This window comes from Hemiscyllium ocellatum, chromosome 13, assembly GCF_020745735.1.
Source record: "Hemiscyllium ocellatum isolate sHemOce1 chromosome 13, sHemOce1.pat.X.cur, whole genome shotgun sequence".
Taxonomy (NCBI): Eukaryota; Metazoa; Chordata; class Chondrichthyes; order Orectolobiformes; family Hemiscylliidae; genus Hemiscyllium; species Hemiscyllium ocellatum.
This window is the reverse complement of record NC_083413.1, coordinates 31,758,045-31,887,393: the sequence shown is the minus strand read 5'-3', so window position 1 is coordinate 31,887,393 and position 129,349 is coordinate 31,758,045. Positions and strand designations below refer to the sequence as shown.

At 40.5% G+C, this 129,349-nt stretch overlaps 1 protein-coding gene across 1 annotated transcript; it reads left to right on the top strand.

Annotated features, from left to right (window-relative positions):
- Window positions 1–69,189: 69,189 nt before the first annotated feature.
- LOC132821729 (fibrillin-1-like) lies at window positions 69,190–125,140 on the top strand (the record flags this gene model as incomplete). Its single annotated transcript, XM_060834437.1, has 17 exons — window positions 69,190–69,322; window positions 70,866–70,991; window positions 72,535–72,660; window positions 74,204–74,329; window positions 87,391–87,516; window positions 88,737–88,862; window positions 90,081–90,206; window positions 91,423–91,548; window positions 92,900–93,025; window positions 94,247–94,372; window positions 95,733–95,858; window positions 98,440–98,565; window positions 100,931–101,056; window positions 110,730–110,855; window positions 114,503–114,628; window positions 122,210–122,326; window positions 123,656–125,140. Coding segments are annotated over 17 exons (2,037 nt in total), but the record flags the coding sequence as incomplete, so codon positions are not given.
- Between the last annotated feature and the right edge of the window lie 4,209 nt (window positions 125,141–129,349).

Below are 129,349 nucleotides of genomic sequence, written 5' to 3'. Positions count from 1 at the left end.
TGGTCCAAACTTAGTCTTTTGAGCTCCAACTGAATGAAATAAGAAGTAGGCTCAACCTTAAACCCTGTCGTTGTGCCGTTGAGTTCGTCAAATTCAAAGTCAGTTGTGTACAAGGTGACAGAATCCATCAGTAGGTGATAGTTTCAAATATGATCAAGCTGAACCCAAAAAGCTAGGCATTTTGTGCCGATCGACCCACCATTAACCAATCATATTTTTGATCCGAATTTGTAGTCGGAGCCTTGTAGGTGTGAGGGGAGAATGCAGAAAGTGAAAGGTTATTCCACTAATACAGTCGCATGACCATCACATGGTTAGATTAGATTAGATTACTTCCAGTGTGGAAACAGGCCGTTTGGCCGAACACGCCGACACCGAGCTGCCGAAGCGCAACTCACCCAGACCCACCCCGCTACATTTGCCACTTCAGCTCACACTGCGGGCAACTTAGCATGGCCAATTCATCTATCCTGCACATTTTTGGATTGTGGGAGGAAACCGGAGCACCGGTCATGTGAGAAATTTGAGAGAAAATGTAATGGAGATCTGCAGGTGTTCATGTCATATCATGGCTACTTTCTCGAACATTCTGAGTCCAGCTTGCAGAACCATAGTTCATATTTCATTTAGACAGATTATGAAAGTATTGTTGTCAGTTCACACAAGATATTTACATGACAGAATCCTGAGACACTGATGAGATCATGTGATGTAAATTTCTAAGGCACTGTCGAATGTCAAACATAGTGAGTAATCAAAAATTGGACTTTTTTCTGTAGATATAGATGAATGCGCAACCAACACATCGAATTGTGAGCAAGTCTGCAATAATACAATTGGAAGCTTCACATGCAGTTGCTTTCCTGGGTACAGCATCAACGCAACAAACACTTCACATTGTGATGGTAGGACATTGTTATCCAAATATTACATGCATATCAATCCGTTAATGATTTTAGATTAGCATTTTGCGGAATGTACATCCAATCGTTTCGATTGTGAGCTGTTAGCTTATGACTTACAAGACTATCAGCGTCTTGTTCGAATGCTGTAAACTTCGGCGCTTTTTAGACGGGTTGACGGCAGTATGGCGGCACCAAGTGCAGTGAAATAACGTATTCTTAAACATTCTAAGGACTTCTCCATTAATGCTCATTAATGTGCTTTGTTCTTTATTGGCATGCTGTTAATGCTCATCACATATTACTTAACTTGGTGAGGAATGTTCCATCATGACGACAGAATAACTAAGATTATGTGTAATTTCCAGAAGTTGCTTTCTGACATATTTCACAATTCACAGAATGTATTTGAAATCTATTGTTGTCAGTTTAGAGTGGATATTAACAAAAGAGATTGCACGGGCTGTGCAGTCAGCATGAGTAGTAGATTGGCAAGACTGGTCTCAGAGCAAGGGAGCAAAGGCAGAAAGCATTGGAAAGGTGTCCTTAGACATCGATGAATGTTCAAAAATCACAAAAATTTGCAATGAAACGTTCAACAACACAAATGGGTGCTTCATTACCCTCGTTGTCAAAATGAATTCCACACCCGCAGCACAGATTTCCATTTGTGATGCTAGAAATATTTAATTGCATGTTTACTCATCCATTGAGGATTATGGAATTTCAAGCAATGCAGGACATACCAACGCTCTGTCAATGAAGATTGGTCCAAACTTAGCCTTTTGAGCTCCAACTGAATGAAATAAGAAGTAGGCTCAACCTTAAACCCTGTCGTTGTGCCGTTGAGTTCGTCAAATTCAAAGTCAGTTGTGTACAAGGTGACAGAATCCATCAGTAGGTGATAGTTTCAAATATGATCAAGCTGAACCCAAAAAGCTAGGCATTTTGTGCCGATCGACCCACCATTAACCAATCATATTTTTGATCCGAATTTGTAGTCGGAGTGAGGGGAGAATGCAGAAAGTGAAAGGTTATTCCACTAATACAGTCGCATGACCATCACATGGTTAGATTAGATTAGATTACTTCCAGTGTGGAAACAGGCCGTTTGGCCGAACACGCCGACACCGAGCTGCCGAAGCGCAACTCACCCAGACCCACCCCGCTACATTTGCCACTTCAGCTCACACTGCGGGCAACTTAGCATGGCCAATTCATCTATCCTGCACATTTTTGGATTGTGGGAGGAAACGGGAGCACTGGTCATGTGATTTCTTTGAGAGAAAATGAAATGGAGATCTGCAGATGTTCATGTCATATCATGGCTACTTTCTCGAACATTCTGAGTCCAGCTTGCAGAACCATAGTTCATATTTCATTTAGACAGATTATGAAAGTATTGTTGTCAGTTCACACAAGATATTTACATGACAGAATCCTGAGACACTGATGAGATCATGTGATGTAAATTTCTAAGGCACTGTCGAATGTCAAACATAGTGAGTAATCAAAAATTGGACTTTTTTCTGTAGATATAGATGAATGCGCAACCAACACATCGAATTGTGAACAAGTCTGCAATAATACAATTGGAAGCTTCACATGCAGTTGCTTTCCTGGGTACAGCATCAACGCAACAAACACTTCACATTGTGATGGTAGGACATTGTTATCCAAATATTACATACATATCAATCCGTTAATGATTTTAGATTAGCATTTTGCGGAATGTACATCAAATTATTTCGATTGTAAGCTGTTAGCTTATGACTTACAAGACTATCAGCATCTTGTTCGAATGCTGTAAACTTCGGCGCTTTTTAGACGGGTTGACGGCAGTATGGTGGCACCAAGTGCAGTGAAATAACGTATTCTTAAACATTCTAAGGACTTCTCCATTAATGCTCATAAATGTGCTTTGTTCTTTATTGGCATGCTGTTAATGCTCATCACATATTACTTAACTTGGTGAGGAATGTTCCTTCATGACGACAGAATAACTAAGATTATGTGTAATTTCCAGAAGTTTCTTTCTCACATATTTCACAATTCACAGAATGTCTTTGAAATCTATTGTTGTCAGTGTAGAGTGGATATTAACAAAAGAGATTGCACTGGCTGAGCAGTCAGCATGAGTAGTAGATTGGCAAGACTGGTCTCAGAGCAAGGGAGCAAAGGGAGAAAGCATTGGAAAGGTGTCCTTAGACATCGATGAATGTTCAAAAATCACATAAATTTGCAATGAAACGTTCAACAACACAAATGGGTGCTTCATTACCCACGTTGTCAAAATGAATTCCACACCCGCAGCACAGATTTCCATTTGTGATGCTAGAAATATTTAATTGCATGTTGACTCATCCATTGAGGATTATGGAATTTCAAGCAATGCAGGACATACCAACGCTCTGTCAATGAAGATTGGTCCAAACTTAGTCTTTTGAGCTCCAACTGAATGAAATAAGAAGTAGGCTCAACCTTAAACCCTGTCGTTGTGCCGTTGAGTTCGTCAAATTCAAAGTCAGTTGTGTACAAGGTGACAGAATCCATCAGTAGGTGATAGTTTCAAATATTATCAAGCTGAACCCAAAAAGCTAGGCATTTTGTGCCAATCGACCCACCATCAACCAATCATATTTTTGATCCGAATTTGTAGTCGGAGCCTTGTAGGTGTGAGGGGAGAATGCAGAAAGTGAAAGGTTATTCCACTAATACAGTCGCATGACCATCACGTGGTTAGATTAGATTAGATTACTTCCAGTGTGGAAACAGGCCGTTTGGCCGAACACGCCGACACCGCGCTGCCGAAGCGCAACTCACCCAGACCCACCCCGCTACATTTGCCACTTCAGCTCACACTGCGGGCAACTTAGCATGGCCAATTCATCTATCCTGCACATTTTTGGATTGTGGGAGGAAACGGGAGCAACGGTCATGTGAGAAATTTGAGAGAAAATGTAATGGAGATCTGCAGGTGTTCATGTCATATCATGGCTACTTTCTCGAACATTCTGAGTCCAGCTTGCAGAACCATAGTTCATATTTCATTTAGACAGATTATGAAAGTATTGTTGTCAGTTCACACAAGATATTTACATGACAGAATCCTGAGACACTGATGAGATCATGTGATGTAAATTTCTAAGGCACTGTCGAATGTCAAACATAGTGAGTAATCAAAAATTGGACTTTTTTCTGTAGATATAGATGAATGCGCAACCAACACATCGAATTGTGAGCAAGTCTGCAATAATACAATTGGAAGCTTCACATGCAGTTGCTTTCCTGGGTACAGCATCAACGCAACAAACACTTCACATTGTGATGGTAGGACATTGTTATCCAAATATTACATACATATCAATCCGTTAATGATTTTAGATTAGCATTTTGCGGAATGTACATCCAATCGTTTCGATTGTGAGCTGTTAGCTTATGACTTCCAAGACTATCAGCGTCTTGTTCGAATGCTGTAAACTTCGGCGCTTTTTAGACGGGTTGACGGCAGTATGGTGGCACCAAGTGCAGTGAAATAATGTATTCTTAAACATTCTAAGGACTTCTCCATTAATGCTCATAAATGTGCTTTGTTCTTTATTGGCGTGCTGTTAATGCTCATCACATATTACTTAACTTGGTGAGGAATGTTCCATCATGACGACAGAATAACTAAGATTATGTGTAATTTCCAGAAGTTGCTTTCTGACATATTTCACAATTCACAGAATGTATTTGAAATCTATTGTTGTCAGTTTAGAGTGGATATTAACAAAAGAGATTGCACGGGCTGTGCAGTCAGCATGAATAGTAGATTGGCAAGACTGGTCTCAGAGCAAGGGAGCAAAGGGAGAAAGCATTGGAAAGGTGTCCTTAGACATCGATGAATGTTCAATAATCACAAAAATTTGCAATGAAACGTTCAACAACACAAATGGGTGCTTCATTACCCTCGTTGTCAAAATGAATTCCACACCCGCAGCACAGATTTCCATTTGTGATGCTAGAAGTATTTAATTGCATGTTTACTCATCCATTGAGGATTATGGAATTTCAAGCAATGCAGGACATACCAACGCTCTGTCAATGAAGATTGGTCCAAACTTAGCCTTTTGAGCTCCAACTGAATGAAATAAGAAGTAGGCTCAACCTTCAACCCTGTCGTTGTGCCGTTGAGTTCGTCAAATTCAAAGTCAGTTGTGTACAAGGTGACAGAATCCATCAGTAGGTGATAGTTTCAAATATGATCAAGCTGAACCCAAAAAGCTAGGCATTTTGTGCCGATCGACCCACCATTAACCAATCATATTGTTGAGCCGAATTTGTAGTCGGTGCCTTGTAGGTGTGAGGGGAGAATGCAGAAAGTGAAAGGTTATTCCACTAATACAGTCGCATGACCATCACATGGTTAGATTAGATTAGATTACTTCCAGTGTGGAAACAGGCCGTTTGGCCGAACACGCCGACACCGAGCTGCCGAAGCGCAACTCACCCAGACCCACCCCGCTACATTTGCCACTTCAGCTCACACTGCGGGCAACTTAGCATGGCCAATTCATCTATCCTGCACATTTTTGGATTGTGGGAGGAAACCGGAGCACCGGTCATGTGAGAAATTTGAGAGAAAATGTAATGGAGATCTGCAGGTGTTCATGTCATATCATGGCTACTTTCTCGAACATTCTGAGTCCAGCTTGCAGAACCATAGTTCATATTTCATTTCGACAGATTATGAAAGTATTGTTGTCAGTTCACACAAGATATTTACATGACAGAATCCTGAGACACTGATGAGATCATGTGATGTAAATTTCTAAGGCACTGTCGAATGTCAAACATAGTGAGTAATCAAAAATTGGACTTTTTTCTGTAGATATAGATGAATGCGCAACCAACACATCGAATTGTGAACAAGTCTGCAATAATACAATTGGAAGCTTCACATGCAGTTGCTTTCCTGGGTACAGCATCAACGCAACAAACACTTCACATTGTGATGGTAGGACATTGTTATCCAAATATTACATACATATCAATCCGTTAATGATTTTAGATTAGCATTTTGTGGAATGTACATCCAATCGTTTCGATTGTGAGCTGTTAGCTTATGACTTACAAGACTATCAGCGTCTTGTTCGAATGCTGTAAACTTCGGCGTTTTTTAGACGGGTTGACGGCAGTATGGTGGCACCAAGTGCAGTGAAATAACGTATTCTTAAACATTCTAAGGACTTCTCCATTAATGCTCATAAATGTGCTTTGTTCTTTATTGGCATGCTGTTAATGCTCATCACATATTACTTAACTTGGTGAGGAATGTTCCTTCATGACGACAGAATAACTAAGATTATGTGTAATTTCAAGAAGTTTCTTTCTCACATATTTCACAATTCACAGAATGTCTTTGAATTCTATTGTTGTCAGTGTAGAGTGGATATTAACAAAAGAGATTGCACGGGCTGTGCAGTCAGCATGAGTAGTAGATTGGCAAGACTGGTCTCAGAGCAAGGGAGCAAAGGGAGAAAGCATTGGAAAGGTGTCCTTAGACATCGATGAATGTTCAAAAATCACATAAATTTGCAATGAAACGTTCAACAACACAAATGGGTGCTTCATTACCCACGTTGTCAAAATGAATTCCACACCCGCAGCACAGATTTCCATTTGTGATGCTAGAAATATTTAATTGCATGTTGACTCATCCATTGAGGATTATGGAATTTCAAGCAATGCAGGACATACCAACGCTCTGTCAATGAAGATTGGTCCAAACTTAGTCTTTTGAGCTCCAACTGAATGAAATAAGAAGTAGGCTCAACCTTAAACCCTGTCGTTGTGCCGTTGAGTTCGTCAAATTCAAAGTCAGTTGTGTACAAGGTGACAGAATCCATCAGTAGGTGATAGTTTCAAATATTATCAAGCTGAACCCAAAAAGCTAGGCATTTTGTGCCGATCGACCCACCATCAACCAATCATATTTTTGAGCCGAATTTGTAGTCGGAGCCTTGGAGGTGTGAGGGGAGAATGCAGAAAGTGAAAGGTTATTCCACTAATACAGTCGCATGACCATCACGTGGTTAGATTAGATTAGATTACTTCCAGTGTGGAAACAGGCCGTTTGGCCGAACACGCCGACACCGCGCTGCCGAAGCGCAACTCACCCAGACCCACCCCGCTACATTTGCCACTTCAGCTCACACTGCGGGCAACTTAGCATGGCCAATTCATCTATCCTGCACATTTTTGGATTGTGGGAGGAAACCGGAGCACCGGTCATGTGAGAAATTTGAGAGAAAATGTAATGGAGATCTGCAGGTGTTCATGTCATATCATGGCTACTTTCTCGAACATTCTGAGTCCAGCTTGCAGAACCATAGTTCATATTTCATTTAGACAGATTATGAAAGTATTGTTGTCAGTTCACACAAGATATTTACATGACAGAATCCTGAGACACTGATGAGATCATGTGATGTAAATTTCTAAGGCACTGTCGAATGTCAAACATAGTGAGTAATCAAAAATTGGACTTTTTTCTGTAGATATAGATGAATGCGCAACCAACACATCGAATTGTGAGCAAGTCTGCAATAATACAATTGGAAGCTTCACATGCAGTTGCTTTCCTGGGTACAGCATCAACGCAACAAACACTTCACATTGTGATGGTAGGACATTGTTATCCAAATATTACATACATATCAATCCGTTAATGATTTTAGATTAGCATTTTGCGGAATGTACATCCAATCGTTTCGATTGTGAGCTGTTAGCTTATGACTTACAAGACTATCAGCGTCTTGTTCGAATGCTGTAAACTTCGGCGCTTTTTCGACTGGTTGACGGCTGTATGGTGGCACCAAGTGCAGTGAAATAATGTATTCTTAAACATTCTAAGGACTTCTCCATTAATGCTCATAAATGTGCTTTGTTCTTTATTGGCATGCTGTTAATGCTCATCACATATTACTTAACTTGGTGAGGAATGTTCCATCATGACGACAGAATAACTAAGATTATGTGTAATTTCCAGAAGTTGCTTTCTGACATATTTCACAATTCACAGAATGTATTTGAAATCTATTGTTGTCAGTTTAGAGTGGATATTAACAAAAGAGATTGCACGGGCTGTGCAGTCAGCATGAGTCGTAGATTGGCAAGACTGGTCTCAGAGCAAGGGAGCAAAGGGAGAAAGCATTGGAAAGGTGTCCTTAGACATCGATGAATGTTCAAAAATCACAAAATTTTGCAATGAAACGTTCAACAACACAAATGGGTGCTTCATTACCCACGTTGTCAAAATGAATTCCACACCCGCAGCACAGATTTCCATTTGTGATGCTAGAAATATTTAATTGCATGTTGACTCATCCATTGAGGATTATGGAATTTCAAGCAATGCAGGACATACCAACGCTCTGTCAATGAAGATTGGTCCAAACTTAGCCTTTTGAGCTCCAACTGAATGAAATAAGAAGTAGGCTCAACCTTAAACCCTGTCGTTGTGCCGTTGAGTTCGTCAAATTCAAAGTCAGTTGTGTACAAGGTGACAGAATCCATCAGTAGGTGATAGTTTCAAATATTATCAAGCTGAACCCAAAAAGCTAGGCATTTTGTGCCGATCGACCCACCATCAACCAATCATATTTTTGAGCCGAATTTGTAGTCGGAGCCTTGTAGGTGTGAGGGGAGAATGCAGAAAGTGAAAGGTTATTCCACTAATACAGTCGCATGACCATCACGTGGTTAGATTAGATTAGATTACTTCCAGTGTGGAAACAGGCCGTTTGGCCGAACACGCCGACACCGCGCTGCCGAAGCGCAACTCACCCAGACCCACCCCGCTACATTTGCCACTTCAGCTCACACTGCGGGCAACTTAGCATGGCCAATTCATCTATCCTGCACATTTTTGGATTGTGGGAGGAAACCGGAGCACCGGTCATGTGATATATTTGAGAGAAAATGTAATGGAGATCTGCAGGTGTTCATGTCATATCATGGCTACTTTCTCGAACATTCTGAGTCCAGCTTGCAGAACCATAGTTCATATTTCATTTAGACAGATTATGAAAGTATTGTTGTCAGTTCACACAAGATATTTACATGACAGAATCCTGAGACACTGATGAGATCATGTGATGTAAATTTCTAAGGCACTGTCGAATGTCAAACATAGTGAGTAATCAAAAATTGGACTTTTTTCTGTAGATATAGATGAATGCGCAACCAACACATCGAATTGTGAGCAAGTCTGCAATAATACAATTGGAAGCTTCACATGCAGTTGCTTTCCTGGGTACAGCATCAACGCAACAAACACTTCACATTGTGATGGTAGGACATTGTTATCCAAATATTACATACATATCAATCCGTTAATGATTTAAGATTAGCATTTTGCGGAATGTACATCCAATCGTTTCGATTGTGAGCTGTTAGCTTATGACTTACAAGACTATCAGCGTCTTGTTCGAATGCTGTAAACTTCGGCGCTTTTTAGACGGGTTGACGGCAGTATGGTGGCACCAAGTGCAGTGAAATAACGTATTCTTAAACATTCTAAGGACTTCTCCATTAATGCTCATAAATGTGCTTTGTTCTTTATTGGCATGCTGTTAATGCTCATCACATATTACTTAACTTGGTGAGGAATGTTCCATCATGACGACAGAATAACTAAGATTATGTGTAATTTCCAGAAGTTGCTTTCTGACATATTTCACAATTCACAGAATGTATTTGAAATCTATTGTTGTCAGTTTAGAGTGGATATTAACAAAAGAGATTGCACGGGCTGTGCAGTCAGCATGAGTAGTAGATTGGCAAGACTGGTCTCAGAGCAAGGGAGCAAAGGGAGAAAGCATTGGAAAGGTGTCCTTAGACATCGATGAATGTTCAAAAATCACATAAATTTGCAATGAAACGTTCAACAACACAAATGGGTGCTTCATTACCCTCGTTGTCAAAATGAATTCCACACCCGCAGCACAGATTTCCATTTGTGATGCTAGAAGTATTTAATTGCATGTTTACTCATCCATTGAGGATTATGGAATTTCAAGCAATGCAGGATATACCAACGCTCTGTCAATGAAGATTGGTCCAAACGTAGCCTTTTGAGCTCCAACTGAATGAAATAAGAAGTAGGCTCAACCTTAAACCCTGTCGTTGTGCCGTTGAGTTCGTCAAATTCAAAGTCAGTTGTGTACAAGGTGACAGAATCCATCAGTAGGTGATAGTTTCAAATATGATCAAGCTGAACCCAAAAAGCTAGGCATTTTGTGCCGATCGACCCACCATCAACCAATCATATTGTTGAGCCGAATTTGTAGTCGGAGCCTTGTAGGTGTGAGGGGAGAATGCAGAAAGTGAAAGGTTATTCCACTAATACAGTCGCATGACCATCACATGGTTAGATTAGATTAGATTACTTCCAGTGTGGAAACAGGCCCTTTGGCCGAACACGCCGACACCGAGCTGCCGAAGCGCAACTCACCCAGACCCACCCCGCTACATTTGCCACTTCAGCTCACACTGCGGGCAACTTAGCATGGCCAATTCATCTATCCTGCACATTTTTGGATTGTGGGAGGAAACCGGAGCACCGGTCATGTGAGAAATTTGAGAGAAAATGTAATGGAGATCTGCAGGTGTTCATGTCATATCATGGCTACTTTCTCGAACATTCTGAGTCCAGCTTGCAGAACCATAGTTCATATTTCATTTAGACAGATTATGAAAGTATTGTTGTCAGTTCACACAAGATATTTACATGACAGAATCCTGAGACACTGATGAGATCATGTGATGTAAATTTCTAAGGCACTGTCGAATGTCAAACATAGTGAGTAATCAAAAATTGGACTTTTTTCTGTAGATATAGATGAATGCGCAACCAACACATCGAATTGTGAACAAGTCTGCAATAATACAATTGGAAGCTTCACATGCAGTTGCTTTCCTGGGTACAGCATCAACGCAACAAACACTTCACATTGTGATGGTAGGACATTGTTATCCAAATATTACATACATATCAATCCGTTAATGATTTAAGATTAGCATTTTGCGGAATGTACATCCAATCGTTTCGATTGTGAGCTGTTAGCTTATGACTTCCAAGACTATCAGCGTCTTGTTCGAATGCTGTAAACTTCGGCGCTTTTTAGACGGGTTGACGGCAGTATGGTGGCACCAAGTGCAGTGAAATAACGTATTCTTAAACATTCTAAGGACTTCTCCATTAATGCTAATAAATGTGCTTTGTTCTTTATTGGCATGCTGTTAATGCTCATCACATATTACTTAACTTGGTGAGGAATGTTCCTTCATGACGACAGAATAACTAAGATTATGTGTAATTTCAAGAAGTTTCTTTCTCACATATTTCACAATACATAGAATGTCTTTGAAATCTATTGTTGTCAGTTTAGAGTGGATATTAACAAAAGAGATTGCACTGGCTGTGCAGTCAGCATGAGTAGTAGATTGGCAAGACTGGTCTCAGAGCAAGGGAGCAAAGGGAGAAAGCATTGGAAAGGTGTCCTTAGACATCGATGAATGTTCAAAAATCACATAAATTTGCAATGAAACGTTCAACAACACAAATGGGTGCTTCATTAGCCTCGTTGTCAAAATCAATTCCACACCCGCAGCACAGATTTCCATTTGTGATGCTAGAAATATTTAATTGCATGTTTACTCATCCATTGAAGATTATGGAATTTCAAGCAATGCAGGACATACCAACGCTCTGTCAATGAAGATTGGTCCAAACTTAGTCTTTTGAGCTCCAACTGAATGAAATAAGAAGTAGGCTCAACCTTAAACCCTGTCGTTGTGCCGTTGAGATTTTCAAATTCAAAGTCAGTTGTGTACAAGGTGACAGAATCCATCAGTAGGTGATAGTTTCAAATATTATCAAGCTGAAACCAAAAAGCTGGGCATTTTGTGCCGATCGACCCACCATTAACCAATCATATTTTTGATCCGATTTTGTAGACGGTGACTTGTAGGTGTGAGGGGAGAATGCAGAAAGTGAAAGGTTATGCCACTAATACAGTCGCATGACCATCACATGGTTAGATTAGATTAGATTACTTCCAGTGTGGAAACAGGCCCTTTGGCCGAACACGCCGACACCGAGCTGCCGAAGCGCAACTCACCCAGACCTACCCCGCTACATTTGCCACTTCAGCTCACACTGCGGGCAACTTAGCATGGCCAATTCATCTATCCTGCACATTTTTGGATTGTGGGAGGAAACCGGAGCACAGGTCATGTGAGAAATTTGAGAGAAAATGTAATGGCGATCTGCAGGTGTTCATGTCATATCATGGCTACTTTCTCGAACATTCTGAGTCCAGCTTGCAGAACCATAGTTCATATTTCATTTAGACAGATTATGAAAGTATTGTTGTCAGTTCACACAAGATATTTACATGACACAATCCTGAGACACTGATGAGATCATGTGATGTAAATTTCTAAGGCACTGTCGAATGTCAAACATAGTGAGTAATCAAAAATTGGACTTTTTTCTGTAGATATAGATGAATGCGCAACCAACACATCGAATTGTGAACAAGTCTGCAATAATACAATTGGAAGCTTCACATGCAGTTGCTTTCCTGGGTACAGCATCAACGCAACAAACACTTCACATTGTGATGGTAGGACATTGTTATCCAAATATTACATACATATCAATCCGTTAATGATTTAAGATTAGCATTTTGCGGAATGTACATCCAGTCGTTTCGATTGTGAGCTGTTAGCTTATGACTTACAAGACTATCAGCGTCTTGTTCGAATGCTGTAAACTTGGGCGCTTTTTAGACGGGTTGACGGCAGTATGGTGGCACCAAGTGCAGTGAAATAACGTATTCTTAAACATTCTAAGGACTTCTCCATTAATGCTCATAAATGTGCTTTGTTCTTTATTGGCATGCTGTTAATGCTCATCACATATTACTTAACTTGGTGAGGAATGTTCCTTCATGACGACAGAATAACTAAGATTATGTGTAATTTCCAGAAGTTTCTTTCTCACATATTTCACAATTCACAGAATGTCTTTGAAATCTATTGTTGTCAGTTTAGAGTGGATATTAACAAAAGAGATTGCACGGGCTGTGCAGTCAGCATGAGTAGTAGATTGGCAAGACTGGTCTCAGAGCAAGGGAGCAAAGGCAGAAAGCATTGGAAAGGTGTCCTTAGACATCGATGAATGTTCAAAAATCACAAAAATTTGCAATGAAACGTTCAACAACACAAATGGGTGCTTCATTACCCTCGTTGTCAAAATGAATTCCACACCTGCAGCACAGATTTCCATTTGTAATGCTAGAAATATTTAATTGCATGTTTACTCATCCATTGAGGATTATGGAATTTCAAGCAATGCAGGACATACCAATGCTCTGTCAATGAAGATTGGTCCAAACTTAGCCTTTTGAGCTCCAACTGAATGAAATAAGAAGTAGGCTCAACCTTAAACCCTGTCGTTGTGCCGTTGAGTTCGTCAAATTCAAAGTCAGTTGTGTACAAGGTGACAGAATCCATCAGTAGGTGATAGTTTCAAATATTATCAAGCTGAACCCAAAAAGCTAGGCATTTTGTGCCGATCGACCCACCATCAACCAATCATATTGTTGAGCCGAATTTGTAGTCGGAGCCTTGTAGGTGTGAGGGGAGAATGCAGAAAGTGAAAGGTTATTCCACTAATACAGTCGCATGACCATCACATGGTTAGATTAGATTAGATTACTTCCAGTGAGGAAACAGGCCGTTTGGCCGAACACGCCGACACCGAGCTGCCGAAGCGCAACTCACCCAGACCCACCCCGCTACATTTGCCACTTCAGCTCACACTGCGGGCAACTTAGCATGGCCAATTCATCTATCCTGCACATTTTTGGATTGTGGGAGGAAACCGGAGCACCGGTCATGTGAGAAATTTGAGAGAAAATGTAATGGAGATCTGCAGGTGTTCATGTCATATCATGGCTACTTTCTCGAACATTCTGAGTCCAGCTTGCAGAACCATAGTTAATATTTCATTTCGACAGATTATGAAAGTATTGTTGTCAGTTCACACAAGATATTTACATGACAGAATCCTGAGACACTGATGAGATCATGTGATGTAAATTTCTAAGGCACTGTCGAATGTCAAACATAGTGAGTAATCAAAAATTGGACTTTTTTCTGTAGATATAGATGAATGCGCAACCAACACATCGAATTGTGAACAAGTCTGCAATAATACAATTGGAAGCTTCACATGCAGTTGCTTTCCTGGGTACAGCATCAACGCAACAAACACTTCACATTGTGATGGTAGGACATTGTTATCCAAATATTACATACATATCAAACCGTTAATGATTTTAGATTAGCATTTTGCGGAATGTACATCCAATCGTTTTGATTGTGAGCTGTTAGCTTATGACTTCCAAGACTATCAGCATCTTGTTCGACTGCTGTAAACTTCGGCGCTTTTTAGACGGGTTGACGGCAGTATGGTGGCACCAAGTGCAGTGAAATAACGTATTCTTAAACATTCTAAGGACTTCTCCATTAATGCTCATAAATGTGCTTTGTTCTTTATTGGCGTGCTGTTAATGCTCATCACATATTACTTAACTTGGTGAGGAATGTTCCATCATGACGACAGAATAACTAAGATTATGTGTAATTTCCAGAAGTTTCTTTCTCACATATTTCACAATTCACAGAATGTATTTGAAATCTATTGTTGTCAGTGTAGAGTGGATATTAACAAAAGAGATTGCACGGGCTGTGCAGTCAGCATGAGTAGTAGATTGGCAAGACTGGTCTCAGAGCAAGGGAGCAAAGGGAGAAAGCATTGGAAAGGTGTCCTTAGACATCGATGAATGTTCAAAAATCACAAAAATTTGCAATGAAACGTTCAACAACACAAATGGGTGCTTCATTACCCTCGTTGTCAAAATGAATTCCACACCCGCAGCACAGATTTCCATTTGTAATGCTAGAAATATTTAATTGCATGTTTACTCATCCATTGAGGATTATGGAATTTCAAGCAATGCAGGACATACCAACGCTCTGTCAATGAAGATTGGTCCAAACTTAGCCTTTTGAGCTCCAACTGAATGAAATAAGAAGTAGGCTCAACCTTAAACCCTGTCGTTGTGCCGTTGAGTTCGTCAAATTCAAAGTCAGTTGTGTACAAGGTGACAGAATCCATCAGTAGGTGATAGTTTCAAATATTATCAAGCTGAACCCAAAAAGCTAGGCATTTTGTGCCGATCGACCCACCATTAACCAATCATATTTTTGAGCCGAATTTGTAGTCGGAGCCTTGTAGGTGTGAGGGGAGAATGCAGAAAGTGAAAGGTTATTCCACTAATACAGTCGCATGACCATCACATGGTTAGATTAGATTAGATTACTTCCAGTGTGGAAACAGGACCTTTGGCCGAACACGCCGACACCGAGCTGCCGAAGCGCAACTCACCCAGACCCACCCCGCTACATTTGCCACTTCAGCTCACACTGCGGGCAACTTAGCATGGCCAATTCATCTATCCTGCACATTTTTGGATTGTGGGAGGAAACCGGAGCACCGGTCATGTGAGAAATTTGAGAGAAAATGTAATGGAGATCTGCAGGTGTTCATGTCATATCATGGCTACTTTCTCGAACATTCTGAGTCCAGCTTGCAGAACCATAGTTCATATTTCATTTAGACAGATTATGAAAGTATTGTTGTCAGTTCACACAAGATATTTACATGACAGAATCCTGAGACACTGATGAGATCATGTGATGTAAATTTCTAAGGCACTGTCGAATGTCAAACATAGTGAGTAATCAAAAATTGGACTTTTTTCTGTAGATATAGATGAATGCGCAACCAACACATCGAATTGTGAACAAGTCTGCAATAATACAATTGGAAGCTTCACATGCAGTTGCTTTCCTGGGTACAGCATCAACGCAACAAACACTTCACATTGTGATGGTAGGACATTGTTATCCAAATATTACATACATATCAATCCGTTAATGATTTAAGATTAGCATTTTGTGGAATGTACATCCAATCGTTTCGATTGTGAGCTGTTAGCTTATGACTTACAAGACTATCAGCGTCTTGTTCGAATGCTGTAAACTTCGGCGCTTTTTAGACGGGTTGACGGCAGTATGGTGGCACCAAGTGCAGTGAAATAACGTATTCTTAAACATTCTAAGGACTTCTCCATTAATGCTCATAAATGTGCTTTGTTCTTTATTGGCATGCTGTTAATGCTCATCACATGTTACTTAACTTGGTGAGGAATGTTCCTTCATGACGACACAAGAACTAAGATTATGTGTAATTTCAAGAAGTTTCTTTCTCACATATTTCACAATACATAGAATGTCTTTGAAATCTATTGTTGTCAGTTTAGAGTGGATATTAACAAAAGAGATTGCACTGTCTGAGCAGTCAGCATGAGTAGTAGATTGGCAAGACTGGTCTCAGAGCAAGGGAGCAAAGGGAGAAAGCATTGGAAAGGTGTCCTTAGACATCGATGAATGTTCAAAAATCACATAAATTTGCAATGAAACGTTCAACAACACAAATGGGTGCTTCATTAGCCTCGTTGTCAAAATCAATTCCACACCCGCAGCACAGATTTCCATTTGTGATGCTAGAAATATTTAATTGCATGTTTACTCATCCATTGAAGATTATGGAATTTCAAGCAATGCAGGACATACCAACGCTCTGTCAATGAAGATTGGTCCAAACTTAGTCTTTTGAGCTCCAACTGAATGAAATAAGAAGTAGGCTCAACCTTAAACCCTGTCGTTGTGCCGTTGAGATTTTCAAATTCAAAGTCAGTTGTGTACAAGGTGACAGAATCCATCAGTAGGTGATAGTTTCAAATATTATCAAGCTGAAACCAAAAAGCTGGGCATTTTGTGCCGATCGACCCACCATTAACCAATCATATTTTTGATCCGATTTTGTAGACGGTGACTTGTAGGTGTGAGGGGAGAATGCAGAAAGTGAAAGGTTATGCCACTAATACAGTCGCATGACCATCACATGGTTAGATTAGATTAGATTACTTCCAGTGTGGAAACAGGCCCTTTGGCCGAACACGCCGACACCGAGCTGCCGAAGCGCAACTCACCCAGACCTACCCCGCTACATTTGCCACTTCAGCTCACACTGCGGGCAACTTAGCATGGCCAATTCATCTATCCTGCACATTTTTGGATTGTGGGAGGAAACCGGAGCACAGGTCATGTGAGAAATTTGAGAGAAAATGTAATGGCGATCTGCAGGTGTTCATGTCATATCATGGCTACTTTCTCGAACATTCTGAGTCCAGCTTGCAGAACCATAGTTCATATTTCATTTAGACAGATTATGAAAGTATTGTTGTCAGTTCACACAAGATATTTACATGACAGAATCCTGAGACACTGATGAGATCATGTGATGTAAATTTCTAAGGCACTGTCGAATGTCAAACATAGTGAGTAATCAAAAATTGGACTTTTTTCTGTAGATATAGATGAATGCGCAACCAACACATCGAATTGTGAACAAGTCTGCAATAATACAATTGGAAGCTTCACATGCAGTTGCTTTCCTGGGTACAGCATCAACGCAACAAACACTTCACATTGTGATGGTAGGACATTGTTATCCAAATATTACATACATATCAATCCGTTAATGATTTAAGATTAGCATTTTGCGGAATGTACATCCAGTCGTTTCGATTGTGAGCTGTTAGCTTATGACTTACAAGACTATCAGCGTCTTGTTCGAATGCTGTAAACTTCGGCGCTTTTTAGACGGGTTGACGGCAGTATGGTGGCACCAAGTGCAGTGAAATAGCGTATTCTTAAACATTCTAAGGACTTCTCCATTAATGCTCATAAATGTGCTTTGTTCTTTATTGGCATGCTGTTAATGCTCATCACATATTACTTAACTTGGTGAGGAATGTTCCATCATGACGACAGAATAACTAAGATTATGTGTAATTTCCAGAAGTTTCTTTCTCACATATTTCACAATTCACAGAATGTCTTTGAAATCTATTGTTGTCAGTTTAGAGTGGATATTAACAAAAGAGATTGCACGGGCTGTGCAGTCAGCATGAGTAGTAGATTGGCAAGACTGGTCTCAGAGCAAGGGAGCAAAGGCAGAAAGCATTGGAAAGGTGTCCTTAGACATCGATGAATGTTCAAAAATCACATAAATTTGCAATGAAACGTTCAACAACACAAATGGGTGCTTCATTACCCTCGTTGTCAAAATGAATTCCACACCTGCAGCACAGATTTCCATTTGTAATGCTAGAAATATTTAATTGCATGTTTACTCATCCATTGAGGATTATGGAATTTCAAGCAATGCAGGACATACCAACGCTCTGTCAATGAAGATTGGTCCAAACTTAGTCTTTTGAGCTCCAACTGAATGAAATAAGAAGTAGGCTCAACCTTAAACCCTGTCGTTGTGCCGTTGAGTTCGTCAAATTCAAAGTCAGTTGTGTACAAGGTGACAGAATCCATCAGTAGGTGATAGTTTCAAATATTATCAAGCTGAACCCAAAAAGCTAGGCATTTTGTGCCGATCGACCCACCATTAACCAATCATATTTTTGATCCGATTTTGTAGTCGGAGCCTTGTAGGTGTGAGGGGAGAATGCAGAAAGTGAAAGGTTATGCCACTAATACAGTCGCATGATCATCACATGGTTAGATTAGATTAGATTACTTCCAGTGTGGAAACAGGCCCTTTGGCCGAACACGCCGACACCGAGCTGCCGAAGCGCAACTCACCCAGACCCACCCCGCTACATTTGCCACTTCAGCTCACACTGCGGGCAACTTAGCATGGCCAATTCATCTATCCTGCACATTTTTGGATTGTGGGAGGAAACCGGAGCACCGGTCATGTGAGAAATTTTTAGAGAAAATGTAATGGAGATCTGCAGGTGTTCATGTCATATCATGGCTACTTTCTCGAACATTCTGAGTCCAGCTTGCAGAACCATAGTTCATATTTCATTTAGACAGATTATGAAAGTATTGTTGTCAGTTCACACAAGATATTTACATGACAGAATCCTGAGACACTGATGAGATCATGTGATGTAAATTTCTAAGGCACTGTCGAATGTCAAACATAGTGAGTAATCAAAAATTGGACTTTTTTCTGTAGATATAGATGAATGCGCAACCAACACATCGAATTGTGAACAAGTCTGCAATAATACAATTGGAAGCTTCACATGCAGTTGCTTTCCTGGGTACAGCATCAACGCAACAAACACTTCACATTGTGATGGTAGGACATTGTTATCCAAATATTACATACATATCAATCCGTTAATGATTTAAGATTAGCATTTTGCGGAATGTACATCCAGTCGTTTCGATTGTGAGCTGTTAGCTTATGACTTACAAGACTATCAGCGTCTTGTTCGAATGCTGTAAACTTCGGCGCTTTTTAGACGGGTTGACGGCAGTATGGTGGCACCAAGTGCAGTGAAATAACGTATTCTTAAACATTCTAAGGACTTCTCCATTAATGCTAATAAATGTGCTTTGTTCTTTATTGGCATGCTGTTAATGCTCATCACATGTTACTTAACTTGGTGAGGAATGTTCCATCATGACGACAGAATAACTAAGATTATGTGTAATTTCCAGAAGTTTCTTTCTCACATATTTCACAATTCACAGAATGTCTTTGAAATCTATTGTTGTCAGTTTAGAGTGGATATTAACAAAAGAGATTGCACGGGCTGTGCAGTCAGCATGAGTAGTAGATTGGCAAGACTGGTCTCAGAGCAAGGGAGCAAAGGCAGAAAGCATTGGAAAGGTGTCCTTAGACATCGATGAATGTTCAAAAATCACAAAAATTTGCAATGAAACGTTCAACAACACAAATGGGTGCTTCATTACCCTCGTTGTCAAAATGAATTCCACACCCGCAGCACAGATTTCCATTTGTGATGCTAGAAATATTGAATTGCATGTTTACTCATCCATTGAGGATTATGGAATTTCAAGCAATGCAGGATATACCAACGCTCTGTCAATGAAGATTGGTCCAAACTTAGCCTTTTGAGCTCCAACTGAATGAAATAAGAAGTAGGCTCGACCTTAAACCCTGTCGTTGTGCCGTTGAGTTCGTCAAATTCAAAGTCAGTTGTGTACAAGGTGACAGAATCCATCAGTAGGTGATAGTTTCAAATATGATCAAGCTGAACCCAAAAAGCTAGGCATTTTGTGCCGATCGACCCACCATCAACCAATCATATTGTTGAGCCGAATTTGTAGTCGGAGCCTTGTAGGTGTGAGGGGAGAATGCAGAAAGTGAAAGGTTATTCCACTAATACAGTCGCATGACGATCACATGGTTAGATTAGATTAGATTACTTCCAGTGTGGAAACAGGCCCTTTGGCCCAACACGCCGACACCGAGCTGCCGAAGCGCAACTCACCCAGACCCACCCCGCTACATTTGCCACTTCAGCTCACACTGCGGGCAACTTAGCATGGCCAATTCATCTATCCTGCACATTTTTGGATTGTGGGAGGAGACCGGAGCACCGGTCATGTGAGAAATTTGAGAGAAAATGTAATGGAGATCTGCAGGTGTTCATGTCAAATCATGGCTACTTTCTCGTACATTCTGAGTCCAGCTTGCAGAACCATAGTTCATATTTCATTTAGACAGATTATGAAAGTATTGTTGTCAGTTCACACAAGATATTTACATGACAGAATCCTGAGACACTGATGAGATCATGTGATGTAAATTTCTAAGGCACTGTCGAATGTCAAACATAGTGAGTAATCAAAAATTGGACTTTTTTCTGTAGATATAGATGAATGCGCAACCAACACATCGAATTGTGAACAAGTCTGCAATAATACAATTGGAAGCTTCACATGCAGTTGCTTTCCTGGGTACAGCATCAACGCAACAAACACTTCACATTGTGATGGTCGGACATTGTTATCCAAATATTACATACATATCAATCCGTTAATGATTTAAGATTAGCATTTTGCGGAATGTACATCCAGTCGTTTCGATTGTGAGCTGTTAGCTTATGACTTACAAGACTATCAGCGTCTTGTTCGAATGCTGTAAACTTCGGCGCTTTTTGGACGGGTTGACGGCAGTATGGTGGCACCAAGTGCAGTGAAATAACGTATTCTTAAACATTCTAAGGACTTCTCCATTAATGCTCATAAATGTGCTTTGTTCTTTATTGGCATGCTGTTAATGCTCATCACATGTTACTTAACTTGGTGAGGAATGTTCCTTCATGACGACACAAGAACTCAGATTATGTGTAATTTCAAGAAGTTTCTTTCTCACATATTTCACAATACATAGAATGTCTTTGAAATCTATTGTTGTCAGTTTAGAGTGGATATTAACAAAAGAGATTGCACTGTCTGAGCAGTCAGCATGAGTAGTATATTGGCAAGACTGGTCTCAGAGCAAGGGAGCAAAGGGAGAAAGCATTGGAAAGGTGTCCTTAGACATCGATGAATGTTCAAAAATCACCTAAATTTGCAATGAAACGTTCAACAACACAAATGGGTGCTTCATTAGCCTCGTTGTCAAAATCAATTCCACACCCGCAGCACAGATTTCCATTTGTGATGCTAGAAATATTTAATTGCATGTTTACTCATCCATTGAAGATTATGGAATTTCAAGCAATGCAGGACATACCAATGCTCTGTCAATGAAGATTGGTCCAAACTTAGTCTTTTGAGCTCCAACTGAATGAAATAAGAAGTAGGCTCAACCTTAAACCCTGTCGTTGTGCCGTTGAGATTTTCAAATTCAAAGTCAGTTGTGTACAAGGTGACAGAATCCATCAGTAGGTGATAGTTTCAAATATTATCAAGCTGAAACCAAAAAGCTAGGCATTTTGTGCCGATCGACCCACCATTAACCAATCATATTTTTGATCCGATTTTGTAGACGGAGCCTTGTAGGTGTGAGGGGAGAATGCAGAAAGTGAAAGGTTATGCCACTAATACAGTCGCATGACCATCACATGGTTAGATTAGATTAGATTACTTCCAGTGTGGAAACAGGCCCTTTGGCCGAACACGCCTACACCGACCTGCACCAGCGCAACTCACCCAGACCCACCCCGCTACATTTGCCACTTCAGCTCACACTGCGGGCAACTTAGCATGGCCAATTCATCTATCCTGCACATTTTTGGATTGTGGGAGGAAACCGGAGCACAGGTCATGTGAGAAATTTGAGAGAAAATGTAATGGCGATCTGCAGGTGTTCATGTCACATCATGGCTACTTTCTCGAACATTCTGAGTCCAGCTTGCAGAACCATAGTTCATATTTCATTTAGACAGATTATGAAAGTATTGTTGTCAGTTCACACAAGATATTTACATGACAGAATCCTGAGACACTGATGAGATCATGTGATGTAAATTTCTAAGGCACTGTCGAATGTCAAACATAGTGAGTAATCAAAAATTGGACTTTTTTCTGTAGATATAGATGAATGCGCAACCAACACATCGAATTGTGAACAAGTCTGCAATAATACAATTGGAAGCTTCACATGCAGTTGCTTTCCTGGGTACAGCATCAACGCAACAAACACTTCACATTGTGATGGTAGGACATTGTTATCCAAATATTACATGCATATCAATCCGTTAATGATTTCAGATTAGCATTTTGCGGAATGTACATCAAATAGTTTCGATTGTGAGCTGTTAGCTTATGACTTACAAGACTATCAGCGTCTTGTTCGAATGCTGTAAACTTCGGCGCTTTTTAGACGGGTTGACGGCAGTATGGTGGCACCAAGTGCAGTGAAATAACGTATTCTTAAACATTCTAAGGACTTCTCCATTAATGCTCATAAATGTGCTTTGTTCTTTATTGGCATGCTGTTAATGCTCATCACATATTACTTAACTTGGTGAGGAATGTTCCATCATGACGACAGAATAACTAAGATTATGTGTAATTTCCAGAAGTTGCTTTCTGACATATTTCACAATTCACAGAATGTATTTGAAATCTATTGTTGTCAGTTTAGAGTGGATATTAACAAAAGAGATTGCACGGGCTGTGCAGTCAGCATGAGTAGTAGGTTGACAAGACTGGTCTCAGAGCAAGGGAGCAAAGGGAGAAATCATTGGAAAGGTGTCCTTAGACATCGATGAATGTTCAAAAATCACAAAAATTTGCAATGAAACGTTCAACAACACAAATGGGTGCTTCATTACCCTCGTTGTCAAAATGAATTCCACACCCGCAGCACAGATTTCCATTTGTGATGCTAGAAATATTGAATTGCATGTTTACTCATCCATTGAAGATTATGGAATTTCAAGCAATGCAGGACATACCAATGCTCTGTCAATGAAGATTGGTCCAAACTTAGCCTTTTGAGCTCCAACTGAATGAAATAAGAAGTAGGCTCAACCTTAAACCCTGTCGTTGTGCCGTTGAGTTCGTCAAATTCAAAGTCAGTTGTCTACAAGGTGACAGAATCCATCAGTAGGTGATAGTTTCAAATATTATCAAGCTGAACCCAAAAAGCTAGGCATTTTGTGCCGATCGACCCACCATTAACCAATCATATTTTTGATCCGATTTTGTAGTCGGAGCCTTGTAGGTGTGAGGGGAGAATGCAGAAAGTGAAAGGTTATGCCACTAATACAGTCGCATGACCATCACATGGTTAGATTAGATTAGATTACTTCCAGTGTGGAAACAGGCCCTTTGGCCGAACACGCCGACACCGAGCTGCCGAAGCGCAACTCACCCAGACCCACCCCGCTACATTTGCCACTTCAGCTCACACTGCGGGCAACTTAGCATGGCCAATTCATCTATCCTGCACATTTTTGGATTGTGGGAGGAAACCGGAGCACCGGTCATGTGAGAAATTTTTAGAGAAAATGTAATGGAGATCTGCAGTTGTTCATGTCATATCATGGCTACTTTCTCGAACATTCTGAGTCCAGCTTGCAGAACCATAGTTCATATTTCATTTAGACAGATTATGAAAGTATTGTTGTCAGTTCACACAAGATATTTACATGACAGAATCCTGAGACACTGATGAGATCATGTGATGTAAATTTCTAAGGCACTGTCGAATGTCAAACATAGTGAGTAATCAAAAATTGGACTTTTTTCTGTAGATATAGATGAATGCGCAACCAACACATCGAATTGTGAACAAGTCTGCAATAATACAATTGGAAGCTTCACATGCAGTTGCTTTCCTGGGTACAGCAGCAACGCAACAAACACTTCACATTGTGATGGTAGGACATTGTTATCCAAATATTACATACATATCAATCCGTTAATGATTTAAGATTAGCATTTTGCGGAATGTACATCAAATAGTTTCGATTGTGAGCTGTTAGCTTATGACTTACAAGACTATCAGCGTCTTGTTCGAATGCTGTAAACTTCGGCGCTTTTTAGACGGGTTGACGGCAGTATGGTGGCACCAAGTGCAGTGAAATAACGTATTCTTAAACATTCTAAGGACTTCTCCATTAATGCTAATAAATGTGCTTTGTTCTTTATTGGCATGCTGTTAATGCTCATCACATGTTACTTAACTTGGTGAGGAATGTTCCATCATGACGACACAAGAACTCAGATTATGTGTAATTTCCAGAAGTTTCTTTCTCACATATTTCACAATTCATAGAATGTCTTTGAAATCTATTGTTGTCAGTTTAGAGTGGATATTAACAAAAGAGATTGCACGGGCTGTGCAGTCAGCATGAGTAGTAGATTGGCAAGACTGGTCTCAGAGCAAGGGAGCAAAGGCAGAAAGCATTGGAAAGGTGTCCTTAGACATCGATGAATGTTCAAAAATCACATAAATTTGCAATGAAACGTTCAACAACACAAATGGGTGCTTCATTACCCTCGTTGTCAAAATGAATTCCACACCCGCAGCACAGATTTCCATTTGTGATGCTAGAAATATTGAATTGCATGTTTACTCATCCATTGAGGATTATGGAATTTCAAGCAATGCAGGATATACCAACGCTCTGTCAATGAAGATTGGTCCAAACTTAGCCTTTTGAGCTCCAACTGAATGAAATAAGAAGTAGGCTCGACCTTAAACCCTGTCGTTGTGCCGTTGAGTTCGTCAAATTCAAAGTCAGTTGTGTACAAGGTGACAGAATCCATCAGTAGGTGATAGTTTCAAATATGATCAAGCTGAACCCAAAAAGCTAGGCATTTTGTGCCGATCGACCCACCATCAACCAATCATATTGTTGAGCCGAATTTGTAGTCGGAGCCTTGTAGGTGTGAGGGGAGAATGCAGAAAGTGAAAGGTTATTCCACTAATACAGTCGCATGACGATCACATGGTTAGATTAGATTAGATTACTTCCAGTGTGGAAACAGGCCCTTTGGCCGAACACGCCGACACCGAGCTGCCGAAGCGCAACTCACCCAGACCCACCCCGCTACATTTGCCACTTCAGCTCACACTGCGGGCAACTTAGCATGGCCAATTCATCTATCCTGCACATTTTTGGATTGTGGGAGGAGACCGGAGCACCGGTCATGTGAGAAATTTGAGAGAAAATGTAATGGAGATCTGCAGGTGTTCATGTCAAATCATGGCTACTTTCTCGTACATTCTGAGTCCAGCTTGCAGAACCATAGTTCATATTTCATTTAGACAGATTATGAAAGTATTGTTGTCAGTTCACACAAGATATTTACATGACAGAATCCTGAGACACTGATGAGATCATGTGATGTAAATTTCTAAGGCACTGTCGAATGTCAAACATAGTGAGTAATCAAAAATTGGACTTTTTTCTGTAGATATAGATGAATGCGCAACCAACACATCGAATTGTGAACAAGTCTGCAATAATACAATTGGAAGCTTCACATGCAGTTGCTTTCCTGGGTACAGCATCAACGCAACAAACACTTCACATTGTGATGGTCGGACATTGTTATCCAAATATTACATACATATCAATCCGTTAATGATTTAAGATTAGCATTTTGCGGAATGTACATCCAGTCGTTTCGATTGTGAGCTGTTAGCTTATGACTTACAAGACTATCAGCGTCTTGTTCGAATGCTGTAAACTTCGGCGCTTTTTGGACGGGTTGACGGCAGTATGGTGGCACCAAGTGCAGTGAAATAACGTATTCTTAAACATTCTAAGGACTTCTCCATTAATGCTCATAAATGTGCTTTGTTCTTTATTGGCATGCTGTTAATGCTCATCACATATTACTTAACTTGGTGAGGAATGTTCCTTCATGACGACACAAGAACTCAGATTATGTGTAATTTCAAGAAGTTTCTTTCTCACATATTTCACAATTCATAGAATGTCTTTGAAATCTATTGTTGTCAGTTTAGAGTGGATATTAACAAAAGAGATTGCACTGTCTGAGCAGTCAGCATGAGTAGTAGATTGGCAAGACTGGTCTCAGAGCAAGGGAGCAAAGGGAGAAAGCATTGGAAAGGTGTCCTTAGACATCGATGAATGTTCAAAAATCACCTAAATTTGCAATGAAACGTTCAACAACACAAATGGGTGCTTCATTAGCCTCGTTGTCAAAATCAATTCCACACCCGCAGCACAGATTTCCATTTGTGATGCTAGAAATATTTAATTGCATGTTTACTCATCCATTGAAGATTATGGAATTTCAAGCAATGCAGGACATACCAACGCTCTGTCAATGAAGATTGGTCCAAACTTAGTCTTTTGAGCTCCAACTGAATGAAATAAGAAGTAGGCTCAACCTTAAACCCTGTCGTTGTGCCGTTGAGATTTTCAAATTCAAAGTCAGTTGTGTACAAGGTGACAGAATCCATCAGTAGGTGATAGTTTCAAATATTATCAAGCTGAACCCAAAAAGCTAGGCATTTTGTGCCGATCGACCCACCATTAACCAATCATATTTTTGATCCGATTTTGTAGTCGGAGCCTTGTAGGTGTGAGGGGAGAATGCAGAAAGTGAAAGGTTATGCCACTAATACAGTCGCATGACCATCACATGGTTAGATTAGATTAGATTACTTCCAGTGTGGAAACAGGCCCTTTGGCCGAACACGCCGACACCGAGCTGCCGAAGCGCAACTCACCCAGACCCACCCCGCTACATTTGCCACTTCAGCTCACACTGCGGGCAACTTAGCATGGCCAATTCATCTATCCTGCACATTTTTGGATTGTGGGAGGAAACCGGAGCACCGGTCATGTGAGAAATTTGAGAGAAAATGTAATGGAGATCTGCAGTTGTTCATGTCGTATCATGGCTACTTTCTCGAACATTCTGAGTCCAGCTTGCAGAACCATAGTTCATATTTCATTTAGACAGATTATGAAAGTATTGTTGTCAGTTCACACAAGATATTTACATGACAGAATCCTGAGACACTGATGAGATCATGTGATGTAAATTTCTAAGGCACTGTCGAATGTCAAACATAGTGAGTAATCAAAAATTGGACTTTTTTCTGTAGATATAGATGAATGCGCAACCAACACATCGAATTGTGAACAAGTCTGCAATAATACAATTGGAAGCTTCACATGCAGTTGCTTTCCTGGGTACAGCAGCAACGCAACAAACACTTCACATTGTGATGGTAGGACATTGTTATCCAAATATTACATACATATCAATCCGTTAATGATTTAAGATTAGCATTTTGCGGAATGTACATCAAATAGTTTCGATTGTGAGCTGTTAGCTTATGACTTACAAGACTATCAGCGTCTTGTTCGAATGCTGTAAACTTCGGCGCTTTTTAGACGGGTTGACGGCAGTATGGTGGCACCAAGTGCAGTGAAATAACGTATTCTTAAACATTCTAAGGACTTCTCCATTAATGCTAATAAATGTGCTTTGTTCTTTATTGGCATGCTGTTAATGCTCATCACATATTACTTAACTTGGTGAGGAATGTTCCTTCATGACGACACAAGAACTAAGATTATGTGTAATTTCCAGAAGTTTCTTTCTCACATATTTCACAATTCATAGAATGTCTTTGAAATCTATTGTTGTCAGTTTAGAGTGGATATTAACAAAAGAGATTGCACGGGCTGTGCAGTCAGCATGAGTAGTAGATTGGCAAGACTGGTCTCAGAGCAAGGGAGCAAAGGCAGAAAGCATTGGAAAGGTGTCCTTAGACATCGATGAATGTTCAAAAATCACATAAATTTGCAATGAAACGTTCAACAACACAAATGGGTGCTTCATTACCCTCGTTGTCAAAATGAATTCCACACCCGCAGCACAGATTTCCATTTGTGATGCTAGAAATATTGAATTGCATGTTTACTCATCCATTGAGGATTATGGAATTTCAAGCAATGCAGGATATACCAACGCTCTGTCAATGAAGATTGGTCCAAACTTAGCCTTTTGAGCTCCAACTGAATGAAATAAGAAGTAGGCTCAACCTTAAACCCTGTCGTTGTGCCGTTGAGTTCGTCAAATTCAAAGTCAGTTGTGTACAAGGTGACAGAATCCATCAGTAGGTGATAGTTTCAAATATTATCAAGCTGAACCCAAAAAGCTAGGCATTTTGTGCCGATCGACCCACCATCAACCAATCATATTGTTGAGCCGAATTTGTAGTCGGAGCCTTGTAGGTGTGAGGGGAGAATGCAGAAAGTGAAAGGTTATGCCACTAATACAGTCGCATGACGATCACATGGTTAGATTAGATTAGATTACTTCCAGTGTGGAAACAGGCCCTTTGGCCGAACACGCCGACACCGAGCTGCCGAAGCGCAACTCACCCAGACCCACCCCGCTACATTTGCCACTTCAGCTCACACTGCGGGCAACTTAGCATGGCCAATTCATCTATCCTGCACATTTTTGGATTGTGGGAGGAGACCGGAGCACCGGTCATGTGAGAAATTTGAGAGAAAATGTAATGGAGATCTGCAGGTGTTCATGTCAAATCATGGCTACTTTCTCGTACATTCTGAGTCCAGCTTGCAGAACCATAGTTCATATTTCATTTAGACAGATTATGAAAGTATTGTTGTCAGTTCACACAAGATATTTACATGACAGAATCCTGAGACACTGATGAGATCATGTGATGTAAATTTCTAAGGCACTGTCGAATGTCAAACATAGTGAGTAATCAAAAATTGGACTTTTTTCTGTAGATATAGATGAATGCGCAACCAACACATCGAATTGTGAACAAGTCTGCAATAATACAATTGGAAGCTTCACATGCAGTTGCTTTCCTGGGTACAGCATCAACGCAACAAACACTTCACATTGTGATGGTCGGACATTGTTATCCAAATATTACATACATATCAATCCGTTAATGATTTAAGATTAGCATTTTGCGGAATGTACATCCAGTCGTTTCGATTGTGAGCTGTTAGCTTATGACTTACAAGACTATCAGCGTCTTGTTCGAATGCTGTAAACTTCGGCGCTTTTTGGACGGGTTGACGGCAGTATGGTGGCACCAAGTGCAGTGAAATAACGTATTCTTAAACATTCTAAGGACTTCTCCATTAATGCTCATAAATGTGCTTTGTTCTTTATTGGCATGCTGTTAATGCTCATCACATATTACTTAACTTGGTGAGGAATGTTCCTTCATGACGACACAAGAACTAAGATTATGTGTAATTTCCAGAAGTTTCTTTCTCACATATTTCACAATACATAGAATGTCTTTGAAATCTATTGTTGTCAGTTTAGAGTGGATATTAACAAAAGAGATTGCACTGTCTGAGCAGTCAGCATGAGTAGTATATTGGCAAGACTGGTCTCAGAGCAAGGGAGCAAAGGGAGAAAGCATTGGAAAGGTGTCCTTAGACATCGATGAATGTTCAAAAATCACCTAAATTTGCAATGAAACGTTCAACAACACAAATGGGTGCTTCATTAGCCTCGTTGTCAAAATCAATTCCACACCCGCAGCACAGATTTCCATTTGTGATGCTAGAAATATTTAATTGCATGTTTACTCATCCATTGAAGATTATGGAATTTCAAGCAATGCAGGACATACCAATGCTCTGTCAATGAAGATTGGTCCAAACTTAGTCTTTTGAGCTCCAACTGAATGAAATAAGAAGTAGGCTCAACCTTAAACCCTGTCGTTGTGCCGTTGAGATTTTCAAATTCAAAGTCAGTTGTGTACAAGGTGACAGAATCCATCAGTAGGTGATAGTTTCAAATATTATCAAGCTGAACCCAAAAAGCTAGGCATTTTGTGCCGATCGACCCACCATTAACCAATCATATTTTTGATCCGATTTTGTAGACGGAGCCTTGTAGGTGTGAGGGGAGAATGCAGAAAGTGAAAGGTTATGCCACTAATACAGTCGCATGACCATCACATGGTTAGATTAGATTAGATTACTTCCAGTGTGGAAACAGGCCCTTTGGCCGAACACGCCTACACCGACCTGCACCAGCGCAACTCACCCAGACCCACCCCGCTACATTTGCCACTTCAGCTCACACTGCGGGCAACTTAGCATGGCCAATTCATCTATCCTGCACATTTTTGGATTGTGGGAGGAAACCGGAGCACAGGTCATGTGAGAAATTTGAGAGAAAATGTAATGGCGATCTGCAGGTGTTCATGTCACATCATGGCTACTTTCTCGAACATTCTGAGTCCAGCTTGCAGAACCATAGTTCATATTTCATTTAGACAGATTATGAAAGTATTGTTGTCAGTTCACACAAGATATTTACATGACAGAATCCTGAGACACTGATGAGATCATGTGATGTAAATTTCTAAGGCACTGTCGAATGTCAAACATAGTGAGTAATCAAAAATTGGACTTTTTTCTGTAGATATAGATGAATGCGCAACCAACACATCGAATTGTGAACAAGTCTGCAATAATACAATTGGAAGCTTCACATGCAGTTGCTTTCCTGGGTACAGCATCAACGCAACAAACACTTCACATTGTGATGGTAGGACATTGTTATCCAAATATTACATGCATATCAATCCGTTAATGATTTCAGATTAGCATTTTGCGGAATGTACATCAAATAGTTTCGATTGTGAGCTGTTAGCTTATGACTTACAAGACTATCAGCGTCTTGTTCGAATGCTGTAAACTTCGGCGCTTTTTAGACGGGTTGACGGCAGTATGGTGGCACCAAGTGCAGTGAAATAACGTATTCTTAAACATTCTAAGGACTTCTCCATTAATGCTCATAAATGTGCTTTGTTCTTTATTGGCATGCTGTTAATGCTCATCACATATTACTTAACTTGGTGAGGAATGTTCCTTCATGACGACACAAGAACTAAGATTATGTGTAATTTCCAGAAGTTTCTTTCTCACATATTTCACAATTCATAGAATGTCTTTGAAATCTATTGTTGTCAGTTTAGAGTGGATATTAACAAAAGAGATTGCACGGGCTGTGCAGTCAGCATGAGTAGTAGGTTGACAAGACTGGTCTCAGAGCAAGGGAGCAAAGGGAGAAATCATTGGAAAGGTGTCCTTAGACATCGATGAATGTTCAAAAATCACATAAATTTGCAATGAAACGTTCAACAACACAAATGGGTGCTTCATTACCCTCGTTGTCAAAATGAATTCCACACCCGCAGCACAGATTTCCATTTGTGATGCTAGAAATATTGAATTGCATGTTTACTCATCCATTGAAGATTATGGAATTTCAAGCAATGCAGGACATACCAATGCTCTGTCAATGAAGATTGGTCCAAACTTAGCCTTTTGAGCTCCAACTGAATGAAATAAGAAGTAGGCTCGACCTTAAACCCTGTCGTTGTGCCGTTGAGTTCGTCAAATTCAAAGTCAGTTGTCTACAAGGTGACAGAATCCATCAGTAGGTGATAGTTTCAAATATTATCAAGCTGAACCCAAAAAGCTAGGCATTTTGTGCCGATCGACCCACCATTAACCAATCATATTTTTGATCCGATTTTGTAGTCGGAGCCTTGTAGGTGTGAGGGGAGAATGCAGAAAGTGAAAGGTTATGCCACTAATACAGTCGCATGACCATCACATGGTTAGATTAGATTAGATTACTTCCAGTGTGGAAACAGGCCCTTTGGCCGAACACGCCGACACCGAGCTGCCGAAGCGCAACTCACCCAGACCCACCCCGCTACATTTGCCACTTCAGCTCACACTGCGGGCAACTTAGCATGGCCAATTCATCTATCCTGCACATTTTTGGATTGTGGGAGGAAACCGGAGCACCGGTCATGTGAGAAATTTGAGAGAAAATGTAATGGAGATCTGCAGTTGTTCATGTCGTATCATGGCTACTTTCTCGAACATTCTGAGTCCAGCTTGCAGAACCATAGTTCATATTTCATTTAGACAGATTATGAAAGTATTGTTGTCAGTTCACACAAGATATTTACATGACAGAATCCTGAGACACTGATGAGATCATGTGATGTAAATTTCTAAGGCACTGTCGAATGTCAAACATAGTGAGTAATCAAAAATTGGACTTTTTTCTGTAGATATAGATGAATGCGCAACCAACACATCGAATTGTGAACAAGTCTGCAATAATACAATTGGAAGCTTCACATGCAGTTGCTTTCCTGGGTACAGCATCAACGCAACAAACACTTCACATTGTGATGGTAGGACATTGTTATCCAAATATTACATACATATCAATCCGTTAATGATTTAAGATTAGCATTTTGCGGAATGTACATCAAATAGTTTCGATTGTGAGCTGTTAGCTTATGACTTACAAGACTATCAGCGTCTTGTTCGAATGCTGTAAACTTCGGCGCTTTTTAGACGGGTTGACGGCAGTATGGTGGCACCAAGTGCAGTGAAATAACGTATTCTTAAACATTCTAAGGACTTCTCCATTAATGCTAATAAATGTGCTTTGTTCTTTATTGGCATGCTGTTAATGCTCATCACATGTTACTTAACTTGGTGAGGAATGTTCCTTCATGACGACACAAGAACTCAGATTATGTGTAATTTCCAGAAGTTTCTTTCTCACATATTTCACAATTCATAGAATGTCTTTGAAATCTATTGTTGTCAGTTTAGAGTGGATATTAACAAAAGAGATTGCACGGGCTGTGCAGTCAGCATGAGTAGTAGATTGGCAAGACTGGTCTCAGAGCAAGGGAGCAAAGGGAGAAAGCATTGGAAAGGTGTCCTTAGACATCGATGAATGTTCAAAAATCACATAAATTTGCAATGAAACGTTCAACAACACAAATGGGTGCTTCATTACCCTCGTTGTCAAAATGAATTCCACACCCGCAGCACAGATTTCCATTTGTGATGCTAGAAATATTGAATTGCATGTTTACTCATCCATTGAGGATTATGGAATTTCAAGCAATGCAGGATATACCAACGCTCTGTCAATGAAGATTGGTCCAAACTTAGCCTTTTGAGCTCCAACTGAATGAAATAAGAAGTAGGCTCGACCTTAAACCCTGTCGTTGTGCCGTTGAGTTCGTCAAATTCAAAGTCAGTTGTGTACAAGGTGACAGAATCCATCAGTAGGTGATAGTTTCAAATATTATCAAGCTGAACCCAAAAAGCTAGGCATTTTGTGCCGATCGACCCACCATCAACCAATCATATTGTTGAGCCGAATTTGTAGTCGGAGCCTTGTAGGTGTGAGGGGAGAATGCAGAAAGTGAAAGGTTATTCCACTAATACAGTCGCATGACGATCACATGGTTAGATTAGATTAGATTACTTCCAGTGTGGAAACAGGCCCTTTGGCCGAACACGCCGACACCGAGCTGCCGAAGCGCAACTCACCCAGACCCACCCCGCTACATTTGCCACTTCAGCTCACACTGCGGGCAACTTAGCATGGCCAATTCATCTATCCTGCACATTTTTGGATTGTGGGAGGAGACCGGAGCACCGGTCATGTGAGAAATTTGAGAGAAAATGTAATGGAGATCTGCAGGTGTTCATGTCAAATCATGGCTACTTTCTCGTACATTCTGAGTCCAGCTTGCAGAACCATAGTTCATATTTCATTTAGACAGATTATGAAAGTATTGTTGTCAGTTCACACAAGATATTTACATGACAGAATCCTGAGACACTGATGAGATCATGTGATGTAAATTTCTAAGGCACTGTCGAATGTCAAACATAGTGAGTAATCAAAAATTGGACTTTTTTCTGTAGATATAGATGAATGCGCAACCAACACATCGAATTGTGAACAAGTCTGCAATAATACAATTGGAAGCTTCACATGCAGTTGCTTTCCTGGGTACAGCATCAACGCAACAAACACTTCACATTGTGATGGTAGGACATTGTTATCCAAATATTACATACATATCAATCCGTTAATGATTTAAGATTAGCATTTTGCGGAATGTACATCCAGTCGTTTCGATTGTGAGCTGTTAGCTTATGACTTCCAAGACTATCAGCGTCTTGTTCGAATGCTGTAAACTTCGGCGCTTTTTAGACGGGTTGACGGCAGTATGGTGGCACCAAGTGCAGTGAAATAACGTATTCTTAAACATTCTAAGGACTTCTCCATTAATGCTAATAAATGTGCTTTGTTCTTTATTGGCATGCTGTTAATGCTCATCACATATTACTTAACTTGGTGAGGAATGTTCCTTCATGACGACACAAGAACTAAGATTATGTGTAATTTCCAGAAGTTTCTTTCTCACATATTTCACAATTCATAGAATGTCTTTGAAATCTATTGTTGTCAGTTTAGAGTGGATATTAACAAAAGAGATTGCACTGGCTGAGCAGTCAGCATGAGTAGTAGATTGGCAAGACTGGTCTCAGAGCAAGGGAGCAAAGGGAGAAAGCATTGGAAAGGTGTCCTTAGACATCGATGAATGTTCAAAAATCACATAAATTTGCAATGAAACGTTCAACAACACAAATGGGTGCTTCATTACCCTCATTGTCAAAATGAATTCCACACCCGCAGCACAGATTTCCATTTGTGATGCTAGAAATATTTAATTGCATGTTTACTCATCCATTGAGGATTATGGAATTTCAAGCAGTGCTGGACATACCAACGCTCTGTCAATGAAGCTTGGTCCAAACTTAGTCTTTTGAGCTACAACTGAATGAAATAAGAAGTAGGCTCAACCTTAAACCCTGTCGTTGTGCCGTTGAGTTCGTCAAATTCAAATTCATCTGTGTACAAGGTGACAGAAACCATCAGTAGGTGATAGTTTCAAATGTTATCAAGCTGAACCCAAAAAGCTAGGCATTTTGTGCCGATCGACCCACCATTAACCAATCATACTTTTGAGCCGAATTTGTAGTCGGAGCCTTGTAGGTGTGAGGGGAGAATGTAGAAAGTGAAAGGTTATGCCACTAATACAGTCGCATGACCATCACATGGTTAGATTAGATTAGATTACTTCCAGTGTGGAAACAGGCCCTTTGGCCGAACACGCCTACACCGACCTGCACCAGTGCAACTCACCCAGACCCACCCCGCTACATTTGCCACTTCAGCTCACACTGCAGGCAACTTAGCATGGCCAATTCATCTATCCTGCACATTTTTGGATTGTGGGAGGAAACCGGAGCTCCGGTCATGTGAGAAATTTGAGAGAAAATGTAATGGAGATCTGCAGGTGTTCATGTCATATCATGGCTACTTTCTCGAACATTCTGAGTCCAGCTTGCAGAACCATAGTTCATATTTCATTTAGACAGATTATGAAAGTATTGTTGTCAGTTCACACAAGATATTTACAAGACAGAATCCTGAGACACTGATGAGAACATGTGATGTAAATTTCTTAGGCACTGTCGAATGTCAAACATAGTGAGTAATCAAAAATTGGACTTTTTTCTGTAGATATAGATGAATGCGCAACCAACACATCGAATTGTGAGCAAGTCTGCAATAATACAGTTGGAAGCTTCACATGCAGTTGCTTTCCTGGGTACAGCATCAACGCAACAAACACTTCACATTGTGATGGTAGGACATTGTTATCCAAATATTACATACATATCAATCCGTTAATGATTTAAGATTAGCATTTTGCGGAATGTACATCAAATAGTTTCGATTGTGAGCTGTTAGCTTATGACTTACAAGACTATCAGCGTCTTGTTCGAATGCTGTAAACTTCGGCGCTTTTTAGACGGGTTGACGGCAGTATGGTGGCACCAAGTGCAGTGAAATAACGTATTCTTAAACATTCTAAGGACTTCTCCATAAATGCTAATCAATGTGCTTTGTTCTTTATTGGCATGCTGTTAATGCTCATCACATATTACTTAACTTGATGAGGAATATTCCTTCATGACGACACAAGAACTAAGATTATGTGTAATTTCAAAAGTTTCTTTCTCACATATTTCACAATTCATAGAATGTCTTTGAAATCTATTGTTGTCAGTTTAGAGTGGATATTAACAAAAGAGATTGCACTGGCTGAGCAGTCAGCATGAGTAGTAGATTGGCAAGACTGGTCTCAGAGCAAGGGAGCAAAGGGAGAAAGCATTGGAAAGGTGTCCTTAGACATCGATGAATGTTCAAAAATCACATAAATTTGCAATGAAACGTTCAACAACACAAATGGGTGCTTCATTACCCTCGTTGTCAAAATGAATTCCACACCCGCAGCACAGATTTCCATTTGTGATGCTAGAAATATTTAGTTGCATCTTTACTCATCCATTGAGGATTATGGAATTTCAAGCAGTGCTGTACATACCAACGCTCTGTCAATGAAGATTGGTCCAAACTTAGCCTTTTGAGCTCCAACTGAATGAAATAAGAAGTAGGCTCAACCTTAAACCCTGTCGTTGTGCCGTTGAGTTCGTCAAATTCAAAGTCAGTTGTGTACAAGGTGACAGAATCCATCAGTAGGTGATAGTTTCAAATATTATCAAGCTGAACCCAAAAAGCTAGGCATTTTGTGCCGATCGACCCACCATTAACCAATCATATTTTTGATCCGATTTTGTAGTCGGAGCCTTGTAGGTGTGAGGGGAGAATGCAGAAAGTGAAAGGTTATGCCACTAATACAGTCGCATGACCATCACATGGTTAGATTAGATTAGATTACTTCCAGTGTGGAAACAGGCCCTTTGGCCGAACACGCCGACACCGAGCTGCCGAAGCGCAACTCACCCAGACCCACCCCGCTACATTTGCCACTTCAGCTCACACTGCGGGCAACTTAGCATGGCCAATTCATCTATCCTGCACATTTTTGGATTGTGGGAGGAAACCGGAGCACCGGTCATGTGAGAAATTTTTAGAGAAAATGTAATGGAGATCTGCAGTTGTTCATGTCATATCATGGCTACTTTCTCGAACATTCTGAGTCCAGCTTGCAGAACCATAGTTCATATTTCATTTAGACAGATTATGAAAGTATTGTTGTCAGTTCACACAAGATATTTACATGACAGAATCCTGAGACACTGATGAGATCATGTGATGTAAATTTCTAAGGCACTGTCGAATGTCAAACATAGTGAGTAATCAAAAATTGGACTTTTTTCTGTAGATATAGATGAATGCGCAACCAACACATCGAATTGTGAACAAGTCTGCAATAATACAATTGGAAGCTTCACATGCAGTTGCTTTCCTGGGTACAGCAGCAACGCAACAAACACTTCACATTGTGATGGTAGGACATTGTTATCCAAATATTACATACATATCAATCCGTTAATGATTTCAGATTAGCATTTTGCGGAATGTACATCAAATAGTTTCGATTGTGAGCTGTTAGCTTATGACTTACAAGACTATCAGCGTCTTGTTCGAATGCTGTAAACTTCGGCGCTTTTTAGACGGGTTGACGGCAGTATGGTGGCACCAAGTGCAGTGAAATAACGTATTCTTAAACATTCTAAGGACTTCTCCATTAATGCTCATAAATGTGCTTTGTTCTTTATTGGCATGCTGTTAATGCTCATCACATGTTACTTAACTTGGTGAGGAATGTTCCTTCATGACGACACAAGAACTAAGATTATGTGTAATTTCCAGAAGTTTCTTTCTCACATATTTCACAATACATAGAATGTCTTTGAAATCTATTGTTGTCAGTTTAGAGTGGATATTAACAAAAGAGATTGCACTGGCTGAGCAGTCAGCATGAGTAGTATATTGGCAAGACTGGTCTCAGAGCAAGGGAGCAAAGGGAGAAAGCATTGGAAAGGTGTCCTTAGACATCGATGAATGTTCAAAAATCACATAAATTTGCAATGAAACGTTCAACAACACAAATGGGTGCTTCATTACCCTCGTTGTCAAAATGAATTCCACACCCGCAGCACAGATTTCCATTTGTGATGCTAGAAATATTTAATTGCATGTTTACTCATCCATTGAGGATTATGGAATTTCAAGCAATGCAGGACATACCAATGCTCTGTCAATGAAGATTGGTCCAAACTTAGCCTTTTGAGCTCCAACTGAATGAAATAAGAAGTAGGCTCAACCTTAAACCCTGTCGTTGTGCCGTTGAGTTCGTCAAATTCAAAGTCAGTTGTGTACAAGGTGACAGAATCCATCAGTAGGTGATAGTTTCAAATATTATCAAGCTGAACCCAAAAAGCTAGGCATTTTGTGCCGATCGACCCACCATTAACCAATCATATTTTTGATCCGATTTTGTAGTCGGAGCCTTGTAGGTGTGAGGGGAGAATGCAGAAAGTGAAAGGTTATGCCACTAATACAGTCGCATGACCATCACATGGTTAGATTAGATTAGATTACTTCCAGTGTGGAAACAGGCCCTTTGGCCGAACACGCCGACAACGAGCTGCCGAAGCGCAACTCACCCAGACCCACCCCGCTACATTTGCCACTTCAGCTCACACTGCGGGCAACTTAGCATGTCCAATTCATCTATCCTGCACATTTTTGGATTGTGGGAGGAAACCGGAGCACCGGTCATGTGAGAAATTTTTAGAGAAAATGTAATGGAGATCTGCAGTTGTTCATGTCGTATCATGGCTACTTTCTCGAACATTCTGAGTCCAGCTTGCAGAACCATAGTTCATATTTCATTTAGACAGATTATGAAAGTATTGTTGTCAGTTCACACAAGATATTTACATGACAGAATCCTGAGACACTGATGAGATCATGTGATGTAAATTTCTAAGGCACTGTCGAATGTCAAACGTAGTGAGTAATCAAAAATTGGACTTTTTTCTGTAGATATAGATGAATGCGCAACCAACACATCGAATTGTGAACAAGTCTGCAATAATACAATTGGAAGCTTCACATGCAGTTGCTTTCCTGGGTACAGCATCAACGCAACAAACACTTCACATTGTGATGGTAGGACATTGTTATCCAAATATTACATACATATCAATCCGTTAATGATTTAAGATTAGCATTTTGCGGAATGTACATCAAATAGTTTCGATTGTGAGCTGTTAGCTTATGACTTACAAGACTATCAGCGTCTTGTTCGAATGCTGTAAACTTCGGCGCTTTTTAGACGGGTTGACGGCAGTATGGTGGCACCAAGTGCAGTGAAATAACGTATTCTTAAACATTCTAAGGACTTCTCCATTAATGCTAATAAATGTGCTTTGTTCTTTATTGGCATGCTGTTAATGCTCATCACATGTTACTTAACTTGGTGAGGAATGTTCCTTCATGACGACACAAGAACTCAGATTATGTGTAATTTCCAGAAGTTTCTTTCTCACATATTTCACAATACATAGAATGTCTTTGAAATCTATTGTTGTCAGTTTAGAGTGGATATTAACAAAAGAGATTGCACTGGCTGTGCAGTCAGCATGAGTAGTAGATTGGCAAGACTGGTCTCAGAGCAAGGGAGCAAAGGGAGAAAGCATTGGAAAGGTGTCCTTAGACATCGATGAATGTTCAAAAATCACATAAATTTGCAATGAAACGTTCAACAACACAAATGGGTGCTTCATTACCCTCGTTGTCAAAATGAATTCCACACCCGCAGCACAGATTTCCATTTGTGATGCTAGAAATATTTAATTGCATGTTTACTCATCCATTGAGGATTATGGAATTTCAAGCAATGCAGGACATACCAATGCTCTGTCAATGAAGATTGGTCCAAACTTAGCCTTTTGAGCTCCAACTGAATGAAATAAGAAGTAGGCTCGACCTTAAACCCTGTTGTTGTGCCGTTGAGTTCGTCAAATTCAAAGTCAGTTGTGTACAAGGTGACAGAATCCATCAGTAGGTGATAGTTTCAAATATGATCAAGCTGAACCCAAAAAGCTAGGCATTTTGTGCCGATCGACCCACCATCAACCAATCATATTGTTGAGCCGAATTTGTAGTCGGAGCCTTGTAGGTGTGAGGGGAGAATGCAGAAAGTGAAAGGTTATTCCACTAATACAGTCGCATGACGATCACATGGTTAGATTAGATTAGATTACTTCCAGTGTGGAAACAGGCCCTTTGGCCCAACACGCCGACACCGAGCTGCCGAAGCGCAACTCACCCAGACCCACCCCGCTACATTTGCCACTTCAGCTCACACTGCGGGCAACTTAGCATGGCCAATTCATCTATCCTGCACATTTTTGGATTGTGGGAGGAGACCGGAGCACCGGTCATGTGAGAAATTTGAGAGAAAATGTAATGGAGATCTGCAGGTGTTCATGTCAAATCATGGCTACTTTCTCGTACATTCTGAGTCCAGCTTGCAGAACCATAGTTCATATTTCATTTAGACAGATTATGAAAGTATTGTTGTCAGTTCACACAAGATATTTACATGACAGAATCCTGAGACACTGATGAGATCATGTGATGTAAATTTCTAAGGCACTGTCGAATGTCAAACATAGTGAGTAATCAAAAATTGGACTTTTTTCTGTAGATATAGATGAATGCGCAACCAACACATCGAATTGTGAACAAGTCTGCAATAATACAATTGGAAGCTTCACATGCAGTTGCTTTCCTGGGTACAGCATCAACGCAACAAACACTTCACATTGTGATGGTAGGACATTGTTATCCAAATATTACATACATATCAATCCGTTAATGATTTAAGATTAGCATTTTGCGGAATGTACATCAAATAGTTTCGATTGTGAGCTGTTAGCTTATGACTTACAAGACTATCAGCGTCTTGTTCGAATGCTGTAAACTTCGGCGCTTTTTAGACGGGTTGACGGCAGTATGGTGGCACCAAGTGCAGTGAAATAACGTATTCTTAAACATTCTAAGGACTTCTCCATTAATGCTAATAAATGTGCTTTGTTCTTTATTGGCATGCTGTTAATGCTCATCACATGTTACTTAACTTGGTGAGGAATGTTCCTTCATGACGACACAAGAACTCAGATTATGTGTAATTTCCAGAAGTTTCTTTCTCACATATTTCACAATTCATAGAATGTCTTTGAAATCTATTGTTGTCAGTTTAGAGTGGATATTAACAAAAGAGATTGCACTGGCTGTGCAGTCAGCATGAGTAGTAGATTGGCAAGACTGGTCTCAGAGCAAGGGAGCAAAGGGAGAAAGCATTGGAAAGGTGTCCTTAGACATCGATGAATGTTCAAAAATCACATAAATTTGCAATGAAACGTTCAACAACACAAATGGGTGCTTCATTACCCTCGTTGTCAAAATGAATTCCACACCCGCAGCACAGATTTCCATTTGTGATGCTAGAAATATTTAATTGCATGTTTACTCATCCATTGAGGATTATGGAATTTCAAGCAATGCAGGACATACCAACGCTCTGTCAATGAAGATTGGTCCAAACTTAGCCTTTTGAGCTCCAACTGAATGAAATAAGAAGTAGGCTCGACCTTAAACCCTGTTGTTGTGCCGTTGAGTTCGTCAAATTCAAAGTCAGTTGTGTACAAGGTGACAGAATCCATCAGTAGGTGATAGTTTCAAATATTATCAAGCTGAACCCAAAAAGCTAGGCATTTTGTGCCGATCGACCCACCATCAACCAATCATATTGTTGAGCCGAATTTGTAGTCGGAGCCTTGTAGGTGTGAGGGGAGAATGCAGAAAGTGAAAGGTTATTCCACTAATACAGTCGCATGACGATCACATGGTTAGATTAGATTAGATTACTTCCAGTGTGGAAACAGGCCCTTTGGCCGAACACGCCGACACCGAGCTGCCGAAGCGCAACTCACCCAGACCCACCCCGCTACATTTGCCACTTCAGCTCACACTGCGGGCAACTTAGCATGGCCAATTCATCTATCCTGCACATTTTTGGATTGTGGGAGGAGACCGGAGCACCGGTCATGTGAGAAATTTGAGAGAAAATGTAATGGAGATCTGCAGGTGTTCATGTCAAATCATGGCTACTTTCTCGTACATTCTGAGTCCAGCTTGCAGAACCATAGTTCATATTTCATTTAGACAGATTATGAAAGTATTGTTGTCAGTTCACACAAGATATTTACATGACAGAATCCTGAGACACTGATGAGATCATGTGATGTAAATTTCTAAGGCACTGTCGAATGTCAAACATAGTGAGTAATCAAAAATTGGACTTTTTTCTGTAGATATAGATGAATGCGCAACCAACACATCGAATTGTGAACAAGTCTGCAATAATACAATTGGAAGCTTCACATGCAGTTGCTTTCCTGGGTACAGCATCAACGCAACAAACACTTCACATTGTGATGGTAGGACATTGTTATCCAAATATTACATACATATCAATCCGTTAATGATTTAAGATTAGCATTTTGCGGAATGTACATCAAATAGTTTCGATTGTGAGCTGTTAGCTTATGACTTCCAAGACTATCAGCGTCTTGTTCGAATGCTGTAAACTTCGGCGCTTTTTAGACGGGTTGACGGCAGTATGGTGGCACCAAGTGCAGTGAAATAACGTATTCTTAAACATTCTAAGGACTTCTCCATTAATGCTATTAATGTGCTTTGTTCTTTATTGGCATGCTGTTAATGCTCATCACATATTACTTAACTTGGTGAGGAATGTTCCTTCATGACGACACAAGAACTCAGATTATGTGTAATTTCCAGAAGTTTCTTTCTCACATATTTCACAATTCATAGAATGTCTTTGAAATCTATTGTTGTCAGTTTAGAGTGGATATTAACAAAAGAGATTGCACTGGCTGTGCAGTCAGCATGAGGAGTATATTGGCAAGACTGGTCTCAGAGCAAGGGAGCAAAGGGAGAAAGCATTGGAAAGGTGTCCTTAGACATCGATGAATGTTCAAAAATCACATAAATTTGCAATGAAACGTTCAACAACACAAATGGGTGCTTCATTACCCTCATTGTCAAAATGAATTCCACACCCGCAGCACAGATTTCCATTTGTGATGCTAGAAATACTTAATTGCATGTTTACTCATCCATTGAGGATTATGGAATTTCAAGCAGTGCTGGACATACCAACGCTCTGTCAATGAAGCTTGGTCCAAACTTAGTCTTTTGAGCTACAACTGAATGAAATAAGAAGTAGGCTCAACCTTAAACCCTGTCGTTGTGCCGTTGAGTTCGTCAAATTCAAATTCATCTGTGTACAAGGTGACAGAAACCATCAGTAGGTGATAGTTTCAAATGTTATCAAGCTGAACCCAAAAAGCTAGGCATTTTGTGCCGATCGACCCACCATTAACCAATCATACTTTTGAGCCGAATTTGTAGTCGGAGCCTTGTAGGTGTGAGGGGAGAATGTAGAAAGTGAAAGGTTATGCCACTAATACAGTCGCATGACCATCACATGGTTAGATTAGATTAGATTACTTCCAGTGTGGAAACAGGCCCTTTGGCCGAACACGCCGACACCGAGCTGCCGAAGCGCAACTCACCCAGACCCACCCCGCTACATTTGCCACTTCAGCTCACACTGCGGGCAACTTAGCATGGCCAATTCATCTATCCTGCACATTTTTGGATTGTGGGAGGAAACCGGAGCACCGGTCATGTGAGAAATTTGAGAGAAAATGTAATGGAGATCTGCAGTTGTTCATGTCATATCATGGCTACTTTCTCGAACATTCTGAGTCCAGCTTGCAGAACCATAGTTCATATTTCATTTAGACAGATTATGAAAGTATTGTTGTCAGTTCACACAAGATATTTACATGACAGAATCCTGAGACACTGATGAGATCATGTGATGTAAATTTCTAAGGCACTGTCGAATGTCAAACATAGTGAGTAATCAAAAATTGGACTTTTTTCTGTAGATATAGATGAATGCGCAACCAACACATCGAATTGTGAACAAGTCTGCAATAATACAATTGGAAGCTTCACATGCAGTTGCTTTCCTGGGTACAGCAGCAACGCAACAAACACTTCACATTGTGATGGTAGGACATTGTTATCCAAATATTACATACATATCAATCCGTTAATGATTTCAGATTAGCATTTTGCGGAATGTACATCAAATAGTTTCGATTGTGAGCTGTTAGCTTATGACTTACAAGACTATCAGCGTCTTGTTCGAATGCTGTAAACTTCGGCGCTTTTTAGACGGGTTGACGGCAGTATGGTGGCACCAAGTGCAGTGAAATAACGTATTCTTAAACATTCTAAGGACTTCTCCATTAATGCTAATAAATGTGCTTTGTTCTTTATTGGCATGCTGTTAATGCTCATCACATATTACTTAACTTGGTGAGGAATGTTCCTTCATGACGACACAAGAACTCAGATTATGTGTAATTTCCAGAAGTTTCTTTCTCACATATTTCACAATTCATAGAATGTCTTTGAAATCTATTGTTGTCAGTTTAGAGTGGATATTAACAGAAGAGATTGCACGGGCTGTGCAGTCAGCATGAGTAGTAGATTGGCAAGACTGGTCTCAGAGCAAGGGAGCAAAGGGAGAAAGCATTGGAAAGGTGTCCTTAGACATCGATGAATGTTCAAAAATCACATAAATTTGCAATGAAACGTTCAACAACACAAATGGGTGCTTCATTACCCTCATTGTCAAAATGAATTCCACACCCGCAGCACAGATTTCCATTTGTGATGCTAGAAATACTTAATTGCATGTTTACTCATCCATTGAGGATTATGGAATTTCAAGCAGTGCTGGACATACCAACGCTCTGTCAATGAAGCTTGGTCCAAACTTAGTCTTTTGAGCTACAACTGAATGAAATAAGAAGTAGGCTCAACCTTAAACCCTGTCGTTGTGCCGTTGAGTTCGTCAAATTCAAATTCATCTGTGTACAAGGTGACAGAAACCATCAGTAGGTGATAGTTTCAAATGTTATCAAGCTGAACCCAAAAAGCTAGGCATTTTGTGCCGATCGACCCACCATTAACCAATCATACTTTTGAGCCGAATTTGTAGTCGGAGCCTTGTAGGTGTGAGGGGAGAATGTAGAAAGTGAAAGGTTATGCCACTAATACAGTCGCATGACCATCACATGGTTAGATTAGATTAGATTACTTCCAGTGTGGAAACAGGCCCTTTGGCCGAACACGCCGACACCGAGCTGCCGAAGCGCAACTCACCCAGACCCACCCCGCTACATTTGCCACTTCAGCTCACACTGCGGGCAACTTAGCATGGCCAATTCATCTATCCTGCACATTTTTGGATTGTGGGAGGAAACCGGAGCACCGGTCATGTGAGAAATTTGAGAGAAAATGTAATGGAGATCTGCAGTTGTTCATGTCATATCATGGCTACTTTCTCGAACATTCTGAGTCCAGCTTGCAGAACCATAGTTCATATTTCATTTAGACAGATTATGAAAGTATTGTTGTCAGTTCACACAAGATATTTACATGACAGAATCCTGAGACACTGATGAGATCATGTGATGTAAATTTCTAAGGCACTGTCGAATGTCAAACATAGTGAGTAATCAAAAATTGGACTTTTTTCTGTAGATATAGATGAATGCGCAACCAACACATCGAATTGTGAACAAGTCTGCAATAATACAATTGGAAGCTTCACATGCAGTTGCTTTCCTGGGTACAGCAGCAACGCAACAAACACTTCACATTGTGATGGTAGGACATTGTTATCCAAATATTACATACATATCAATCCGTTAATGATTTCAGATTAGCATTTTGCGGAATGTACATCAAATAGTTTCGATTGTGAGCTGTTAGCTTATGACTTACAAGACTATCAGCGTCTTGTTCGAATGCTGTAAACTTCGGCGCTTTTTAGACGGGTTGACGGCAGTATGGTGGCACCAAGTGCAGTGAAATAACGTATTCTTAAACATTCTAAGGACTTCTCCATTAATGCTAATAAATGTGCTTTGTTCTTTATTGGCATGCTGTTAATGCTCATCACATATTACTTAACTTGGTGAGGAATGTTCCTTCATGACGACACAAGAACTCAGATTATGTGTAATTTCCAGAAGTTTCTTTCTCACATATTTCACAATACATAGAATGTCTTTGAAATCTATTGTTGTCAGTTTAGAGTGGATATTAACAGAAGAGATTGCACTGGCTGTGCAGTCAGCATGAGTAGTAGATTGGCAAGACTGGTCTCAGAGCAAGGGAGCAAAGGGAGAAAGCATTGGAAAGGTGTCCTTAGACATCGATGAATGTTCAAAAATCACATAAATTTGCAATGAAACGTTCAACAACACAAATGGGTGCTTCATTACCCTCGTTGTCAAAATGAATTCCACACCCGCAGCACAGATTTCCATTTGTGATGCTAGAAATATTTAATTGCATGTTTACTCATCCATTGAGGATTATGGAATTTCAAGCAATGCAGGACATACCAACGCTCTGTCAATGAAGATTGGTCCAAACTTAGCCTTTTGAGCTCCAACTGAATGAAATAAGAAGTAGGCTCAACCTTAAACCCTGTCGTTGTGCCGTTGAGTTCGTCAAATTCAAAGTCAGTTGTGTACAAGGTGACAGAATCCATCAGTAGGTGATAGTTTCAAATATTATCAAGCTGAACCCAAAAAGCTAGGCATTTTGTGCCGATCGACCCACCATTAACCAATCATATTTTTGATCCGATTTTGTAGTCGGAGCCTTGTAGGTGTGAGGGGAGAATGCAGAAAGTGAAAGGTTATGCCACTAATACAGTCGCATGACCATCACATGGTTAGATTAGATTAGATTACTTCCAGTGTGGAAACAGGCCCTTTGGCCGAACACGCCGACAACGAGCTGCCGAAGCGCAACTCACCCAGACCCACCCCGCTACATTTGCCACTTCAGCTCACACTGCGGGCAACTTAGCATGTCCAATTCATCTATCCTGCACATTTTTGGATTGTGGGAGGAAACCGGAGCACCGGTCATGTGAGAAATTTTTAGAGAAAATGTAATGGAGATCTGCAGTTGTTCATGTCATATCATGGCTACTTTCTCGAACATTCTGAGTCCAGCTTGCAGAACCATAGTTCATATTTCATTTAGACAGATTATGAAAGTATTGTTGTCAGTTCACACAAGATATTTACATGACAGAATCCTGAGACACTGATGAGATCATGTGATGTAAATTTCTAAGGCACTGTCGAATGTCAAACGTAGTGAGTAATCAAAAATTGGACTTTTTTCTGTAGATATAGATGAATGCGCAACCAACACATCGAATTGTGAACAAGTCTGCAATAATACAATTGGAAGCTTCACATGCAGTTGCTTTCCTGGGTACAGCATCAACGCAACAAACACTTCACATTGTGATGGTAGGACATTGTTATCCAAATATTACATACATATCAATCCGTTAATGATTTAAGATTAGCATTTTGCGGAATGTACATCAAATAGTTTCGATTGTGAGCTGTTAGCTTATGACTTACAAGACTATCAGCGTCTTGTTCGAATGCTGTAAACTTCGGCGCTTTTTAGACGGGTTGACGGCAGTATGGTGGCACCAAGTGCAGTGAAATAACGTATTCTTAAACATTCTAAGGACTTCTCCATTAATGCTAATAAATGTGCTTTGTTCTTTATTGGCATGCTGTTAATGCTCATCACATATTACTTAACTTGGTGAGGAATGTTCCTTCATGACGACACAAGAACTCAGATTATGTGTAATTTCCAGAAGTTTCTTTCTCACATATTTCACAATACATAGAATGTCTTTGAAATCTATTGTTGTCAGTTTAGAGTGGATATTAACAAAAGAGATTGCACTGGCTGTGCAGTCAGCATGAGTAGTAGATTGGCAAGACTGGTCTCAGAGCAAGGGAGCAAAGGGAGAAAGCATTGGAAAGGTGTCCTTAGACATCGATGAATGTTCAAAAATCACATAAATTTGCAATGAAACGTTCAACAACACAAATGGGTGCTTCATTACCCTCGTTGTCAAAATGAATTCCACACCCGCAGCACAGATTTCCATTTGTGATGCTAGAAATATTTAATTGCATGTTTACTCATCCATTGAGGATTATGGAATTTCAAGCAATGCAGGACATACCAATGCTCTGTCAATGAAGATTGGTCCAAACTTAGCCTTTTGAGCTCCAACTGAATGAAATAAGAAGTAGGCTCGACCTTAAACCCTGTTGTTGTGCCGTTGAGTTCGTCAAATTCAAAGTCAGTTGTGTACAAGGTGACAGAATCCATCAGTAGGTGATAGTTTCAAATATGATCAAGCTGAACCCAAAAAGCTAGGCATTTTGTGCCGATCGACCCACCATCAACCAATCATATTGTTGAGCCGAATTTGTAGTCGGAGCCTTGTAGGTGTGAGGGGAGAATGCAGAAAGTGAAAGGTTATTCCACTAATACAGTCGCATGACGATCACATGGTTAGATTAGATTAGATTACTTCCAGTGTGGAAACAGGCCCTTTGGCCCAACACGCCGACACCGAGCTGCCGAAGCGCAACTCACCCAGACCCACCCCGCTACATTTGCCACTTCAGCTCACACTGCGGGCAACTTAGCATGGCCAATTCATCTATCCTGCACATTTTTGGATTGTGGGAGGAGACCGGAGCACCGGTCATGTGAGAAATTTGAGAGAAAATGTAATGGAGATCTGCAGGTGTTCATGTCAAATCATGGCTACTTTCTCGTACATTCTGAGTCCAGCTTGCAGAACCATAGTTCATATTTCATTTAGACAGATTATGAAAGTATTGTTGTCAGTTCACACAAGATATTTACATGACAGAATCCTGAGACACTGATGAGATCATGTGATGTAAATTTCTAAGGCACTGTCGAATGTCAAACATAGTGAGTAATCAAAAATTGGACTTTTTTCTGTAGATATAGATGAATGCGCAACCAACACATCGAATTGTGAACAAGTCTGCAATAATACAATTGGAAGCTTCACATGCAGTTGCTTTCCTGGGTACAGCATCAACGCAACAAACACTTCACATTGTGATGGTAGGACATTGTTATCCAAATATTACATACATATCAATCCGTTAATGATTTAAGATTAGCATTTTGCGGAATGTACATCAAATAGTTTCGATTGTGAGCTGTTAGCTTATGACTTACAAGACTATCAGCGTCTTGTTCGAATGCTGTAAACTTCGGCGCTTTTTAGACGGGTTGACGGCAGTATGGTGGCACCAAGTGCAGTGAAATAACGTATTCTTAAACATTCTAAGGACTTCTCCATTAATGCTATTAATGTGCTTTGTTCTTTATTGGCATGCTGTTAATGCTCATCACATGTTACTTAACTTGGTGAGGAATGTTCCTTCATGACGACACAAGAACTAAGATTATGTGTAATTTCCAGAAGTTTCTTTCTCACATATTTCACAATACATAGAATGTCTTTGAAATCTATTGTTGTCAGTTTAGAGTGGATATTAACAAAAGAGATTGCACTGGCTGTGCAGTCAGCATGAGTAGTAGATTGGCAAGACTGGTCTCAGAGCAAGGGAGCAAAGGGAGAAAGCATTGGAAAGGTGTCCTTAGACATCGATGAATGTTCAAAAATCACATAAATTTGCAATGAAACGTTCAACAACACAAATGGGTGCTTCATTACCCTCATTGTCAAAATGAATTCCACACCCGCAGCACAGATTTCCATTTGTGATGCTAGAAATATTTAATTGCATGTTTACTCATCCATTGAGGATTATGGAATTTCAAGCAGTGCTGGACATACCAACGCTCTGTCAATGAAGATTGGTCCAAACTTAGTCTTTTGAGCTACAACTGAATGAAATAAGAAGTAGGCTCAACCTTAAACCCTGTCGTTGTGCCGTTGAGTTCGTCAAATTCAAATTCATCTGTGTACAAGGTGACAGAAACCATCAGTAGGTGATAGTTTCAAATGTTATCAAGCTGAACCCAAAAAGCTAGGCATTTTGTGCCGATCGACCCACCATTAACCAATCATACTTTTGAGCCGAATTTGTAGTCGGAGCCTTGTAGGTGTGAGGGGAGAATGTAGAAAGTGAAAGGTTATGCCACTAATACAGTCGCATGACCATCACATGGTTAGATTAGATTAGATTACTTCCAGTGTGGAAACAGGCCCTTTGGCCGAACACGCCTACACCGACCTGCACCAGTGCAACTCACCCAGACCCACCCCGCTACATTTGCCACTTCAGCTCACACTGCAGGCAACTTAGCATGGCCAATTCATCTATCCTGCACATTTTTGGATTGTGGGAGGAAACCGGAGCTCCGGTCATGTGAGAAATTTGAGAGAAAATGTAATGGAGATCTGCAGGTGTTCATGTCATATCATGGCTACTTTCTCGAACATTCTGAGTCCAGCTTGCAGAACCATAGTTCATATTTCATTTAGACAGATTATGAAAGTATTGTTGTCAGTTCACACAAGATATTTACAAGACAGAATCCTGAGACACTGATGAGAACATGTGATGTAAATTTCTTAGGCACTGTCGAATGTCAAACATAGTGAGTAATCAAAAATTGGACTTTTTTCTGTAGATATAGATGAATGCGCAACCAACACATCGAATTGTGAGCAAGTCTGCAATAATACAGTTGGAAGCTTCACATGCAGTTGCTTTCCTGGGTACAGCATCAACGCAACAAACACTTCACATTGTGATGGTAGGACATTGTTATCCAAATATTACATACATATCAATCCGTTAATGATTTAAGATTAGCATTTTGCGGAATGTACATCAAATAGTTTCGATTGTGAGCTGTTAGCTTATGACTTACAAGACTATCAGCGTCTTGTTCGAATGCTGTAAACTTCGGCGCTTTTTAGACGGGTTGACGGCAGTATGGTGGCACCAAGTGCAGTGAAATAACGTATTCTTAAACATTCTAAGGACTTCTCCATTAATGCTCATAAATGTGCTTTGTTCTTTATTGGCATGCTGTTAATGCTCATCACATATTACTTAACTTGATGAGGAATATTCCTTCATGACGACACAAGAACTAAGATTATGTGTAATTTCCAGAAGTTTCTTTCTCACATATTTCACAATTCATAGAATGTCTTTGAAATCTATTGTTGTCAGTTTAGAGTGGATATTAACAAAAGAGATTGCACGGGCTGTGCAGTCAGCATGAGTAGTATATTGGCAAGACTGGTCTCAGAGCAAGGGAGCAAAGGGAGAAAGCATTGGAAAGGTGTCCTTAGACATCGATGAATGTTCAAAAATCACATAAATTTGCAATGAAACGTTCAACAACACAAATGGGTGCTTCATTACGCTCGTTGTCAAAATGAATTCCACACCCGCAGCACAGATTTCCATTTGTGATGCTAGAAATATTTAGTTGCATGTTTACTCATCCATTGAGGATTATGGAATTTCAAGCAGTGCTGTACATACCAACGCTCTGTCAATGAAGATTGGTCCAAACTTAGTCTTTTGAGCTACAACTGAATGAAATAAGAAGTAGGCTCAACCTTAAACCCTGTCGTTGTGCCGTTGAGTTCGTCAAATTCAAATTCATCTGTGTACAAGGTGACAGAATCCATCAGTAGGTGATAGTTTCAAATATTATCAAGCTGAACCCAAAAAGCTAGGCATTTTGTGCCGATCGACCCACCATTAACCAATCATATTTTTGATCCGATTTTGTAGACGGAGCCTTGTAGGTGTGAGGGGAGAATGCAGAAAGTGAAAGGTTATGCCACTAATACAGTCGCATGACCATCACATGGTTAGATTAGATTAGATTACTTCCAGTGTGGAAACAGGCCCTTTGGCCGAACACGCCGACACCGAGCTGCCGAAGCGCAACTCACCCAGACCCACCCCGCTACATTTGCCACTTCAGCTCACACTGCGGGCAACTTAGCATGGCCAATTCATCTATCCTGCACATTTTTGGATTGTGGGAGGAAACCGGAGCACCGGTCATGTGAGAAATTTGAGAGAAAATGTAATGGAGATCTGCAGGTGTTCATGTCATATCATTGCTACTTTCTCGAACATTCTGAGTCCAGCTTGCAGAACCATAGTTCATATTTCATTTAGACAGATTATGAAAGTATTGTTGTCAGTTCACACAAGATATTTACATGACAGAATCCTGAGACACTGATGAGATCATGTGATGTAAATTTCTAAGGCACTGTCGAATGTCAAACATAGTGAGTAATCAAAAATTGGACTTTTTTCTGTAGATATAGATGAATGCGCAACCAACACATCGAATTGTGAGCAAGTCTGCAATAATACAATTGGAAGCTTCACATGCAGTTGCTTTCCTGGGTACAGCATCAACGCAACAAACACTTCACATTGTGATGGTAGGACATTGTTATCCAAATATTACATACATATCAATCCGTTAATGATTTAAGATTAGCATTTTGCGGAATGTACATCCAGTCGTTTCGATTGTGAGCTGTTAGCTTATGACTTACAAGACTATCAGCGTCTTGTTCGAATGCTGTAAACTTCGGCGCTTTTTGGACGGGTTGACGGCAGTATGGTGGCACCAAGTGCAGTGAAATAACGTATTCTTAAACATTCTAAGGACTTCTCCATTAATGCTCATAAATGTGCTTTGTTCTTTATTGGCATGCTGTTAATGCTCATCACATATTACTTAGCTTGGTGAGGAATGTTCCTTCATGACGACACAAGAACTCAGATTATGTGTAATTTCAAGAAATTTCTTTCTCACATATTTCACAATTCATAGAATGTCTTTGAAATCTATTGTTGTCAGTTTAGAGTGGATATTAACAAAAGAGATTGCACGGGCTGTGCAGTCAGCATGAGTAGTAGATTGGCAAGACTGGTCTCAGAGCAAGGGAGCAAAGGGAGAAAGCATTGGAAAGGTGTCCTTAGACATCGATGAATGTTCAAAAATCACATAAATTTGCAATGAAACATTCAACAACACAAATGGGTGCTTCATTAGCCTCGTTGTCAAAATCAATTCCACACCCGCAGCACAGATTTCCATTTGTGATGCTTGAAATATTTAATTGCATGTTTACTCATCCATTGAAGATTATGGAATTTCAAGCAATGCAGGACATACCAACGCTCTGTCAATGAAGATTGGTCCAAACTTAGTCTTTTGAGCTCCAACTGAATGAAATAAGAAGTAGGCTCAACCTTAAACCCTGTCGTTGTGCCGTTGAGTTCGTCAAATTCAAAGTCAGTTGTGTACAAGGTGACAGAATCCATCAGTAGGTGATAGTTTCAAATATTATCAAGCTGAACCCAAAAAGCTAGGCATTTTGTGCCGATCGACCCACCATTAACCAATCATATTTTTGAGCCGAATTTGTAGACGGAGCCTTGTAGGTGTGAGGGGAGAATGCAGAAAGTGAAAGGTTATGCCACTAATACAGTCGCATGACCATCACATGGTTAGATTAGATTAGATTACTTCCAGTGTGGAAACAGGACCTTTGGCCGAACAAGCCGACACCGACCTGCCGAAGCGCAACTCACCCAGACCGACCCTGCTACATTTGCCACTTCAGCTCACACTGCGGGCAACTTAGCATGGCCAATTCATCTATCCTGCACATTTTTGGATTGTGGGAGGAAACCGGAGCACCGGTCATGTGAGAAATTTGAGAGAAAATGTAATGGAGATCTGCAGGTGATCATGTCATATCATGGCTACTTTCTCGAACATTCTGAGTCCAGCTTGCAGAACCATAGTTCATATTTCATTTAGACAGATTATGAAAGTATTGTTGTCAGTTCACACAAGATATTTACATGACAGAATCCTGAGACACTGATGAGATCATGTGATGTAAATTTCTAAGGCACTGTCGAATGTCAAACATAGTGAGTAATCAAAAATTGGACTTTTTTCTGTAGATATAGATGAATGCGCAACCAACACATCGAATTGTGAGCAAGTCTGCAATAATACAGTTGGAAGCTTCACATGCAGTTGCTTTCCTGGGTACAGCATCAACGCAACAAACACTTCACATTGTGATGGTAGGACATTGTTATCCAAATATTACATACATATCAATCCGTTAATGATTTCAGATTAGCATTTTGCGGAATGTACATCAAATAGTTTCGATTGTGAGCTGTTAGCTTATGACTTCCAAGACTATCAGCGTCTTGTTCGAATGCTGTAAACTTCGGCGCTTTTTAGACGGGTTGACGGCAGTATGGTGGCACCAAGTGCAGTGAAATAACGTATTCTTAAACATTCTAAGGACTTCTCCATTAATGCTAATCAATGTGCTTTGTTCTTTATTGGCATGCTGTTAATGCTCATCACATATTACTTAACTTGATGAGGAATATTCCTTCATGACGACACAAGAACTAAGATTATGTGTAATTTCAAAAGTTTCTTTCTCACATATTTCACAATTCATAGAATGTCTTTGAAATCTATTGTTGTCAGTTTAGAGTGGATATTAACAAAAGAGATTGCACTGGCTGAGCAGTCAGCATGAGTAGTAGATTGGCAAGACTGGTCTCAGAGCAAGGGAGCAAAGGGAGAAAGCATTGGAAAGGTGTCCTTAGACATCGATGAATGTTCAAAAATCACATAAATTTGCAATGAAACGTTCAACAACACAAATGGGTGCTTCATTACCCTCGTTGTCAAAATGAATTCCACACCCGCAGCACAGATTTCCATTTGTGATGCTAGAAATATTTAGTTGCATGTTTACTCATCCATTGAGGATTATGGAATTTCAAGCAGTGCTGTACATACCAACGCTCTGTCAATGAAGATTGGTCCAAACTTAGTCTTTTGAGCTACAACTGAATGAAATAAGAAGTAGGCTCAACCTTAAACCCTGTCGTTGTGCCGTTGAGTTCGTCAAATTCAAATTCATCTGTGTACAAGGTGACAGAAACCATCAGTAGGTGATAGTTTCAAATATTATCAAGCTGAAACCAAAAAGCTAGGCATTTTGTGCCGATCGACCCACCATTAACCAATCATATTTTTGATCCGATTTTGTAGACGGAGCCTTGTAGTTGTGAGGGAAGAATGCAGAAAGTGAAAGGTTATGCCACTAATACAGTCGCATGACCATCACATGGTTAGATTAGATTAGATTACTTCCAGTGTGGAAACAGGCCCTTTGGCCGAACACGCCGACACCGACCTGCACAAGTGCAACTCACCCAGACCCACCCCGCTACATTTGCCACTTCAGCTCACACTGCGGGCAACTTAGCATGGCCAATTCATCTATCCTGCACATTTTTGGATTGTGGGAGGAAACCGGAGCACCGGTCATGTGAGAAATTTTTAGAGAAAATGTAATGGAGATCTGCAGGTGTTCATGTCATATCATGGCTACTTTCTCGAACATTCTGAGTCCAGCTTGCAGAACCATAGTTCATATTTCATTTAGACAGATTATGAAAGTATTGTTGTCAGTTCACACAAGATATTTACATGACAGAATCCTGAGACACTGATGAGATCATGTGATGTAAATTTCTAAGGCACTGTCGAATGTCAAACATAGTGAGTAATCAAAAATTGGACTTTTTTCTGTAGATATAGATGAATGCGCAACCAACACATCGAATTGTGAACAAGTCTGCAATAATACAATTGGAAGCTTCACATGCAGTTGCTTTCCTGGGTACAGCATCAACGCAACAAACACTTCACATTGTGATGGTAGGACATTGTTATCCAAATATTACATACATATCAATCCGTTAATGATTTCAGATTAGCATTTTGCGGAATGTACATCAAATAGTTTCGATTGTGAGCTGTTAGCTTATGACTTACAAGACTATCAGCGTCTTGTTCGAATGCTGTAAACTTCGGCGCTTTTTAGACGGGTTGACGGCAGTATGGTGGCACCAAGTGCAGTGAAATAACGTATTCTTAAACATTCTAAGGACTTCTCCATTAATGCTCATAAATGTGCTTTGTTCTTTATTGGCATGCTGTTAATGCTCATCACATATTACTTAACTTGGTGAGGAATGTTCCTTCATGACGACACAAGAACTAAGATTATGTGTAATTTCAAGAAATTTCTTTCTCACATATTTCACAATTCATAGAATGTCTTTGAAATCTATTGTTGTCAGTTTAGAGTGGATATTAACAGAAGAGATTGCACTGGCTGTGCAGTCAGCATGAGTAGTAGATTGGCAAGACTGGTCTCAGAGCAAGGGAGCAAAGGGAGAAAGCATTGGAAAGGTGTCCTTAGACATCGATGAATGTTCAAAAATCACATAAATTTGCAATGAAACGTTCAACAACACAAATGGGTGCTTCATTAGCCTCGTTGTCAAAATCAATTCCACACCCGCAGCACAGATTTCCATTTGTGATGCTAGAAATATTTAATTGCATGTTTACTCATCCATTGAAGATTATGGAATTTCAAGCAATGCAGGACATACCAACGCTCTGTCAATGAAGATTGGTCCAAACTTAGTCTTTTGAGCTCCAACTGAATGAAATAAGAAGTAGGCTCAACCTTAAACCCTGTCGTTGTGCCGTTGAGTATGTCAAATTCAAAGTCAGTTGTGTACAAGGTGACAGAATCCATCAGTAGGTGATAGTTTCAAATATTATCAAGCTGAAACCAAAAAGCTAGGCATTTTGTGCCGATCGACCCACCATTAACCAATCATATTTTTGATCCGATTTTGTAGACGGAGCCTTGTAGGTGTGAGGGGAGAATGCAGAAAGTGAAAGGTTATTCCACTAATACAGTCGCATGACCATCACATGGTTAGATTAGATTAGATTACTTCCAGTGTGGAAACAGGCCATTTGGCCGAACACGCCGACACCGAGCTGCCGAAGCGCAACTCACCCAGACCCACCCCGCTACATTTGCCACTTCAGCTCACACTGCGGGCAACTTAGCATGGCCAATTCATCTATCCTGCACATTTTTGGATTGTGGGAGGAAACCGGAGCACCGGTCATGTGATATATTTGAGAGAAAATGTAATGGAGATCTGCAGGTGTTCATGTCATATCATGGCTACTTTCTCGAACATTCTGAGTCCAGCTTGCAGAACCATAGTTCATATTTCATTTAGACAGATTATGAAAGTATTGTTGTCAGTTCACACAAGATATTTACATGACAGAATCCTGAGACACTGATGAGATCATGTGATGTAAATTTCTAAGGCACTGTCGAATGTCAAACATAGTGAGTAATCAAAAATTGGACTTTTTTCTGTAGATATAGATGAATGCGCAACCAACACATCGAATTGTGAGCAAGTCTGCAATAATACAATTGGAAGCTTCACATGCAGTTGCTTTCCTGGGTACAGCATCAACGCAACAAACACTTCACATTGTGATGGTAGGACATTGTTATCCAAATATTACATACATATCAATCCGTTAATGATTTAAGATTAGCATTTTGCGGAATGTACATCAAATAGTTTCGATTGTGAGCTGTTAGCTTATGACTTCCAAGACTATCAGCGTCTTGTTCGAATGCTGTAAACTTCGGCGCTTTTTAGACGGGTTGACGGCAGTATGGTGGCACCAAGTGCAGTGAAATAACGTATTCTTAAACATTCTAAGGACTTCTCCATTAATGCTAATCAATGTGCTTTGTTCTTTATTGGCATGCTGTTAATGCTCATCACATATTACTTAACTTGGTGAGGAATGTTCCTTCATAACGACACAAGAACTAAGATTATGTGTAATTTCAAGAAATTTCTTTCTCACATATTTCACAATTCATAGAATGTCTTTGAAATCTATTGTTGTCAGTTTAGAGTGGATATTAACAGAAGAGATTGCACTGGCTGAGCAGTCAGCATGAGTAGTATATTGGCAAGACTGGTCTCAGAGCAAGGGAGCAAAGGGAGAAAGCATTGGAAAGGTGTCCTTAGACATCGATGAATGTTCAAAAATCACATAAATTTGCAATGAAACGTTCAACAACACAAATGGGTGCTTCATTAGCCTCGTTGTCAAAATCAATTCCACACCCGCAGCACAGATTTCCATTTGTGATGCTAGAAATATTTAATTGCATGTTTACTCATCCATTGAAGATTATGGAATTTCAAGCAATGCAGGACATACCAACGCTCTGTCAATGAAGATTGGTCCAAACTTAGTCTTTTGAGCTCCAACTGAATGAAATAAGAAGTAGGCTCAACCTTAAACCCTGTCGTTGTGCCGTTGAGTATGTCAAATTCAAAGTCAGTTGTGTACAAGGTGACAGAATCCATCAGTAGGTGATAGTTTCAAATATTATCAAGCTGAAACCAAAAAGCTAGGCATTATGTGCCGATTGACCCACCATTAACCAATCATATTTTTGATCCGATTTTGTAGACGGAGCCTTGTAGGTGTGAGGGGAGAATGCAGAAAGTGAAAGGTTATGCCACTAATATAGTCGCATGACCATCACATGGTTAGATTAGATTAGATTACTTCCAGTGTGGAAACAGGCCATTTGGCCGAACACGCCGACACCGAGCTGCCGAAGCGCAACTCACCCAGACCCACCCCGCTACATTTGCCACTTCAGCTCACACTGCGGGCAACTTAGCATGGCCAATTCATCTATCCTGCACATTTTTGGATTGTGGGAGGAAACCGGAGCACCGGTCATGTGATATATTTGAGAGAAAATGTAATGGAGATCTGCAGGTGTTCATGTCATATCATGGCTACTTTCTCGAACATTCTGAGTCCAGCTTGCAGAACCATAGTTCATATTTCATTTAGACAGATTATGAAAGTATTGTTGTCAGTTCACACAAGATATTTACATGACAGAATCCTGAGACACTGATGAGATCATGTGATGTAAATTTCTAAGGCACTGTCGAATGTCAAACATAGTGAGTAATCAAAAATTGGACTTTTTTCTGTAGATATAGATGAATGCGCAACCAACACATCGAATTGTGAGCAAGTCTGCAATAATACAATTGGAAGCTTCACATGCAGTTGCTTTCCTGGGTACAGCATCAACGCAACAAACACTTCACATTGTGATGGTAGGACATTGTTATCCAAATATTACATACATATCAATCCGTTAATGATTTAAGATTAGCATTTTGCGGAATGTACATCAAATAGTTTCGATTGTGAGCTGTTAGCTTATGACTTCCAAGACTATCAGCGTCTTGTTCGAATGCTGTAAACTTCGGCGCTTTTTAGACGGGTTGACGGCAGTATGGTGGCACCAAGTGCAGTGAAATAACGTATTCTTAAACATTCTAAGGACTTCTCCATTAATGCTAATCAATGTGCTTTGTTCTTTATTGGCATGCTGTTAATGCTCATCACATATTACTTAACTTGGTGAGGAATGTTCCTTCATAACGACACAAGAACTAAGATTATGTGTAATTTCAAGAAATTTCTTTCTCACATATTTCACAATTCATAGAATGTCTTTGAAATCTATTGTTGTCAGTTTAGAGTGGATATTAACAGAAGAGATTGCACTGGCTGAGCAGTCAGCATGAGTAGTATATTGGCAAGACTGGTCTCAGAGCAAGGGAGCAAAGGGAGAAAGCATTGGAAAGGTGTCCTTAGACATCGATGAATGTTCAAAAATCACATAAATTTGCAATGAAACGTTCAACAACACAAATGGGTGCTTCATTAGCCTCGTTGTCAAAATCAATTCCACACCCGCAGCACAGATTTCCATTTGTGATGCTAGAAATATTTAATTGCATGTTTACTCATCCATTGAAGATTATGGAATTTCAAGCAATGCAGGACATACCAACGCTCTGTCAATGAAGATTGGTCCAAACTTAGTCTTTTGAGCTCCAACTGAATGAAATAAGAAGTAGGCTCAACCTTAAACCCTGTCGTTGTGCCGTTGAGTATGTCAAATTCAAAGTCAGTTGTGTACAAGGTGACAGAATCCATCAGTAGGTGATAGTTTCAAATATTATCAAGCTGAAACCAAAAAGCTAGGCATTATGTGCCGATTGACCCACCATTAACCAATCATATTTTTGATCCGATTTTGTAGACGGAGCCTTGTAGGTGTGAGGGGAGAATGCAGAAAGTGAAAGGTTATGCCACTAATATAGTCGCATGACCATCACATGGTTAGATTAGATTAGATTACTTCCAGTGTGGAAACAGGCCATTTGGCCGAACACGCCGACACCGACCTGCACAAGTGCAACTCACCCAGACCCACCCCGCTACATTTGCCACTTCAGCTCACACTGCGGGCAACTTAGCATGGCCAATTCATCTATCCTGCACATTTTTGGATTGTGGGAGGAAACCGGAGCACCGGTCATGTGAGAAATTTGAGAGAAAATGTAATGGAGATCTGCAGGTGTTCATGTCATATCATGGCTACTTTCTCGAACATTCTGAGTCCAGCTTGCAGAACCATAGTTCATATTTCATTTAGACAGATTATGAAAGTATTGTTGTCAGTTCACACAAGATATTTACATGACAGAATCCTGAGACACTGATGAGATCATGTGATGTAAATTTCTAAGGCACTGTCGAATGTCAAACATAGTGAGTAATCAAAAATTGGACTTTTTTCTGTAGATATAGATGAATGCGCAACCAACACATCGAATTGTGAGCAAGTCTGCAATAATACAATTGGAAGCTTCACATGCAGTTGCTTTCCTGGGTACAGCATCAACGCAACAAACACTTCACATTGTGATGGTAGGACATTGTTATCCAAATATTACATACATATCAATCCGTTAATGATTTCAGATTAGCATTTTGCGGAATGTACATCAAATAGTTTCGATTGTGAGCTGTTAGCTTATGACTTCCAAGACTATCAGCGTCTTGTTCGAATGCTGTAAACTTCGGCGCTTTTTAGACGGGTTGACGGCAGTATGGTGGCACCAAGTGCAGTGAAATAACGTATTCTTAAACATTCTAAGGACTTCTCCATTAATGCTAATCAATGTGCTTTGTTCTTTATTGGCATGCTGTTAATGCTCATCACATATTACTTAACTTGATGAGGAATATTCCTTCATGACGACACAGGAACTAAGATTATGTGTAATTTCAAAAGTTTCTTTCTCACATATTTCACAATTCATAGAATGTCTTTGAAATCTATTGTTGTCAGTTTAGAGTGGATATTAACAAAAGAGATTGCACTGGCTGAGCAGTCAGCATGAGTAGTATATTGGCAAGACTGGTCTCAGAGCAAGGGAGCAAAGGGAGAAAGCATTGAAAAGGTGTCCTTAGACATCGATGAATGTTCAAAAATCACAAAAATTTGCAATGAAACGTTCAACAACACAAATGGGTGCTTCATTACCCTCGTTGTCAAAATCAATTCCACACCCGCAGCACAGATTTCCATTTGTGATGCTAGAAATATTTAATTGCATGTTTACTCATCCATTGAAGATTATGGAATTTCAAGCAATGCAGGACATACCAATGCTCTGTCAATGAAGATTGGTCCAAACTTAGTCTTTTGAGCTCCAACTGAATGAAATAAGAAGTAGGCTCAACCTTAAACCCTGTCGTTGTGCCGTTGAGTATGTCAAATTCAAAGTCAGTTGTGTACAAGGTCACAGAATCCATCAGTAGGTGATAGTTTCAAATATTATCAAGCTGAAACCAAAAAGCTAGCCATTTTGTGCCGATCGACCCACCATTAACCAATCATATTTTTGATCCGATTTTGTAGACGGAGCCTTGTAGGTGTGAGGGGAGAATGCAGAAAGTGAAAGGTTATTCCACTAATACAGTCGCATGACCATCACATGGTTAGATTAGATTAGATTTCTTCCAGTGTGGAAACAGGCCATTTGGCCGAACACGCCGACACCGACCTGCACAAGTGCAACTCACCCAGACCCACCCCGCTACATTTGCCACTTCAGCTCACACTGCGGGCAACTTAGCATGTCCAATTCATCTATCCTGCACATTTTTGGATTGTGGGAGGAAACCGGAGCACCGGTCATGTGAGAAATTTGAGAGAAAATGTAATGGAGATCTGCAGGTGATCATGTCATATCATGGCTACTTTCTCGAACATTCTGAGTCCAGCTTGCAGAACCATAGTTCATATTTCATTTAGACAGATTATGAAAGTATTGTTGTCAGTTCACACAAGATATTTACATGACAGAATCCTGAGACACTGATGAGATCATGTGATGTAAATTTCTAAGGCACTGTCGAATGTCAAACATAGTGAGTAATCAAAAATTGGACTTTTTTCTGTAGATATAGATGAATGCGCAACCAACACATCGAATTGTGAACAAGTCTGCAATAATACAATTGGAAGCTTCACATGCAGTTGCTTTCCTGGGTACAGCATCAACGCAACAAACACTTCACATTGTGATGGTAGGACATTGTTATCCAAATATTACATACATATCAATCCGTTAATGATTTAAGATTAGCATTTTGCGGAATGTACATCAAATAGTTTCGATTGTGAGCTGTTAGCTTATGACTTCCAAGACTATCAGCGTCTTGTTCGAATGCTGTAAACTTCGGCGCTTTTTAGACGGGTTGACGGCAGTATGGTGGCACCAAGTGCAGTGAAATAACGTATTCTTAAACATTCTAAGGACTTCTCCATTAATGCTAATCAATGTGCTTTGTTCTTTATTGGCATGCTGTTAATGCTCATCACATATTACTTAACTTCATGAGGAATATTCCTTCATGACGACACAAGAACTAAGATTATGTGTAATTTCAAAAGTTTCTTTCTCACATATTTCACAATTCATAGAATGTCTTTGAAATCTATTGTTGTCAGTTTAGAGTGGATATTAACAAAAGAGATTGCACGGGCTGAGCAGTCAGCATGAGTAGTATATTGGCAAGACTGGTCTCAGAGCAAGGGAGCAAAGGGAGAAAGCATTGGAAAGGTGTCCTTAGACATCGATGAATGTTCAAAAATCACATAAATTTGCAATGAAACGTTCAACAACACAAATGGGTGCTTCATTACCCTCGTTGTCAAAATGAATTCCACACTGGCAGCACAGATTTCCATTTGTGATGCTAGAAATATTTAGTTGCATGTTTACTCATCCATTGAGGATTATGGAATTTCAAGCAGTGCTGGACATACCAATGCTCTGTCAATGAAGATTGGTCCAAACTTAGTCTTTTGAGCTCCAACTGAATGAAATAAGAAGTAGGCTCAACCTTAAACCCTGTCGTTGTGCCGTTGAGTTCGTCAAATTCAAATTCATCTGTGTACAAGGTGACAGAAACCATCAGTAGGTGATAGTTTCAAATATTATCAAGCTGAAACCAAAAAGCTAGGCATTTTGTGCCGATCGACCCACCATTAACCAATCATATTTTTGATCCGATTTTGTAGACGGAGCCTTGTAGGTGTGAGGGGAGAATGCAGAAAGTGAAAGGTTATTCCACTAATACAGTCGCATGACCATCACATGGTTAGATTAGATTAGATTTCTTCCAGTGTGGAAACAGGCCATTTGGCCGAACACGCCGACACCGACCTGCACAAGTGCAACTCACCCAGACCCACCCCGCTACATTTGCCACTTCAGCTCACACTGCGGGCAACTTAGCATGTCCAATTCATCTATCCTGCACATTTTTGGATTGTGGGAGGAAACCGGAGCACCGGTCATGTGAGAAATTTGAGAGAAAATGTAATGGAGATCTGCAGGTGATCATGTCATATCATGGCTACTTTCTCGAACATTCTGAGTCCAGCTTGCAGAACCATAGTTCATATTTCATTTAGACAGATTATGAAAGTATTGTTGTCAGTTCACACAAGATATTTACATGACAGAATCCTGAGACACTGATGAGATCATGTGATGTAAATTTCTAAGGCACTGTCGAATGTCAAACATAGTGAGTAATCAAAAATTGGACTTTTTTCTGTAGATATAGATGAATGCGCAACCAACACATCGAATTGTGAACAAGTCTGCAATAATACAATTGGAAGCTTCACATGCAGTTGCTTTCCTGGGTACAGCATCAACGCAACAAACACTTCACATTGTGATGGTAGGACATTGTTATCCAAATATTACATACATATCAATCCGTTAATGATTTAAGATTAGCATTTTGCGGAATGTACATCAAATAGTTTCGATTGTGAGCTGTTAGCTTATGACTTCCAAGACTATCAGCGTCTTGTTCGAATGCTGTAAACTTCGGCGCTTTTTAGACGGGTTGACGGCAGTATGGTGGCACCAAGTGCAGTGAAATAACGTATTCTTAAACATTCTAAGGACTTCTCCATTAATGCTAATCAATGTGCTTTGTTCTTTATTGGCATGCTGTTAATGCTCATCACATATTACTTAACTTCATGAGGAATATTCCTTCATGACGACACAAGAACTAAGATTATGTGTAATTTCAAAAGTTTCTTTCTCACATATTTCACAATTCATAGAATGTCTTTGAAATCTATTGTTGTCAGTTTAGAGTGGATATTAACAAAAGAGATTGCACGGGCTGAGCAGTCAGCATGAGTAGTATATTGGCAAGACTGGTCTCAGAGCAAGGGAGCAAAGGGAGAAAGCATTGGAAAGGTGTCCTTAGACATCGATGAATGTTCAAAAATCACATAAATTTGCAATGAAACGTTCAACAACACAAATGGGTGCTTCATTACCCTCGTTGTCAAAATGAATTCCACACTGGCAGCACAGATTTCCATTTGTGATGCTAGAAATATTTAGTTGCATGTTTACTCATCCATTGAGGATTATGGAATTTCAAGCAGTGCTGGACATACCAATGCTCTGTCAATGAAGATTGGTCCAAACTTAGTCTTTTGAGCTCCAACTGAATGAAATAAGAAGTAGGCTCAACCTTAAACCCTGTCGTTGTGCCGTTGAGTTCGTCAAATTCAAATTCATCTGTGTACAAGGTGACAGAAACCATCAGTAGGTGATAGTTTCAAATATTATCAAGCTGAAACCAAAAAGCTAGGCATTTTGTGCCGATCGACCCACCACTAACCAATCATATTTTTGATCCGATTTTGTAGACGGAGCCTTGTAGGTGTGAGGGGAGAATGCAGAAAGTGAAAGGTTATGCCACTAATACAGTCGCATGACCATCACATGGTTAGATTAGATTAGATTACTTCCAGTGTGGAAACAGGCCATTTGGCCGAACACGCCGACACCGAGCTGCCGAAGCGCAACTCACCCAGACCCACCCCGCTACATTTGCCACTTCAGCTCACACTGCGGGCAACTTAGCATGGCCAATTCATCTATCCTGCACATTTTTGGATTGTGGGAGGAAACCGGAGCACCGGTGATGTGATATATTTGAGATAAAATGTAATGGAGATCTGCAGGTGTTCATGTCATATCATGGCTACTTTCTCGTACATTCTGAGTCCAGCTTGCAGAACCATAGTTCATATTTCATTTAGACAGATTATGAAAGTATTGTTGTCAGTTCACACAAGATATTTACATGACAGAATCCTGAGACACTGATGAGATCATGTGATGTAAATTTCTAAGGCACTGTCGAATGTCAAACATAGTGAGTAATCAAAAATTGGACTTTTTTCTGTAGATATAGATGAATGCGCAACCAACACATCGAATTGTGAGCAAGTCTGCAATAATACAATTGGAAGCTTCACATGCAGTTGCTTTCCTGCGTACAGCATCAACGCAACAAACACTTCACATTGTGATGGTAGGACATTGTTATCCAAATATTACATACATATCAATCCGTTAATGATTTAAGATTAGCATTTTGCGGAATGTACATCCAGTCGTTTCGATTGTGAGCTGTTAGCTTATGACTTACAAGACTATCAGCGTCTTGTTCGAATGCTGTAAACTTCGGCGCTTTTTGGACGGGTTGACGGCAGTATGGTGGCACCAAGTGCAGTGAAATAACGTATTCTTAAACATTCTAAGGACTTCTCCATTAATGCTCATAAATGTGCTTTGTTCTTTATTGGCATGCTGTTAATGCTCATCACATTTTACTTAACTTGGTGAGGAATGTTCCTTCATGACGACAGAATAACTAAGATTATGTGTAATTTCCAGAAGTTGCTTTCTGACATATTTCACAATTCACAGAATGTATTTGAAATCTATTGTTGTCAGTTTAGAGTGGATATTAACAAAAGAGATTGCACGGGCTGTGCAGTCAGCATGAGTAGTAGATTGGCAAGACTGGTCTCAGAGCAAGGGAGCAAAGGGAGAAAGCATTGGAAAGGTGTCCTTAGACATCGATGAATGTTCAAAAATCACATAAATTTGCAATGAAACGTTCAACAACACAAATGGGTGCTTCTTTAGCCTCGTTGTCAAAATCAATTCCACATCCGCAGCACAGATTTCCATTTGTGATGCTAGAAATATTTAATTGCATGTTTACTCATCCATTGAAGATTATGGAATTTCAAGCAATGCAGGACATACCAACGCTCTGTCAATGAAGATTGGTCCAAACTTAGTCTTTTGAGCTCCAACTGAATGAAATAAGAAGTAGGCTCAACCTTAAACCCTGTCGTTGTGCCGTTGAGTTTTTCAAATTCAAAGTCAGTTGTGTACAAGGTGACAGAATCCATCAGTAGGTGATAGTTTCAAATATTATCAAGCTGAACCCAAAAAGCTAGGCATTTTGTGCCGATCGACCCACCATTAACCAATCATATTTTTGAGCCGAATTTGTATTCGGAGCCTTGGAGGTGTGAGGGGATAATGCAGAAAGTGAAAGGTTATGCCACTAATACAGTCGCATGACCATCACATGGTTAGATTAGATTAGATTCCTTCCAGTGTGGAAACAGGCCGTTTGGCCGAACACGCCGACACCGAGCTGCCGAAGCGCAACTCACCCAGACCCACCCCGCTACATTTGCCACTTCAGCTCACACTGCGGGCAACTTAGCATGGCCAATTCATCTATCCTGCGCCTTTTTGGATTGTGGGAGGAACCCGGAGCACCGGTCTTGTGATATATTTGAGAGAAAAGGTAATGTACATCTGCAGGTGTTCATGTCATATCATGGCTACTTTCTCGTACATTCTGAGTCCATTTTGCAGAACCATAGTTCATATTTCATTTTGACAGATTATGAAAGTATTGTTGTCAGTTCACACAATATATTTACATGACAGAATCCTGAGACACTGATGAGATCATGTGATGTAAATTTCTAAGGCACTGTCGAATGTCAAACATAGTGAATAATCAAAAATTGGACCTTTTTCTGTAGATATAGATGAATGCACAACCAACACATCGAATTGTGAACAAGTCTGCAATAATACAATTGGAAGCTTCACATGCAGTTGCTTTCCTGGGTACAGCATCAACGCAACAAACACTTCACATTGTGATGGTAGGACATTGTTATCCAAATATTACATACATATCAATTCGTTAATGATTTTAGATTATCATTTTTCGGAATGTACATCAAATAGTTTCGATTGTGAGCTGTTAGCTTATGACTTACAAGACTATCAGCGTCCTGTTCGAATGCTCTTAACTTCAGTGCTTTTTTGGCGGGTTGACGGCAGTATGGTGGCACCAAGTGCAGTGAAATAACGTATTCTTAAACATTCTAAGGACTTCTCCATTAATGCTCATAAATGTGCTTTGTTCTTTATTGGCATGCTGTTAATGCTTATCACATATTAGTTAACTTGGTGAGGAATGTTCCTTCATGACGACAGAATAACTCAGATTATGTGTAATTTCCAGAAGTTTCTTTCTGACATATTTCACAATTCACAGAATGTCTTTGAAATCTATTGTTGTCAGTTTAGAGTGGATATTAACAAAAGAGATTGCACGGGCTGTGCAGTCAGCATGAGTAGTAGATTGGCAAGACTGGTCTCAGAGCAAGGGAGCAAAGGGAGAAAGCATTGGAAAGGTGTCCTTAGACATCGATGAATGTTCAGAAATCACATAAATTTGCAATGAAACGTTCAACAACACAAATGGGTGCTTCATTAGCCTCGTTGTCAAAATCAATTCCACACTGGCAGCACAGATTTCCATTTGTGATGCTAGAAATATTTAATTGCATGTTTACTCATCCATTAAGGATTATGGAATTTCAAGCAATGCAGGACACACCAACGCTCTGTCAATGAAGATTGGTCGAAAATTAGTCTTTTGAGGTCCAACTGAATGAAATAAGAAGTAGGTTCAACCTTAAACCCTGTCGTTGTGCCGTTGAGTTCATCAAATTCAAAGTCATCTGTGTCCAAGGTGACAGAATCCATCAGTCGGTGATAGTTTCAAATATTATCAAGCTGAACCCAAAAAGCTAGGCATTTTGCGCCGATCGACCCACCATTAACCAATCCTATTTTTCAGCCGAATTTGAAGTCGGAGCCTTGTAGGTGTGAGGGGAGAATGCAGAAAGTGAAAGATTATGCCACTAATACAGTCGCATGACCATCACATGGTTAGATTAGATTAGAATACTTCCAGTGTGGAAACAGGCCCTTTGGCCGATCACGTCGACACCGACCTGCCGAAACGCAACTCACCCAGACCCACCCCGCTACATTTGCCACTTCAGCTCACACTGCGGGCAACTTAGCATGGCCAATTCATCTATCCTGCACATTTTTGGATTGTGGGAGGAAACCGGAGCACCGGTCATGTGATATATTTGAGATAAAATGTAATGGAGATCTGCAGGTGTTCATGTCATATCATGGCTACTTTCTCGTACATTCTGAGTCCAGCTTGCAGAACCATAGTTCATATTTCATTTAGACAGATTATGAAAGTATTGTTGTCAGTTCACACAAGATATTTACATGACAGAATCCTGAGACACTGATGAGATCATGTGATGTAAATTTCTAAGGCACTGTCGAATGTCAAACATAGTGAGTAATCAAAAATTGGACTTTTTTCTGTAGATATAGATGAATGCGCAACCAACACATCAAATTGTGAACAAGTCTGCAATAATACAATTGGAAGCTTCACATGCAGTTGTTTTCCTGGGTACAGCATCAACGCAACAAACACTTCACGTTGTGATGGTAGGACATTGTTATACAAATATTACATACATATCAATCCGTTAATGATTTAAGATTAGCACTTTGCGGAATGTACATCAAATAGTCTCGATTGTGAGCTGTTTGCTGATGACTTACAAGACAATCAGCGTCTTGTTCCAACGCTCTAAACTTCAGCGCTTTTTTGACGGGTTGACAGCAGTATGGTGGCACCAAGTGCAGTGAAATAACGTATTCTTAAACATTCTAAGGACTTCTCCATTAATGCTCATAAATGTGCTTTATTCTTTATTGGCATGCTGTTAATGCTCATCACATATTACTTAACTTGGTGAGGAATGTTCCAACATGATGACAGAATAACTAAGATTATGTGTAATTTCCAGACGTGTCTTTCTCACATATTTCACAATTCACAGAATGTCTTTGAAATCTATTGTTGTCAGTTTAGAGTGGATATTAACAAAAGAGATTGCACTGGCTGTGCAGTCAGCATGAGTAGTAGATTGGAAAGACTGGTCTTAGAGCAAGGGAGCAAACGGAGAAAGCATTGGAAAGGTATCCTTAGACATCGCTGAAAGTTCAAAAATCACATAAATTTGCAATGAAACATTCAACAACACAAATGGCTGCTTCATTACCCTCGTTGTCAAAATGAATTCCACACTGGCAGCACAGATTTCCATTTGTGATGCTAGAAATATTTAATTGCATGTTTACTCATCCATTGAGAATTATGGAATTTCAAGCAATGCAGGACATACCAACGCTCTGTCAATGAAGATTGGTCCAAACTTAGTCTTTTGAGCTCCAACTGAATGAAATAAGAAGTAGGCTCAACCTTAAACCCTGTCGTTGTGCCGTTGAGTTCGTCAAATTCAACGTCAGTTGTGTACAAGGTGACAGAATCCATCAGTAGGTGATAGTTTCCAATATGATCAAGCTGAACCCAAAAAGCTAGGCATTTTGTGCCGATCGACCCACCATTAACCAATCATATCTTTGAGCCGAATTTGTAGTCGGAGCCTTGTAGGTGTGAGGGGAGAATGCAGAAAGTGAAAGGTTATTCCACTAATACAGTCGCATGACCATCACATGGTTAGATTAGATTAGAATACTTCCAGTGTGGAAACAGGCCCTTTGGCCGATCACGTCGACACCGAGCTGCCGAAACGCAACTCACCCAGACCCACCCCGCTCCATTTGCCACTTCAGCTCACACTGCGGGCAACTTAGCATGACCAATTCATCTATCCTGCACATTTTTGGATTGTGGGAGGAAACCGGAGCACCGGTCATGTGATATATTTGAGATAAAATGTAATGGAGATCTGCAGGTGTTCATGTCATATCATGGCTACTTTCTCGTACATTCTGAGTCCAGCTTGCAGAACCATAGTTCATATTTCATTTAGACAGATTATGAAAGTATTGTTGTCAGTTCACACAAGATATTTACATGACAGAATCCTGAGACACTGATGAGATCATGTGATGTAAATTTCTAAGGCACTGTCGAATGTCAAACATAGTGAGTAATCAAAAATTGGACTTTTTTCTGTAGATATAGATGAATGCGCAACCAACACATCAAATTGTGAACAAGTCTGCAATAATACAATTGGAAGCTTCACATGCAGTTGTTTTCCTGGGTACAGCATCAACGCAACAAACACTTCACGTTGTGATGGTAGGACATTGTTATACAAATATTACATACATATCAATCCGTTAATGATTTAAGATTAGCACTTTGCGGAATGTACATCAAATAGTCTGGATTGTGAGCTGTTTGCTGATAACTTACAAGACAATCAGCGTCTTGTTCCAACGCTCTAAACTTCAGCGCTTTTTAGACGGGTTGACGGCAGTATGGTGGCACCAAGTGCAGTGAAATAACGTATTCTTAAACATTCTAAGGACTTCTCCATTAATGCTCATAAATGTGCTTTATTCTTTATTGGCATGCTGTTAATGCTCATCACATATTACTTAACTTGGTGAGGAATGTTCCAACATGATGACAGAATAACTAAGATTATGTGTAATTTCCAGAAGTGTCTTTCTCACATATTTCACAATTCACAGAATGTCTTTGAAATCTATTGTTGTCAGTTTAGAGTGGATATTAACAAAAGAGATTGCACTGGCTGTGCAGTCAGCATGAGTAGTAGTTTGGAAAGACTGGTCTTAGAGCAAGGGAGCAAACGGAGAAAGCATTGGAAAGGTATCCTTAGACATCGCTGAAAGTTCAAAAATCACATAAATTTGCAATGAAACGTTCAACAACACAAATGGGTGCTTCATTACCCTCGTTGTCAAAATGAATTCCACACTGGCAGCACAGATTTCCATTTGTGATGCTAGAAATATTTAATTGCATGTTTACTCATCCATTGAGAATTATGGAATTTCAAGCAATGCAGGACATACCAACGCTCTGTCAATGAAGATTGGTCCAAACTTAGTCTTTTGAGCTCCAACTGAATGAAATAAGAAGTAGGCTCAACCTTAAACCCTGTCGTTGTGCCGTTGAGTTCGTCAAATTCAACGTCAGTTGTGTACAAGGTGACAGAATCCATCAGTAGGTGATAGTTTCCAATATGATCAAGCTGAACCCAAAAAGCAAGGCATTTTGTGCCGATCGACCCACCATTAACCAATCATATTTTTGAGCCGAATTTGTAGTCGGAGCCTTGTAGGTGTGAGGGGAGAATGCAGAAAGTGAAAGGTTATTCCACTAATACAGTCGCATGACCATCACATGGTTAGATTAGATTAGAATACTTCCAGTATGGAAACAGGCCCTTTGGCCGATCACGTCGACACCGACCTGCCGAAACGTAACTCACCCAGACCCACCCCGCTACATTTGCCACTTCAGCTCACACTGCGGGCAACTTAGCATGGCCAATTCATCTATCCTGCACATTTTTGGATTGTGGGAGGAAACCGGAGCACCGGTCATGTGAGGAATTTGAGAGAAAATGTAATGGAGATCTGCAGGTGTTCATGTCATATCATGGCTACTTTCTCGAACATTCTGAGTCCAGCTTGCAGAACCATAGTTCATATTTCATTTAGACCGATTATGAAAGTATTGTTGTCAGTTCACACAAGATATTTACAGGACAGAATCCTGAGACACTGATGAGATCATGTGATGTAAATTTCTAAGGCACTGTCGAATGTCAAACATAGTGAGTAATCAAAAATTGGACTTTTTTCTGTAGATATAGATGAATGCGCAACCAACACATCGAATTGTGAGCAAGTCTGCAATAATACAATTGGAAGCTTCACATGCAGTTGCTTTCCTGGGTACAGCATCAACGCAACAAACACTTCACGTTGTGATGGTAGGACATTATTATCCATATATTACATGCATATCAATCCGTTAATGATTTAAGATTAGCATTTTGCGGAATGTACATCAAATAGTTTCGATTGTGAGTTGTTAGCTTATGACTTACAAGACAATCAGCGTCTTCTTCCAATGCTGTAAACTTCGGCGTTGTTTAGACGGGTTGACGGCAGTATGGTGGCACCAATTGCAGTGAAATAACGTATTCTTAAACATTCTAAGGACTTCTCCATTAATGCTCATAAATGTGCTTTGTTCTTTATTGGCATGCTGTTAATGGTCATCACATATTACTTAACTTGGTGAGGAATGTTCCTTCATGACGACCGAATAACTAAGATTATGTGTAATTTCAAGAAGTTTCTTTCTCACATCTTTCACAATTCACAGAATGTCTTTGAAATCTATTGTTGTCAGTTTAGAGTGGATATTAACAAAAGAGATTGCACGGGATGTGCAGTCAGCATGAGTAGTAGATTGGAAAGACTGGTCTTAGAGCAAGGGAGCAAACGGAGAAAGCATTGGAAAGGTATCCTTAGACATCGCTGAATGTTCAAAAATCACATAAATTTGCAATGAAACGTTCAACAACACAAATGGGTGCTTCATTACCCTCGTTGTCAAAATGAATTCCACACCCGCAGCACAGATTTCCATTTGTGATGCTAGAAATATTTAATTGCATGTTTACTCATCCATTGAGGATTATGGAATTTCAAGCAATGCAGGACACACCAACGCTCTGTCAATGAAGATTGGTCGAAAATTAGTCTTTTGAGCTCCAACTGAATGAAATAAGAAGTAGGTTCAACCTTAAACCCTGTCGTTGTGCCGTTGAGTTCGTCAAATTCAAAGTCATCTGTGTACAAGGTGACAGAATCCATCAGTAGGTGATAGTTTCAAATATTATCAAGCTGAACCCAAAAAGCTAGGCATTTTGTGCCGATCGACCCACCATTAACCAATCATATATTTGATCTGAATTTGGAGTCGGAGCCTTGTAGGTGTGAGGGGAGAATGCAGAAAGTGAAAGGTTATTCCACTAATACAGTCGCATGACCATCACATGGTTAGATTAGATTAGAATACTTCCAGTGTGGAAACAGGCCCTTTGGCCGATCACGTCGACACCGACCTGCCGAAGCACAACTCACCCAGACCCACCCCGCTACATTTGCCACTTCAGCTCACACTGCGGGCAACTTAGCATGGCCAATTCATCTATCCTGCACATTTTTGGATTGTGGGAGGAAACCGGAGCACCGGTCAAGTGATATATTTGAGATAAAATGTAATGGAGATCTGCAGGTGTTCATGTCATATCATGGCTACTTTCTCGTACATTCTGAGTCCAGCTTGCAGAACCATAGTTCATATTTCATTTAGACAGATTATGAAAGTATTGTTGTCAGTTCACACAAGATATTTACATGACAGAATCCTGAGACACTGATGAGATCATGTGATGCAAATTTCTTAGGCACTGTCGAATGTCAAACATAGTGAGTAAGCAAAAATTGGACTTTTTTCTGTAGGTATAGATGAATGCGCAACCAACACATCGAATTGTGAACAAGTCTGCAATAATACAATTGGAAGCTTCACATGCAGTTGCTTTCCTGGGTACAGCATCAACGCAACAAACACTTCACGTTGTGATGGTAGGACATTGTTATACAAATATTACATACATATCAATCCGTTAATGATTTAAGATTAGCACTTTGCGGAATGTACATCAAATAGTCTCGATTGTGAGCTGTTAGCTTATGACTTACAAGACAATCAGCGTCTTGTTCCAATGCTCTAAACTTCAGCGCTTTTTTGACGGGTTGACAGCAGTATGGTGGCACCAAGTGCAGTGAAATAACGTATTCTTAAACATTTTAAGGACTTCTCCATTAATGCTCATAAATGTGCTTTGTTCTTTATTAGCATGCTGTTAATGCTTATCACATATTACTTAACTTGGTGAGGAATGTTCCTTCATGACGACAGAATAACTAAGATTATGTGTAATTTCCAGAAGTTTCTTTCTCACATATTTCACAATTCACAGAATGTCTTTGAAATCTATTGTTGTCAGTTTAGAGTGGATATTAACAAAAGAGATTGCACTGGCTGAGCAGTCAGCATGAGTAGTATATTGGCAAGACTGGTCTCAGAGCAAGGGAGCAAACGGAGAAAGCATTGGAAAGGTATCCTTAGACATCGATGAATGTTCAAAAATCACAAAAATTTGCAATGAAACGTTCAACAACACAAATGGGTGCTTCATTACCCTCGTTGTCAAAATGAATTCCACACCGGCAGCACAGATTTCCATTTGTGATGCTAGAAATATTTAATTGCATGTTTACTCATCCATTGAGGATTATGGAATTTCAAGCAATGCAGGACACACCAACGCTCTGTCAATTAAGATTGGTCGAAAATTAGTCTTTTGAGCTCCAACTGAATGAAATAAGAAGTAGGTTCAACCTTAAACCCTGTCGTTGTGCCGTTGAGTTCGTCAAATTCAAAGTCATCTGTGTACAAGGTGACAGAATCCATCAGTAGGTGATAGTTTCAAATATTATCAAGCTGAACCCAAAAAGCTAGGCATTTTGTGCCGATATACCCACCATTAACCAATCCTATTTTTGAGCCGAATTTGTAGTCGGAGCCTTGTAGGTGTGAGGGGAGAATGCAGAAAGTGAAAGGTTATGCCACTAATACAGTTGCATGTCCATCACATGGTTAGATTAGATTAGAATACTTCCAGTGTGGAAACAGGCCCTTTGGCCGATCACGTCGACACCGACCTGCCGAAACGCAACTCACCCAGACCCACCCCGCTACATTTGCCACTTCAGCTCACACTGCGGGCGACTTAGCATGGCCAATTCATCTATCCTGCACATTTTTGGATTGTGGGAGGAAACCGGAGCACCGGTCATGTGATATATTTGAGAGAAAAGGTAATGGAGATCTGCAGGTGTTCATGTCATATCATGGCTACTTTCTCGAACATTCTGAGTCCAGCTTGCAGAACCATAGTTCATATTTCATTTAGACAGATTATGAAAGTATTGTTGTCAGTTCACACAAGATATTTACAGGACAGATCCTGAGACACTGATGAGATCATGTGATGTAATTTTCTAAGGCACTGTCGAATGTCGAACATCGTGAGTAATCAAAAATTGGACTTTTTTCTGTAGATATAGATGAATGTGCAACCAACACATCGAATTGTGAACAAGTCTGCAATAATACAATTGGAAGCTTCACATGCAGTTGCTTTCCTGGGTACAGCATCAACGCAACAAACACTTCACATTGTGATGGTAGGACATTGTTATCCATATATTACATACATATCAATCCGTTAATGATTTCAGATTAGCATTTTGCGGAATGTACATCAAATAGTTTCGATTGTGAGTTGTTAGCTTATGACTTACAAGACAATCAGCGTCTTGTTCCAATGCTGTAAACTTCGGCGATGTTTAGACGGGTTGACGGCAGTATGGTGGCACTTGGTGAGGAATGTTCCTTCATGACGACAGAATAACTAAGATTGTGTGTAATTTCAAGAAGTTTCTTTCTCACATATTTCACAATTCGCAGAATGTCTTTGAAATCTATTGTTGTCAGTTTAGAGTGGATATTAACAAAAGAGATTGCACTGTCTGAGCAGTCAGCATGAGTAGTAGATTGGAAAGACTGGTCTTAGAGCAAGGGAGCAAACGGAGAAAGCATTGGAAAGGTATCCTTAGACATCGCTGAATGTTCAAAAATCACAAAAATTTACAATGAAACGTTCAACAACACAAATGGGTGCTTCATTACCCTCGTTGTCAAAATGAATTCCACACTGGCAGCACAGATTTCCATTTGTGATGCTAGAAATATTTAATTGCATGTTTACTCATCCATTGAGAATTATGGAATTTCAAGCAATGCAGGACATACCAACGCTCTGTCAATGAAGATTGGTCCAAACTTAGTCTTTTGAGCTCCAACTGAATGAAATAAGAAGTAGGCTCAACCTTAAACCCTGTCGTTGTGCCGTTGAGTTTGTCAAATTCAAGGTCAGCTGTGTACAAGGTGAAAGAATCCATCAGTAGGTGATAGTTTCAAATATTATCAAGCTGAACCCAAAAAGCCATGCATTTTGTGCCGATCGACCCACCATTAACCAATCATATTTTTGAGCAGAACTTGTAGTCGGAGCCTTGTAGGTGTGAGGGGAGAATGCAGAAAGTGAAAGTTTATGCCACTAATACAGGCGCATGACCATCACATGGTTAGATTAGATTTGATTACTTCCAGTGTGGAACCAGGACCATCGGCCGAACTCATCGACACCAACCTGGCACCAAGTGCAGTGAAATAACGTATTCTTAAACATTCTAAGGACTTCTCCATTAATGCTCATAAATGTGCTTTGTTCTTTATTGGCATGCTGTTAATGCACATCACATATTACTTAACTTGGTGAGGAATGTTCCTTCATGATGGCAGAATAACTAAGATTATGTGCACGTTCAAGAAGTTTCTTTCTCACATATTTCAACATTCGCAGAACGTCTTTGAAATCTATTGTTGCCAGTTTAGAGTGGATATTAACAAAAGAGATTGCACTGGCTGTGCAGTCAGCATGAGTTCTAGATTGGCAAGACTGGTCTCAGAGCAAGGGAGCAAAGGGAGGAAGCATCGGAAAGGTTTCCTTAGACATCGATGAATGTTCAAAAAACACGTAAATTTGCAATGAAATCTTCAAAAACACAAATGGGGGCTTCATACCCCTCGTTGTCAAAATGAATTCCACACCCGCAGCACAGATTTCCATTTGTGATGCTAGAAATATTTAATTGCATGTTTACTCATCCATTGAGGATTATGGAATTTCAAACAATGCAGGACACACCAACGCTCGGTCAATGAAGATTGGTTGACAATTAGTCTTTTGAGCTCCAACTGAATGAAATAAGAAGTAGGTTCAACCTTGAACCCTGTCGTTGTGCCGTTGAGTTCATCAAATTCAAAGTCAGCTGTGTACAAGGTGAAAGAATCCATCAGTAGGTGATAGTTTCAAATATTATCAAGCTGAAACCAAAAAGCTAGGCATTTTGTGCCGATCGACCCACCATTAACCAATCATATATTTGAGCCGAATTTGTAGTCGGAGCCTTGTAGGTGTGAGGGGAGAATGCAGAAAGTGAAAGGTTATGCCACTAATAGAGTCGTATGACCATCACATGGTTAGATTTGATTAGATTACTTCCAGTGTGGAAACAGGCCCTTTGGCCGAACACGTCGACACCGACCAGCTGATGCTCATCCCACCCAGACCCACCCCGCTACATTTGCCACTTCATCTCACACTGCGGGCAACGTGGCATGGCCAATTCATCTATCCTGCACATTTTTGGATTGTGAGAGGAAACCGGAGCACTGGTCATGTGATATATTTGAGAGAAAAGGTAATGGAGATCTGCAGGTGTTCATGTCATATCATGGCTACTTTCTCGAACATTCTGAGTCCAGCTTGCAGAACCATAGTTCATGTTTCATTTAGACAGATTATAAAAGTATTGTTGTCAGTTCACACAAGATATTTACATGACAGGATCCTGAGACACTGATGAGATCATGTGATGTAAATTTCTAAGGCACTGTCGAATGTCAAACACAGTGAGTAATCAAAAATTGGACTTTTTTCTGTAGATATAGATGAATGCGCAACCAACACATCGAATTGTGAACAAGTCTGCACTAATACAATTGGAAGCTTCACATGCAGTTGCTTTCCTGGGTACAGAATCAATGCAACAAACACTTCACGTTGTGATGGTAGGACATTGTTATCTAAATATTACATACATGTCAATCTGTGAATGATTTAAGATTAGCACTTTGCGGAATGTACATTAAATATTTTTGATTGTGAGCTGTTAACTCATGACTTACAAGACAATCAGCGTCTTGTTCCAATGCTATACACTTCGGCACTTTGTAGACAGGTCGATGGCAGTATGGTGGCACCACGTGCGGTGAAATAACATGTTCTTAAACATTCTAAGGACTTCTCCATTAATGCTCATAATTGTGCTTTGTTCTTTATTGGCATGCTGTTAATGCTCATCACATATTACTTAACTTGGTGAGGAATATTCCTTCATGACGACAGAATAACTAAGATTATGTTTAATTTCCAGAAGTTTCTTTCTCACATATTTCACAATTCACAGAATGTCTTTGAAATCTATTGTTGTCAGTTTAGAGTGGATATTAACAAAAGAGATTGCACGGGCTGTGCAGTCAGCATGAGTAGTATATTGGCAAGACTGGTCTCAGAGCAAGGGAGCAAAGGGAGAAAGCATTGGAAAGGTGTCCTTAGACATCGATGAATGTTCAAAAATCACATAAATTTACAATGAAACGTTCAACAATACAAATGGGTGCTTCATTACCCTCGTTGTCAAACTGAATTCCTCACCCGCAGCACAGATTTCCATTTGTGATGCTAGAAATATTTAATTGCATGTTTACTCATCCATTGAGGATTATGGAATTTCAAGCAATGCAGGGCACACCAACGCTCTGTCAATGAAGATTGGTTGAAAATAAGTCTTTTCATCTGAATGAAATAAGAAGGAGTTTCAAACTGAAACACTGTCACTATGCAGTTGAGTTTGTCAAAATTCGGATTCGTCTGTGTACAAGGTGAAAGAATTCAACAGCATGTAATGGTTTCAAATATTATCAAGTTGGAACATAAAAGGTTATGCATTTTCTGCCCTTCCACCCACCATTAACCATCCTACTTTTAAGCAGAGGTTGTAGTCGGAGATTTGTCAGGGTGAGGCACTGTGTGCTGATTGTGAAAGGTTATGCACTAATACCGTCGCATGGCATCACATGGTCATGTGGTATATTTGAGAGTAAAGGTAATGGAGATCTGCAGGTGTGCATCTCATATCATGGCTACTTTCTCAAACATTCTGAGTCCAGCTTGCAGAACCATAGTTCATATTTCATTTAGACAGATTATGAAAGTATTGTTGTCAGTTCACACAAGATATTTACATGACAGAATCCTGAGACACTGATGAGATCATGTGATGTAAATTTCTAAGGCACTGTCGAATGTCAAACATAGTCAGTAATCAAAAATTGGACTTTTTTCTGTAGATATAGATGAATGCGCAACCAACACATCGAATTGTGAACAAGTCTGCAATAATACAATTGGAAGCTTCACATGCAGTTGCTTTCCTGGGTACAGCATCAACGCAACAAACACTTCACATTGTGATGGTAGGACATTGTTATCCAAATATTACATACATATCAATCTGTTAATGATTTAAGATTAGCACTTTGCGGAATGTACATCAAATAGTTTTGATTATGAGCTGTTAACTTATGACTTACAAGAAAATCAGCATCTTGTTCCAATGCTGTAAACTTCGGCGCTTTTTAGACGGGTTGACGGCAGTATGGTGGCACCAAGTGCAGTGAAATAACGTATTCTTAAACATTCTAAGGACTTCTCCATTAATGCTCATAAATGTGCTTTGTTCTTTATTGGCATGCTGTTAATGCTCATCACATATTACTTAACTTGGTGAGGAATGTTCCTTTATGACGACAGAATAATGAAGTTTAGGTGTACTTTCAAGAAGTTTCTTTCTCACATATTTCACAATTCATAGAATGTCTTTGAAATCTATTGTTGCCAGTTTAGAGTGGATATTAACAAAAGAGATTGCACAGTCAGCATGAGTAGTAGATTGGCAAGACTGGTCTCATAGCAAGGGAGCAAAGGGAGGAAGCATTGGAAAGGTTTCCTTTGACATCGATGAAGGGCCTCCCTCCCATCCTCCTCCTCTAACCTAACTTTAAAGTCCACAGATAAGGGACTCAGTGTTATTAACTCAGTGTTCTTGTTTTGGAGTCCCTTCGTGACTCCCTCGTCAGATCCACACCCCCCACCAACCCAACCTCCACCCCCGGCACCTTCCCCTGCAACCGCAGGAAATGTAAAACTTGCGCCCACACCTCCACACTCACTTCCCTCCAAGGCCCCAAGGGATCCTTCCATATCCGCCACAAGTTCACCTGTACCTCCACACACATCATCTATTGCATCCGCTGCACCCAATGTGGCCTCCTCTATATTGGTGAGACAGGCCGCTTACTTGCGGAACGCTTCAGAGAACACCTCAGGGACGCCCGGACCAACCAACCCAACCACCCCGTGGCTCAACACTTTAACTCTCCCTCCCACTCCACCGAGGACATGCAGGTCCTTGGACTCCTCCACCGGCAGAACATAACAACACGACGGCTGGAGGAGGAGCGCCTCATCTTCCGCCTGGGAACCCTCCAACTACAAGGTATGAATTCAGATTTCTCCAGTTTCCTCATTTCCCCTCCCCCGACCTTTTCTCAGTCGGTTCCCTCAACTCAGCACCGCTCTCCTAACCTGCAATCTTCTTCCTGACCTCTCCGCCCCCACCCCACTCCGGCCTATCACCCTCACCTTGACCTCCTTCCACCTATCCCACCTCCATCGCCCCTCCCCCAAGTCCCTCCTCCCTACCTTTTATCTTAGCCTGCTTGGCTACTCTCTCTCATTCCTGATGAAGGGCTTATGCTCGAAACGTCGAATTCCCTATTCCTGAGATGCTGCCTGGCCTGCTGTGCTTTGACCAGCAACACATTTTCAGTTGGAGTCAAAGTGTACAGTCATGGCAGCGCAGGCCGTGGAATGTTCCTCCTGCAGGATGTTTGAGGTAGGGGTCACCACCGATACTCCTGCCGACCTTGCAGCCAAATCCTGCTCCTCACCGAACAAGTTAGGGAACTGGAACTGGAGTTGGATGAACTGAGGATTATTCAAGAGGCTGAGAGGGTGATTGATAGAAGCTACAGGGACATAGTTACGCCGGAGAACAGAGGTAGCTGGGTAACAGTTAGAGGTGGGAAGGGGAAGAAGCAGGCAGTGCAGGGTTCCCCTGTGGTCGTTCTCCTAAACAATAAGTATACTGCTTTGGAAACTGTTGGCGGGGACAGCCTTGCAGTTGTAAGCTGCAGTGAAGGGGTCTGTGGCGTGAGGTCTGGCTCTGAGACTAAGAAGGGAAAGGGAGAGAGGAGGAGAGCGCTAGTTATAGGAGACTCTCTAGTTAGAGGGACGGACAGACGGTTCTGTCGACATGGGCGAGACTCTTGGATGGGTTGTTGCCTCCCGGGTGCTAGGGTCCGTGTCTTCAGAATCCTTAAGGGGGAGGGTGTGCAGCCTGAGTTCATGGTACACATTGGCACCAATGACATAGGTAGGAAGAGGGGTGGGGAGGTCATTCAACAGCTCAGCAAGTTAGGCTGGAAGCTAAAAGCTAGGACAGACAGAGTCGTCATCTCTGGGTTGTTGCCGGTGCCACGTGACAGTGAGGCAAGGAATAGGGAGAGAGTGCACTTGAACACGTGGCTGCAAGGATGGTGTAGGAGGGAGGGCTTCAGGTATTTGAACAATTGGACTGCATTCTGGGGAAGGTGGGACCTGTACAAACAGGATGGGTAGCACCTGAACCAGAAGGGCACCAATATCCTGGGGGGTAGGTTTGCTAGCACTCTTCGGGGGGGTTTAAACTAATTTGGCAGGGGGATGGGATCCGGACTTGTAGTCCAGCAAGTAAGCTAGCTGTGTGTCAGGATGTCCAAGAATGTAGGGAGACTGAGGAGAAGGTAGCACTGACAGGGAATACTTGCGGACACAGAGATGGGCTCAAGTGCATATACTTCAACGCAAGGAGTATCAGAAATAAGGTGGGAGAACTTAAGGCGTGGATCGGTACCTGGGACTACGATGTTGTGGCCATCACGGAAACGTGGATAGATGAGAGACTGGAATGGTTGTTGGAGGTTCCTGGTTACAGATGTTTCAGTAAGGTTAGGGAGGGTGGTTAAAAAAGGAAGGGGGGGTGGCATTGCTAATTAGAAATGGTATAACGGCTGCAGAAAGGAAGTTTGAGGGAGATTTGCCTTTGGAGGTAGTATGGGCTGAAGTCAGAAATAGAAAAGGTGCAGTCACCTTGTTGGGTGTTTACTATAGACCCCCCAATAGCAGCAGAGATGTGGAGAAACAGATTGGGAAACAGATTTTGGAAAGGTGCAGAAGCCACAGGGTCGTAGTCATGGGCGACTTCAACTTCCCAAATATTGATTGGAAGCTCTTTAGATCAAGTAGATTGGATGGGGCGGTGTTTGTGCAGTGTGTCCAGGAAGCTTTTCTAACTCAGTATGTAGATTGTCCAACCAGAGGGGAGGCCATATTGGATTTGGTACTCGGTAATGAACCGGGACAACTAATGGGCTTGTTAGTGGGTGAACATTTTGGTGATGGTGACCACAATTCTGTGACTTTCACCTTGGTTATGGAGAGAGATAGGTGCGCACAACAGGGTAGATTTTACAATTGGGGGAAGGGAAATTACGATGCTGTAAGACAGGATTTGAGGAGCATAAGTTGGGAGCATAGGCTGTCAGGGAAGGATGTGGTGGAAATGTGGAACTTTTTCAAGGAGCAGATACGACGTGTCCTTGATATGTATGTACCTATCAGGCAGGAAAGAAATGGTTGTGTGAGGGAGCCTTGGTTGACGAGGGAGGTTGAATGTCTAGTAAAGAGGAAGAAGGAGTCTTACATAAGGTTGTGGAAACAGGGTTCAGACAGAGCAGTGGAGGGATACAGGATAGCCAGAAGGGACCTGAAGAAAGGGATTAGGAGAGCTAAGAGAGGGCATGAAAAATCCTTGGCGGATAGGATCAAGGATAACCCCAAGGCATTTTATGCGTATGTGAGAAACATGAGAATGACGAGAACGAGGATAGGTCCGATCAAGGACAGTAGTGGGAGATTGTGTATTGAGTCGGAAGAGATAGGAGAGATCTTGAACAAGTACTTTTCTTCAGTATTTACGAACGAGAGGGACCGACAGGAAATTGCAGTACCGTTGGCAATGATCTTTTCGTCTTCACTGTCAATGGGGGTGGTACCAGGGGACTGGAGAGTAGCGAATGTTGTGCCCCTGTTCAAAAAAGGGAATAGGGATAACCCCGGGAATTACAGGCCAGTTAGTCTTACTTCTGTGGTAGGCAAAGTAATGGAAAGGGTACTGAGGGATAGGATTTATGAATATCTGGAAAGACACTGCTTGATTAGGGACAGCCAGCACGGATAAATGTGAAGGGTAGGTCTTGCCTTACAAGTCTTATTGAATTCTTTGAGGAGGTGACCAAGCATGTGGATGAGGGTAGAGCAGTGGATGTAGTGTACATGGATTTTAGTAAGGCATTTGATAAGGTTCCCCATGGTAGGCTTATGCAGAAAGTCAGGAGGCATGGGATAGAGGGAAACTTGGCCAATTGGATAGAAAACTGGCTAACCGGTCGAAGTCAGAGAGTGGTGGTAGATGGTAAATATTCAGCCTGGAGCCCAGTTACAAGTGGAGTTCCGCAGGGATCAGTTCTGGGTCTTCTGCTGGTTGTAATTTTTATTAATGACTTGGATGAGGGAGTCGAAGGGTGGGTCAGTAAATTTGCAGATGATACGAAGATTGGTGGAGTTGTGGACAGTGAGGAGGGCTGTTGTCGTTTGCAAAGGGACTTAGATATGATGCAGAGCTGGACTGAGGAGTGGCAGATGGAGTTCAACCCTGCCAAGTGTGAGGTTGTCCATTTTGGAAGAACAAATAAGAATGCGGAATACAGGGTTAACGGTAGAGTTCTTAGTCAGGTGGAGGAACAGAGGGATCTTGGGGTCTATGTACATAGATCTTTGAAAGTTGCCACTCAGGTGGATAGAGCTTGTAAGAAGGCCTATGGTGTATTAGCGTTCATTAGCAGAGGGATTGAATTCAAGAGTCATGAAGTGATGTTGCAGCTGGACAGGACTTTGGTTAGGCCACATTTGGAGTACTGTGTGCAGTTCTGGTCGCCTCACTTTAGGAAAGATGTGGAAGCTTTGGAGAGGGTGCAGAGAAGATTTACCAGGATGTTGCCTGGAATGGAGAATAGGTCGTACGAGAATAGGTTGAGAGTTCTCGGCCTTTTCTCGTTGGAATGGCGAAGGATGAGGGGTGACTTGATAGAGGTTTATAAGATGATCAGAGGAATAGATAGAGTAGACAGTCAGAAACTTTTTCCCCGGGTACAACAGAGTATTACAAGGGGACATAAATTTAAGGTGAAGGGTGGAAGGTATAGGGGAGATGTCAGGGGTGGATTCTTTACCCAGAGAGTGGTGGGGGCATGGAATGCGCTGCCCGTGGGAGTGGTAGAGTCAGAATCATTGGCGACCTTTAAGCGGCAATTGAATAGGTACAGGAATGGGTGCTTAATCTAGGATAGATGTTCGGCACAACATAGTGGGCCGAAGGGCCTGTTCTGTGCTGTATTGTTCTATGTTCTATGTTGTATGTTCTAATGTTCAAAAATTACATAAATTTGCAATGAAATCTTCAAAAACACAAATGGGGGCTTCATACCCCTTGTTGTCAAATTGAATTCCACACCCGAAACACAGATTTCCATTTGTGATGCTAGAAATATTTAACTGCATGTTTACTCATCCATTGAGGATTATGGAATTTAAAGCAATGCAGGGCACACCAACGCTCTGTCAATGAAGATTGGGTGAAAATAAGTCTTTTCAGCTGAATGAAATAAGAAGGAGTTTCAAACTGAAACACTGTCACTATGCAGTTGAGTTTGTCAAAATTCGGATTCGTCTGTGTACAAGGTGAAAGAATTCAACAGCATGTAACGGTTTCAAATATTAACAACTTGGAACATAAAAGGTTATGCATTTTCTGCCCTTCCATCCACCATTAACCAATCCTACGTTTGAGCAGAGGTTGTAGTCGGAGATTTGTCTGGGTGAGGCTGTGTGCTGATTGTGAAAGGTTATGCCACTAATAACGTCGCATGGCATCACATGGTCATGTGATATATTTGAGAGAAAAGGTAATGGCGATCTGCAGGTGTTCATGTCATATCATGGCTACTTTCTCAAACATTCTGAGTCCAGCTTGCAGAACCATAGTTCATATTTCATTTAGACAGATTATGAAAGTATTGTTGTCAGTTCGCACAAGATATTTACTTGACAGAATCCTGAGACACTGATGAGATATGTGATGTAAATTTCTAAGGCACTGTCGAATGACAAACAAAGTCAGTAATCAAAAATTGGACTTTTTTCTGTAGACATAAATGAATGCGCAACCAACACATCGAATTGTGAACAAGTCTGCAATAATACAATTGGAAGCTTCACATGCAGTTGCTTTCCTGGGTACAACATCAACGCAACAAACACTTCACGTTGTGATGGTAGGACATTGTTATCCAAATATGACATACATATCAATCTGTGAATGATTTAAGATTAGCACTTTGCGTAAGGTACATCAAATAGTTTCGATTGTGAGCTGTTAACTTATGAATTACAAGACAATCAGCGTCTTGTTCCAATGCTGTAAACTTCAGCGCTTTTTAGACAGGTTGACGGCAGTATGGTGGCACCAAGTGCAGTGAAATAACGTATTCTTAAACATTCTAAGGACTTCTCCATTTATGCTCATAATTGTGCTTTGTTCTTTATTGCCATGCTGTTAATGCACATCACATATTACTTAACTTATTGAGGAATGTTCCTTCATGACGACAGAATAATCAAGTTTAGGTGTACTTTCAAGAAGTTTCTTTCTCACATATTTCACAATTCACAGAATGTCTTTGAAATCTATTGTTGCCAGTTTAGAGGGGATATTAACAAAAGAGATTGCACTGGCTGTGCAGTCAGCATGAGTAGTAGATTGGCAAGACTGGTCTCAGAGCAAGGCAGCAAAGGGAAGAAGCATCGGAAAGGTTTCCTTAGACATCGATGAATGTTCAAAAATCAAATACATTTGCTACGGAATTTTTAACAATGCAAATAATCACTTCATACCCCTAGTTGTCAAAATGAATTCCACACCGGCAGCACAGATTTCCATTTGTGATGTGAGAAATATTTAATTGCACATTGACTTGTCAACTGAAGATTTTTGAATTTCAAGCAATGCAGGACGCACCAATGCTCTGTCAATGAAGATCGGTTGAAAAGAAGACTTTTGAGTTCCATCTGAATGAAATAAGAAGGACGTTCAAATGCAGTGCGATTGAGTTTGTGTACATTCACAGTCAGTTGTGGAGCATGTTGAAAGAATTCATCAGTGGGTGATGGTTTCACAGATTATCAAATTGGAACAAAAAGTAATGCATTTTGTGCCCATGAACTCGCCATTAACCAGTGTTACTATTGAGCAGAAATTGTAGTTAGAGCCTTGCAGGTATGAGGGGGGAGTGTAGAAAATGAAATGTCATGCCACTGATACAATTGCATGGCCCCACATGGCCATGTGATATATTTGTGAGCAACGGGAGTATGTATACGCAGGTGTTCATGTCCAATCATGGCTACTTTCTCTAAAATTCTGTGTCAAGCTTGAAGAACCATGGATTATACTTCATTTAGACAGATCATAAAAAGTGTTGTTGTCAGTTTACAGAAGATATTTACATTACAGAGACTTTAGAAACTGATGAGATCATGTGATGTATATTTCTAAGGCACTGTCTAATGTCAAGCAAAGTCAGTAATCAAGCATTATTATTATTTCTACAGATATAAATGAATGCGCAACCAACACATCAAATTGTGAACAAGTCTGCAATAATACAATTGGAAGTTTCACATGCAGCTGCCTTCCTGGGTACAGCATCGATGCAACAAACATTGCACGTTGTGATGGTAGGACATTGTTATCCAAATATTACATACATATCATGCTATTAATGATTTAAGATTATCACTCTGGGGAATGTACATCAAGCATGTTCGATTGCGACCTGTGAGCTAATGACTTACAAGATAATCATTGGCTTGTTCCAATCCTGTACACTTTGGTGCTTTGCAGGCAGGTTGATGGCAGTATGATGGCACCAAGGGCGTTGCAACAACTTATTCGTATACATTCTGAGGCTTTCTCCATTAATGCTCATAAATGTGCTTTGTTCTTTATTGGCATGCTGTTAATGCTCATCACATATTACTTAACTTGGTGAGGAATGTTCCTTCATGAGGACAGAATAACCAAATTCATGTTTATGTTCAAGAAGTTTCTTTCTCACTACAGAGGAAAACAAATTTCATAATTCACAGAATGTCTTTGAAATCTATTGTTGTCAGTGTAGAGTGGATATTAACAAAACAGATTGCACTGGCTGTGCAGTCAGCATGAGTAGTAGATTGGCAAGACTGGTCTCATAGCAAGGGAGCAAAGGGAGGAAGCATCAGAAAGGTTTCCTTGGACATCGATGATTGTTCAAAAACCACATAAAGTCCCAATGAAATCTTCAACAACACAAATGGGTCCTTCGTGCCCCTCGTTGTCAAAATGAATTCCAAACCCGCAGCACAGACTTCCATTTGTGATGCTAGAAATATTTAATTGCACATTTACTCATCCACTGATGATTATGAGTCTGCGTCATTGGTGGAGCATGTTGATAGAATTCATCAGTGGGTGATGGTTTCACAGATTATCGAATTGGAACAAAAGCAATGCATCTTGTGCCCACGAACCAGGCATTAACCAATTTTATTGTTGAGCAGAAATTGTAGTTAGAGCCTTGCAGGTATGAGGAGGGAGTGTAGAAAATGAAATGTCACGCCACTGATACAATTGCATGTCCCCACATGGCCATGTGATATATTTGTGAGCAACGGTAGTAGGTATACGCAGGTGTTCATGTCCAATCATGGCTAATATCTCTAAAATTCTGAGTCAAGCTTGAAGAACCATGGATTATACTTCATTTAGACAGATCAGAAAAAGTGTTGTTGTCAGTTTACAGAAGATATTTACATTACAGAGACTTTAGAAACTGATGAGATCATGTGATGTATATTTCAAAGGCACTGTCTAATGTCAAGCAAAGTCAGTAATCAAAAATTTTTTTTTTCTGCAGATATAAATGAATGCGCAACCAACACATCAAATTGTGAACAAGTCTGCACGAATACCATTGGAAGCTTCACATGCAGCTGCCTTCCTGGGTACCGCATCGATGCAACAAACATTGCACGTTGTGATGGTAGGACATTGTGATCCAAATATTACATACATATCATGCTATTAATGATTTAAGATTATCACTCTGAGGAATGTACATCAAGCATGTTCGATTGCGACCTGTGAGCTAATGACTTACAAGATAATCATTGGCTTGTTCCAATCCTGTACACTTTGGTGCTTTGCAGGCAGGTTGATGGCAAAATGATGGCACCAAGTGCGTTGCAACAACTTATTCGTATACATTCTGAGGCTTTCTCCATTAATGCTCATAAATGTGCTTTGGTCATTATTGGCATGCTGTTAATGCTCATCACATATTACTTAACTTGGTGAGGAATGTTCCTTCATGAGGACAGAATAACCAAATTCATGTTTATGTTCAAGAAGTTTCTTTCTCACTACAGAGGAAAACAAATTTCACAATTCATAGAATGTCTTTGAAATCTATTATTGCCAGTTTGAGTGGATATTAACAAAACAGATTGCACTGGCTGTGCAGTCAGCATGAGTAGTAGATTGGCAAGACTGGTGTCATAGCTAGGGAACAAAGGGAGGAAGCATCAGAAAGGTTTCCTTGGACATCGATGATTGTTCAAAAACCACATAAAGTCGCCATGAAATCTTCAACACAAATGGGTCCTTCGTGCCCCTCGTTGTCAAAATGAATTCCACACCCGCAGCACCGACTTCCATTTGTGATGCTAGAAATATTTAATTGCACATTTACTCATCCACTGATGATTATGAGTCAGCGTCATTGGTGGAGCATGTTGATAGAATTCATCAGTGGGTGATGGTTTCACAGATTATCGAATTGGAACAAAAGCAATGCATCTTGTGCCCATGAACCAGGCATTAACCAATTTTATTGTTGAGCAGAAATTGTAGTTAGAGCCTTGCAGGTATGAGGGGGGAGTGTAGAAAATGAAATGTCATGCCACTGATACAATTGCATGGCCCCACATGGCCATGTGATATATTTGTGAGCAACGGTAGTAGGTATACCCAGGTGTTCATGTCCAATCATGGATACTTTCTCTAAAATTCTGGGTCAAGCTTGAAGAACCATGGATTATACTTCATTTAGACAGATCATAAAATGTATTGTTTTCAGTTTACAGATGATATTTACATTACAGAGTCCTGAGAAATTGATGAGATCATGTGATGTATTTTTCTCAGGCACTGTCTAATGTCAAGCAAAGTCAGTAATCAAAAATCGATTTTTTTCCTGCAGATATAGATGAATGTGCAACCAACACATCAAATTGTGAACAAGCCTGCAATAATACAATTGGAAGTTTCTCATGCAGCTGCCTTCCTGGGTACAGCATCGACGCAACAAACACTTCACGTTGTGATGGTAGGAGATTGTTATCCAAATATTATATACATATCATGCTATTAATGATTTAAGATTATCACTATGGGGAATGTGCATCAAGCATGTTTGATTGTGACCTGTGAGCTAATGACTTACAAGATAATCATTGGCTTGTTCCAATGCTGTACACTTTGGTGCTTTGTAGGCAGGTTGATGGCAGTACGATGGCACCGAGTGCATTGCAACAACTTATTCTTATACATTCTGAGGACTTCTCCATTAATGCTCATAATTGTGCTTTGGTCTTGATTGGCATGCTGTTAATGCTCATCACATATTACTTAACTTGGTGAGGAATGTTCCTTCATGAGGACAGAATAACTAAATTCATGTTTATGTTCAAGAAATTTCTTTCTCACAGCAGATGAAAACAAATTTCACAATTCACAGAATGTCTTTGAAATCTATTATTGCCAGTTTGAGTGGATATTAACAAAACAGATTGCACTGGCTGTGCAGTCAGCATGAGTAGTAGATTGGCAAGACTGGTGTCATAGCTAGGGAACAAAGGGAGGAAGCATCAGAAAGGTTTCCTTGGACATCGATGATTGTTCAAAAACTACATAAAGTCCCAATGAAATCTTCAACAACACAAATGGGTCCTTCGTGCCCCTCGTTGTCAAAATGAATTCCACATCCACAGCACAGACTTCCATTTGTGATGCTAGAAATATTTAATTGCACATTTACTCATCCACTGATGATTATGAGTCTGCGTCATTGGTGGAGCATGTTGATAGAGTTCATCAGTGGGTGATGGTTTCGCAGATTATCGAATTGAAACAAAAGCAATGCATCTTGTGCCCACGAACCAGGCATTAACCAATTTTATTGTTGAGCAGAAATTGTAGTTAGAGCCTTGCAGGTATGAGGGGGGAGTGTAGAAAATGAAATGTCATGCCACTGATACAATTGCATGGCCCCACATGGCCATGTGATATATTTGTGAGCAACGGTAGTAGGTATACCCAGGTGTTCATGTCCAATCATGGCTACTTTCTCTAAAATTCTGAGTCAAGCTTGAAGAACCATGGATTATACTTCATTTAGACAGATCATAAAAAGTGTTGTTGTCAGTTTATAGAACATATTTACATTACAGAGTCCTGAGAAATTGATGAGATCATGTATTGTATATTTCAAAGGCACTGACTAATGTCAAGCAAAGTCAGTTATCAAAAATTTTTTTTTGCAGATATAAATGAATGCGCAACCAGCACATCGAATTGTGAACAAGTCTGCACGAATACCATTGGAAGCTTCACATGCAGCTGCTTTCCTGGGTACAGCATCAACGCAACAAACACTTCACGTTGTGACGGTAGGACATTGTTATCCAAATATTACTTACATATCACACTGTTAATGATTTTAGATTAGCACTTTGAGGAATGTACATCAAACGGTTTTGATAGCGACCCGTGAGCTATTGACTTACAACATATTTAGCGTCTTGTTCCAATGCTGTACACTTCATGCTTTGTAGACAGGTTGACGGCAGTATGATGGCATCAAGTGCGTTGAAACAACGTTTTCTGATACATTCTAAGGACTACTCCCTTAATGCTCATAAGTCTGATTTGTTCTCTTGTGGCATGCTGTTAATGCTCATCACATATTACTTAACTTGGTGAGAAATGTTCCTTCTTGAGTACAGAATAACAAAGATTATGTGTATATTCAAGTAGTTTTTTCTAACAGCACGGAAAACATGTTTAACAATTCATAGAATGTCTTTGAAATCTATTGTTGTCAGTTTAGAGTGGATATTAACAAAAGAGATTGCACTGGCTGTGCAGTCAGCATGAGTAGTAGATTGGCAAGACTGGTCTCATTGCAAGGGAGCAAAGGGAGGAAGCACCGGAAAGATTTCCTTAGACATCGATGAATGTTCAAAAATCACATACATTTGCGCCAAAAACTTTAACAACGCAAATGATCACTTTATACCCCTAGTTGTCAAAATGAATTCCACACCCGCAGCACAGATTTCCATTTTTGATGTGAGAAATATTTAATTGCACGTTAACTCGTCAACTGAAGATTTTGGAATTTCAAGCAATGCAGGACATATCAACGCTCTGTCAATGAAGATTGGTTGAAAAGAAGTCTTTTCATCTGAATGAAATAAGGAGGAGGTTCAAACTTAAACCCTGTTGCTGTGCGTTTGAGTTTGTCAAAATTCGGATTCGTCTGTGTACAAAGTGAAACAATTAATCAGTAGGTGATGGTTTCACAGTTTATCGAACTGGAACAAAAAGCTGAACATTTTGTGACCATGAACTCACCATCAACCAATGTCATTGTTTTGCAAAAGTTGTAATTAGAGCCTTGTAATTATGAGGGGAGAGTGTATAAAATGAAATGTCATGCCACTGATACAATTGCATGGCCCCACATGGCCATGTGATATATTTGTGAGCAACGGTAGTGGGTATGCGCAGGTGTTCATGTCCAATCATGGCTACTTTCTCTAAAATTCTGGGTCAAGCTTGAAGAAACATGGATTATACTTCATTTTGACAGATCATAAAATGTATTGTTTTCAGTTTACAGATGATATTTACATTACATAGTCCTGAGAAACTGATGAGATCATGTGATGTATTTTTCTAAGGCACTGTCTAATGTCAAGCAAAGTCAGTAATCAAAAATTGATTTTTTTTCTGCAGATATAGATGAATGCACAACCAACACATCGAATTGTGAACAAGTCTGCAATAATACAATTGGAAGTTTCACATGCAGCTGCCTTCCTGGGTACAGCATCGACGCAACAAACACTTCACGTTGTGATGGTAGGACATTGTTATCCAAATATTACATATATATCATACTATTAATGAGTTAAAATTATCAGTCTGGGGAATGTACATCAAGCAGTTTCGATTATGACCTGTGAGCTAATGACTTACAAGCTAACCAGTGGCTTGTTCCAATGCTGTACACTTTTGTGCTTTGTTGGCAGGTTGATGGCAGGATGATGGCACCAATTGCGTTGCAACAACTTATTCGTATACATTCTGAGGACTTCTCCATTAATGCTCATAATTGTGCTTTGGTCATTATTGGCATGCTGTTAATGCACATCACATATTACTTAACTTGGTGAGGAATGTTCCTTCATGAGGACAGAATAACCAAATTCATGTTTATGTTCAAGAAGTTTCTTTCTCACTACAGGGAAAACAAATTTCACAATTCATAGAATGTCTTTGAAATCTATTGTTGCCAGTTTGAGTGGATATTAACAAAAGAGATTGCACTGGTTGTGCAGTCAGCATGAGTAGTAGATTGGCAAGACTGGTCTCATAGCTAGGGAACAAAGGGAGGAAGCATCGGAAAGGTTTCCTTGGACATCGATGATGATTCAAAAACCACATAAAGTCTCAATGAAATCTTCAACAATACAAATGGGTCCTTCGTGCCCCTCGTTGTCAAAATGAATTCCACACCCGCAGCACCGACTTCCATTTGTGATGCTGGAAATATTTATATACACATTTACTCAACCATTGAGTATTATGAGTCAGAGTCAGTTGTGGAGCATGTTGATAGAATTCATCAGTGGGTGATGGTTTCACAGATTATCGAATTGGAACAAAAGCAATGCATCTTGTGCCCATGAACCAGGCATTAACCAATTTTATTGTTGAACAGAAATTGTAGTTAGAGCCTTGCAGGTATGAGGGGGGAGTGTAGAAAATGTAATGTCATGCCACTGATACAATTGCATGGCCCCACATGGCCATGTGATATATTTGTGAGCAACGGTAGTAGGTATACCCAGGTGTTCATGTCCAATCATGGCTACTTTCTCTAAAATTCTGAGTCAAGCTTGAAGAACCATGGATTATACTTCATTTAGACAGATCATAAAAAGTGTTGTTGCCAGTTTACAGATGATATTTACATGACTGAATCCTGAGAAACTGATGAGATCATGTGATGTATATTTCAAAGGCACTGTCTAATGTCAAGCAAAGTCAGTAATCAAAAATTGATTTTTTTTTCTGTAGATATAGATGAATGCGCAACCAACACATCGAATTGTGAACAAGTTTGCACGAATACCATCGGAAGCTTCACATGCAGTTGCCTTCCTGGGTACAACAGCAACGCATCAAACACTTCACGTTGTGATGGTAGGACATTATTATCCAAATATTACATACATATCAATCTATGAATGATTTAAGATTAGCACTTTGCGGAATGTACATCAAACAGTTTCGATTGCGACCTCTGAGTTATTGACTTATAACATATTCAGCGTCTTGTTCCAATGCTGTACACTACGGCGCTTTGAAGACGGGTTGATGGCAGTATGATGGCACCAAATGCGTTGAAACAACGTATTCTTATACATTCTAAGGACTACTCCATTTATGCTCATAAGTCTGATTTGTTCTCTTATGGCATGCTGTTAATGCTCATCACGTATTACTTAACTTGGTGAGAAATGTTCCTTCATGAGGACAGAATAACAAAGATTATGTGTACGTTCAAGAAGTTTCTTTCTCACAGCACGGAAAACTTGTTTAACAATTCATTGAATGCCTTTGAAATCTATTGTTGCCAGTTTAGAGTGGATATTAACAAAAGAGATTGCACTGGCTGTGCAGTCAGCATGAGTAGTAGATTGGCAAGACTGGTCTCAGAGCAAGGGAGCAAAGGGAGGAAGCATCGGAAAGGTTTCCTTGGACATCAATGAATGTTCAAAAATCACATACATCGGCGATGAAATGTTCAACAACACAAATAGGTGCTTCATACCCCTAGTTGTCAAAATGAATTCCACACCCGCAGCACAGATTTCCATTTGTGATGCTAAAAATATTTAATTTCATGTTTACTCATCCATTGAGGATTATGGAATTTCAAGCAATGCAGGGCACACCAACGCTCTGTCAATGAAGATTGTTTGAAAATAAGTCTTTTCATCTAAATAAAGTAAGACGGAGTTTCAACCTTAAACCCTGTCGCTGTGCAGTTGAGTTTGTCAAAATTCACAGTCAGTTGTGTAGCATGTTGAAAGAATTCATTCGTGGGTGATGGTTTCACAGATTTTCGAATTGGAACAAAAAGCAATGCATTTTGTGCCCATGAACTCGCCATTAACCAATGTTATTGGTTTGCAGAAATTGTAGTTAGAGCCTTGTAATTATGAGGTGTGGGGGGCGGTGTAGAAAATGAAATGTCATGCCACTGATACAGTCGCATCTCACCACATGGCCATGTGATATATTTGTGAGCAACGGTAGTAGGCATATGCAGGTGTACATGTCCAATCATGGCTACTTTCTCTAAAATTCTGGTTCAAGCCTGAATAGCCATGGATTATACTTCAGTTTGGCAGATCATTAAATGTATTGTTGTCAGTTTACAGAAGATATTTACATGACTGAATCCTGAGAAACTGATGAGCTCATGTGATGTAAATTTCTAAGGCACTGTCGAATGCCAAACAAAGTCAGTAATCAAAAATTGGACTTTTTTCTGTAGATATAGATGAATGCGCAACCAACACATCGAATTGTGAACAAGTCTGCAATAATACAATTGGAAGCTTCACATGCAGCTGCCTTCCTGGTTACAGCATCGACGCAACAAACACTTCACATTGTGAAGGTAGGGTAGTTTTATACATCAAGATGTTATGCAATTAAAAATTTCAGAATTACACTCTGGGGAACATATTTCAGTGTTCTTCAAATTGAAATGGTCTCCATCAATTCTTATGTACTTGTGAATTAAAAAAAATCTCACTTTAACGTTCTGTATATTTGTGAATCATGAACAATTTCATGGCAGTCTTCTGGTTCCAATTGTGGTAAAACTGAATCCGGGGAATATTTAGTGAGTTAATGAGAACACACTGATCAAATTCATGGAGCCACAAAGTCCTACAGCTTGGGGAGAGGCCCCTTGGCCTAAACTATTCCACGCTGACCAACATGTTCATCAATGCTTCCACTATTTCCCTGAACTTGGCCCATGTCCTTCTAAACCATGCTATCCATGTATTTGTCCAAATGCCTTTTAAATATTGTTAATATACCCGCCTGAACCTCTTCCGCTGGCAGCTCATTCCATCTGCACAACAACCTCTGTGTAAACAAGTTGTCCATCAGGTTTCCTTTATTCTTTCCCTTTTAACCTTAACCCGGTGCTCTCCAGTCAGTGATTCCCCAACTCTGAGAAAATGACTGAGTGCGTTCATCCTATCCACGCCTACTCTTATTCTTCTCCAATTCTATAAAATCACCCCCATTCTTCGGTATGCTGAACAAAAATGCTGCATCTTTTCCAACCTCTTCATGAAACTCAGACTGTTGAATCCTGGTAATGGGCCCAGCACGACCCCTGTGGTACTCCACTGTGCAAAGGCCTCTAGTTTGAAAAGCATGGTCTCCCACATATTAATCCATGCTGTTGGTTGCTAATCAAACCCTGACTTTAGAAACGCATGTGTACCTTATCTCTTAGTATCATCTCAAGTAATGTACATACAACAGGGATCAGACTTACTGATATATAGTTCCCAGGTTTTTCTTTGCAGCCCATCTTGAATAAGTGTATAACGTGCTCCCCTGCAGTCTTCTGGTACCTCAACCGTGGCTAACTACGATGCCAAAATATCAGCCAGGCCCCCCTCAATTTGTTCTTTGCAGTGTTCTTGATCATACCTGGTCAGGACCAGGAGATTTATCCATCTTCCTCCATTTTAATTCATCCAACACCTCTTCTACTGGGATTAGTCCAAGATCTGGTTAGCACTGCTGCTTCACAGCTCCAGAGACATGGGTTCAATTCCCACCTCAGGCAACTGTCTGTGTGGAGTTTGCACATTCTTCCCGTTTCGGCGTGGGTTTCCTCTGGGTGCTCCGGTTTCCTCCCACAATCCAAAAATGTGCAGGTTAGGTGAATTGGCCATGCTAAATTGCCCGTAGTGTTAGGTATGGGGTAAATGTAGGGGTATGGGTGGGTTGCGCTTTGGCGGGTCGGTGTGGACTTGTTGGGCCGAAGGGCCTGTTTCCACACTGTAAGTAATCTAATCTAATCTAAATTGCCCATAGTGTTAGGTGAAGGGGTAAATGTAGGAGAATGGGTCTGGTGGGTTGCTCATCAAAGGGTTGGTGTGGATTTGTTGGGCCAACGGGCCTGTTTCCATACTGTAAGTAATCTAATCTAATCAAATCACTAAGTTTAATAATCAGTATTAAGAGAATAATAGTGTTGAAGGCTGAACTGTAGTGAATGAGTAAAATTCTTACACAGATGTTCTTGGTGTCAAGACATTCTGGGGAGGAGTGAAGGGCAAGTGATATAGCATCTGATATGGATCTGTTAGTCCGATAGGCAAATTGGTGCCGGTCAAAAGTAGTGGGGAGGCTGGACTTGATTAATGCCATGACCAGCCTTTCAAAGCACTTCATGACCACCGAAGTGGCGGTCACTGGGCGGTAGTCATTGAGACATACTGCATGCGCCTTCTTCGCACAGGGATGATGTTGGCCATCTTGAAACACGTAGGGACAGTGGAGTGCTGCAAGAAGAGGTTGAAGATATCCGAGAAGACCTCTACCACTTGATCTGCTCATGCTCTGATGTTATTGCAGTAATGTTCTAATCAAGAGTTGACAATGCTCTGTAAATGTAGATAGGAGGAAGGCAAGACTTTATTGCTCTGTATGGAAGAAGTAACAAATTCTCAATAATAATCTGAGAAATTTGGAAAAGAGAATATTAGGCTTAAAGGTTGAAATAAACCATTAGTCGGTGATGATTTGTAGCAAAATCTATGCATTTTGTGGCTCTCAATTTGGTGCCAACTAATCTTTTGTTGCACCCAAATTGTAGTTTTAATATTGTAGGTAAAAGAGGGAAATGCAGAAAATCAAAGATAATGCCACTCATACAATGGCACAATAACATATGGGTTTTGTGATAGATTTGTGAGCAAAGAAAATGGAGATATGCAGATGTTCATGGCTAATGAAGTCTAAAGGCACCAAAATTCTGAATCAAGCTTGAAGAATGATTGGTTATATTTTATAGAAAGTCATCACAAAAGATATTGTTGTCAATTTACAGAAGATGTTTACAGGACAACGTCCTGAGAAAGTGATGAAATTATGTGAAGTACATTTTCAATGATGGTCCAATGTTGAACAAAATGAGCAATTAAACGTTGCACTTTTTTCTGTAGATATAGATGAATGCGCAACCAACACATCGAATTGTGAACAAATCTGCAATAATACAATTGGAAGCTTCACATGCAGCTGCCTTCCTGGGTACAGCATCAACGCAACAAACACTTCACGTTGTGATGGTAGGATAGTTTTATACACCAGGATGTTGTGCGATTAAAAATTTCAGAATTACACTCTGTGGAACATATTTCAGTGTTCTTCAAATTGAAATCGTCTCCATCGATTCTTTTGTGCATTTAAAAAAAAATCTCACTTTAACGTTCTGTATATTTGTGAATCATGAACAATTTCATGGCAGTCTTCTGGTACCAATTGTAGCAAAACTGAATCTGGGGGAATATTTAGTGAGTTAATGAGAACACACTGATCAAATTCACGGGGCCACAAAGTCCTACAGCTTGGGGAGAGGCCCTTTGGCCCACACTGGTCCATGCTGACCAACATTTTCACCAATGCTTCCACTATTTCCCTGAACTTGGCCCATGTCCTTCTAAACCATGCTATCCATGTATTTGTCCAAATGCCTTTTAAATATTGTTAATATACCCGCCTGAACCTCTTCCGCTGGCAGCTCATTCCATATGCACAACAACCTCTGTGTAAACAAGTTGTCCATCAGGTTCCCTTTATTCTTTCCCTTCTAACCTTAACCCGGTGCTCTCTAGTCAGTGATTCCCCAACTCTGAGAAAATGACTGAGTGCGTTCATCCTATCCACACCTACTCTTATTCTTCTCCAATTCTATAAAATCACCCCTCATTCTTCTGTACACTGAAGAAAAATGCCTTGTACATTCTCATCCAAATCTTTAATATCGATAACAAATAGCAATGGGTCCGGCACTGAACCCTGAGGCAGTTCCACTCTGCAAAGACCTCTAGTTTGATAAGCAGCCTTCCACTTTTACACTCTGCTTTCTAACATCAAGCCAATTGTGTATCCAATTTGCCAGCTCCATCTGGATTCCATGCTGTCAAACCTTTCAGAAGAGCCTACCATGTGGAACCTTATCAAAGGCTTTACTGAAATCCATATAGACTATGTCTACCACCCTGCCCTCGCCAACCTTCCTGGTCACCTCATCAAAGAACTCTCACAATTTGTGATGCATGATCTCCCACATGCTAATCCATGCTGACCTTTACTAATGAAACCCTGACTTTAGAAATGCATGTGTACCATATCTCTTTGTATCATCTCAAGTAATGTACAAATGACAAAGATTAACTTACTGATATATAGTTCCCAGGTTTTTCTTAGCAGCCCATCTTGAATAAGTATATAACGTGCTCCCCTGCTGTCTTCTGGGACCTCAACCGTGGCTAACTATGATGCCAAAATATCAGTCAGACCCACCCCCCAAATTGTTCTCTCACCTGTTGCAGTGTTCTTGGACATATATGGTCAGGACCAGGAGATTTATCCACCTTTCTCCATTCTAATTCATCCAACATCTCTTCTACTGGGATTAGTCCGAGAACACTAAGTTTAATAATCAGTCTTGAGGGGATAATACTGTTGAAATCTGAGCCAATGAGTGGAATTCTTACATAGATGTTCTTAGTGTCAAGATATTCTGGTGAGGAGTGAAGGGCAAGTGATATGGCATCTGATATGGATCTGTTGGTCCGATAGGCAAATTGGTGTGGGTCAAAAGTAATTGGGAGGCTGGAATTGATTAATGCCATGATCAGCCTTTCAAAGCACTTCATGACCACCGAAGTGGCGGTCACTGGGCGGTAGTCATTGAGTCATGCTGCATGAGCCTTCTTTGGCATAGGGTTGATGTTGGCCATCTTTAAATACGTAAGGACAGTGGAGTGCTGCAAGAAGAGGTTGAAGGTGTCCAAGAAGATCTCTACCACTTGATCTGCGCATGCTTTGATGTTATTGCAGTAATGTTCTAATCAAGAGTTGACAATGCTCTGTAAATGTAGATAGGAAGAAGAATGACTTTATTGCTCTGTATGGAAGAAGTAACAAATTCTCAATAATAATCTGAGAAATTTGGAAAAGAGAATATTAGGTTTAAAGGTTGAAATAAACCATTAGTAGGTGACGATATGGAGCAAAATCTATGCATTTTGTGGCTCTCAATTTGGTGCCAACTAATCTTTTGTTGAGCCCAAAATGTAGTTGTTTCATTGTAGTCAAAAGAGGGAAATGCAGAAAATCAAAGATAATGCCACTCATACAATGGCACAATAACATATGGGTTTTGTGATAGATTTGTGAGCAAAGAAAATGGAGATATGCAGATGTTCATGGCTAATGAAGTCTAAAGGCACCAAAATTCTGAATCAAGCTTGAAGAATGATTGGTTATATTTTATAGAAAGTCATCACAAAAGATATTGTTGTCAATTTACAGAAGATGTTTACAGGACAACGTCCTGAGAAAGTGATGAAATTATGTGAAGTACATTTTCAATGATGGTCCAATGTTGAACAAAATGAACAATTAAACATTGCACTTTTTCTGTAGATATAGATGAATGCGTAACCAACACATCGAATTGTGAACAAGTCTGCAAAAATACAATTGGAAGCTTCACATGCAGTTGCTTTCCTGGATACAGCATCAACGCAACAAACACTTCACGTTGTGAAGGTAGGATAACTTTATACACCAAGTTGTTATGCAACTAATAATTACAGAATTACACTCTGTGGAACATATTTCAGTGCTCTTCAAATTGAAATGTTCTCCATCGATTATTTTGTGCCTATTAATAAAAAAGAAATTCAATATCATATTTATGCTTTGTGAACAATTTCATGGCATCCTTGTGGTACCAGTTGTAGTAAAACTGAACCTGGGGGAAGATTTAGTGGACTAGTGAGAACACGTTGACCAAATTCACGGAGACACAAACTCCTACAGCTTGGGGAGAGGCCCTTTGGCCTAAACTATTCCACGCTGACCAAAATATTCATCAATGCTAACCCGATTTCCCTGAACTTGGCCCATGTCCTTCTCAGCAGGTTAGGCAGCATCCAAGGAATAGGAAATTCGACGTTTCAGGCATAAGCCCTTCATCAGGAAGGGCTTATGCCCGAAACGTCGAATTTCCTATTCCTTGGATGCTGCCTAACCTACTGTGCTTTAACCAGCAACACATTTTCAACTGTGATCTCCAGCATCTGCAGACCTCACTTTTTCCCCATGTCCTTCTCAACCATACTATCCATGTCTTTGTCCAAATGCCTTTAAAAATATTGTTAATGTACCCACCTGAACCACTTCTGTTGGCAGCTCATTCCATATGCACAACAACCTCTGTGTAAACAAGTTATCCATCAGACTCCCTTTTATTCTTTCCTTTCTAACCTTAACCCAGTGCTCTCTAGTCAGTGATTCCCCAACTCTGGGAATATGGCTGAATGCATTTATCCTATCCACATCTCTCTTGTTCTTATATACTTCTATAAAATCCACCCCCCCTCATTCTTCTGTACGCTGAAGAAAAATTTCATATTTTGTCCAACCTCTCCCTATAACTCAGACTGTTGAGTCCTGGTAACATTCTTGCAAAGTTCTTCTGCATTCTTACCACTTTAATAATATCTTTCCAATAGCAAGGTGACAAAATTGAACATAATATTCCACATCTGGCCTCAATAACGTCCTGTACAACTGCAATATAACTTCTCAACTTCTATGCTCAATGCCCTGACTGATGAAGGCCAATGTGCCACAAGCTTTCTTCACTGCCCTAGCTACCTGTGACTCCACTTTCAGAGAATGCACCTGAACTCCAACATCTCTCTGTTTCACTACACCCTGTAAGGCTCTACCATTCAGCATGAAACACCTACCTTGATTTGACTTTCTAAAATGCACGACCTCACTCTTATCTACATTAAACTCCATTTGCCATTTCTAGGCCCACATCTCCAGCTGATCAAGGTCCAGCTGCAATTTCTGACAACATTCCTCACAGTCCACGATACCTCCTGATTTAATGTCAACCTTGTACGTTCTCATCCAAATCATTAATATCGATAACAAACAGCAATGGGCCCAGCACCGACCCCTGTGGCACTCCACTCTGCAAAGGCCTCTGGTTTGACAAGCATCCTTCCACTTTTACACTCTGCTTCCTACCATCAAGCCAATTGTGTATCCAATTTGTCAGCTCCGTCTGGATTCCATGCTATGAAACCTTCCAGAACAGCCTACCATGTGGACCCTTATCAAAGGCTTTACTGAAATTCACATAGACGATGTCTACCACCCTGCCCTCGCCAACCTTCCTGATCACTTCAAACAAACCGACCGACTCCCACAGCTACCTAGATTACACCTCCTCCCACCCTGCCCCCTGTAAAAACGCCATCTCATATTCCCAATTCCGGCGCATCTGCTGCCAGGAGGACCAATTCCACAAGCGAACAACCCAAATGGCCTCCTTCTTCAAAGACCGCCATTTCCCCTCCGACCTGGTCGACGGTGCTCTCCACCACATCTCCTCCACTTCCTGCTCCTCTGCCCTGGAAGCCCGCCCCTCCAATCGCCACCAGGACAGAACCTTCCATCCCACCAACCTCCGGATACATCGTATCATCCTTCGCCATTTCCGCCACCTCCAAACAGACTACACCACCAGAGGTATATTTTCCTCCCCACCCATATCAGCATTCCAGAGAGACCACTCCCTCGTCAGGTCCAAGCCTCCCACCAACCCAACCTCCACTCCAGGCAGCTTTCCCTGCAACCGCAAGAAATGCAAAGCTTGCACCCACACCTTCCCCCTCACCACCTTCCAAGGCCCCATTGGATCCTTCCTCATCCATCGCAAATTCACCTGCACCTCCACACACATCTGTTGCACCCGATGTGGTGAGACAGGGGAGACAGGCCGCCTACTTGCGGAATGTTTCAGGGAACACCTCTGGGACACCCGCAACAACCAACCCAACCGCCCTGTGGCTGAACACTTTAACTGTCCCTCCCACTCCGCCAAGTACATGCAGGTCCTTGGCCTCCTCCATTGCCAAACCCTGACTACCCGATGCCTGGAGGAAGAGCGCCTCATCTTCTGCCTAGGAACCCTCCAACCACACGGGATGATTGTAGATTTCACCAGCTTCCTCATTTCCCCTCCCCCCACCTTATCTCAGTCCCAACCCCCGGATTCAGCACCGCCCTCCTGACCTGCAATCTTCTTCCCAACCTTTCCACCCCACCCCCGCTCCGGCCTATCGCCCTCACCCTCACCTCCTTCCACCTATTGTATCCACAACGCCCCTCCCCTAAATTCCCTCCCCTCTACCCTTTATCTCAGCCAGCTTGGCACACCAGCCTCATTCCTGAAGAAGGGCTTATGCCCGAAACGTCGATTCTCCTGCTCTTCGGATGCTGCCTGGCCTGCTGTGTTTTTCCAGCACCACATTTTTCAACCCATGTCCTTCTAAACCATACTATCCATGTATTTGTCCAAATGCCTTTTAAAATATTGTTAATATACCCGCCTGAACCACTTCCACAGGCAGCTCATTCCATATGCACAACAACCTCTGTGTAAACAAGTTATCCACCAGACTCCCTTTTATTCTTTCCCTTCTAACCTTAACCCGGTGCTCTCTAGTCAGTGATTCCCCAACCCTGGGAACATGGCTGAATGCATTTATCCTATCCACATCTCTCTTGTTCTGATACACTTCTATAAAATCGCCCCCTCATTCTTCTGTACGCTGAAGAAAAATATTATATCTTGTCCAACTTCTCCCTATAACTCAGACTATTGAGTCCTGGTAACATTCTTGCAAAATACTTCTGCACTCTTACCACTTTAATAATATCTTTCCTATAACAAGGTGACCAAAACTGAGTATAATACTCTAAGTTTGGCCTCAACAACATCCTGTGCAACTGCAATATAACTTCTCAACTTCTATGCTCAATGCCCTGACTGATGAAGGCCAATGTGCCACAAGCTTTCTTCACTGCCCAGCTACCTGTGACTCCACTATCAGAGAATGCACCTGAACTCCAAGATCTCTCTGTTTCACTACACCCCGTAAGGCTCTACCATTCAGCATGAAACACCTACCTTGATTTGACTTTCTAAAATGCACGACCTCACTCTTATCTATATTAAACTCCATTTGCCATTTCTAGGCCCACATCCCCAGCTGATCAAGGTCCAGCGGCTATTTCTGACTACATTCCTCACAGTCCACGACACCTCCTGTTTTAATGTTATCTACAAAGTTCCTAATCGTGCCTTGTCTGTTCTCATCCAAATCATTAATATCGATAACAAACAGCAATGGGCCCAGCACTGATCCCTGAGGCACTCCACTCTGCAAAGGCCTCTGGTTTGACAAACATCCTTCCACTTTTACACTCTGCTTCCTACCATCAAGCCAACTGTGTATCCAATTTGCCAGCTCCAGCTGGATTCCACGCTATGAAACCTTCCAGACAGCCTACCATGTGGAACTTTAACAAAGGCTTTACTGAAATTCATATAGACTTTGTCTACCATGCTGCCCTCTCCAACCATCCTGGTCACTTCATCAAAGAACTCTAACATTTTATGAGGTATGATCGCCTACATACTAATCCATGCTGACTGTTACTAATGAAACCCTGACTTTAGAAATGCATGTGTACCTTATCTCTCAGTATCATTTCAAGTAACGTACATACGACAGAGGTTAGACTTACTGTTATATAGTTCCCAGGTTTTTCTTTGCAGCCCACCCTTGAATCAGGGCATAACATTTGCTACCCTGCAGTCTTCCAGGACCTCAACCATGGCTAACGATGATACCAAAATATTTGCCAGGGTCCCCCCACAATTTCTTCTCTAGCCTCTTGCAGTGTTCTTGATCTTATCTGGTCAGGACCAGGAGATTTAAGCACCTTCATCCATCTAATACATCCAATACCTCTTCTACTGGGATTAGTCCGAGATCACTAAGTTTAATAATCAGACTTGAGGGGATAATAGTGTTGAAGGCTGAACAGTAGTCTATGAGTAGGATTCTTGTGCAGCTGTTCTTGGTGTCAAGACATTCTGGGGAGGAGTGAAGGGCAAGTTCAATGGTATCTGATATAGAGCTGTTAGACCGAAAGGCAAATTGGAGTGGGTCAAGTGTAGTGGGAGGCTGGAATTGATTATTGCCATGACCAACCTTTCAAAGCACTTCATGACCACCGAAGTTACGGCCACTGAGTAGTTGTCATTGAGACATGCTGCATGAGCCTACTTCAGCACAGGGATGATGTTGGCCATCTTCAAACATGCAGAGACAGTGGCGTACTGCAAGGAGAGGTTGACTATGTCCGAGAAGACCTCTGCCAGTTGATCTGCGCATGCTCTGATGGTATTTCAGTAATGTTCTAATCAAGAGTTGACAATGCTCTGTAAATAAAGATGGGAAGAAGGCAAGACCTTATTGCTCTGCATGAAAGAAGTAACAAATTCTCAATAATAACCTGAGTAATTTTGAAAACAGAATATGAGGTTGAAATAAACCTTTAATAGATGATGATTTCAAAGATTATCGACTTGGACCAAAAGTTATGCATTTTGTGGATGTCAATTTGTCAACAACTAATCTTTTGTTGACAAATTGTAGCTGAAGCATTGTAGGTAAAGTGAGAACAAAGAACAAAAAAAATTTACAGCCCAGGACCAGGCCCTTCGGCCCTCCAAGCCTGAACCGATCCAAATGTATTGTCTAATCTGTCAGTCAATTCCTAAGCATCGGTATCCCTCTGCTCCCCACCTTTTCATGCATTTGTCCAGACGCATCTTAAATGAATCTACCATGCCTGCCTCTACCACCTCTGCTGGCAACGTGCTCCAGGCACCCACCACCCTCTGTGTGAAGTACTTGCCATGTGTATCCCTCTTAAACTTTCCATCTCTCACCTTGAAGGCATGACCTCTCATAATTAAATCCTTCACCCTGGGGAAAAAGCTTGTCTCTATCCACCCTGTCTATACCCTTCATGATTTTGTAAATCTCAGTCAGGTCCCCCCTCAATCTCCTTTTTTCTAATGAAAATAAACCTAACCTACTCAACCTCTCTTCATTGTTAGCACCCTCCAGACCAGGCAACATCCTCGTAAATCTTCTCTGCACCCTCTACAAAGCATCCACATCCTTTTGATAATGTGGCGACCAGAATTATACACAGTATTCCAAATGCAGCTGAACCAATGTCCTGTACAATTTTAACATGTCTCGTCAGCTCTTATACTCAATACCCCGTCCGATGAAGGCAAGCATACCACATGTCTTCTTGACCACTCTATCCACTGTACAGCAACCTTCAGGGTACAATGGACCTGCACTCCCAGATCTCTCTGCCCATCAACTTTTCCCAAGGCTCTTCTGTTCATTGTATAATTCACTCCAGAATTACTCTTACCTAAATGCATCACCTCACATTTTTTTGAATTGAAAACCATCTGCCACTTTTCCGCTCAACTCTCCAGTCTATCTATATCCTCCTGTATTCCCTGACAGTCCCTTATGCTTTCTGTTACTCCACCAATCTTCGTGTCATCTGCAAACTTGTTGATCATACCAACAGTGCCCTCTTCCAGATCATTTATGTATATTACAAACAACAGTGGCCCCAACACTGACCCCTGTGGAACACCACTGGTCACCTTTCTCCATTTCAAGAAACTCCCTTCAACTACAACTCTCTGTCTCCTGTTGCTCAACCAGTTCTTTATCCACCTAGCTAGAACACCCTGCACACCATGTGGCTTCACTTTCTCCATTAGTCTACAATGGGAAATATTATCAAATGCCTTACTAAAATCCATGTATATGACATCAACAGCCCTTCCTTCATCAATCAACTTGATCACTTCCTCGAAAAACTCTATTAAGTTGGTAAGGCACTATCTCCTCCAGACAAAAGCATGTTGTCTATCCCTGATAAGCCCATTCTTTTCTAAATATAAATAGACCCTATCCCTGAGCACCTTCTCCAACAACTTTCCCACCACTGACATCAGACTCACTGGCCTGTAGTTATCCGGAATATCCCTCCTACCCTTCTTGTACAGGGGGACAACATGAGCAACCCTCCAGTCCTCTGGCACCTCACCTGTATTTAAGGATGCCACAAAGATATCCGTCAGTGCCCCAGCTATTTCTCTCTACCCTCCCTCAGCAACTTGGAATAGATCCCTTCTTGTCCTGGGGATGTGTCCACCTTAATAACCTCTAGCCTACCCAACACATATTCCTACCCAACACATCTTCCCTACTTAAGTCAACATGTTCCAGCCTAATCAAACTTCTATCTCTAATCTCAACATTCATCATGTTCCTCTCCTCAGTGAACACTGATGCAAAGTAATCATTCAGAATCTCACCCATTCTTTCAGGTTCGACACACAGCCTTCCTTCGTTATCCTTTAGTGGACCAATCCTTTCTCTAGTTACCTGCTTGCTTCTTATTTAAGAATAAAACGCTTTGGGATTCTCCTTAATTCTGCTTGCTAAAGCTATTTCATGACCCCTTTTAGCCTGCTTGATTCCTCATTTAAGACTTGTCCTACTCTTCCGATATTCTTCCAGGTCCCATTCTGTTCTTAGCTGCCTAGACCTTATGTACGCTTCCCTTTTCCTCTTGGCTAGTTGTACAATTTCTCCTGTCATCCACAGTTCACAAATCTTGCCCTTCCTATCCTTTGTCTTTAACAGGACATGCCTATCCTGCACTATCTTTAACCTATCTTTGAAAGCCTCCTACATCTCAAATGTGGACTTCCCTTCAAATAGCTGTGTCCAATCCACATTTCCCAGCTCCTGCCTAATTTTTATATAATTGGCCTTGGCCCAGTTTAGTACTCTTCCCCGAGGACCACTCTCATCTTTATCCTAGTATTCTAAATCTTACAGAATTGTGATCACTGTTCCCAAATAAATCCCCACCGCACCTTCTACCACCTGTCCTGGCTCGTTCCCCAGTACCAGGTCCACACTGGCCCCTTCCCTCATCAGACTATTGACGTACTGCTCTAGAAAACTCTTCTGGACGCTTTTTACAAATTCTACCCCATCCAGACCTCTGACTCTAAGTGTATCCCAGTCAATGTTGGGAAAATTAAAGTCTCCCATCACCACTACTCTATTGCCTTTACATCTTTCCATAATCTGTTTACCTATTTGTTCTTCTACCTCAGGCTCACTGTTGGGAGACCTGTAATACAGCCCCAACAATGTAACTGCACTCTTCTTATTCCTCAGCTCCACCCATAATGCCTCACTACCCAAGCCCTCCATAGTGTCCTCCTTTAACACAGCCGTGATATCGTGCTTGACCAGCAACTCCACACCCCCTTTTACTTCTCTCCCTGTCCTGTCTGAAGTTTCTATTTCCTGGAACATTTAATTGCAATTCATCATGCCCTTCCTTCAACCAAGTCTCTGTGATCGCAATAACGTCATACTCCCAGGCACCAATCCAAGCCCTAAATTCATCTGCCTTACACACTGTACTCCTTGTATAAAGTAGATGCATTTCAGGCCACCAGTTCTTTTGCGCTTATTCGCTCTCTGCCTATTCTTCCCTTTATTAATGCTATCTTTGTGATTCTTACAATCTCCAGTCTCCACCTCGCTGCCTACTTGTTTTCTCTTCTGGTTCCCAGTCCCCTGCCACATTAGTTTAAAACCTCCCCAACAGCAGTAGCAAAAACTCCCCCGAGGACATTGGTTCTGGTCTGGTTCACATGTAGACTGTCCATTTTGTAATAGTTTCACCTTTCCCAGAACCGGTTCCAATGTCCAACAAATCTGAACCCCTCCCTCTTCCACCATCTCTCAAGCCATGTGTTCATCCTGCCTATTTTTTTCATTTCTACGCTGGCTCGCACGTTGCACTGGTAGTAATCCCGAGATCACTACCTTTGAGGTCCTTCTCTTAATTTCTCTCCCAGCTCCCTGAATTCTTCTTTCGGGACCTCATCTCATTTTCTACTTACATCGTTGGTGCCTATATGCATCAAGACAACTGGCTGTTCACCCTCCCATTTAAGAATGCTCTGCAGCCGATCGGTGACATCCTTGACCCAAGCACCTGGGAGGCAACATACCACCGGGGAGTCCCTTTTTCGGCCACAGAACCACCTATCTACTCCCCTCACAATAGAATCCCCTATGACTATGGCCCTACGAGTCTTTTTCCTGCCCTTTTGAACAGCAGTGCCCTCCACGGTGCCATGATCTTGACAACTGCTGCCCTCTCCTGGTGAGCCATCTCCCCCAACAAAATGGTGTACCTGTTTTGGAGGGAGATGACCGCACAGGACACCTGCACTGCCTTCCTACTCTTTTTATGTCTTTTGGTCACCCATTCACTGTCTCCCTGAGCAATTCTAACCTGCGGTGTGAGCAGTTCACTAAGTGTGCTATCCACGACCTCCTCAGCATCGTGGATGCTCCACAGTGAGTCCATCCGCAGCTCTAGAACAATCATGTGGTCAAACAAGAGCTACAGCTGTACACACGTTTTGCAAGTGTAAGAGTCATGAACGTTAGACAAGTTCCTAAGTTCCCATGTCAAGCAAGAGGCATATGCCAGGGTCTGAGGTCCCCTGCTATTGTAAGCTTAGCTTTATATGAACGAACTAAAACCAAACAATGCACTTAAATATATGAAAAAGAAAGTCAAAGAAAAAAATAAAAGCCTCACCTTATAGAGTCTTTTCTTCCGGTTAGAGGAGGGAGGGGGCGGGAGGGAGATTATACATGTGTAGTATCTCGGGTTTAGCCACTGCCCAAATATAAATTAAGCCCTTACCTTCCCGGCAGCCCTCGTTTCATTCCACCTTCTCTCCTCACCTCTCTGTCAAAATGGACGCCTGGCTCCCGAGGTAAGTCCCTTTTTAAGGGGGAAAACTTACCCTTCCCAGCAGCCCTCGCTTCACTCCACCTTCTCTCCTCACTGCTTTGTCAAAATGGAGACATTTTGAGGAAAATTTAGAAAATCAAGGATAATGCCACTCATATAATGGCACGATAACATATGGGTATGTGATGGATTTGTGAGGAAACGAAATGGAGGTTTGCAGGTGCTCATGGCTAATCAAGTCTAACGGCACCAAAATTCTGAGTCAAGCTTGAAGGACGATTGTTTATGTTTTATGGAAAACCCTCACAAGATATTGTTGTCAATTTGCAAAAGATGTTTACAGGACAACGTCCTAAGAAAGTGATGAAATCATGCGATATACATTTTCAATGATGGTCCAATGTTGATCGAAATGACTAGTGAAATGTTGCACTTTTTTCTGTAGATATAGATGAATGTGCAACCGACACATCGAATTGTGAACAAGTCTGCAATAATACAATTGGAAGCTTCACATGCAGTTGCTTTCCTGGGTACAGCATCAACGCAACAAACACTTCACGTTGTGAAGGTAGGATAGTTTTATACATCAAAATATTATGCGACTAATAATTACAGAACATATTTCAATGTCATTCAATTTGAAATGGTCTCCATTGATTCGTATGAATAAAAAAATCAATATATTAGTGGTTTGTAGACAATTTCATGGCAGTATTGTGGCACCAGTTGTGGTAAAACAATGCAATGTTATACATTTTGAGGACTTCTCATTTTCTTAGCAAAGGTCAGTTTCGTTCTTTATCACTTCACCTGGGGGAGGATGTAGTGTGTTAGTGAGAACGCACTGATTAAATTCATAGAGCCATAGATCCTACAGCATGAGGAGAGGCTATTTATCCCAAACTGGTCCATGCTGACCAAAATGTTCATCAATTCTAACCCCACTTCCCTGAACTTGGCCATGTTTACTATCCATGTATTTGTCCAAATGCCTTTTAAATGTTGTTAATGTACCCACCTCAACCACTTCCGCTAACAACTGATTCCATGTGCATTACGCCCTCTGTGTGCAAACATTGCCCACCAGATTCCCTTTTATTCTTCCCTTCTCACCTTAACCCAGTGCTCTCTAATCAGTGATTCTCCAACTCTGGGAACATGGCTGAATGCATTTATCCGATCCATGCCTCTCTTGTTCTTATATACTTCCATAAAATCCACCCCCCCCCATTCTTCTGTACGCCGAAGAAAAATGTCATATTTTGTCCAACCTCTCCCTATAACTCAGACTGTTGAATCCTGGTAACATTCTTGCAAAATTCTTCTGCATTCTTACCACTTTAATAATATCTTTCCAATAGCAAGGTGACAAAATTGAACATAATATTCCACATCTGGCCTCAACAACGTCCTGTACAACTGCAATATAACTTCTCAACTTCTATGCTCAATGCCCTGACTGATGAAGGCCAATGTGCCACAAGCTTTCTTCACTGCCCTAGCTACCTGTGACTCCACTTTCAGAGAATGCACCTGAACTCCAAGAGCTCTCTGTTTCACTACACCCCGTAAGGCTCTACCATTCAGCATGAAACACCTACCTTGATTTGACTTTCTAAAATGCACGACCTCACTCTTATCTACATTAAATTCCATTTGCCATTTCTAGGCCCACATCCCCAGCTGATCAAGGTCCAGCTGTCATTTCTGACAACATTCCTCACTGTGCATGATACCTCCTGTTTTAATGTTATCTGCAAACTTACTAAGCATGCCTTGTCTGTTCTCATCCAAATCATTAATATCGATAACAAACAGCAATGGGCCCATCACCGATCCCTGAGGCACTCCACTCTGCAAAGGCCTCTGGTTTGACAAGCATCTTTCCACTTTTGCACTCTGCTTCCTACCATCAAGCCAATTGTGTATCCAATTTTCCAGCTCCATCTGGATTCCATGCTATCAAACCTTCCATGTGGAACCTTATCAAAGGCTTTACTGAAATCCATATAGACTATGTCTACCCTTCCCTTGTCAACATTCCTGGTCACCTCATCAAAGAACTCCAATAATTTGTGAGGCATGATCTCCCACATATTAATCCATGCTGACTGTTGCTAATGAAACCCTGACTTTACATATGCACGTATACCTTAACTCTCAGTATCATCTCAAGTAACATACTTACAACAGAAGTTAGACTTATGGTATTTGGTTTCCATGTTTTTTATTATGCAACCCTTCTTGAATAAGCGTATAACATTTGCTACCCTGCAGTCTTCCCAGACCTCAACTGTTGCTAACGATGATGCCAAAATATCAGCCAGGCCTCAGCAATATCTTCTCTAGACTGTTGCAGTGTTCTTGTACATATCTGGTCTGATCTGGTAGGAAATTTATCCAACTTCATCCATTCTAATACATCCAACACCTCTTCTATTGTGATGTGGACTGTCCCCAAGATATGACCATTAACTTCCCCAAGTTCCCAAATCTTCATGTCTTTCTCGTGTCCATGTTCAAAAATATTCTTTATCACACTAAAGGAAAACAAGTACTAAATTTAGAGAATGTTTTTCGCAAGCTATTGTCGTCAATTTACAGAGTATATTGACAGAAAGTGTAGTCAATATGTGTGATAGGTTGTCATGATCCATCTAAGGTCAAGCAAAGTCAGCGAGGAAGCAATGCTCATTTTTTTTCTGCAGACATCATTGAATGTGCAACACACATGAAGCTGTCATAGAATCTGCACCAAAACAAACGGGCGCTTTATCCAGCTTAACATGAAAATTACTTCCCTTTTTCAAAGCAGGAAATGATATATAAATGAGTAAATAAATCAGCACTCATGATGGTTTAAATGATTGGCACTGCAATGGCAGCCAGTGACAAGTGGTGGCCTGCAGGGTTCAGAGTTGGGGCCGCAGCTGTTCACTTTATATATTAATGATCTGCATGAAGGTTCGAGGACATTCTGGTGAAGTTTGCCGATGATACGAAGTTAGGTGAACAGGCAGGTAGTGCTGAGGAGGTGGGGAGGCTGCAAAAAGACTTAGACAGTTTAGGAGAGTGGTCCAGGAAAATGGCTGATGAAATTCAACGTGAGCAAATGCGAGGTCTTGCACTTTGGAACAAAGAATACAGGCATGAACTATTTTCTAAACGGTGAGAAAATTCATAAAGCCAAAGTACAAAGGGATCTGAAAGTGCTAGTCCAGGATTCACGAAAGGTTAACTCGCAGGTTGAGTCCATGATTACGAAAGCAAATGTAATATTGTCATTTATCTCAAGAAGGTTGGAATATAAAAGCAGAGATGTGCTTCTGAGACTTTATAAAGCTTTAGTTCGGCCCCATTTGGAATACTGTGTTCAAGTTTGGGCTCCATACCTCAGGAAGGACATACTGGCACTGGAGCATGTCCAGCGGATGATCCCAGGAATGGTAGACTGAACCTACGATGAACAGCTGAGGATCCTGGGATTGTATTCATTTGGGTTTAGAAGATTGTGGGGAGAGTTAATAGAAACTTACAAGATAATGCATGGCTTAGAAAGAGTGGACGCTGGGAAGTTGTTTTCTTTGGGTGGGGAGACTAGGACCTGTGGGTACAACCTTGGAATTAGAGGGGGTCAATTTAGATTGGAAAAGAGGAGACATTTATTCAGCCAGAGAGTGGTGGGCTGTGGAATTCATTGCCATGGAGCGCAGTGAAGGATGGGATATTAAATGTATTCAATTCTAGATCACGCAAGGAACTAAGGGCTATGGGGAGAATGCGGGTAAGTGGAGTTGAAATGCCCATCTGCCATGATTAAATGGTGGATTGGATCCAATGGGCAGAATGGCATTACTTCCACTCCTATGTCTTATGGTCTCATGTTCTTATCTTTGAAAGGATGCATGTATATTGCACCTGTCAACTTGCCATCAACCAATCTTGTTGCTTCATCAAATTTCAGTTGGTGCATTGTCGATAAGAGAGGGAAATGTAGAAACACAATGATAGTGTCCCTGATACAAACACCATGGCACTATAAGACCATACTGTATACTTGTGAGAAAAACAGCAGGACATATCCAGCTGTTGAATCACAGAGGAATTTAAAGTTATGGATTGCAGAAGGGTATGTAGGAGCATGTACTGAGGTTTACATTTAATGGTGTCACATGGCTCAAACTAAGAATGGGATTATTCGATATTACTTTACAGATATTGATGAATGTGCAATCAACGTTGCCAACTGTCAACAAAGCTGCATCAATTCTGTTGGAAGCTTCAAATGTAGTTGCCTCCCTGGCTTCAGCATCAACCTGACAAATCCTTCTGTTTGTGATGGTAGGTCAATTTTAATACAGAGATTCTGACCAATTAATTATTTTGCTGTCTCAATCTGTCTATCTGACATAGTCCATGACAGGATAACAGCCCCAATCAGGGAACTCATATTCCATGAGGTCCACCTGGTTGATGTCCAATCACTACACTAACAAATGTCAGTATCCTGAAATTTGAAATGGTTTCACTGAAAGTCTCCAGTTGTCCTGAATAGCTAAATGATCACCTTCACAGTGTAATATTCTGCTCCCATGACAATTTTGACAAAGCCTTCACTTTGTGATGGTATGCACAGAGACACAGTGCTATTAATGACTTCAGATTTACCTCTGCCCAATAAATCTCAATGACATGAATTTTGAAATGATTGCAACAAGTGAATTTTGTGTATATGAGCAATAAATAATCAGCCTCTCACTGGAAATTTCTGTATCTTTGGGATGTTTGGCGAAATTTGTTGCAGAAAATGTTACCAAGTGTGACAAAGAAATGTATGGTTCTTCATTGTGAAGTCTTGTCAACTTCTGTTCAAAGGCAGGTCTTTCAGTTTTCAGCATTGAATTCACCAATGTTGAAATTTACTGACTTGAGCTAGGAATACTGTATTTTGGTGAGGACACTATAGTGAAAATCATGACCACTGGCTCCAAGATAGGTAAAAAGACTTCACAAAACCATATTTTATATTTAACTGATGGATTTCATGAAAGGTATTGTTGACAACTTACAGATGTCATTAACGTAATAGACTCAATATGACATGCTGTCAACATGCGATATTGATTCTGAAGTATTGTCTCGTATCAAGAGATGTAAGTGAGAAAGCATTGTAAGTTTTCTGCAGATATTGATGAATGTGCAATCAACACACGTGCTGTCAAAAAAAAATTCACAATGGACAATTCCATTCTTATATCATTACCTCCCTGGATTTGGCACCAACATGCATATCATTTTCCTTTGTGATGCAAGTAAATCTTTAATCGCGCAAATATTCAGCCATTGATGTATTGCAATAACATTGTATTCAACAGCTGCCAATGCTCTATAAATATGGATAGCAGGAAGGTAAAACTTTATTGCTCCCTATGAATGAAGAACCCAATTCTCTCAAAACTAATCCCTGGCCTTGAACATTTGAGTTATTTTGAAAACAGAATGCAAGTTGGAAAGGATGATATAAATTGTTAGTTGGTGATGGGTTTAAATGATTACCAATACGGAAAAAAGCGGTCTATTTGTCACCTCTTGACTTGCCATTAACCAATCCCGTTGTTCAGTCTGAATGGTAGTTGTAGCATTGTAGGTAAGAGAATGTGTTGCTGGAAAAGCGCAGCAGGTCAGGCAGCATCCAAAGACCAGGAGAATCGACATTTCGGGCATGAGCCCTTCTTCAGGAATAGCAGGCTTATGCCCGAAACGTCAATTCTCCTGGTCTTTGGATGCTGCCTGACCTGCTGCGCTTTTCCAGCATCACATTTTCAGCTCTGATCTCCAACATCTGCAGTCCTCACTTTCTCCTTGTAGGTAAGAGAGGCAGATGTAGAACATCAAAGGTCATATCAATATTATAATCACATGGCACTGGAAAACAAATGGACATATGCATTGGTCATGGCCAATCACAACAATGGCATCAAAATTCTATGTCAAGCTTGAAGAACCATAGTTTACATTAAATAGAAAGATTTTGTTGTTAATTTACAGAAGATGTTAAACTACAGAGTTCTGAGAAAATGATGAATTTGTGATGGTGCTGACATTTTAAGAGGTTATTTTTTTTCTTTTTTGTTGAAGTGAGGATGTAAGGTAGAGGTGCAGAGTTGGCTACTGAAGACCACTTCTCAAGATCTGCTCGTAATTCTGTTTTCTACTTTTTCAAATGTCGTGTGTCAATGCTGATGACATATCACTTGGGAGAAAAACTGTTAGTGAGGGCAAAATAATCAAAATCATCGTCATTTTCACCAAGGTTCTTTACCACAGTAAGGGAAAAGGAATTTTGCAATTAATAGGAGGTTTTTGAATGTTATTGATGTCAGTTTATAGAGGATGTTAACAGAACATTGGTAGTATAACGAACATGGCTGATAGATTGTCATAGACTGATGGGGCAGTAATTGGCCATGTTGGATTTGTCCTACTTTACATGTTTAGAACATATCAGAGCAATTTTCCACATTGTCGGATAGATATCAGTATTTTAACTGTACTGGAACAGCTTGACCAGGGAAATCGCAAATTCTGGAGCACAAATCTTCATTCCTATTGCTGGAATATTGTCATGGTCCATGGTAGCCAGGATGACATGATGGCTCAGTGGTTAGCACTGCTACCTCACAGTAGCAGGGACCTGAGTTTGATTCCACTCCCGGGTGAGGACTGTGTGGAGTTTGCATATTCTCCCTGTGTCTGCATGGATTTCCTCCCACAGTCCAAAGATGTGCTAAATTGCCCATAGTGTCCAGGGATATGCAGACTAAGTTGATCAGCCATTGAAAATGTACAATGACATAGTAGTGGAATGGGTTTGATTGTGCTGCTCCATCAGAGTCAGCATGATTTTGTGAAGGCTAAATTACGTTTGACTAATTTGCGTGACTTTTTCAAGAATGTAACAAGCAAAGTGGATGATGGACATCTTGTAGAAGTAGTATGTCGAGCTTCCAGAAGGTGTTTATTAAGATACCCCACAAAAGGTTAATAGACAAATTAAGATGATGCAAGGTTAGGCTTATTACATTAGCTGGATAGGATAAGCTGACCAATAGAAAGCAGAGTCAGGATAATTGTTTTTTTTCTGATTGGCAAACTGTAACTAATGGGGTGCCACTGGGGCTTGGTCCTCATACTTCAATCATTTACAATCTAGATTAATGATTTCAATGCAGGGATAGAATGTACTATAGCCAAATTTGCAGATGATACTAAAATAGGTATGAAAGTAAGTTACAATGAAGAAGTAAGAACTTTATGAATTTCTTGGACTGCAGCAGTTTAAGAAGGTTGCTCACTACCACCTCATCAAGGGCAATTAAGGACAGGCAATAAGTACTGTTCAGCCTGTGATGCCTACATCCCACAAATGAATAAGAAAAGGATATGGTTAGATTACATGAATGAGCTAATATTTAGCAGATGGAATTTGACATCGATAAGTGTAAGGTTATCCACTTGGTCAGAAGGATAAAATAGCAACTTATAATCTAAATGAAGAGAAATTTCAAAATTCTTAGGTGCAGCTCAATCTGGTATCATCGTATACAAGTCACAAAGGAATATCGATGGGTACAGAGGCTAATAAGGAAGGAAAAATGGATTTTTGGCCTCTATTGCTGAAGGAATGAAGCATAAAAGTTGAGAAGTGTTGCTACAACATACTGTACAATGCATTGTGAGTCTGCATCTAAAGTATTGCATACAGATTTGGTTCCCTTGTTTGAGGAAGGAGGTAGGAGACATTTCAAGGAAGATTCACTCAGTTAATGCCAGGGATGAAAGGCTTATCTTATGACAAGAGATTGAGTAGCTTAGCCCTATACTCATGAGAGTTTTAAAGGATAAGAGGAAGGATTGTTAGTAAGTTTGCTGATGATACTAAAATTGGAGGTTTAGTGGACAGTGAACAAGTTACCTCAGCATATAATGGGACCTTGATCAGATGGGCCAATGAGCCAAGGAGTGGCAGATGGATTTTAATTTAGATAAATGTGAGGTGCTGTATTTTGGAAAGGCAAATCAGGGCAGGACATATACATTTAATGATAAGGTTCTAGAGAGTGTTGCTGAACAAACAGACTTTGAAAAAGGAGTCCAAGGTAGACAGTATACTGAAGAAGATGTTTGGCATACTTGCCTTTATCGGCCAGTGCATTGAGTATAGGAGTTGGGAAGTCATGTACAGGACATTGGTTTGGCCACTTTGGAACATTGCGTGCAATTCTGATCTCCCTGCTATAGGAACAATGTTGTGAAGCTTGAAAAGGTTAAAGAAAAAATTACAAGTTTGTTGTTGCCAGGGTTGGAGGATTTGAGCTCCAGAATAGGCTGGGGCTGTTTTCCTTGAAGTGTCAGAATCTGAAGAGTGACTTTATAGAGGTTTACAAAATCATGAGGGGCATGGTATAGTATACAGCCAAGATCTTTTCCCTGGAGTAGGAAAGTCCAGAACTACAGAGCAAAGGTTTAGGGTTAGAGGAGAAAGATTTAAAAGGCTCTTAAAGGGGCAGTTTTTTCACACAGAGAGTGGTGGATGTATGGAATGAGCTGCTGGAGGAAGTGGTGGAGGCTGGCACAATTACAGCATTTAAAAGGCATTTGGATGGGTAAATGAATAGAAAGGGTTTAGAGGAATATGGGCCAAATCTTGTTAAATGGAGCTAGATTAATTTAAGATATCTGGCTGGCATCGATGAGTTGGACTGAAGAGTCTGTTTCCATGCTGTACATATCTATGACTGTCTACCTCTATCTAATTGAGGTATACAAGATGATAAAATGGATTGACAAAGTAGACAGAGAGTGGGTGTTTGCCTTTGCAGGACAATCTCGAATGAGGGGTCATTGTTTTACATGAGGGGGTGGAAGATCCAAAATAGAAATGAGGAGAAATTACTTCTCTCAAAGGGTGGAATTCATGATCTAAGAATGGGGTGAACGCCAGGACATTTATTAAATTTAAACAGGAGGTAGGCAGAGTTTTAATTAGTGATAGATTGAAGGGATATAGAGAGTGGGCAGGAAAGTGGAGTTGAGGCCAAGATGAGCTCAACCATGACTGTATTAAATGGTGAACAGGATCGAGGGACTGAATTACCTACTCTTGCTGTTAGTTCTTATTTTCTAGTAAGCGTTTTTATATTTAATAGAAAGACATCACTAAAAATATTGCTATCAATTTATAGTGGGTGTTAAGATGAGGGAGTCCTGAGCAAGCCTTGTAGCAATGCTACTTAAATTGCCAATGTATTATCTAATGTTGAGCAAAAGTAAACAAGAAATCATTGCACATTTTTCTGAGACATCGATGAATATACAATCAACACATCAAGCTATTAAAAAATCTGTACCAAGACAATGGGAGCTTTATATGCAGACCTGGATTCAAGAATCATCTGAAGAGGGCTTGGCAGAGTAACATCATTGGAATATTAATCCAGAGACCCAAGTAATGTCCTGGGGACTAGGTTCGAATCCCATCACTGCATGTGCTGGAATTTGAATTCAATTTTTAAAAATCTGCAATTAAGAATCTAATATAATTGGAGCTGTTTTGCATACAGGCAATGGGAGAGTATTTTGTTACACATTTGACTTTTGCCTTGAAGCTAGTGGACAGGTTTTGGGATTCAGGAGGTGAGTTATTTGCCTCTGATCTGCTTTTGTAATGATAGTTTGAGACTGTTAGAAAGTTGTTGACTCTTATTGACAGGTCTTAACAAGTTAGACATTACCAAGGTAATTATGTATTCTTATACACAATCTTCTCTATACAGGACAACCTCAGTTATCCGAACATCAGTTATCTGAATTTCTGATTTGCCAAACAAGGTCCCAGTATGGCTTCCCTTATTAATTTCAGTTCAGTTATCTGAACAATCAGTTATTTGAACAATCAGTTATCTGAACAATCAGTTAACTGAACAAAATACTACCCGCTCATCTCATTCGGATAATTTAAGTTGTTCTGTAGTTAACTGTCCCAAAGGGCACCTGCCCCTCCCCCTACCCTTCCCCATAATCTTGCCTCCAAAGGATATTGGTTGCTTCCCCAAAGGATCTTTCTCTCCAAGATTCAATGAGCCCAAGCTTCAAATTGACAAGGGAACCTCAGCTGCCAAAGGATAGCCTGGCTATCCAAAAGCAATGCACTGAGAATGGACTTGCCCTTACCTGGTCAAATCAGTCCAGTCCGGGTTCCAGACTCCAGGGACTCCAATGGCATATTTCTGTGAAGGTGGTTAGTAATTTAAAGGACCAGTTGCATGTGGAAGCTGTGCACACATGAACCATGGACCAGCCCCTGTGAAAATAAGAGAGGGACTTGTGAGTCCCTACCAAATTCCAGCATTGTTGCCAATGATAAGGATGCTCGAGGCTAGAGTTATCACAACCACAGAAGAAGCTTATTCAGCACATCATGTCCATTTGCTGTTTTTATTACAGGGTTCTAATATGTTTTTTGCTGTCATTTATACAAAGATAACCAGACTTACATTCACCATGATGACCATTACGTTTTGTACAGTGTTGTAATACCTTGTCTTCAATCTAGCTCATGGTCAGAGAACTAAAATACTTGAAATCAACATCCTGACAAAAGTTTGCCTCAGTCATTAACAGGGACCCAGTAGATGTGTTGTATCTAGATTTCCAAAAGGCATTTGACAAGGTGCTGCACAAAAGGCTGCTGCATAAGATAAAGATGCAAGGTGTTGTGGGCAATGTATTAACATGGATAGAGGATTGGTTAACTAACAGGAAGCAATGAGTGGAGATAAATGAGTGCTTTTCTGGTTGGCAATCAGTAACTAGTGGTGTGCCTCAGGGATTCATGTTGGAACTGCAATCATTCACAATTTAGATGATTTGGAATTGGGGACCATGTGTAGTGTGTCAAAGTTTGCAGATGGCACTGAGATGAGTGGTGGATCAAAGTGCAGATGACTGTGAAACTTTGCAAAGGGACATAGATAGTTAAAGTGAGTGGGAAAAGTTCTGGCAGACAGAATACTGTGTTAATAAATGTGCAGTCATCCATTTTGGTAGGAATAACAGTAAAAAGGATTATTACGTGAATGGTAAAAAGTTGCAGCATGCTGCTACACAGAGGGACCTGGGTGTCCTTGTGCATGAATCATAGAGAGTTGGTCTGTAGCTACAACATGTAATTAAGAAGACAAATGGAATTTTATCCTTCATTGCTAAAGGGATTGAGTTTAAAAGCAGAGAGGTTATGTTGCAGCTGTACAGGGTGTTGGTGAGGCCACATCTGGAGTTCTGTGTATAATTTTGTTCTCTTTACTTGAGAAAGTAAAGTGTGTTGGCACTAAGGGGTTGCAGAGGAGGTTCACTAGGTTGATTCTGGAATTGAAGTGGGTGGCTTTTGAGGAGAGACTGAGTAGACTGGAATTCAATGGAATTCAGAAAAATGAGGGGATATCTTATAGAAACACATGAAATTATGAAGTGAATAGATAAGATAGAAGTAGAGCGGATGTTTCCACTGGTGGGTGAAACTAGGACAAGGGGGCATAACCTCAAAATTAAGGGAGGAAGATTTAGGACTGAATTGAGAAGGAAATTCTTTATCCAGGAGGTTGTGAACTTATGGAATTCCCTGCCCAGTGAAGTAGTTGAGGCTTCCTCAGTAAATGTTGCTAAAACTAAGATAGATAATTTTTTGAACAGTATAGGAATTAAGTGTTACGTTGAGAGGACAGGTGATTGGAGCTGAGGCCACTAAAAGATCAGCCTTGATTTTATTGAATGGTGGAGCAGGCTTGAGGGCCAGCTGGCCTACCCCTGCTTCTAGTTCTTATGTTCTTATGTATTATTAATCTCTTTTCATATTATTTGCAGCACAACGCAAAGTAATCTTAAGGTTTACCGTCGTCAGTGAGGATGTGGATTTAACTAATCAACAAGTAAGAGAAAACGTTCTTCAAAATCTTCAGGTTTTAGCCCATAACAAAACAGGTATGTCATAGAAAGTACTCATGAAATGTGTATTTCTGTATTATTAAAAAAAACAACTCAATAACTGAGTGATTGAGTGCTTTATGAAAATATATTTTACTTCACCTTATGTTGGGAATGGCATTCTGCCTAGATTTAATGCAAATTCCTGGGGACTACAGAGAATAACCACAACATTCAAGGAGAGTGTTTTTATTACAGAAAAGGATCGCTTTTAAGATGTATCATTTTTTACTTTATATTTAATAAGAACAATTTAGAAACAGCACAGAAGAAGCTCATTAAACATATACTGTGTGTCTTGGAGGGGGAGTGGTTGTTAACACTGGGGAAACTGCCACTATTGAAGTTGATGATACCTCTTCCCCACTTTTGATTGTGGGAGGATGCTGGGTAGCTTGCTTATCATTGCACCAACTGACATCCTCAAATTAGTCAATTCATAGTCAGTTAAGGGCTTTCTCCCTCAGCAGCTGGTATTACACCACTGGCAGCATGTGCCCAAGCCTCATAGGACCTGGTGGACTATTGATGACCCAGAGAATGCAGGTGCCAACTGCTTGTGCAACCTAAACAAAGGCCTACTCCCCACCATGGTGCTATCTCAATGCTTCTGGAATGTCATGCCTCAGGGCAACCAGGGGATATATCACGATGTTTAGCTGTGATAATAAAGTGGTAATCATTCCAGTTGCCAATGCATTGAACAGAACATATTGCTGTGATTAGGGAGACTGAAAACTGTCTCTGTAACTAAGAACTCATGCTTAAACATCACCTTCAGCGTTAGAGCTTGTAAGGAGAACGTAAGGACCGCAGATGCTGGCAATCAGAGTCGAGAGTTTGGTGCTGGAAAAGCACAGCAGGTCAGGCAGCATTTGAGGAGCAGGAGTATCAACGTTTCAGGCATAAGCCCTTAGAATTTGTAATCCTGCTTTTTCCTGATGACCACTTCCTATGCCAAGTGATCTGTACCAACTCTTGCATTGAAGTCATCAATGATGATTAAATTGTTTGACTAGACGCACATGGGCTTTAAAATACCTAAAGGACCAATTGTCAGCTCACAAATAGAGGGGGCCCTGCCCAACAGATCATCATGCCAACCAATCAGAAGTGTGGCAATCAATGAATTATTACTATAATCAAAGGGGTTCCTTTCCTATAATCTTTGCTATCTAAACTGTTTATATCAAATGAGTAGATAAATGTACTATGTATATTTTCTGATTGATTAATACCAATGGAACTTTTAATTTACATTGTATAAAATTACATTTCCAATAGAGTTATATTGCACTCATGGTGTTATGTTGAATTTCTTTTCAGCAATGACAGAAAGGAAGAGATGAGTGAAATCTGCAATTTATGCCGTATTTTACCACATCGCACTTTGAACCACAGCGATGTGATCACAAGTGGGAAAAGAATGTTTCATTATTGTATTATTGAACTTAAGTTTTACAGTTGACTCCTCTAAGATCTCTACCATCTCTGCTTAAGTTATTGCTGATTATTAATATAATTGGGAATTCCATTCAACCACATTAACATTTCCATAGTTAGACACTTTAACAACTTAAAGCAGGGCGTATTGTTAAATAAAACTAATACCAGAATATTTAAAAGCTGTGATAAGTAATGTTAGTACAGCTACTCAGGAAGACTTGTAAATGCATTGTCAAATTATTTTATTGTAAAATTGTTATTATAGATCGGTGAGTCGTTTTTATTTTCAATTTATTTGAAACCAAACTGATTAGATGATAGGAATTGAAATGCCTTTTTCTATAATCTTGCTGAAAGTGCTTTTGCCTCTGTTTCATTGGTAGATACACTTATTAATCTTCATATATCACTTTTAATTTTTAAAAAATTCCCCAAGGCCCTTCACCGAGGAATTAGCAAACAAATATAATACCAAGCCACATAACCAGATGTTACGGCAGATGACCAAAAACAGCGATGTTTTAAGGAGTGTTTCAAAGGAGGAAAGAGTAATAGACTTTTCAAGAGAGAATTTCCAGAGTTTCAGACCAAGGTAACATGGCACTCAATGGTGCAGCAATTAAAGTCGGGGATGGTTAAGAGAATGAGAGGAGTGTTATAAATCAATCAGGGCGTCCTTGTCTTCCATAGTCCTTTACCTCATACTTTGGTATCAGTGACACAAAGCACAACCAAGATGGCAGTTTCCACAGAGTGTGGTTACTCTTTATTAGCAAACCAAATCGTAGCATATGCACATAAAAACATAAATTGCTGGAAAACCTCACCACTTCTGACAATATCTATAGAGAGAAAACAGAGTTAATGTTTCAGGTCCAGTGACTCTTCTTCAGAACCTTCTGTAAGTTCATTTCTGAGTTCAATTACAAGACAAATTATAGAGACATATACTAAAATGCTTTTCATCATGACTTGACAGAATTATACAGAAAACATCCTACGCCACAAAAATAACATCAGAATGATAAAATGCCTTACAGTGCAGCTAACCTGGAAGTTTGTAGATAGAGGTGATTGGAGAGATAGGTCCAGAAGAGAGATTTCAAAATAAGCATGAGAGCTGTAAAATTGAGGTATAGTTTAATCAGGAGACAATGTAGGCTATTGAGCACTACTGGTGCTGATGGATGGAATTTGATGCAAATTATGATATCAACAATAGAGTTTTGGACAACCTCCAGGTTAGAATGTAACAGACCAGACAAAAACGTGTTGGAATACTCAAATGTACTATCTATATTTTCTGATTGATTAATATCAGTGGAAATTTCAATGTATATTGTATAAAATTGCATTTATAATCGAGTTATATTGCACTCGTGGTGTTATGTTGAATTTCTTTTCATGGCTGAGGGTCTAAATAGCAAATGAGCAGTTGCAGTGGCAAATATAGGTGATGTTACAGAGGTAGGAAGAGGCTATCTTGGTAATGGGACAGATCCATGATATAAAAGTACATCTCAGGGTTTAAATGTACCAAATTTGCAAACAATCAGGTTCTGTCACAGAGTATTGCAAGGGAGCCTTTGACCAGGAAACAGTTTTGTGGTGCAGACCAAAAGCAATTCCTACAATGGTTCCAAGAATAAATTGGGGAAATGTTCTACTCCTGTACTTCTGAATGTAGGAGAACCAGTCTGACCAGGTAGAGTGGAGAGTCGAGAGAGGTGCTAATAAGTTAAAGCTGAGTGTCTTTAACAATTATGTGGAAAGTGACATTATGTTTTTGAAGATATTGTCAAGGGACACCGAGAATGTGGAGAAGGTCCAAGTAGAGAAAGGCTCACCATATCAGTTAACATGGAAGCCAGTTAGGAAAATTGATTATTTAGCAGTTTTGGAATAGGATCAAAAACAGGATGTGTGTTTTCTGGACAAGGATAATTTAGCAAGGGCCTATGGAGAGATAGGAGAGAAATCAAAGAAAGGAACAAGTTCAGAGCCAGGCCAGTGGGGAGCCTTAGAGCAAGTTTGGCTCAGTGGGCTAAAGTAATGAGAGAAGTGACAGAGGCAACTGATTGATGATCTTAAAATTAGTATTAAAGAAATCCGCGGTGATCTTGCATTGGTTCTTGGAGTTAACATTCACTTGCTAATACTTGGACTGTTTAAACTCTAGGCCAAAGCATATATATGACACAGGTTTTAAATTTGATTTTCTAAAAATATTGTAAAATCAGTTCACAAAGGCTTTAATAGTAATCATCACAGTCTATTTGTTGATATCAGAGATAATTTCTTGAATTAACACTTGCATTGAGGATTTATATTGGCAACTTGCTTGTGTGATATATGATTGAAATTTCAAGATGTACTCCAAATATTGAAAATTGTGAATATGATCAGAAAATTACCCCAACTTAAAAATGTATATGATTCCAAACTATAAAAATAAATGGCCAAATGTTGGGCATCCAAGATGATCTCATGATTATTAGTCAAATGGTATTGAATTCTCCATGCTATAGTTTTGTGAATGATTGTACTAGACCCATCTGTAACAGGATCTCTAGCACTGGGTGACAATTGTTCTGGAGGGTATTGAGCAAGGATTCTGAGCATTTCTCTGGGACCACCACTAGTACGTGATGATATTGAGGGAGGGCAGCTGGAGCAATCAAATTGATTTTCATTAGAAAGAAATAATGTCTTTGGCGGTGGTGGGGAAATGGCTGCTAGGAAGGAGAGCAGGCAATGTAGGAATTCCTCAGTCCAAAGTGCCACAAGCAGCCATTCCAAGTACATAGTATAAATAATATCTTGTTTATTCTTAATTTCCCTTTGTGTTTGTAATGAAATGACCTGATGCCAATGAAATAAAGAATCCCTACTTCATTAACTTTTGGTCATCTCTGTGTTCAAATCGCATATTTCATATGCAACCAGTAATTGTCAAAACATTTCTTGTGAAGTAAAAGAGATGTAGATGAAGGTAAAGGTGAGTTAACATGGGGTGGAGGTAAAGGGGACAGTCAGGCTTAGAAGGAATTAAAAGAAATGTACATGTCCAGGTTGTAGAATAAAATACAACTGAGAGAAAAACATTTTGACTATAATTTTGTGGATGATGTAGAGCATGAATAGATAGCACAGAGGAACTGTAGCAGACTAATACAAGGCTTCAAGTTATGCAATTGCGATGTGATTTTAATTTAAAACATTGTAACAAGCTTGTGTATAGGAACATTGGGAATAGGAAGATTCCACATTCACCTTCTCTCGCTATGTCCTATCCCACTGACAGGATAGACCTATTAGAGTAGCAGCAAGGTGGTATGGAGACAAGAGGGGTTAACCTTGGGAGTCCTCAATGCTGATTCTGGACCTACGAAATTTCAAGATATCAGCTCAAACATGGAAACAAACACTAGCTGTAGATTACCACTTAATGTCCACTAATGTTCCTCTCACCTATCAGCTGATGAATCAGTACTGCTCCATATTGGACACTGTTTTGAAGAAACATAGAGGGTGTAATTCAGTGGCCATCATAAAGAGTGGTGTGATAGCACCTCTACTGACCTGGTTGGCTGTGTCCTAATGGACATAACTGCTACTGTCGTTGGTGAGGGGTTAACAAAATGAGAAAAAAACTTCTTTGCATTCACTAATCTACCCATTATGGATGCATCTGTACATGACAAAATTGGTAGAGGTGACCACCACATAGCCACATGTGGAGACATAGTCCACCTTCATATAGTGTATTCTGTCATGATTCACTGAGGTAGTGCGTTATTAAGGAATACTTTGCAATTGTGATGGCTGACTGCAGTCGGTTTGCAGAGGCATAAATCATTGCATTGAGGGTATTTTGGTGAACCGGAAGGGACCCAGGGAATCCCCCTCCTACCGTAAATCCAAACCCAAATTGTGCTTGTGATACACTTGCATGGATTCTATTAAGTGATGTAAAGCAAAGATTTTCAGAGATTAAGCAAAACTGGGAGAAAGAAATCTCTAAACTCCATCATGGTCATTCAAAAAAAAATCATTACAACAAAATCTCTTCACAATAACCCAATGCTAGCTTTTTTTTTCTGATTTCTAAGTTAAAATGAAAATTTCTCATTGATGATTGTTGTATGAAACTATAAATTGTGCTGAGCACATCACAGATAATGTCACCTCTTGACTCAAGTTAGAATCTCTTTACACAATTCCATAAAGAACCTCTGCAGTCTCATTTCGACCTGAAATGTTTAAGGTGAGTTTATCATTATTCATCGAATTTTATGAGTATTACGCTGGTACCAATTCTGTCAAATGTTACTAATACTGTGGAACAAAAGAAGAAAAAAATGTGAAATTCTGTGGTGCCCTGTTGAAGTGCAAAGAAATGCATTATCTGCAACATGCTAGCATCTTTGTAAACATGGTGAATCAATTTATTATATATTCAGTCCCTTTCTTGTTGCAGAATACAGTTTGTTTTAAAGGATTGAAATAAAACTATTTGATGAATTTTAATGAATATATAAAAATACTTTTGAATATGTAGGACTGGGTTTTACTGATCTTTACCTCCACACCACGACACTTCCTCTCTCCCAGGAATGTGTTAAGGCATTAAATCCAACAGCTGCCCTAATGGCTGCTTACTGATATGTCCAACATGTCCAAAGGGATCAGTGGTAGAACAGGGTGGCTGATCACCCTTTGAATCTATTTAGGAGAAAGTGATGACTACAGATGCTGGAGATCAGAGCTGAAAATGTGTTGCTGGAAAAGCGCAGCAGGTCTGGCAGCATCCAAGGAGCAGGAAAACCGACGTTTCGGGCATGAGCCCTTCTTCAGCAATGAGGAAAGTGTGCCAAGCAGGCTAAGATAAAAGGTAGAAAGGAGGGACTTGGGGGAGGGGCATTGGAAATGTGATAGGTGGAAGGAGGTCAAGGTGAGGGTGATAGGCTGGAGTGGGGGCGGGGGCGGAGAGATCAGGAAGAAGATTGCAGGTCAGGAAGGTGGTGCTGAGTTTGAGGGTTGGGACTGAGAAAAGGTGGGGGGAGGGGAAATGAGGAAACTGGAGAAATCTGAGTTCATCCCTTGTGGTTGGAGGGTTCCTAGGCGGAAGATGAGGCGCTCTTCCTCTAGCCGTTGTGTTGCTATGGTCTGGCGATGGAGGAGTCCAAGGACCTGCATGTCCTTGGTGGAGTGGGAGGGGGCGTTGAAGTGTTGAGCCACGGGATGGTTGGGTTGGTTGGTCCAGGTGTCCCAGAGGTGTTCTCTGAAATGTTCCACAAGTAGGCGGCCTGTCTCCCCAATATAGAAGAGGCTACTTCAGGTGCAGCGGATGCAGTAAATGATGTGTGTGGAGGTGCAGGTGAATTTGTGGCGGATATGGAAGGATCCCTTGGGGCCTTGGAGGGAAATAAAGGGGGAGGTGTGGGCGCAAGTTTTGCATTTCTTGCGGTTGCAGGAGAAGATGCCGGGAGTGGAGGTTGGGTTGGTGGGGGGTGTGGATCTGACGAGGGAGTCAAGGAGGGAGTGGTCTTTCTGGAATGCTGATAGGGGACG